The 117,566-nt window shown below is 45.0% G+C and overlaps 3 protein-coding genes across 5 annotated transcripts; 2 read left to right on the top strand and 1 right to left on the bottom strand.

Moving 5' to 3' along the window:
• Positions 1–2,570: 2,570 nt before the first annotated feature.
• Znf398 (zinc finger protein 398) lies at positions 2,571–35,548 on the bottom strand. 2 transcript variants are annotated; one of them, XM_085683819.2, is made up of 6 exons: positions 35,333–35,548; positions 29,894–30,289; positions 14,730–14,856; positions 14,311–14,421; positions 11,423–11,539; positions 2,571–10,518 (listed from the first exon to the last, which is right to left on the bottom strand). In XM_085683819.2, exons 1-6 carry the CDS (start codon positions 35,354–35,356, stop codon positions 9,362–9,364), a joined length of 1,932 nt encoding a protein of 643 aa, XP_085539945.2. In that variant the 5' UTR covers positions 35,357–35,548; the 3' UTR covers positions 2,571–9,361. The 2 variants fall into 2 exon arrangements, with proteins under 2 accessions (XP_085539945.2, XP_085539946.2); XM_085683820.2 differs by having other exon boundaries at positions 11,423–11,536; positions 35,333–35,547.
• A 7,621-nt stretch (positions 35,549–43,169) lies between these two features.
• Positions 43,170–57,550, top strand: Znf786 (zinc finger protein 786). 2 transcript variants are annotated; one of them, XM_085683937.2, is made up of 4 exons: positions 43,170–43,298; positions 46,926–47,074; positions 51,411–51,566; positions 55,115–57,550. In XM_085683937.2, the coding sequence occupies exons 2-4, from the start codon at positions 47,032–47,034 to the stop codon at positions 57,148–57,150; spliced, it is 2,235 nt and encodes a 744-aa protein (XP_085540063.2). In that variant the 5' UTR covers positions 43,170–43,298; positions 46,926–47,031; the 3' UTR covers positions 57,151–57,550. The 2 variants fall into 2 exon arrangements, with proteins under 2 accessions (XP_085540063.2, XP_085540062.2); XM_085683936.2 differs by having other exon boundaries at positions 43,200–43,298; positions 46,926–47,052.
• Positions 57,551–63,790: 6,240 nt separating this feature from the next.
• Pdia4 (protein disulfide isomerase family A member 4) lies at positions 63,791–85,405 on the top strand. Its single transcript, XM_085683789.2, has 10 exons — positions 63,791–63,982; positions 69,904–70,075; positions 72,365–72,570; positions 75,453–75,591; positions 78,394–78,599; positions 78,715–78,873; positions 80,133–80,284; positions 82,407–82,563; positions 83,148–83,381; positions 84,647–85,405. The coding sequence occupies exons 1-10, from the start codon at positions 63,895–63,897 to the stop codon at positions 85,060–85,062; spliced, it is 1,929 nt and encodes a 642-aa protein (XP_085539915.1). The 5' UTR covers positions 63,791–63,894; the 3' UTR covers positions 85,063–85,405.
• Positions 85,406–117,566: the final 32,161 nt, after the last annotated feature.

The following is a 117,566-nucleotide window of genomic DNA, read 5'->3' as shown; positions in this document are numbered from 1 at the left end:
TTCCCAAGTGTTGAGGCTCTCTCCTCAGGATTAAACCAATACGATTTCCCATCTTAAGTGTGTAGCTAGTCATAGCAATGTCCCTTTTTATACAGCAAGACACCATCATCTAATTCAGTTTTTTCCTTGCAGGTAGACTTTCACACAGCTGTTTATACCTTTGCCTTATGGCAGAGTTTCTGCTTAGGCTAGAGGTACAGTTCATACAAATACATATGGTTTTTCGAGACAGGGTTTCTCTGTAGCTTTGGAGCCTGTCTTGGAACAAGCTCTTGTAGACCAGGCTGGCCTCGAACTCACAGAGATCTGCCTGCCTCTGCCTCCTGAGTGCTGGGATTAAAGGCATGCACCACCACCGCCTGGCTCAGTTCACATTTTAATATGTACAAACAGGTTCATATGTGCAGGTTCAACATTTCTGCAATATTTTATAACTATCAAGTCTACCAACTATGGGGCACAAAACCCTACAATTAATACAAGCTGAAGGGTGTGGGGTAGAAGGAGCACTTCTGAAAAAAAAAAAAGAAGAAGAAGAGCATGAGGGAGGAGAGGACGGATGCTGGGGCTGCATTGCTCATGGACCCTAGAGAGATGCTCCGATAACAGAGGAACTGAGGAGGCTGAGATATCCCAGGCTGCAAGACAGCCTGCTCTGGGAGTGTTCAGTCATTTGTTAGAGCAGTCTCCAGCAATCACCGGTTAACTATGAGCTCCCTGAAAAGCAAAATGGGCAATGGGTTAAAGTATCATAGTTAATGCACACTTTTTGTAAGAGATAGAGTTAGGCCTGGCCCTTGATCTGCCAGGTGGAGATTAACTGATTAATTCTCTCCAAGAAGTCTATAGATAACTGCACTGGACAGAGGACAAGAGAGGGGACTCAAAAGTTTCAGAACATTTATCTATCATTTCCTCCAATATTAATATAAATGGGGGTATTCTTGTCTATCTTAATATCGAAAAATTATAAACTAATGTCTGGCACATAGAAGGCACTCAGCAAAGGTAGTGACTCCACCCCTTTGCCAATGTGGTGGTGCATGCCTTTAATCTCAGCATTCTAGAGGCAGAGGCAGGTGGAGTTTTATTTTAAAAAGGAAATGACTAGGCTTACTCTCAGCTTAAGTAAAGAGGACAATAGGTTTCTATCTACTAAATTAGGTGCCATCCCTAATTTAACAAACAAGCTTTCCATGTGATGTTGAAAGATCTATCATCTCAGCACTCTGGAAGCTGAAGCAGGAAGATAAAGAGTTCAAGGCCAGCCTGGGCTGTCCTTGACTCAGTCTCAAAAATAACAACAAAATAAACCAACCAAATAAACAATCCAAAAAAGATTATGGACTACCAAGGTAGCCAGTGGGATTAGGAAACAAGGGTGGCCTAAAAGACTTTCCTCCCTGTTGGCATGTGCGTGGCTATAGACCTACCTCTGGGATAAAATTATGACTTACCACTATGGAGTCACAGACCCTTTATTATTTTCTAACCCTCACTGTCTGCTCTAGGAAAGCAGGCCAACTTAGGCCGTTTCCAGTTCAATAACTAACTTTCTCATTCATGATCTAATCCTCACAGGCACTCTGGAAGCACTCAAGGGAACTTGAAAAAACAAAGCCCATTCTCTGTCACAGAGCAATGAAATCATGCCAGCGTGGGCCTTGGCTTTTAAGTATCCCCTAAGTCCCCCAGGTCATTCTCATATCCATCCAAGAACAAACTAGTGCAATAGTCATTTGTACGTCTCCATGTCCTTACCTCACAGGATCATATGAGAAAATGAAAATCCTGAATCCTACTGGCTAATAACGTTAAGTATGGGCTAACTGTTTTTAACTGTGTTTATCCTGTTTATTCACTGAGGTTGGCTGGCAGATACTGCATTTCTTATGCTATTTTTAATTATTTAAAATTATAAACTTGAAGCCAAGAACTGATTGGCATATATTAACGCATGTACATCCTGAATTTTGAATTCTGCTTGGTTTGGTTAAACAAAACCAAGTCTCCAGAAATGTGTCTGCTATCTTCCTGACTTGTCATTCTCCATATATTTATGAATATTATTTATATTTATGAATATTATGAGGGATATGATATGGTAATAAAGGCCTGCAATCTCTGAGCTTGGGAGGCAAAGACACAAAGATCAGGAGTTCAAGGCCATCCTTGGTTATGTGTGAAATTCAAGACCATGCTGGGCTACATGAGACTATGTCTTTAAAAAAAGTTTTCTTGCTGGGCAGTGGTGGCACACACCTTTAATCCTAATACCCTGGAGGCAGAGGCAGGTGAATCTCTGAGTTCAAAGCCAGCCTGGTCTACAGAGCCAGTGCTAGGACTACCCAGAGAAACCTTGTCTCAGAACAAGTTACTTGCAAAAGTTGCAGCATGGCAGCTATTGTTACAGGTAGTTATGAGAACCCAACATGGATGCTGGGAACAAAACTCTGGTCCTCTGCAAGAGCAGCAAGTGCTCTTAACTCCTAAACTCAAGCCCTACAACAATTTCAAGGTTTTATAAATAAAAACTGTTTTACTAATAAGCACAAACCCACATAGTTCAGTGAGGTTTTATCAAGCCCTTTATTTGGAATGTAACTTCAGAACTTCAGAATCACTGTTTCTGAGGCTGTTCTGATGAGACTATTGTTCTGCCTTCCTTGTGTGGTCTTAGGCATGATATGGAGGGTACATTTAATTGACCAAGTTGACCAAATCCATCATATGTCTGTGACTGTGGTCAGTTCTATAAAATGAAGAAGAGGCTGGGGATGTAGTTCAGTTGGTAGAGTGCTTGCCTAACATGCACAAAGTTCTGGGTTTGATCCCTAGCTCCAAAAAACCAAGAAGAGGCAGGAGGATCAGAGGTTCAAAGAAATCTAGGCTACATACGAGGTTTGTAGATGTCCTGGGATACATGAAACCCTGTCTCAAAGAAGTAAAAAGAAAAAAGAAGAAGTGTAGAGAGCGGGGACTGAAGAGCAGGCATGGTGGCACTCGTCTGTAATCCCTTCACCAGGGAAGCTGAGACAAGATTGTGAGTTTGAGGCAATGGGTTCCACAGCGAACACACACACACAAACAGGTGCAGGGTCAGAGCAGGGTAACAAATGACTCCTTTCACAAGACAAACAGCCTCTCCCAGGTACTTTGAGCAAAGACACTATGTATTGGCCTTATGATAGTGTTTGTGAACCAGAAGTAGCTGAAGAAACCTCGATAGGCATTAAACAGAACCCGCCCACCCTGCAACACTAAACTGCTCTATTCTTCATTACCGGACACATTTCCGAGGTTCACAGATGTTGGTGCAGGGGCCAGAGGAATTTTACTGCTGAGTTAGGTTGAGCATGGGAAGAACTGGGCCAGATTTCCCAATTACAGAATCTAAACAAAGAAAATCTGAGAAATATTTAAAGGAATACTTTAAAAAATTTTTAAGATAGGGATTTTTTTTTTGTGTGTGTAGCCTTGGCTGAACTGGAACTAGCCCTTTAGACCAGGTTAGCCTTGAACTCAGAGACCCACCTGCCCCTGCTTCCAGAGTGCTGGGATTAGTGTGCGCTACCACCGCCCGAGAATTCTTTGTTTTAAAACAGTGGTTTCGAGCACTTGTTGCACTTGCAGAGGACCCAGGTTCAATTCCCAGCACCCACACAGTGGCGTGCAATCATTCATAATTCCAATTTTAGGAAATGTGACACTCTCTTCTGACCTCTGCAGGAACAAGGCATGCACATGATGCACATACATACATGTAGGCAAAACGCTGACACATAAAATAAAATCTAAAGGAATTTTTTAAAGAGGAGGATGAGGAAAAAGAAAACTCAAGAGAGAATCAGAGCCATATTGGGTTGTGGCATTAGAAATTTCTGTAGGGTGATATGTATAGAAAATAATCAGTAAGAGTTCATACTAAATTTATGAAAAAGATGGTAGCAAAAGGCTGAGCCAGCTAAGAGTCTTGTACTTCTGTGAAACAGCCTTTTTTTTTAAATGTTTGTTTTTATGTATATGAGTGTTTGGCCTACATGTGTACACACACACACACACACACACACACACACACACACACACACCACATGCATGTCTGATGTCTGCAGAATGCAAAATCCCAAAGAGGGCATGTGATCCCTTGAAACTAGAGTGAAAATTGTAAGCCACCATGGGGGTGCCAGAAAGTGAACACAAGTCCTCTGAAAAAGCAGCCAGTGCTCTTAAACAGTTATCTCTTTGGGTCCTCCTTGTCCCCTCCTTTTTTTAAAAAACAGGGTTTTCCTATGTAGCCTAGACTGACCTTGAATTCTCAGCAATCTTCCTGCCCCAGATTCCCAAGTGCTGGGGTAACAGGTGTGAGCCACCACACCTGGCCAAACTTTGGTTCTTAACACTTGTCACTTCTAGTTCGGCCTGGCTTTGTGACCACCTTTTTCAGGTTGGCTCTGTAAGATGTTATGTTGTGAGTCCTTAAGCTCTAACACCGCTGAGATACAAAACATATTACAAATACCTTATAAAGAAACAAAGTCTTCAGAAGATAATATATTTCTTGAGACTTATCTAGGTCTGCCATGAGAAGCTCTGCTCCTAGTCATTAATACTGTACTGATGGTGATGAGCATTAAGTCCCTACACCCTCCTTAACTCCACCCCCAATCATTCCGACCTTGTGTGTTGTAGGGGTGTACTTTTGTGTGGAGACCAGAGGACTTTGGGAGTCACTGTTCAGGAGCCACTGACTTTGTTCTTTGAGACAGGGTCTCTCAGAGACCTGAGGCTTACCAATGAGGCTAGGCTGACAAGAGGCCAGCCTAGAGCCTCCCCAGTGCTAGAATTCAAGCCCATGGCATTGATTCTAGCTTTTTCACGAGTTCTAGGGATTAGACTCGGGTACTCATGCTTGTATAGCAAGCACTTTACTGAGATATCACCCCAGTGTCTAATTTTGAACTAATTATCTTCTTTATAGAAACCTGAACCTTGCCAGATAACAGCCTGTTGTATTCACCCCATATGATAAGAGAACTGGAGTGAGCTGAGCAGTCCAAAATATCCATCTAATGGTGCATGACTTTAATCCCAGAATTTGGGAGATAGAGGCAGGAGGATCTCTGAGTTCAAGGTCAGCTTGATCTACAGAGCAATTTCCAGGACAGCCAAGGCTACATAAAGAAACTCTGCCTCAAAAAGCCAATGTGTGTGTGTGTGTGTGTGTGTGTGTATCCAAATAGATATGTATATGTATCTAATAATGTCAGGATCTCATCTGAAGATGCCTCATTGCTACTCAGGCAACTGCAGAAGCTGCTTTGTTATCTAAGGCGCTAAGGCATAAGAAGAGGGAAGGGATGCCCTGTCCCTTTCAAGAAATATGATATAAACTTGGGATTTCCAACCCATTCAAGTGAAAGGAACTTAGGTACTTTTTTTTTTCAGTGAGACTTTTTGAGACTGAGATAGTATTTGTTGTCTCATAAGCCATGGGGATTGGCTGAGACAGCTATAGATATCATCTCAAGAGAAGCCTAGGGAAGCCCCTACCAGAAATTTTGTAGAGTTTATGAATGAAATAAATGATGTAGAACAGGGCTCTCTCTGGAGTTTATGACTAAGGTGTTTCCATTATCAAATACCAAGTAGGAAGGGATCAATCATCTTCTGCTTTCTAAACAATTAACCAACTTACATTTATTTCTTATCTGTGACTGAAGCAGAGGCTCATCCAGTGTTGACAAAAAAAAAACCCTCTAGTAAGAAAAGAGTAAATCTGGTTAGAGCCAACTCCTGGAGGAACTCCAAGGAAGAGTTGTGCCATCATCCAGGGACAGATGATCAGTAGGACACTTCTGGAGTTTCCTCCTCCCTACAGGGATTGGTCATGAGCACTAGGTCTCTTTAGTTGCAGAGTTAAATGTACAGTTTCTCTCAAGACACCAGGTAGACAAAGAGATTCTACTTGCTGAAAATTTGTTGGACTTTACATTTTCCAATGAGCTACATTTGAATCTTTGACAAATGGGTTTTACTAGAGAGGAGATTGGTGAATGGAAAGAATTGACTATACAGTAGCTGAACTTGCTGGTAGTGGTGGTGCACCTTTAATCCCAGCACGTGGGAGGCAGCAACAGGTAGATCTCTGTGAGTTCTAGGCCAGTCTGGTCTGCAAAATGAAGTCCAGGACAGTCAGAGTTACACAGAGAAACTCTTCTCGAAAAACAAAACAAAAATCCAAAAGCTGAAGACCCTACTTTGAGCCAGATTAAGGATTGGGATTGACCCCACATGCTTCCAAGTTTCTGGGTGGCCCTGCACATTCCTCTGTTTGATTTTATGGTTCTTGTTTGGTTGGTATTGGAACTCCATTCTCTTTTGGCCAGCTTGGATTCCTGCTGGCTACAGCACCTAACAGAACAGGCACTGGGGTCCATCGGCAGCACTCTGGTACACAGACCTCCCATTGGCTTTCGTGTCCTAGGTAAATCTGCTGAGTTCAGACGAACTTTAGATGTTGTCTAGCCCCACAGCAATTTCAGCAAGCATCTCCTCTTCAGCTCTAGCAAACACTTCCCTCACCCTGATGAGAATGCCTTGATTCCTTCTTTTTCAGGTGCAAACCACAGTCAAGTCCCTAGTGAGTCATTAATGAAGTTGGAACCTGATTTGGGGATTTTAGAATTTCCAAGTTTTCCTGTGGGATGGTCCAGATTCTGGCTGTTTTTCCCAACAGACAACAGTACTGCCATCATCTGTCTTGTCTATCCCTGGGGAATTTTCACTGCCTACAGGCTGAAATTTATGACAGCAGACCGGGTTTCACACACACTTATGTCTCCCAGGATCCTTGGTATTATTAATGACACAAAACAATGCTTTAGATATGTGATTATCCTGAAGAGCAGAATGTTCAGGCAGAACTTTGCCAGGAGCACAGTACCGAGTAAACACCATTTCCTACTGTGGTTGCAGGGCCTAGTAACAAGGAGAAAGCATTCCCTTCCTTATCCAGAAAGAATTCTGTCTGAACAGCTCTAGATCTCCTTCTAGACATCATAGAAGACTCTGGGGGAATGAGGGGTGTGGAAGAAAAAGCTCCCTGTCCCCAATACAGGGTTTCTACATTCTCCATCTTCTACTTCAGGGCCCACTAAGAGCAAAACAACAAGACAAGCTGATTTCCATCAAGTTTCTACATGAGTTTCTCTGCTTTGGTTTTCCTGCCTCATCTGGCTTTGTCTGGCTAGAAGCCAAAGGAAGGACAGGATTTTGGCAGAGAAGAACTGTATCACAAGATTTTTCTTTCTTTGTAAAAAGTTTCTAGAGGCTCACTGTAATGGTCTATTCTGTCCTTTTAAGAGACAAGTCCTCCCACTCCCTCCCCTGTCCACTTTCGAGGCAGGCCAATCTCCCTTCTGTTTCCAATCTGAGCTCCTCCTCCTATCTCTCTCCCAAAGAGGCAGCTTCTGCCTTGCTCCCTTCTCCTCACTCTCCTGTTTCCTCTTTCTCTCTGCCTCTCTCTCTCTCAGCTCTTTCCCCTTCTCCTCCTTTCCTTCCCTTCCATAACCCACTAAATAAATACCCAACCTCACTCTGCATGGTGTGCCTATCCATCTGTCTCTCACCCACCATGTGGCTCCCTGTCTGGGACCTGGCTGTCTTTGTGGCCCACTGCCGTGGTCTCATGCCTGCTGCCCGCTGCCACCACTTGGGGACCTGTGGCCTTTTATTTTTATCATTACACACACCTTTTTAAAAAATTATTATTTTTAGTTTTTCAAGACAGGATTTCTCTGCGGTTTTGGAGTCTGTCCTGGAACTAGCTTTTGTAGACCAGGCTGGTCTCGAACTCACAGAGATCCGCCTGCCTCTGCCTCCCCGAGTGCTGGAATTAAAGGTGAGCACCACCACTGCCTGGCTTACACTCACCTTTTAACAGCTTCATTTTGGTGATAAAAAATGTGAGAGCTGAAAATGGAAGAGGACACACACCTGGTTGCACAGGCATTTAGGAACAAAACTAGGTTCAGATGCTTTCGGATGACTAAGAGAGGTCAAGAAAAGAAGGCATGGTAGCCATGACACCTCAAAGTACAACAGGTGTCTAAGCATGATAGTACATGCTTTTAATCTTAGCACTCTAGATGTGGAGACAGGCAGATCTCCGAGTTCCAGCCTGGCTACACAGTGAAGCCCTGTCTAAATAAAAAACAGCACAACAGGTCAGACAGATATGATGTCTCACTCTCAGGGACTGAGGAGGGGCCGCACACTGTTCATGGCCAGTGAGGTAGGACAGGCAGGAAAGCCATCCTCTCAAGAGCATAACGTTATACCACTGTTGTCACACTGCTGAAGGAACAAAAGCACGTTCTGAAGTGCTGCTGAGCATGGTGGTGCACCCAGAACATGAGGCAGAGGCAGGCAGAGCTCTATGAGTTCAAGGCCAGCCTGGTCTATGAAGCAAATTCCAAGCCAGGATATACAGTAAGACCCTGTCCCGAGAGAGAGAGAGAGAATGAAAATCAAACACCAGAAATGAAAAAAACATGATCACTGGTTTGGAAAAGAGAAGGGATACATAGATATAAATGACTCTAAATTCACGATTCAGGCAGATTTTTAGGCCATGCTATCGCTGTTGTGCCTGAGATCTCAGGAATCTTTAGCTCCTAAACCTGAATAGAGAACTCTCCTCCTCAATTCTAACCAGGGCTGTGGTAAAGTTCTCTATCCTCTTTAAAAGCTGCTACAAGAGTCTGAATGTTTCAAATCAAGCCAGTGAAAGCTAGGAATTGTCCCCTTAAATAAGCTATAAAAGTCAGATTTCTTTTTCACCAACATTAAACAAAATGTATTAGCAGACAGAATCTAGGCCTAGGAAGGCAGCCTCAGTCACCATGTCTCAGGGAAAGGCGGCTATACAGGTGTGAGGAGAGCTTAGCTGGCTTGAGACACGGCACCTAACAAGCAGCTAAAGCACATTCCCCCAACAGTCACCTCATCACTGAGGAATTAGAGAAGGATGGCTTTGAGGTTTGGGGGCTCTTTCCAGCTCGCTCTATCTAGAGGCAGTCTACTCTCTGCTATCCTGACAGAATGATCAGAAGACAAATCTTGCTGCCCAGACTCTGCATTTGTGGTATCTGAAAAGACATAGATGCTAGATTCTCTTCCAGTTTTCAAAATATGGTATTCTTGTACTGTTGTGGACTTGCACAAGCATGTCTTTAGTTGAGTGTAGACCCCCAAATTCCTTTATGTACCAGACAATAATGACTATGGGTTGTGGAGCTTGTAGACTTTCTCCTGGACCTTCTTCTCTGCGGTGAACATAAATAACCAATGGGCCACAGATCTACAAAACCACCCCTCCATTCCCTTCCCCATACCACTGACTAGATTCTAGACCTTCAGTACTAACACCTAGACCAGAGGTTTCCAGGGCAGTTAAGAGTGGACCAGGCGGGTCTGGTGGCTGTGCAGAAGGGTCCCTATCACCTGCACAGCCTCCACTGTGACCTGTCCGCAGGTGGTCCTTGAGTGTCTGCTTGTAGCGGAAGCTCCTTCCACACAGGGCGCAGGGGTAGGGCCGCTCGCCCGTGTGGATGCGCTGGTGCTTTATGAGGTGGTGTTTGCGGATGAAGCTCTTGCCACAGTGCGGACACTGGAAAGGCCGCTCACCTGTGTGCAGCCTCCGGTGGTTTAGCAAGTGTTCCTTACGCATGAAGCTCTTGCTGCAGTCTGTGCACGGGTAGGGGCGTTCGCCTGTGTGGATCATCTGGTGACGAATCAGTGCAGAATGGCCATTGAAGTCAATGCCACACTGAGGACAGGAGAAGGGACGCTCCTGCGCATGTCCCCTCTGGTGCAGCAGGAGACTTATTTTCAGGCTAAAGCTACGACCACACTGTGGGCAACGGAAAGGCCTCTCACTAGCATGAGCACGCCGATGGCTGGTGAGTCGAGCCTGGTCAGCGAAGCGCTTGGGACAATCAGGACAGAGGAAGGGGCGCTCAGTGCTGTTGTGGACCCGAAGATGGTAAGTGAGTCGTGAGGGGTGAGTGAAGGTCCGGGCACAGTGAGGGCAGGTGGGTGGTGTTTCACTGGCATGGTCCTGGGAGGTGCTACCGAGGTCCACCTGTGGGGCAAAGTGCTTGGGACACTGGGCACAGGTTAAGGGGTGCTCAGCAGTGTGGCTACATTGATGTGTCATTAACATGTCTTGGCTGAGACTCTTGCCACAATGGTGGCAGGAGAACAACTGCTCTCCAACTGGAGGTGGGAGTGGGTAGCTTCCTAACTGAGTAAAGGTCACTTGTCCCTCTGAGGCCTCAGGCAGGTCGGTGGTTGTGCGTCCAAAAGGTGTCATGGGAGTACACTGCTGGCTTTTGAAAGCTACATCTGTAAAAGCATCCTTGGCTGCTGGCGGTGGCGGGGCAGAGAAGGCCACGGGAACTTCAGGACACAAGGAGGCTCTAGCCAGGTCTTCAGCTTTGATGACAAGTTCTTCTTCTGAAAGAAGGGATCAGAGTTATCTCACCAGTACCTCTCACATTCCAACGGTTCAGGCAGGCTGCTCTAAGAGCTCACTGCTAAGGTAAACTCAGGGAAGGACTCTCATTACTAACAAGGCCCCTGTTACATTACACATATAAGACTGTACGTTGGTGCTTCAATTTGAAAAGGACTAACCTTGGTATCAGTGTTCCCCACATTATTTTATGTTTCACTTTTACTCAATAACTTTCTCCATTGCCTGGTGTGATAGGGCCTAAAATCTCCTCTTTACTTCTAGTCTCCATCTACGAGAGAAACCCCTCCTTGACTCTGTCTTCCCTGAAAGAGAACACATTTCCACCTTCATGTCTTTGGTCATTCTAGCCATCCTTTCTAAGAGATCTTCAAATGCTCTATTTTTCCAATTCCCATATTTTTATTCATTTGTATACATTTATTGTTCTTCCTCTAATAATCCTGTTTTTCTTTTCAAAATATAGTGCTAAAGACTAAAACTAGGGCTTTGTTTTTATCACTGACATACCCAGCCCCAGCAATGCTAATATGCATTTAAGAGTATGTTTTCTGGGCTGGTAAAATGACTCAGTGGGTAAATGCGTTTACCATCAAACCGGACAGCCTGCATTCAATTTCTGGAACCCACGTATTAGAAGGGAACCGACTCTCACAAGTTGTCCTTGAATTTCTGCATGTGCCTCCTCACACACGAATAAATACGTTTTTTAAAACTGTGCTTTCCTACTTAAAATTTATTTTGGTGGCCTTTTGGTTTCATTTCTAACTTGGCTGACCATTACCTTCCTTTTCTTCCTGTCTGTTCCTTGTCTTTCTAGCACCCTTTCAGTTGCATTCTGCTAGTGTGAGCAGAATCTGAACATCTGTTCCCTCGGTTACTCACCGGCATAAGAGCCTTTGTATAGGTCACTCTCTTTGGACTCCTGGGGGACTCCAGCCTGAGGCTCTTCTTCTTGTTTAATCCAAGACAGAATATCTGAGGTTGAAAGGCCAGGCTCTACTTGTAGAGAAGAAGAGAATGGTTTTCAGGGACTTGAATCAGAAGGTGAAATTGTGCTGGAGAGTGGGCTCAGTAGTTTAGGCACTTGTTGCACTTCAGAGAACGTGAGTTTGATTGCTAGCACACAATCATTTGTATTTGTAATTGTAATTCCAGGGGATTCAGTGGGTTCTTATGACCTTGTTGGGCATGCAGTACACATATACATGCAGGCAAAACATTAATACACATAAAATAATAAATAAATCTCTTAAAAAGGTAACACAATCATGTTCATTGACATTATTAATTTCTTTTTCTTTTTTTTTTTTTTAGACAGGGTTTTTCTGTGTAGCCCTGGCTATCCTAAAACTTGCTCTGTAAACCAGGCTGGCCTTGAACTCACAGAGATCCACCTGCCTCTGCCATTCAAGTGCTGGAATTAAAGGTGTGTGCCACCATAGCCTGGCTTGACATTGTTGATTTTGTACTTTTTTCTTTTTGCTATGTAGCTCTGGCTGGCCCTGAATTCACAGAGATCTACCTGCTCTGTTTCTGAAGTGTTGGGGTTAAAGGTGTGCACCACCACATCTGTTACTTTTTTTCTTTTAAAGGCATAATCTCATGTAGCCCAGATTGGTTTTAAGCTTGTTATGTGACTAAGGAAGACATCAAATTCCTAAACTTCCTGTCCCCACTCTACCTGCACTGCAGAGAATATAAGCTTGTGCCGTCACGCCTGTGAAATGTGGCTATAAAGTTATATTTCTGATGAACAGAATTTCGTTCACTTGGAACCTTCTCTTCACAGCCACCAGTCCTCTGCACTTTTATATATTTTTTAAATTACACTTTATTTAGTGTGTTTGCACATGCACGCACACAAGTGTATGCTTAAAGCAAAACCTGTAGTGGTTTATTCTCTACTAATCATAGACAGCTTGCATTTATTCTGTGGATACTAATAGCTTTCTAATTAGCACATTTCAGCCAAAAAGAGGGCATTCTAGGCCTGGGAGGAAATAACAAGCACAGCAGTTGTGAAAGAGTATTGAGTGAGGGAAAGAGGGAGTGGGGGAGACACACACACAGAGAGAGAGAGAGAGAGAGAGACAGAGACAGAGAGAGAGAGAGAGAGAGAGAGAGAGAGAGAATGATGAAGCCCTTTCTAGGGGGAAGAGTTCTTTCAAAAATAATTCTTAGGTCCCAAAGAACTTTACATCTGTCCCAAGGTTCTGAAAACAGTGGCCTATGTCATTCAATGAGCAAATATAAGGATCAATATAATTGTGCATGTCTATCAGTCCTTGGGAATGCAGCTTATTGCTAATCAGTTATCAATTGTTTATATCTTTTCAGCAGACAAGGCTACAAAGAACACACCATTAAGAAAAATCATCATGATTCCATTTTATTTATTTATTTATGGTTTTTCAAGACAGTTTCTCTGTGTATCTCTAGCTCTCCTGGAACTTACTCTGTAGATCAGACTAGCCTCGAACTCAGAGAGATCCGGCTGCCTCTGCCTCCCTGAGTATTGGGATTAAAGGTGTGCGTCACCACTGCCTAACTTATGATTTAATTTTAATATTTTGAATTCATATTTAAGATTACTGGGTGTAATGATTAGCTTTAATTGACAGTTTGACACAACCTTGGAAAAGAGTCTTAATAAGGGACCATCTATATTGGGTTAGCCTGTGGTTATATGGAACTCTGTAAAATGAATAAATCAAGCTGAGCACAAGAAAGTAAGCATGCAAGCCTGCATGCAGCATTCATTTCTTTCTGCTCTTTACTGTGGATGTGATGTGACTGGTTACTTTAAGCTCCACATTCCAGCTTCTTCACCATGATGGACTGACACCTGAAATTGTAAGCTAAAATAAATGCTTTCTCCCTTAAACTGGGTTTTGTCAGGACACTTATCATAGTAACAGAGATGAAACTAAAACAAGTGGTTAGTAGTCTTCTCCACTGATAGGAGCCAGGGCTCATTCCCTGTGTCAGAAGAGAAATTCAGCACAGGCTGAGACTGCTCATCTTGAGAAGGAACTGCTTGCCAGTATAGAGATCTGGAAAACTGTTCTTTATATACAACACTTCCCCTAAATTACAAGAGCATCCTACTAAGCCTCAACTGCCAACAGTATGCTTTCTTCTGACCACCTGCTTTCCTCGTGGGATGGTAGTATGAGTGCCTTAAGTGGAAGAGGCCTGTGTGAAAACTCCAAGAAAACCCCGAGTGACTAATGCGCTTCTATAATGGCATTTTGTATGTACTGTCACATTTAGTGCCAGAGGGATTAAATGTGTCTTGTGAGACACCGCAGTGAGGGGACTCTGGGAAGCTTGCTTCTGGCTGCTTCCATGTATTTTCTTTGATGATATTGCTTCATATCCAATTGCTGTAGCAAATCTTAGCTGTATGACTGTATGCTCAGTCCTGTGAGTTTGTTTTCTACAATATTTCATATTGATTGGTTCAAGTTACACAAATCATATTCTCAAGTTTGGGTAAATATATAGGCTGATAATCATCATGGCAAGCTAAAACTATAAACAATAAAAGCAGTATTAAGAAAAATCAAACCTAGCTGAGCAGTGGTGGCACACACCTTTAGTTCTAGCACTCATGAGGCATACTGAGCAAGGTTATCATTGAGCTCCTTCTAGTATTTAAATGTCCATTCAAAGTGTAAAATGTTTTAGCACTGAATGGCTTTGGACACCTCTAAACCCCCCCCCCACCCAGGAAAAGGAGCTTAAGAGTATATAATCTTTTCTCTTACCTTCACTGGCGTCTGCCGGAATCTCACTTGCCTCTGGCCTTGGTTGGTCATCCGTATTGTGTTCTTCTGGTTGAATCTGAGATAAGACATCAGGTTGATTCATGGCATAATCTAGAAAAGGAAAAATGGAAAGCAGGCATGACAGAGAGATAAATCAGTATGATAACCACCAAGGCAGCTGAATGTTTGAGGTTCACAGGAAATTAATTTCCCTTAGATCCTTTATCACTTCTCCTCATCTATCAACCTCCAGCTATTTACAAGTTGCTCAAGAAAGGAGGTAAAAGAAAATATAACGTATAAGAAAATGCACATAGTAGGTTCGTTCTGTCCTTCTCTGACTGAAATACATGAGGATGGGCGGACATTGAGATGAGGACACTGGAGAAAAGTAACTGTCTAAGCCCACTCAGCCTCACCCATGGAGATGAGAGACTCGTAGTTGCCTTTCATGATATTCTTGTAAAGTTCTTTCTGCCATTCTTCTAATTTTTCCCACTCTGGAGTGGAAAAGTAGATGGAGACATCATCAAATGCCACGGGCACCTAGAATCATAACCACATGGTTAGTCAGTCGTCCCTGCACGTCAGTACCTAAAATCACAACCACATGGTTAGTCAGTCCTCCCTGCACATCAGTACCTAAAATCACAATCAATCACATGGTTAGTCAGTCCTCCCCTGCACGTCAGTCACTCAGTCAATCTTTTCCTCCACTCTTCTAATCTTTTGTCAGGATTTCCTCTTGATGCAATTTCTCCCACACATTGAAGAAAGGATCATTCCATATCTCATGACTTAATTTTTATAGCCTCAAAGGAAGGTCAATAAATATTCTGGGGCCAGTGAGAGGGCTTGGTGAGTAAAGTCACTTGCCATTGAGCCTTGGAACCTGAGCTAAACTGCCACAACCCATAGCAAAAGGAGACGTGCCTCTTGAGTTATCCTTAGGAACTTTACACATGTGCTGTGGTGCATTAGTAACCAGACACACACACACACACAGACACACAAAATATATATATATATGTATATATATATTTATGTACTATAAAAATACTTTAAAATATTCTAAACATAGCATGGTGGCACATACCTTTATTCTAAGAATTAGGGAGGCAGAGACAGGCAGGTCCTTGAGTTTGAGACCAGTCTAGGCTACACAGTGAGTTTCAGAACAGCCAGTGCTATAGAGAAAACCTGTCTCAGATCAAACAGAATTTTAAACAGCTTACGCTGTTTTTCCTTGGGTTTTTAAATACTACTTTTATTAATTGAGAATTTTATTTGTTTGCTTGTCTTGTTTCTTGAGGGTTTCTCTATGTAACCCTGGCTGTCCTGGAATTTGCTCTGTAGACCAGGCTTCCTCTGCCTACCAAGTCCTGGGATTAAAAGTGTACACTGCCACCAACGGGCATTAGTTGAGAATTTTATACAATGTATTTTACTCCTATTTATCCCCTCTTCACAGATCCACCCCCACCTTCCTATCCACCCAACTTCTTGTTCTCTCTCTTTCAAAGCCCATTGCGTCAAGTGTTCTTGGGTGTGGGGCTGGACACAGATGCATGGATGACTACCAGCAGTCATTCTCTTTCTTCCAATGCTCCTAAACTATCATCAATAAATTTCTAAAACCCTGACAAAACACAAAATCTGTAGCCAGAACCCTTCCTGAAACATACTTAGATGTCTTGTAACGTGATGCTGAGTGAAAACATCAGTGTCACATGTTAAAGCTTCAGGCTGTACTACCATGTCACCTGTCTTTACCTGCCACTCCTCAAAAACACCATTCCTCAGGACATCTGATTTCTCTAGAACTGTGTTTGTCTCCGACTCTTCTAATCTTTTGTCAAGAAGATCTCCTCTTAATGCAATTTCCATGCCTCATGATGAAAAATCAACAGGATTTATCTTAGAATAGCATGTATTGAACCAAAATTTAAAATTCTCTATATATCCTAAGTCTTTTTAGAATCTTTGCATATTTTTTCTGTTGTTGCTTTTACAAACATTAATTTTCCTTTGTATTTGTTGTGTTTCTCAGGAACTATGTAAAGTCTTCATTTTTCTTCTAAACAGTTATGGTGTTTAAAATGTCAAGACTTAATCATAACCTTCACCCTTTCAATATCTTATATGGTTAGTTTATATAAACATGTGTCTATATAGTAATTGTACTATATTTGTACATTCTTGGCCTGGAGTGTATTTCAGTTGGCAGAGTATTTACCTAGCCTGTGTAAAACTCCCAGAACTACATAAGCCAGATATGGTGGTGTACTCTTATAATCCTAGCACTCAGGAGGGTAAAGGCAGGAAGTTCAGTTATGCCTATCTATTGACTTTGAGGTCAGCCTGCTACACATGAACATCTCAAAACAATAATACACATATTCTTTCATACATCTTATCACTTGACAGACAACTTCATGTTTTACATAGCTGTTCTACTTTGTCAAGCCATTTGTAAAAGCAAGTTTCTTCAGTAGGTGAAGGAACTGTGGAAGGATTCTCATTAGGTTTTTCTTCTGTTCTGATATATTGGATCTAGAAATAGAAAAGCTTTGATGTCAGTACCAGCCCCCATGACCAAGGAAATTCTTGCCATTTGTGTCTCGGTTTTCCTTTTAAAGAACATGCAGAAGGAACTGAGAAAGCCCCCTTATCCAAAGTATCTGGCATTATTTCTGCAACAGTGTCTAGCTATGTAGCATAGGCTGGCTTCCAGCTCTCCATCCTCATTCCTTAGCCTCTCAAATACCGGGACAGGAAGGCACTATCAACGTGCCTAGAATTTTGATTTTTCAGTATGCTCACCTACTCTTTTCCTTTGGATGTCTTTCAAAGACATCTCTCTTTCTGTTTTCCACTGAGAGTTCTCATAGGAAAAGAAGGCCTAGGAGGTGTCACAGGCTAACTTAATATAGTCTTAAATGAAATGTTTTGGTTTTGGTTTTGTTTTTTTCAAAACATGGTCTTACTATGTATACTAAACTGTCTTGGAACAATGTAAACTAGGTTGACCTTGAACTCACAGAGATCTGCCTACCTCTGCCTCCAGGCCACCACACCTGGCTCCAATTCTTTTAAGATTTGTTTTTTATGTATATGTATGTGTGTTCGTGCACATGAATACAGGTGTTCTTGGAGGCCAGAAAAGGGTGTCAGATCTGGAAGCAGGAGTTACGGTGGTTGTGAGTTTCCTTATGTGGGTCCTCTGAGAAGCAGCTGATGTAGGAGAGTCATCTGTCTATGTGTTACTTTCATTGGTTAATAAAGAGGCTGCCTTGGCCTTTGATAGGACAGCAGCTTAGATAGGCGGAGTAGACAGAACAGAATGCTGGGAGAAAGAAGCAGAGGCAGAGAGCTGCCTGCCATGAAGCTGCCAGGTCAGACATGCTGAAGCTTTCCCAGTAAACCACGACCATGTGATGACATACAGATTATTAGAAATGGGTTGAATCAATACGTGAAAGTTAGCCAATAAGGGGCTGGAGACAATGGGCCAGGCAGTGTTTAAAAGAATACAGTTTCCGTGTAATTATTTCGGGTAAAGCTAGCTGGGCAGGCCGCCATTCCTTCTACAAGCAGCAAGTATCCTTAACCGCTGAGCCACCTCTCCAGCCCCTCTAACTCTTCTCTGTCGCCTCTGAGACGTCCACTTTCTCCTGCAGTCTCTTCAGTTTGTACTCATGAAAAGATTTTCCCACTCACTGCAGTTTGTCTTCAGCGCGGCTACATGCTTCCTCTCTGGTGCATTCATTCAGCCCAGGTTTTTCATCTGACCACTCTGGTTCTCTTTTGATATCTTTCCAACTTCTAGTTACACTTTTTCAGTTTGGCTTCTTAAATTTTAGATCACTGTTTCATCCTCCTCTGCCATTTTCTTCAATATTTGGTTTGAGTTCAGCAATTCATTCTCTGTTTTAAAAAATTAGGTCACTTAAATCCACAAACTACCTATTTGCTGTTTTGGGTCAGAGTTTTCATTGTTTTCCATTTTCAATGCATTTCCCATTTTCTGCATTTCAATTTTTGCAATTTGTTGCTGTTTAACTAACATGCTGAAGTTCCTTTTCAGGTAACTCTTATGCCCAGAATTTCAGGTAATTCTGGAAAGCCCAGAATTTTCCTCACACTCATCTTTCTCAAACATCACGCTCCATTTTAATTTTCTCTAGATATACTGACCTGTTCTCCTATTCTAGTTTTCTTTTGTTTAAGGAAGTGGGGTGGGGTGGAGAGACAGCTGTGGGTGCTGGAAACCAAATTTTTATTTTTGGTTGCGAGCCTAGCTGTTAACACCTGAACCATCTCTTCTTGAAATTTGTTTTCATTGATAAAATAAAAGTACCACAATTTCTGATAAATGTCTTCCTTTGTAGCACATATTTTACATATTAATTCATGATCTTTTTTTTCTTTTAAGAATTGGAGGTATTGGGGCTGGAGAGATGGCTCAGAGGTTAAGAGCACTGGCTGCTCTTCCACAGGTCCTGAGTTCAATTCCCAGAAACCACATGGTGGCTCACAACCATCTGTAATGATATCTGGTGCCCTCTTCTGGCCTGCAGGGATATACATGCAGACATGTATAAATAAATAAATTTTTTAAAAAAAAAGAATTGGAGGTATTGCAGGGTGGTAGTGGTGTACGCCTTTAATCCTAGCATTCAGGAGGCAGAGGCAGGTGGATCTCTTAAGTTTGACGCCAGTCTTGTGTCTACAAGAGCTGGCTCCAGGACAGGCTCCAAAGCTACAGAGAAATGCTGTCTCAGAAAAAAAATAAAATAAAATAAAAAGAGAGAAAGAAAAAAGAGAAAAAGAAAAGAAATGGAAGTCTTACTATGTTGCCAAGGCTGCTCTCAGACTCCTAAGCTCAGGTGCACAGCACTGCCTGAGCTCCCTTTACGAATGCTATGTAAAGCTGAGTGGTGGTGGCCGCAGCGGGTAATTCCAGCACTGGGGAGGCAGAAGCAGGCAGATCTCTGTGAGTTCAGAGCTACACAGAGAAACCCTGTCTCAAAAAAATCAAACCAAACAAAACAAAACACAAAAAAACTCACCATGTAGTATTTATCAGTTGATTTGAAAATTTCATTATCTGACTATTTCATCTTGAATCTTATTCCTCTCTTTCCAGTTCACATCTAGATCTTGCGGCCTCCAGTTTTTTCTGTTTATTGTATCTAGTTTGATTTTTTTAAAAAAGTTCATTAGTCAATATATTGATTGTTAAATTTTAAGTGATTTACTGACTTAAAAGATATTTTCCCTAGCAGTTCTATTTTTTTAAATTGTGATTTCTGGGTCAACCAGTTTCGCGTAGCCCAGACTGGCCTTGAACCCTCCCACCTCCATCTCCCAAGGTACATCTCAGAATGTACCTTGCAGCATCATTTTTTTCTAAGCCTTTCTTTTCTGTCCTAATTCCCCTCTGAGCTCTTCAAGCACAATTGATATTTTCCTTGGTGAGCTTGGTTTTCACTAAAGTCACTTGAATCCATTTTACAGAACTGTGTGCTCATTCCACACACACTTTCAGAGTCTGACACGTTTTACTTTATTCTTTGGCAGTTGGTTACTTATTATTTTATTTTTATTTTTTTAATTTATTTATTTATTATGTATACAACATTCCTTCCATGTATGCTTGCAGGCCAGGAGAGGGCACCAGATCTCATTACAGATGGCTGTGAGCCACCATGTGGTTGCTGGGAATTGAACTCAGGACCTCTGAAAGAGCAGGCAGGCTCTTTACCTCTGAGTTATTATTATTAACCCCTTAACCTCTGAGTTATTATTATTAACCCCTTATTATTTTATTTTTGAGACCATGTCTCACTGTGGAGCCCTGGCCGGCCTGGAACTTGATACGAGCTCACGGAGATACGCCGGCCTCCACTTTGAGTGCTGGGATTAAAGGCCTAAACCAGCGGGTTGATACCTGAAGAATCCTGACTAAGAATCTGTCAGCCCACTATCTTTTCGAGAAGAAAACTGTAAGAAAAAGTGTCTACATTGGAAAGTGAGTTGGCAGTCTTGACAAAAGTTCTGGCTCTTTCTTTCCAGGAGCAGTTTTCCTTTTCCTTCTTACTAAGGCAGAACCTCCACAGGTCAAATTGTACGAGATTTACACACAGGCTTGCCAAAGGGTAGGGAAGAACACTTCCATAGCTCTAGCTACTTGCATCCATTCAACCCTTTCTACCAGTGCACTGGGCTAAGCAATGAGGCACTGGGTTAAATGATGTGGTCCTATCCTGGCGAGTACTGGTTCAGCCACCAGACCTGTCTGGTCTCCCAGAAAATAGGAGATACAGCAATCAAGGAAGGACAACAAGAGGGCAGAGTAGGGAAGTAGCAAGAAGGAGGAAGCGGAACAAGGAGGCACAGCAGCAAGACGAAGAAAGGCAGAGCAGGGAGTACCAAAGAAACCAGATAAGTGAGGAAGAGCAGCAAGGGGAAGGTTTTGCAGCAAAAAAGGAGGCAGAAGAGGCTCAGGCTGCTGTCACAGATAGAATCCCCGTGAGTTCTGGAGGAAGAGAAGATGCCCTTGGAGAAAGCCCCTTTCCTTCTTAGTAGACCAGCTTCCGCAGGAGTCACTACCTCAGACTACTGTGCTTCCCCCTCAAGCTCCTTAATCAATAACATTTTCATTTGTTTTATTAATATTTTAGATAAGGTCTCATTATATAGCCTGGCTGGCCTGGAACTCACTATACAACCTAAGTTGGCCTGGAATTCGTGATCCTCCTGTCTCAGCCTCCAGAGTATTGTGATTACAGGCCTATGCCATCACTCCTGGCTCCGTTAAATAAATCTTAGTTTCTACTTAGCTGCAAAGTATTATGTGAGGTAACAAAAAAGATGCTGGAAAACTTAAGACACAGCCCAGTCCCTATTTCACAAGGTTTCAAGGAAGGAGTTAACCTCTAGAGCTATGCATTTTGGGAAGGTAGAAACCACCATGAGCTACAGTCATTCCGAGCAGGGACAACTGCAAACAGTTCTGAACATCCACTACATACAGTTCTCCCTGAGCACCACGATTCTTAAAGTATAGTTTCTGTCCAAAAGAGGCATATGATTAAATGCAAATTGATAATAGAGACATGAAATTTCAGAAACAGATTTCTAATAGAGATAAAATGATCCTAAAAGAGAAGGAATTTGGGTTTAGTCTACAAGTTTGAGGCTAGCCTGGTCTATATAGTGAATAGCAGGTCAGCCAATGCTACATATTGAGACTCTGTCTCAATAAAACACAGAAGGAATGAAGCAATATCTCAACAACTCTGAGAAAGAAGTATTTTCACAAAATCTTAGAACCAACTAGGTTATCAACCTCATATTAAATTATTATTACCCTGTGGTTTTGTTGTTGTTGCTGTTTGCTTGTTTGTTTTTTAAAGATACTGTTTTGCCATGAATCTTAGACTAGTCTTGAACTCACAGCAATCCTTCTGCCTCGGTCTCCGAAATACTGGGATTACATGTATGTGCTTTTTGGCACTCCAACATTAAATTAAAGACATTCCCAACATGAAGTATGCCTCCTATGTATCTTATCTTAGGAAGTTTAAGGATGTACTCCAGGAAACAAATGAGTAAAAAGTACTGGTGCTTGAGACACATTGCGTGGCCTCAGGGCAAGATAAGTATAGTAGGCTAGAAAAGCATTGCATCCAGATTAGATTTAAGATCTGAGGAGAACCCAGAATATGAATCCAGGTCAGAAAAGGAGAAGGACACCTAGAAGTTTTAGAAAAAAAGAGAATATGCTGTAACAGAATACACAACATAACTCAGAACTTTCAAAGACTGGAGAATACAGTAAAAGTAGTTTTAAAGGAACATCATCTCTACTGGAAGACACAAGAGCTATGTGAGCCCTCAGAGAAATGACAGCAGAGGGAGATGACTCAGTGGCTAAGAGCAGGCTGCTCTTTCAGGGGACCAAAGTTTGATTCCCCAACACCTAAATGGCAGCTTGCAATTATCTGTAACTCCAGTTTCAGGGAATCCAGTGCTCTCTTCTGGCCCGCATCAGGCCCAATGCGCAGACAGACCATGAAGGCAAAACATCCATACACAAAATGATAATAATAAAAGAATCAACTGCAGTCCTAGCCCAGACATTTCAAACCTTTTGGTCTCAGAGTACTTTATAAACTCTTTAAAAGTTCACAGATCTAAGACCAGGGAGAGGGAGCAGCATGTGAAAGAGCCTGACACTTGTGGTGCGAGGCCGACAGAGGTGGATTCCTGGAATGAGAGGAATTGGTGAGAGAAACAATGAGACTCTGCCTTAAAAACAAGGTGGAAGGAGAGAAGTGACATCTGAAAAAGTTGCTTCTGACTTCAACACATGGGCTGTGATAAGCATGTGCCCCACCTGACAAAAAAAAATATATAATTCTAAAAAATACATTAATTAAAAATAAATAAATAAATAAATAAATAAATAAATAAATAAGACATTCATTAAAGGGAGGACCTGGTCCACTAGAGAAAAGTACTCTACCAACAGAGACACATTTCTCAGTCCAAATTTTCATTACATTTTGACTAGAATTAAATGCATTTTCTTTTCATAAGGAAATATCTGAAAGAAAAAAATATTTTATATATGCTTTTGGAGTTTAAATGTCATCGACTTGCCTAGGTACGATATAACTTTAAATTACCTTTACTGCTATTCTATTAATAGTAATTTAAGTGATCCAAGTGAACATCTGAAGGTGCCCAAGAGAAGCAATAAAAGACCCAATAGGGAATTCTATATTAAAACCCAAGTCTGCACGCTTCTGCCTCCCAAGTGCTAGAATTAAAGACATGAGCCATCACATCCGACCTTTTCACTTTGTGTTTTTTGAAGCAATCTCATGAAGCACAGGCTAGCTTCACACTTGCTGTGTAGCTGAAAAATGACTTAAACTCCTCATCTTCTTGCCTCCACCTCCTGAATACTGAGATTACATGTATGTGTTACCATACCCAGTTTATTTAGTGTCAGGGATCAAACCCAGGGTTTCATGCATGCTGGGCAATCACTCTGTAAACTGTGCTACATTTTAATCCAGTTTTTGTTGTTGTTGTTTTGTGTGTGTGTGTGTGTGTGTGTAGTTTGCTTTTGCTTATTGAGACTAGGTGCTTCTGTGTAGCTCTGACTGGCCTGTGACTTATTAACAGATCAGGTTGGCTTTGAACACAAATAAATCCTTCTGCCTGAGCAGTAACATGAGGGCCAGCTTGTTGGGGTTTCTGTCCCGCCCAGTACCCCACAGTCGGCAAACCCCAAACAAAATCACACACAGGATTCCATAAGATTATAAACTGATTGGCCCTTAGCTCTGGCTACTTATTAGTTCTTATAACATATATTACCCCATTATCCTTATCTACGTTAGCCATGTGGCTTGGTACCTTTTTCAGCTGTCAGCTCACATGTTGCTTCTTCAGTGGTCTGGGCAGGAATGGTGGAGGGAGCTTCCTCCTTCCTAGCCTTCTCCTGTTCTCATTGCCCCACCTCCACTTCCTGTCTGGTTTTCCCACCTATACTTCCTGCCTGGCCAATCAGCATTTACTTAAAATATGACTGACAGAATACAGAAAATTCTCCCGTACCACTGAGCCGCCTGTATTTTGGAATTAAAGGTAGGTGCTACTGTTATAGAATATTATTTTAAGATGTGTTACATTTGTTTATGCTGTGAAATATTTGTTTAAGGATGCAAAGCTGTGTTATTTTGCCTGTCTAAAACTCCTGATTGGTCTAATAAAGAGCTGAATGGCCTATTTAGCAAGGCAGGAGAAAGGATAGGTGGGGTCGGCAGGCAGAGAGAATAAAAAGGAGGAAAGATCAAGGAGCAAAAGGACAAGGAAGAAGACTCCAGGGGCCAGCCACCCAGCTACACAGCAAGCCACAGAGTAAGAAGTGAAGGTATACAGAAATAGAGAAAGATAAAAGCCCAGAGGCAAAAGATAGATGGGATAATTTAAGAAAAGCTGGCTAGAAAAAGCCAAGCTAAGGCTGGGCATTTACAAGTAATAATAAGCCTCTGTGTGATTTATTTGGGAGCTGGGTAGTGGGCCCCACAAAGAGACAAAAGAGTAAAGAGAAAAAACCAAACAGCATGCTACGATGCCTGACTCTGATTAAACTTCAAGCCTTTACTTCTTTATAAAATGGTAAGTAAAGTTATAAGATTTCCCCTCAAAGGATTATTGTACTAAGTGAAAATATACATCAGAGTACTCAATATTAATAAGACTTCAGCTAGGGCTAAACAGATGGATCAGTGGTTAAGAGTACTGACTGCTCTTCCAGAGGACCTGGGTTCAATTTCCAGCACCCACATGGCAGCTCACAACTGTCTGTAACTCCAATTCCAGGGGATCTGGCATCTTCGCTCATACATGCAGGCAAAAAACCAATGAGCATAAAACAAAGTTTATTAAAAAGATTCCAGCTAACAGTCATGGAAAGTGACTTGAAATTTCCTTTGCTATGACACTTTGGATAACTCTGTATGGTTTACTAAAGTTAGTAATGGTTATGTCCCCATTTCATAAACCAAGATGTTATTATTTTATAACAATAAAATACTGTACTCAAAGCAAAAACAACATGAATAATCTGTATTACATACAATTATGAAAAAGTTATATATCTCTACCTAAAGCATGTAGGTATATAATATTCACATCTGCTGCAGTATTAATAAATTCTCTCTGGAAAAAAAAGGGAAAAAGCAATACTTGCTCTGAGGAATCTTGGGACTGTATTCTTTTTTTTTTTTTTTTTTTTTTTTTGGTTTTTCGAGACAGGGTTTCTCTGTAGCTTTGGTGCCTGTCCTGGAACTAGCTCTTGTAGACCAGGCTAGCCTCGAACTCACAAAGATCCGCCCGCCTCTGCCTCCCGAGTGCTGGGATTAAAGGCGTGCGCCACCACCGCCCGGCTTGGGACTGTATTCTATGTTTTTAAAAAACGTGTGTAAGTGTTTAACCTGCTTGTATGTCTGTGCCTTGTGACTGTGGAGGCCAACAGCAGATCCCCAGGAACTGGTTGTGAGCCTCCGTGTAGATGCTGGGAATAAAAACTGTGCCCTCTGGAAGTGCAGTCAGTGCTCCCCAGATCCTTACTTTTAATAGCTCTATACTTATACAGAATGAAAGAAAGGAGGGAGGAGGGAGAGAGGGAGAGGAAGGGAACCCTGCTCTTCCCATTCTTTCCTTCTCTTCCTCTTTACTCTACAACTGTGCTAGTCTAATAGTCCCTCTCTCTATCTTGCCAGTCAAGCAAATTATGTCATGATTTCCTGGCAGCCATGCTGCCAATCACGTTCACTATCCTTACCTTTCTAGACCTCCCAGTACTGAAACTCACAAATCACAATTCTCCTTGAAGTCTCCTTAGCCCTGTAGCTCCACCCACTCTCTGATTGCTTTCCTGCTAACTCACTGTTTTCTGCCGACCCCTTCTACCTCTGAAGCTTATCTCTTGTTACCCACTCTCTCTAGAGATGCCTCTCCCATCGCATAACTGACAATACTATCTCCGTGTCAAGAGCTCTTCACCCTTCCTTGAGCTTCTTGAACCTAACATTGCCCAGGGATGATAACTACTCATTCCTCTTACTCCCTGAGGCCCTGTGACAAGGCCAGTACAGAGGCTCCTCCATCTTATATTCTTGCTGAAGCCTTTCAGGTTTAACTAGAATCTGATCTTGATGGAAAAGCCCATGGAACAACCCAACTCTATTCTAGGAACCAAAGGACAGGGTGTCCTAGCCAAGTTATCTTAGCCTTTGTTAAAACTGCTTGTCTGTAAGTGGGAGTGGAAGTGAGGATAGGAAGGGGGATACTCAGGGCCCTAAAAACGTGTGTGTGGTCTCAGTCAGCCGGAATGAAGACTTTTCAGTTGGCTATACACTGTGTCTGAGGGTCTGAGCGATCGTCTCTAGTGAGCTCTCCATATCAGTATCTTAAAGGAAATGTTACCATCTAAGATCATTTTCTCTTCAGAAAGATTACTTTTATTTTATGTGCCTGTATGAGTATTTCGCCTGCATGTATGTTAAGTGTATTGTGTGCATGCCTGGGGCCTACAAAGGCCAGAAGAGAGCACTGGATCGCCCTGGAACTAGAGTTATAGATGACTGGAACCTGAACCCAGATCCTCTGTAAGAGCAACAAGGGATCCATCTCTCAGTTCCTTCTTAAATTTCTTCTCTCTCCCACCACCCTCCCCCTCACTCTCTCTCCGTTTTGGTTTTTCGAGATAGGATTTCTCTGTGTATCCCGGGCTGTCCTGGAACTCACTCTGTAGACCAAGCTGACCCTGAACTCAGAGATCTGCCTACCTCTACTTCGAGCGCATCACCACCACCCGGGCATCTCTTAGTTCTTAAACTAAGAGCCTAAGAGTCAGTAAATCTGCAGAGTATATGCTTCAGATCCAGCTAGGTTAAAAATACAATGCTGCTGTTTATTGTTAGTAGCCATAAGATCTTGGGCAAGTTAGGACTCTTAAGAAAATTATAAGCCTTGAAATAAGTAAAAGAGAACACTAAGTTCTAAGTAAATCACCCCACAGTTAATTGACAATGACAGTTATTCCTCATGCCTAATTCCCAGCAAATAAAGCCCTACTGTCAGTTCCCGAGTCTGTCTACTTCTCTTCACCTCATGGCCACGGCTTTATCACTCAAACCACTTCCACTTTCTTGTTATTAATGCTCCCTCACGATTTCCACTCTGTCTCTGTTCTTGCCTTGACAAATCTCCACAAAGCAGCCAGCATAGCTTTTCTAAACATAAGCCAGAAATAATTCCTGTACTCAAGTTCTGCAGTTCTTCTCATTGTGCTTAAGTTTCTAACTCAAATTCCTTTCCTTGGTCTTGAAAGTCGTAGTATCAGTCATATATTATAATGTCTATGGAGTTTTAAAAATTATTCCACTTTGAACTCCAAAAATGTTAAAGTATACCAAACCAGCTGACTTTTGTTGTTGTTGTTGCTAATAATAAAGTCTTGCAGGGGCCAGGGGTGGTGAGGGGTTATGGTGGTGCATGCCTTTAGTCCCAGCACTCGGGAGACAGAGGCAGGCAGATCTCTGTGAGCTCAAGGCCAGCCTGATCTACAGAGTAAGTTTCTAGACAGCCAAGACTACACAGAGAAACCCTGTTTCAAAAACAAACAAACATAAAAAGAATAGAGTGTTATTTTGTACCCCAACTCGTTTCAAACCTCCATTCAAGAGGTTTAATGCCAGCACTTGGAAACTTGGGAATCAGAGGCAGGTTCAGGCAGACATCTATGAGTTCAAGTCCAGCCTGGTCTACAAAGTGAGTTCCAGGCCACACAGGACTATGTAGAGACACCATATCTCAAACAAATCATCAAATTTCCATCTCCTGACTTGGCCTCCTAAGTGCTAAGATTAAAATAGTGTGTCATCATGCCAAAGCAGGTGATTCCTGGAACAATGAGAATTCAATAATGATTCTACTCTCTGTTTCTTCAATCATGTTTCTAGTCAAGCATGCACACTGGCTAACTGGCCTTGGGGACTTTGGATTAACTACTCTTTCCTACCTGGAAAGCTCTTCCTCAGATCTTCTCATAATCTTGGGCCTCTTCCCGAAGTTCACTCAGCTCAAATATCAATTTCTTTGTGTGTGTGTGTGTGTGTGTGTGTGTGTGTGTGTGTGTGTATGTGTGTCTGTGTGTGTATAATATATATGTCCATGGATGTTTTGCCTCCATGTATGTACACTTGCAAGCCTATGTGAGCGGTGGAAATCACTGTGGTCCTATAGAAGAGCAGCTAGTGCTCCTAATCACTGAGTCATCTCCCTACCCTGCACTCCTACGCCTTAAAACAGGGGTCTCAGTGTATATCCCTGGCTGGCCTGGAACTCCCTATGTACCATAGAATGATACAAATTTACAGAGATCACCTGTTTCTGACTCCCATGTGCTGGCATATGATACCATACCTGGCTAAATATCATTTTCTTAGTGAGACCTTCTCAGGCATCCATATGAAAACAGAACACTAACAAGAACCTGACTTTACTTTTATCAAAGTATTTAAATGTTTTACATGTTAGTTTTTTTCTTTGAGAAAATATATAAAATAAACAAAAATGTATTCAAAAAATACTTGTGGAACCCAAGTATGGTGCCCGATGCCTGAAACCCCATTACTTGAGAGGTTGAAGCAAGATTCTAAGTTGTGAGTAGGTCTGGGCTACATATCAAACTCGTAAGCCAAAAAAAAAAAATTGTTTTTTGTTTTTTTGAGACAAGGCCTCTCTATGTATTCCTGGCTGCCCTGGAACTGTTATATATACCAGGCTGGCCTCAAACTCACAGAGATCCTCCTATCTCTGCTTCCAGAGTGCTAGGAATGAAGGCATGCCTACCCCAAAAAAACATTTTTAAAGAATTAAAACGGGGGGCTGGAGAGATGGCTGCTCTTCCAGAGGTCCTGAGTTCAATTCCCAGCAACCACATGGTGGTTCACAACCATCTATGATGAAATCTGGTGCCCTCTTCTGGTGTGCAGGCATACATGCAGGCAGAATGCTATATACATAATAAATAAATAAATCTTTAAAAAAAGAATTAAAAGGCCTGTGTCTATGAACAAACAATTGTATAAATGAAAGAGTATGTTTGGAAACTAGGCGTCTCACTGTCAAACAGTGATCATTAAAACTTCCTTTCTGTTTTATAACTAGTTCTTTCAAAAGACAGTGCTAGCATCCCAGCATGCTTGCTCCATGAATGACAGCCTAGACTCACAGATGACCCTAGCCCTTATAAGAACCACATGATTATAATCCCTTACATTGTCTTCCCTCTAACTTTCACCAAAATTGTCAACCAAATTCAAATTAACTGATTTCAATGAAATTGAACTCAATTTTCTCACTAAGATTGTGGCAGACATTTTATAAAGAGAGAAGTGACTCATATACATGCAAAAGTGAAAGAGATTAAAAGAGGGAAAAAAATCTAGAGTCAACTACGGATTTTCTCTCTGGAAGGCTGACACTCTAAATGTGTATTGAGCCATGGTTGTCCCATGACTGTAATCCTAACACTTGGGAGATATAGGCAGAAAATCAGCAGTTCAAGGCCAGCCTTGGCTACATGACTGTCTCACAAAAAACAAAGGTAAGGGGCTGGAGAGATGGCTCAGCGGTTAAGAGCATTGCCTGCTCTTCCAAAGGTCTTGAGTTCAATTCCCAGCAACCACATGGTGGCTCACAACCATCTGTAATGAGGTCTGGTGCCCTCTTCTGGCCTTCTGGCCTTCAGGCATACAGAAAGAATATTGTATACATAATAAAATAAATATTTAAAAAAAAACAAAGGCAAGGAAGATATGAACACAGTAGAGTTCTCAAGTAGACAAACGTAAAATACCTTCAGAGTTCCATCAACCTAAAAGATTTTAAGAGGAAATAAAAATATCTAAGTACCTGACTGACCAAGACTACCCTTAAACTGCTAGTATCTGAGCTAGTGGTACCGCTGTAACCTAGAAGTGGGTATTACCTTTGGGATATCTCCTTTAATACCTGGGGGCAGCCGCAGGATCCAGAAGTTCCTGTTCCTCAACAAGTTCTCCAGGTTCTCCAGCCGCCGCTGCAGCAGCCCGTACTCCTGCAGCAGGGTCCCCAGCACGGCCCACTTGCCATCCAGCTGGTTCCCAAGCTCAGTCACTGTCTTTTCACAGCTGGCTAGTTTCTTCTCTGCTGTCCCTGTCCTGCCTTCTAGGTGGAGGAGTCGCCGGCTGTGGACCTCCACCTTCCTCTCTATGGCCTGCACAGCGGCCACCACTGTCCACAGGGAGATGGCTGCGGTCTGCAGGTGGGCCTCATTTGCTGCTGGAGGTGTAGGAAGAGGAAGAGGCTGCAGAGATGTAAGGCATTCCGAGTCCCATTCAGAAGTCTATGTGCAATGGAGAGATGGGGGCAAGACGATGAGTTAGAAGGACTCCTGACTCTAAACTACACCCAGATAAGAGCTACTTAACTGTCCAGCTGATATTAATCAAAATCGTTTTAGGCCTGGTGGTGGTGGTGCACACCTTTAAGCTCAGCACTCCACAGGCAGAAGCAGGTGGATCTCTGTGAGTTTGAGGCCAGCCTGGAATACAAAGGCACCAGGACAGGCTCCAAAGCTACACAGAGAATCCCTGTCTCAAAAACCAAAAAAAAAAAAAAAGAAAAGTTAGGTGTCTCTGTTAACCTTGTTGCTCTGAAGCCTGTTGGCATCAAAAGCCAAGGGAACTGTTGGTGGGTTCAAGGATGGACTGGGAAAGATAGTGATAAAGATAAATAAACTGGCTTCTTAGGACCAATCTGGCCCATCTCTCTAATAAAGGGTCCAGAAGTTCAGGTTGCTGCTGCCTCATCTATCTCTGGAAAAGACAAAGAATTCTCACCAAGTTTCACTTACCACAGTGCTCTACGACAAGTCTCTTAAGAATTTATTTTCTAGCCCTGTCTTTCACTGAGGTTATGCACTACAACTATACCAATTAGTAATAACTGAACAGACTGAGGATGCATAGTCTAGAGAAAATACAACAACTATTTTCAAATATTCAAGGGTTATAAAATTGAAAGTAGAACAGGTTTATTTAATCTTATACTATAAAACCCCAAAGGACAAACTAGATGTGGAAAAATAGACGGGAATTTTCAGGCGGGTAACAGTGTCTGAATTAGTCTTTTTTTTCCAACAAAGTCACAGGCTATTCACTACTGAATGTACTTTGAAACAGAGTATCATAAATGGAAGAAATCTGGACAACAAATACAGGAAGCTGGACTAAGCCTCCTCAAGGCCTAATTCTCTGAACCTGACAAACTGCTCTGGCCACAGCCCTCTATTTCCACTTCATGCACTGTCTTACTCTCATTTCATTGATCTCCAACCCATTAATAACAACTCTAGCCTATGATGATTCCATTGCCCTGGACTACCACCTGCACATGGCTTTGCTTTCTTCCCTGCTTGACCATTTCTGCCACCTTTCAACCCCCATTTCACTCCTGTCTCTAAAGCCTCACTTGCTCGGCTGGCCTCTTACTTTGAATGAGTTGAATCATTCATTTTTTTTTCTTGTTTCTACAAGCAGTCGGGTAAGATCTACAAAAATAAATCATACAACCATGTGAGATGCTGTCATACACCAACGGTCAATGCTCATTGACACTACTAACACTATCCAGTGCACTCCAGGCTTCTGCAAACTCTCAAACTAATGTGCAAAAGAATCAACTAGAAAAGGCTGGGTAATCGGCCAGTGAGACAGCTTAGCAGATAAAGACACTTGCAGTCAAGCCTGACTATCTGAGCTTAATTCCTGGGACCCAAGTGGTGGAAGAAGAGAATCAACTCTGTTGAAGGAGGTTGCTTGTTGGTTCCCGGCAGCTTAGTAGCTCAGAAATTTGGGATTAAAAAAATCACAAAACCATATTATTAAAATAACCACACAGAAACCATATTATTTAAAACACTGCTTGGCCTATTAGCTCTAGATTCTTATTTGCTAACTCTTACATCTTAATTTAACCCATCTCCATTAATCTGTGCATCACCACGAGGTCATGGCCTACCAGCAAAGTTTCATTGTGTCTGTCTCTGGTGGTGGCTCCATGGCTTCTCCCTAACTCCTCCTTCTTTCTCCCAGCATTCAGTTTAGTTTTCTCTGCCTACCTAAATTCTGCCCTATCAACAGGCCAAGGCAGTTTCTTTATTCATCAATGGTACTCACATCATACAGAGGGGAATCCCACATCACAACTCCCCCATGTTGTCCCCTGCACTAAGGAAACTGAGTCAGGAGAATTGCTCTGAGTTTGAGTCTAGTCAAGGCTATATAGTGAGTATCAAGTCAGAAAGGGCTACAATAGCAAGACCTTAATCCCAAATCCTGATCCCGGCCCCACAAAGTCATTGACAATCCAGTTAAAATCCATATTTTCACTCAGCAAGTGTGATAAGAAAATGGAGATGGTGATGGATGCTCTACTTTCTGATTTAGGGAGCACACAGGGAGGGCAGAGACTTAGTCACACAGCGTCTCACACTCCAGAGATGACATGGTGTCTTACTTTGAGAAAACTGAAGTAAGTCAGACTATGGTGGTGCATGCCTTTGATCCCAGCACTGGGAGGTGGGGGGGAAGAGAGGAGACAGGCAGATCTCTGTGCGTTCCAGGACAGCCAGGGCTATCCAGAGAAACCTTGTCTCAAAAAACAAAACAAAACAAAACAAACAAACAAAGGAAACTGAAGGAAATAGGCCTAAACTCTTTTTCTTTATACTTCTTCCCACACAAAACCTATCAGTAATAATACATGGGTCCTTTCTTTCTCAAAGGAGTTTGATCTTATTTAAAGCCAGTCTCTCCACTTGTACTCTGAATACCAATCCTTCTACTTTATAAGGTACATTAAAAAAAAAAAAAAAAAACAGCTGGTGTGGTGGCAAATGCCTTTGGTCCTAGCACTTGCAGGGGCAGAAATACTTCTGAGTTTGGGGCCAGTCTGATCTATATGTTGGTCCATTGGGCTACATAGCAAGATTCTGTCTCAAAAAGACTCAATAGTACTCATAGTAGTAAAACATTTGTCAGGCTGGGCGGTCGTGGTGGACACCTTTAATCCCAGCACTCGGGAGGCAAAGACAGGTGGATGTCTGTAAGTTCGAGGGCAGCCTGGTCTACAGAGTGAGTTCCAGAACAAGCTCCAAAGCAGCAGAGAAACCCTGTCTCGAAAAACCCAAACCAAAAACAAAACTAAAACAAAAAATTGTCAGTGAAGTGCTCAACCAAATGGGGCATCCACACCACTGCCCAAACCCCAAGGCTCAGCAACCGTGGCGGAAAAAGGGCAACAAGGTCCTAAGACCTAAGGTTGGACTGGAGTAAAACAGTGTCTTCTGGACACGACAGGACCGCTGCACTCACGAACTCCCATCTACTGTGGCTGCCTGCATAAGATCAAGCTAGCCAGCCTGGCGGCGCACGCCTTTAATCCCAGTACTCGGGAGGCAGAGGCGGGCAGATCTCGTGAGTTCGAGGCCAGCCTGGTCTACAAGAACTAGTTGCAGGGCAGGCTCCAAAGTTACAGAGAAACCCTGTCTTGGGAAAAAAAAAATCAAGCTAGCCAACATTACAGCACAGAAAGGGAAGAGAGGTTCATGAGCTCCTACTCATAATTGAGGAGTTATGGATAACTGCCGGCATCTGGGGGAGGGAACGCCCATTTTTAGGGGTGTGGCTCCTGGTAGGTCAACCACATTCCGGGGGATGGAATATACACCAAGGAGTATATGAGAAGCACAAATTGGACTCCATTGGTCATACAGACACATAGGTACAAAATTGGGAGACACTGGTAAAGGAAGGGGGGTGAATCTGGGAGGAGCTAGGAGGATGAGTGGAGTGAACATGATCAAAATACATTCTATTAAATTCTCAAAGACTAGAAATGTTTTTAAATCGCTTAGATTTATTTGTTTTATATATATCAGTACCGTGTCGCTGTGTATATATGTGGTACCATGTGTATACCTGATGCCCTCACGGGTCAGGAGAGGGCATCAGATACTCTAGAACTGGAGTTACAGATTGTTGTTAGCCACCATGTGAATGCTGGATCTAAACCAGGGTCCTCTGAGAGCGCAACAAGTGTTCTTAACTGTTGAGCCATCTCTCCAGCCCCTAAAAAATGTTTCTTAAAATTAAAAATACCAGTATTTCCCAATTCTTTACCATAAAACAGATTTGCCCTGGTCAGTACCATAGCCACTGACTCCATGTGATCAGTGAGGACCTGAACTGTGGTCAGTTCAACTGAGATACGCTGCATATAAAACTAATAATGGTGTGAAGACTTAAGATGAAAAGCTGTAAAATCTCATTAACAATTTTGTAATATTCATTACTATTGAAATTTTGCATGCATTAGGCTAAATAACACATATCACTGAAATTAATTTCCTGTTTTTACTTCTTTTCTTTCTTTGTTTTCTAAGACACATAATTTGGGTTACTTGGCCAAGAATATCCTAAAATTTCTGATCCTTCTCTCTGACTCCTAAGTGTCAGCCATGGTTTTACCTCCTAAACAAGACGGTTAGAGAATTAAAAGTATGTGCACAGCTTTCAGTACGATGGTCTCTACTATCTTTTATTTTATTTTATTTTGTTTGGTTTGGAAAAAAAATTAAGCTCCAGGAGTAGGGATGGTATTCTCCTCTGTTCTATTCCCCGACCAACCCCACTGCTCCCGTTTTCTTCTTCCTTCTCTTACTTCCTAGCGCTTCCTCAGCGGACCTGCCCGCCATCTGACCTATTAAAACGTCTCTTTGAGCTGACCAACGGCTTCTTGGGTGGCAAACACAAGCAATACTTTCCAGTCGGAACGTTCTGTTAAACAACCATTCCCCCTTCCTTAATGGCTGTGTGCAAGGGTTGTCCCGGTTGCCCTGGTGGCTCTGGCATCTACCCGCTGCAGGCCTGCAGCAAACAAGCACACGCACGACTGGCGAAGCCTGCGCCCTCGTCGGCCCTTCCAAGGTCCCTGCAGGGCCTTGTCCGAGCGGGCAGGCGCGCGACAGTGGCCGTCGTAGCGCAGTCTGTTAAGGGCAACACCTTGGCTTTTACCTTCGCCGCCTCGCAGGTGACTGTCCTGCCGCGCCTAGCAACGACGGCTCTCACGGCTGTACACGATGGCTGGCGGATTTCAGAAAACCATCGAGCCCACTTCCCCGTCCTGCGGGCTAACGCGAAGCAGCACCGCGCGTTCGAGCTCGAAACCTCAGACCCGGGTCCCCCGGCGCTGCAGTCCGCGGTGGCCCTTCAGGGCGGGCGAAAGCCGCAGACCCACGCGGGCGACAAGGCCCGCGGTCGTCCCCAGCCTCCGCGCTTCCCCCAAAGCCCCGGTGACAGAGACGCCCGCGCATCATCGCCCTTACCGGAGCGGCGGTCGTCTCTGCCATGGTCCTCCGCTGCCCGGTCCGGTTCCGGGAGTCGCCGCCGCACACAGGCCGGGCTGCTCGGTGCTCTCCACAAGCGGCGAGAAGCGGTCTCGCGTTGCTCGCACTGACAGGACTCGCGCGGCAATCCGGCTTCCGGGAGCGCAGCGACGCGGAGGAGCTGAGTAGCTGGCAGCCTCCGCCGCACCGGCTGCACCCGCCCCTCAGCTGGCGCTTCGTGGATAGCGAGTGAGGCGGGCGTTCCTCCGGCCTAGACCCGCCCGCTCCTGTCGGTCCTCCCGGGACAGCGCGCCCCCTGGTGGCCCCCGCGTCCGGCGCACCCTTCCAGAGGTCAGCTCCTGGGAAGAGAGTTTTGGTGAAGGCAGATCCCACCTACTTACTTGGTTTTCTCATCCACTCAAAAGGCACCACAGATGCCAGGTAGGTTAAGGCCTAGCGGGCAGCGTCTAGGCTGGACGGTAACCCAGTCTACTACCACTGTAGAAATGAGTGACTTAGGTGAGAATGATGGAGTTATATCTTTCGTAGAAATTACAAATGGGTGAAGATCACACTCCATGTGGCTTGCATTGGAAACAAAGATCAGTTGATTTGGATTACTGCTTCCCTTGGGCTTGGCTGAGAAGTGGGATTGTTATAATATTTGTTTATTTTTATTTTGTGTGTGTGAGTGTTTCCCTAACTTTGGTATCTAGTGTAGTGTCCATGAAGGCCAGAAAAGGGTGAAGGATTTCTTGGAACTGGAACCACAGACGTTGTGAGCAACCACGTGGGGGCTGGGAACCAAACACAGATCCTCCGCTGAACCATCTCACCAGCCCCTTTTGAGACCAACAAAAATAAAGCTTGCGATTATATCTGCTGAATCTGAACTAAGGGACAAGTGAAGACAAAATTGTGTGCTTAACAGAGTGTGTTGTAGAAAGATAATCACACAGCCTTAACTTTCCAGCATACCTTTCCTTTCAAACACATATGAATCAACATCTTCTCAAGCCTATATTTCAGTAAATGAAACCAGTAAATTCTCTAAAGAGTAGAAGAGTCTGTAGTTCCCCAAAGTATGAGGATCATCTTCTTGGACCACTTCTACTTCAGTATACTGTGTTATTTAGTGTACATAGAAGGTAAGTACCTTATGTGTGATCTGAGCGTGAACTGTGGTCAGATGGTGCATAGTTGAGAGCTAAAATCGCCATTTTCGGAACCAGAACATCACCATAACAGAATTAACTTCTATAAGATGAAAAGAAGGTGAAGACAAAGATGAAGGCAAAAAAGAAGAAAAGTTTGGCCTCGGGAAAATTACTTAGTGATTTTATTATTAAAAGTCATAATTTAAAATTTTGGACTTAAAAGGCAAGAACAAAGCCTGATATGGTGCTACTCACCTTTAATCCTAGTGCTGGGGAGGCAGAGGCAAGAGGATTTCTGCTCGTCTAAGTTTAGCCTGGCCCCCACATAGCAAGCTCCAAGCAATCTAGAGCTACACAGTGGACTCTGCGCCCCCCAAAAAGAGTAATAATTTCCATGCTCTTTGTTTCCTGAGTAATTGTTAGATGCACTCGTAAACACTAAATATGAACATTTGAATTACTAAATAAGATTCCTTAACTTTTTATTTATTTCAGGCTTTTAATGTATGTAGCCCAGGTAGTGGAGGATGACCTTCAATTCCTGACCGTCCTGCCTCTACCTCCCGTATTTCTTATCTGCTCTCTGCCATGTGGTGGCACCTTCTTTCAACATGACATGTTCATCTTGCTTCCTTCTGCGTCTGCTCGAAACTCCAGAGACTCTGCTCTTCTTTCCTGTCCTGAAAATCCTGCTAATCAGCTTTTTATTAACAATGATAGCGACACATTTTTAGTGTACAGGATTATTCCACAACAGCCTATCCTGCTTCTCCTGTGTCTACTGGCATCTCTCATGCCTCTCCCTTTCTCTCCCTGGAAATCCCACTCATACCTCTTCCTAGCTATTGGTCACCTGTAGGGTGCAGGAGGTCCTTCTGTCTATGTGTTGCTTTCATTGGTTAATAAAGAAACTGCTTTGGCCTGTTGATAGGGCAGAATTTAGGTATGCGGAGAAGACAGAACTGGATTCTGGGAGGAAGAAGGCAGAGTCAGGGAGTAGCCATGGATCTACCGCCAGAGTAAGACATGCCAAATCTTTGCTAGTAAGCCACTGCCATATGGTGATACACAGATTAATGGACATGGGTTAAATGAAGATGTAAGAGTTAGCCAATAAGAAGCTAGAGTTAGGGGCTGGAGAGATGGCTCAGAGGTTAAGAGCACTGACTGCTCTTCCAGAGGTCCTGAGTTCAATTCCAGCAACCACATGGTGGCTCACAGCCATCTATAATGAGATCTGGTGCCCTCTTCTGTCATGCAAGCATACATGGAAGGAATGTTGTATACATAATAAATAAATAAATCTTAAAAAAAAAAAGAAGCTAGAGTTAATGGGCCAAGCAGTGATTTAAATAAAACAGCTTCTGTGTGGTTATTTCGGGGCTAAGCTAGCCGGGTAGCTGGGACAAACAAGCGGCTCTCCTCCCACAATCATTTAGCTTTTTATTACAGCAATTACAGCAAATGCATCTTCACACAGTGTACAAGCAGCCCACAGCAGACAAGTAAGACACTTTCAGCTGAGCTCTGCCTGTTCAAATGATAATGCTATCACCAAACTGTTAAATGTTTCTTCCTCTGACAGGAATTATTAAAATACAGACTTTTCTCATATTTAATTATTTGTCTTACATATGTGTTGTGGGTGGCGCTGGAAATGGAGAGACGTCTCCGCAATAAAGAGCACTTGCTGCCCATTCAGGACTGGGCTCCCGTTAACAGACCTGCATGGCAGTTGGCAATCACTTGGAACTTTCGTTCTAGGGTATCCAGTGGCCTCTTCTGGCCTCCAGCTCCTGTACTCACATGGTACACGGAGAGATGGCTCCATTGGTTAACAGCACTTACTGCTTTTGCAGAGGACTTACGTTCTGTTCCCAGCACCCAGTACGAACAACCATTTCTAACTGCAGTTCCCGAGGATCTCGTGTCCACTTCCGGACTCTTCAGGTATTTCGTGCACATGTGTACAGAAAAACAGAAAGGCAAAACACCTATATACATAAAATAAAAGATAAACCTTAAAAAAATCCTGAATAGCAGGGCAGTGGCGGTGCATGCATTTAATCCCAGCACTTGGGAGGCAGAGGCAGGCGGATCTCTGTGAGTTCGAGGCCAGCCTGGTCTACAAGAGCTAGTTCCAGGACAGACTCCAAAGCTTAAAAACAAACAAACAAAAAATCCTGAATATATACTCACATTGTAACACATATGTAATGTGTTTGTTACATATTTGTAACATATTTGTTACACATCGTAACACATATTTGCGCCTAGGGCTGTCATCTCAGAAAGTGAAAGCACAAGCTTACCAGAGATCTCCAGTGATTGCTCTTCGGGCTTTGTTTTTGTTTTTTGTCTTTGTTTTTGTACTAGCTGAAAACTTGAAATAGTCAAAATGTTCCACACCAGGAGAATGGTTGCTTAAACTGGTAAATCTATACCTTGTAGCATTGTTTACGGAAATAAAGGAAATAAAATGTTCTCTACAACAGTATACCAGTATCAACTCCCTGATTTTAACATTACAGCATAATATACAGTGTGACCTCTGGAGGAAACTTGGTTCAGAAGATATTTTCTGTACAATCTTTGTAACTTCCTGTGGATCTATAGTTATTCCGAAATAAAAAGGTGTTTTTAATTAACACCTCCAGTAAATACTTGTCCCAGTCTTGCATGGCAATGCTTACTTTCCTAAATAAGGTCTCTCCCTTTAGATGGGGTGTGTGTTCCAAGGCTTGCTAGCCAATCACTCTCTTTGCTTTATGTGTATGATTCTCTTACTATGATAACAAGGCTACATCTTCTAATCCTTCTTCTACCCCTTCCCAAACAGCTCTACCAACTAGGCACAAGTATTCAACCACCTCAGTTCTCAATCAAATCACCACAGGTAGCAATTGCTCTTAGCCACTGAGCCATCTCGTCACCAATACTCTGACTTTGTTGTTGCTGTTTTGAGATAGGACACTACATAGCCTCGGTTGGCCTGGAACTCACTATGTAGACCAGGTTGTCTTCAAACTCATAGAGATCCACCACCCTCTGCCTTCCAAAGTGCTGGAACTAAAGACAGGCACCACTATACTAGGCTTTTATTCAGCCACTCAATCTGTGGGAAATGTGAGGGAGAGATGAGGTGAGTGATGACAAATTCAGGGTTGAGCCAGGCATGGTGGCACGTGCCTTTAAGCCCCCAGCACTTGGGGGCGGAGGCAGGTGGATCTCAGTGAGTTCAAGGTCAACCTGGTGTACACAGAGTTCCAGGCTAACCAAGGCTATGTAACAAGACTGTCTAAGGTGAAAGGGGGAGAATTCCAACTTAATCTAATTGCCCATATGTTGGCAGAGACTGTTCATTCCTGGCCACCCAGACTGAAAATAATTATTCAGAAACTATATTAATTAAATCACTGCTTGTCCAATCACTTAAGTATATTGCTAGCTAGCTCTTATATCTTAAATTAACCTATTTTCATTATTTTATATTTTACCACGAGGCTCTTGGTTTACTGGTAAAGTTCCGGGCCTTGATTCAAAAAAGCCTCTCCCTACAACTTCCTGTCTCTCTATGTCCTGTGTCCTCCAAAACCTCTATGGCTAATTTTGGTTACCTGGTAGCTAGCTGTACTCTCTGATTCAGGGTAAGTTTTACTGACAGTCTCTGGAGTGATAGAGTGCTATCAAAATATTCTACAGCATTTTACCCTTTTGTCTAAATAAAAAAGGAAGGTTTTAATTCTAACACACTATAACTATATACAATAAGAACAATTGCCAGGAGAGAATTACATTTATGATGTCCAATACATTTGCATTTAGCAAATTCAAAGAAGACACTCTATTATCTATTCTATCTTGATGAGTCCAAAATTTTGTGCCTAATTCACATTCTCCCTAACTTGTATTAACAACCCCAAACTGCCTTTTTAGACCTCAAAACATTTTCTTAGATAAACAATTTAAGCTTTTATGTCTCTGAACCTTATACTTTACAACTCTTTTGTGAGCTTCTTTTTTGAATTAGGTAATAAGAAAAACTGTAGACGCAGGTTTCTGTACCTCCTGATCCAGTCCCATAGAAACACACATTTGACATTCAACATTTGGGGTACAAATTCATGAAAAAGCCATTTGTGTGAGACTTTTTAGCCATGGCACAGGCCAGAGCTGTACCCAAACCTAGCACCTTGGGTTTGGAGAAAAACTAGCCCTCCCAGCTCTCATCTGCCGGCTTAGCTTCCTCTCCTGTCTGGGTTTCGGTGGTGGCATGAACCTAGAAACTCCATAGAGTTCTGATAACAAATGTGGCTACGCCAATACCTCCACCATGAAACTAGACTCTCAAAAAGTTAAAGGATGGGGCAGAGCCAGGCACCAACGTCACAGCTTTCATTCTGATCATATCACTTAACTGGTTAAAGACTCGTGTGGTCAGAAAAAGATAGCGGCATACAGTAAAGACAGAGTCAGACAAAAAAAAATTCTAATTGGTTTACAGTGTGTTTAAAAATATACATAAGGTTGAGAGAGAAAAGAAAAGGGATAGAGATAGTCCTTTAAAAAAAAGAAGGAAAGAAAGAAAGAAATAGAGGGCTGGAGAGATGACTCAGTGGTTAAGAGCACTGACTGCTCTTCCAGAGGTCCTGAGTTCAATTCCCAGCAAGCACATGGTGGCTCACAGCCATCTATAATGAGATCTGGCACCCTCTTCTGGTGTGCAGGTGCACATGGAAGGAAAGCTGTATACATAATAAATAAATGAAAAAAAAGAAAAGAAAAGAAATAGAGTAGCTGGCTGTGGTGGCGCATGCAGAGGCAGATCTCCCCCCATCTTAAAAGAAGGGAGGGGAGAATGGTTGTACCTGCTTTTAATTCCAGCACTCAGGAGGTAGAGGCAGAAAGATCTCTGTGAGTTGAGGTCAGCCTGGTCTACAAACAATTTGCAGACTTACCAGGCTACATAGAAAGACCCTATCTATCAGTTTATTGACTGATTACATATGCTTGTGAGACCCCATGTGAGTTCTGGGAAATGGGAGCCATGACGTGGCTCTGGAAGACTAGCCACTCTTAACCACTGAACCATCTCTTCAGCCCCTTGAACTGAATTCAAAGGTGGAAAAATACCATTATACTTAGAAAACAGGGAAACAGGCCAGATAAAATGTTGCACACCTGCAATCCCAGCATTTGAGAGGTGCCACAAAGTGACTAGGAAGCAAGCCGCATCTAAATGAGAGGCTGAGAAAAACAGCTGGAGCTCTGGAGAGGCGACTCAGTGGTTTTGATTCCCAGCACTTCCATGGCATTTCACGCCTGGCTGTAACTCCAGTCCGGGAATCCAGTGTCCTTTTCTGGCCTCCAAAGGCACTGCATGCATTCTGTGTACAGACATAATTGCAGGTAGTAAACAACCATATCCATAAAATCTTTAAAGAAAACCAAACAAGAAACCAAAATAAAAACAACAGACTGTTTGGCACATGCCTTTAATTACAGCAGTGGAGAGGCAGAGGAAGGCGTGTCTCTAAATTTAAGGCCGCCCTGGGATTCCAAGACAGCCAGAGCTACATAGTGAGACCCTATCTCAAGGGCTGGGGGTTGGGGAGGAAATCTGTTTTATTAAACATTTAAATTACTTTTATTATTTTGTTAGGTAGGGTGGGTGTTGGGGGGTGGGTGCTGGAGGGTGATGACTTGTGGGGGTCAGAGGACAACTTTGTGGAATTGTTTCCCTTTCTCTTTTCTCTGTACATGGACCCGTGGGATCACATTAAGGCTTCTGTAGCAAGGGTTTTGCCCACTGAGTCAACCACCAGACCCCACGTGTGATATTTTCTAAAATAAACCATTCAAATAGCAATACATATGCGTGCATGCCACTATTCCATGTCAAACAGGTGCATATGTGCGCTGACATACTATTCAGGGGCTCTCTTACTTCTCTATCTACTTACCCATGCTATACACTTTCTTCGTGATACTTTAGCCAGACCGCTAACACACCAGGAAGCAAGGAGAAGTTAATTGTCTGGGGATACTGCCTGTGTTCCATTCTTACTCCCTTTCTCACTGTCTTTCTGTGTTTCCATTTCTCCCATGTCCCCTTTCCTGTGTCTTTCTCCACTTTGTCTACTTCATTTGGAATCTAAGGTTTAGATGTTGTGGGTTCTCTGTTCTCACTCCTAGGGCCCACCTGTCAGCTACAGCAGAAGCCTGAGGCCTTTGTTTCCTAGGGTTTCTCTCATCAAGGGAGGGAACCCCATCCAAGCTCAGGTCAGTGGACTGCTCTCAGTCTGAATGAACAGGATGTACGGAAAAACACGCACTTCTGGCCCTGACCAGGTATACCTATTTTCCCTAGTGGCAACCTGTTCCAAGGGGAGGCCCTTTATCCGGCCATTTCCTTGCCAGTTTTAGTCTCCATCTCCCCGTGTTGATTCCTGAGCCCACTGCAGAAATGGGCCTTGTGGGCCTTCTTGTCTCAGAGCCACTCTGGAGGTATCCGCCTCCCCTCATCTCTCTCCTGCTTTCTTTGTTACTGCAGAGAAAAGTGGGCTGTGGCCGGGCGAGGCTCGGGTGTTGACCGAGCCGCTCCTCCTGCCCGCAGGGGGCGCTGTGGGGCGAAGCGATGGCCGCGACCCACCCGCGCGGGGACTGGCGCTGGGTTTGGGGCGTGTAGGGGTTGTGACCTGGGGTCTGGGAGGAGCGGGTTCCCGCCTCGTCGCCGGGGAGCGTGGGCGTCGCCGGGGCCGAGGCCCAGGTTAGGCGTGTCCGCGCTGGCCATGGCCGGACCCGCTCCGGTAAGGGCGCTGCGGGGACCGAGGTCAGGGCGGAGGCGGAATCGCGGGCTGCGCGTGCGGCGGCGTGGGGACCCCAACAAAGCCGGGTCCACGCGCGCGGCGCTCGCCTGCGCCACCGACGGCAGCGGCTGCCCAGCCTTCTCCCCAAGCAGAGCGAACGCCATCGGGGTTTGGGTTTCCGAAGGTTACAGTGGTGTCCTGCGGGTTCACTATGTCGTGATTTAGTCTCCGACTGGTGTTCATTGCGTTCACGTAGAGTGTGTGCGGGTGGGACCTCACGCCAGCAAGGTAGACAAGGGCAGTAAAATCTGCGTGCTTGGTTATTTCGTGTTTTGTTGAAATCAGGGAGTAGAGGGAATGGCTGTTTTATTTATTATTATTATTATTATTGTTGTTGTTGTTGTTATTATTATTATTATGCTGTTCTAACTGCTCTATTAAGCATTCTTGATTATTAAGTAAGGCGGAGATAAATAATTTTAAAGCACCCCGTACTTTCTCACCTAATGTACAGTTGTTCAGGATTACGTATACAACAGATAGGCAGCACTTTTATAAACAGGGTTTTGAATAAATGGGAGATGGCCACTCCTGTTAATGGAAAAATAAACAATAAAATATTCTTCCATAAATCCTTTTCAGTTTCACGGTATGACAGATATTTGTGAGTTTATTAAAAATAGGTAATATACTACAGTTGCAAAAATAAAAACCCACAATAGTTCTTCGACAGGATATGTTCTCCCACCCCCAGTGGATGCCGAAAATGGAGTGTAGTAGGAGCTGTAATGTAATACTTCACCGTCTTAACCAAGCGCCTGCTGTACACTATTGCTGCTGAACTCTTGCAGTTTAAACTTTAAAGCCAGGCAAAATCTGGCATGATTTTTTTTAAATATTTATTTATTTATTATGTATACAATATTCTGCCTGCATGTATGCCCGAAGGCCAGAAGAGGGCACCAGACCTCATTACAGATGGTTGTGAGCCACCATGTGGTTGCTGGGAATTGAACTCAGGACCTTTGGAAGAGCAGGCAGTGCTCTTAACCTCTGAGCCATCTCTCCAGCCCCCTGGCATGATTTTGTTGTTATTGTTGTTATCATCTTCACAGTTTCACAGGTTGAAAGTTCATTCTTTCTACAGACTTTTAGCGACTTCAGCGTAGAAATTTTTTAAGGTAGGAAAGTGGGAAACTCACTTTTCTCCTGAAGGAAACACTTTGGAGCTGGACCTGGCAGGACCTGGGGAGGCAGAAGCAAGAGGATTGCTGCAGGATTCGGGCCAGTCAGACCTGGGGAGTGAGACCGTCTCTCAGAAAACAGAACAAAGTACAACTTTACAGCATTTCTTTGACATTTTTATCTGAATTAGCAATACCTGCGTTTTCAATTTGGCGGCATTATTAAGAAAAGGAAGGGTTATGAACACATATTTTGATAAGGAAGAGTACTAGGTAATTCTTTATATAGGGACTGGGCTGTGTTTTCTTAGCTGATAGCCACTAGAGGCCAGTAGCACACAATCAAAACTGTCTCCAGGCTTTGCCTTATGTCCCATGGAGGGCAAATTGTGCTGAATGAGAACCATTAACCTACTGTTTCTCACAGAAGAAACTGAACAGAAGCAAATATGAAATTTTCATTCGTTGTTTCTTAATACATTAACCATATTAGGACAAATTAGTGGGTTTGTTTTTGGTTTTTGGGTTTTTTTTGGTTTTTTTTTTTTTTTTTTTTTTTTTTTTTTTTTTTTTTTTTTTTTGACACAGGGTCTCTCTGAATGGCCCTGACTGTCCTGGAACTCACATTGTAGATAAGACCGGCCTGGAATCCAGAGATCCACCTGCCTCTGCCTCCTGAGTGCCAAAATTATTGTTTTAAAATAAATAGTGTAATACAGGTAACTTGCATTAACTTAAAATCTTGGGTTTTGCCAGGTAGTTGTGATAGCTCAGGAGGCAGAGGGCAACAGATCTCTCTGATTTCAAGGCCAGCCTGGTCTTCAGAGCAAGTTCCAAGACATCCAAGGCTAGAGAAACCCTGTCCCCCTCAAAAAAAAAAAAAATTAAAATAAGACCAAGCGGTGATGGTACTCACTTTTAATCCCAGCACTTGGAAAGCAGAGGAAGTCAGAGCTCTGTGAGTTCAAGGCCACCCTGGTCTATAGAGTGAGAAAAACCCTGTTTCAAAAAAAAAAACACCCAAAAAACCTAAAATGGAAATAATATATACTTTAATAGTCATAGAAAATAAGCACATGCCAATAACAAATGAAGTTAAACTGGGTTTAAAAAAAAATCAGTAAGGTGTAGGGTTATAGCCATTTAGGCAGAGTATTTCAACTAACAAATATATAATTTGCATAGTTCTAATTATGAACTTTAGCAACTATTTTTTTAGTTAACTATGATAAACACAAACACTAAACAATTTTGAACTAGGGATATCGCTCAAGGGTAGAGAAGTTGCCTAGCATGTGCAAGGTCCTGGGTTCAGTCTCTCTCTCTCTTTCTCTCTCTCTCTCTCTCTCTCTCTCTCACACACACACACACACACTTTACTACTCAGGTTGTTTATACCCTTTGACTTAGTGATACTCTTCTATGAAAGTAAAAGTGCTGATACCTAAAGCAGCCCATCCGAGCGTTGTCTGTAATTTGCAGAGGGGAAGCCAAGCATCCTGGTATATGTCTTTCAATCCCAGCGCTGGAGAGACAGAGGGAGGGAGGTCTCTGTGAGATCTACACCAGTCCCGGTCTACATCGCACATGAGAACCTGTCTTAAAATAAATACATAAAACTTACAGAGAAGGAAGAAGCAGTGTGTGTGGGGCCCATTAATGGGCTCTGTCTCCTTGTGGAGTATGATGTAATCACGCAGTTTACCCCAATGTGAGTTTATTTCCTTGTATTCATCCAAATGGCCGTGACACATTATGTGAATGTTTCACATTGACACATTGACGCATTATGTGAATGTTTCACACTGATTTGGCTTCATGTTTGTAAAGAGCATACCACCCCATACACACAGATAGGTGGTCTGGAGACACATATGAGATGGGTGTAGAGGTGAGAGCAGAGCAGGGGTTAGAGGAAACAAATCGTTTTGCTTATTTAATTATTTTTCCCTTCATTTTTATTTTATGTGTATGGGTGTTTTGTCAGCATGTGTGTCTGTGCACTATCTGTGTGCAGTGTCTGTGGAGAGCTTAACAGGACTTTATGTTCCCCTGGGACTGGAGTTACAGGTGGTTGTGAGCTACTGTGTGGGAACTGGGAACTAAACCTGGGCCTTCATGAAGAGCATCCAGTACTCTCGACTGCTGAGCCATCTCTCCCACCCACAAATCACCTTCCCCTGCATCCTGAGACAGAGTCTCACTGTGTAGTCCTGGCTGTCCTGGAGCTCACTCTGTAGCCCTGGCTGTCCCGGAATTCACTCTGTACACCTAGCTGGCATTAAACTCCCAGAGATCCTCCTGCCTCTGCAGATCACTTCTGTGGAAGAAACTGCTGAGTCAGAAACAGCTGTCTCCTTCGTCAGTCTCACATGTGCGATGAGAATGAACTGCAATCACTTTAGCAATCATGGCTGGATCTGTCTAATGTCTCTCGCTTCAGGTCCCGCTGACCTTTGAAGATGTGGCCATTTATTTCTCTGAGCAAGAGTGGCAGCATTTAGAAGGATGGCAGAAGGAACTTTACAAGCATGTCATGAGAACCAATTATGAGACTCTTGTCTCTCTGGGTAAGGAGCTTTCAACTTCTCGGTGAGTCTTGCAGCTGGAGGTAGCAAGATTGCTTAGATACTAACCCGGAAAGTCCTTTTCTCTCTGTGTTGTTGTTGTTAATAATAAAGTATACATTACCCATCTTTTTTTTTTTTCGGGGCGGACATTGCAGGACAGTACTTAAGACAGCACGTGATGTCACCTACAGGTAGCGAAGACATATGTTAAAACGTTTTCCATCACAGTTTACTGAGATGCTTGGTTTTCCACCGAGAAGCACACCTGCTTCATGCCCATGGTACGTGTGTGCCTTAACCTAGAAACTGGCCTCCTTGCAGCTTTACAAAAGGGTTAGAGATGGCAAGAAACTAATGGTCTTCCCGTAGTGTGATTCTGAATGAGTGCAGCCTGCCGTGTTAAGGGTAGCTGCCTCTGGTTAGGATGATGGATATTTATTCCTTCTTTGGTTCCATCATCATCTCCTCTTCCTGTGTGTGATGCTGGAAATAACATCCAGGTCCTTGCATGTGCTAGGCAAGGGCTGCACCACAGAATTAAATTTACACCTCCTTTAGAGTTCTTGGTTTTTTGTTGTTTTATAGTGTTTTTTTTCTTTTTTTTTTTTCTTTTTTTTTTTACAAGATCTCACTTACTGTTTAGATAGTTGAAGCTGGCCTGGAACTCACTATATAAATCAACCTGACCTCCAACTCACCAACATCTACTTGCCTCAGGTGCTGGGATTATAGGTGGGTAGCTGCCAGTCGTGGTGGCTGGAAGGATATGCTGACAAGGCAGAGCAGGAGGATTATAAATTCTAGGTTTGCCTGGGCTACATATTTGTGGGGCATGGTGGTGTGCACATTTTAATCCCAGAACTTGGGAGCCAGAGGCAAGTGGACTCTCTAAATCGGAGGCCAGCCTGGTCTACATAGTGAATTCTCTGGGACATGACAGGCTACAAAGAAATGCTGGGGGGGGGGGGGGGGTGGGGGGGGGGCAAGGCGTGAACCATATGCCTGGCTAGTTTTTCTCATCAGTTAAATTTTTAAATGAGTCTGGAACTGGAGAGATGATTCAGTCGGCCAGTAGGGAAGCACCTGCCTTGGCAGCATGAAAATCTGAATTTGCATCCTCAGAAGTCACATAAAAGACGGGTGTGGTGGCACACGCCTGTTTAGAATTCCGTTGAGAGGCAGGGTGAGAGGTGGGTCCCTGGAAGATGGGAGGCGACCTGGCCTGACCTACATGGCAACAGGTTTCAGGCCAATGATGGATCCTCTCTCAAAATTTAAAAGGTGGACTGTAACAGGTATTCCTTTGATCTGCCAGCTCCCAAGTGATGACGTGGAAACTTTGATTAATTATGAAATCTTAGCCTTAGCTTAGGCTTGTTCCCAACTGGTTCCTCAAACTTAACTTATTTATATTAATCTCCATTCTTCTTCATGTCACGTTACTTCTCCTCAGTACTATCTGTCCAGCTTCCTTCGAGTTTGGCTGACTAATCTCCCACCTCAGATTTTTTCCCAGCGTTCCTATCTCTTCCTGGAAGTCCCACCTGTCCTCTCCTGCTGAGTTATTAACCATTCAGCTCTTTGTTAAACCATCAGAAGGTACCTTAGGAGGGTGAGGAAGGACAGAGATACATCTTCACACAGTTTACAAAATAATTATCCCAACAGTGGAAGGTGTTCTGAGAACCAATACCTGAGATTGTCCCTTGAGTTCCCATGCATGCCACGTATTCGCCCAACATACTCACATACAAAATCATGCATAAAAATTAGCCTGTTCAGAGAAGCAAAAAATAAAAGACGAAAGTCTCCTGTTTGATGCGTTTTAAAAATTTATGTCTACAAGTGTTTTGCTGCATGGACATCTGTGCACCACACACGCCTGGTGCCTAAGGAGGCAAGAAGAGGGTGCTGCAGTCTCTGGAAGTGGAGTTACAATGGCTGTGAACCACGTAGGTTCTGGAAGTGGAGTTACAGTGGCTGTGAACCACGTAGGTTCTGGAAGTGGAGTTACAGTGGCTGTGAACCACGTAGGTTCTGGAAGTGGAGTTACAGTGGCTGTGAACCACGTAGGTTCTGGAAGTGGAGTTACAGTGGCTGTGAACCACGTAGGTTCTGGAAGTTGAACTGTTGTCCTCTGGAAGAGCAAGCAGTGCTCTTAACCACTAAGACATTGTTCCAGCTCCAAGGCAGGCACTTTTAACCGTTTCTGTTTTCACTGGTAAAGCAGTTTTCTTTGAACTAAATATGGTAACACTCATTTCTTAATGTATTAAGTTTAGTAGTAGCTTAATTAAGTAACTTGATCAATTAATTTGAAAAATCTTGTCTTACTTATTCCATCTCTCTTTTACTTCTTTTTACCTTCCCAGTTTTTGATAGTTTTTTAATGTGTGTCTATTGGGCAGTTTTATAATTTAAAATAATATATTTAAATGTCTATATTATTTCCTATTAACTTTATTTTGCCAGAATAATTTTAATTTTATTATTTTTGTTCTATTTGTATAAGTCTTTTGTCGGCATGTGTATCTGTGTACCCGTGCATACAGTGTACATGGAGACAAGAAAAAGGCATTAGATCCCCTAGAACTGGAATTACAGATGGTTGTGGATTGCCATGTGAATGCAGGACCTGAACCCCAGTCCTCTGAAAGAGTAGCAAGTGCCCTTAACTTCTGAGCTGTCTCTCCAGCCCCTAGATTAATTTTTAAAAGATTTGGAGAGATTAAGTTTAATGCATTGTTAATTTTTCCTTTTATGGATGATGGATTATTTTTTTCACATGTATCCTGATTACAGTTTTCCTCCTTCTGCTCCTCCCAGTTCCTCTCCACATCCCCTCCCATCTGGATCAGTGCCCTTCCTGTCTCTCATTAAAACAGAAAAGGCTTCTAAGGAATGATAATAAAATATGCATAGTCTGTTAACTTTGTATCACATGACTCTTTCAGTGTTTAAAGATGAAATAATGCCTTTGACATTCTCTTCTTTATCTCCTGCATACACATGACAGTCATATCGGCTTTCATATTATAAAGTTTCTGAAATTTATATTCTTTCATCATAATTAAGTTTTCCAGAATCTATCTGTGGGTTTTTCCTAAAACATGTAACCCATGACATTATTTTTCGTTTATATAAGAACTAGTCAAAGCAATTGAACTGATAGAGAAAGAAATATAATCTACATTGTCAGCCCCGGGCCACTGCCAAACATGCCCCCCAAAATTCCAGTTCCAATGGACTTTTTATGTCCCTCTTCAGTCAGTTATTAAAAATCATGCTTCATTTGAATTTGCATCACTGTTAGGCAATATCCTGCTATGGTTTTGATTTTTTTTTAAAAAAAACTTTATTTAACTTTATTTCATGCACATTGGTATAATGATGTCAGATTCTCTTGAATCTGGATTTATAGACAGCTGCGAGCTGCCATGTGGGTGCTGGGAATTGAACCCAGGTCCTCTGGAGGAACAGTCAGTGCTCTTAACCACTGAGCCATCTCACCAGCCCCCTATGGTTTTGATTTTTAATTGCTTCCTCCCTTACTCATGCTTTTATTTATTCCCTCGGATTATCCGTCTTTTTCACTTTACAGTCAGGTATCTGAACCTTTATGGTTCTGCCAGCTTGCTTCAAAATAATCTACATATTCAAAGCAGTTCCACTCAAAATTCAAGAATGGCTTCTCATAGTCTGTAAACCGATCATAAGATGCTCAGAAGAAAGGGCCAAGAGCAACCAAGGCAGGGTTTTTTCTCTTTAAGATGGAAGGTGATGCGGTAGATCCCAAGCCTGCGTTAGGGATGGAAAATGTCCGACAGGACCACATATGTAGTGACTGAGGTGGTAAATCCCCACAGCCATTTTGAAAACCAATTTGGGGGCATGTGGCAAAGTTGACACACAATTATATAGTAGCTCACTTTAATGAATGTCGGCGTCTATGGTATTCTTTTTTTTAATTTTATGTGTTCGTAGGTTATTGTCTCTGAAGCTATAGACAGTTGTGAACTGCTGTTTGAGTCCTGGGATCTGAACCCAGGTCTTCTGGAAGAGCAGATAGATCTCTGTGAGTTTGAGGCCAGCCTGATCTACATAGTGAGACATAATAATTAAAATAATAATAAAGCATTTTCCATTTGTTTTTAAATTAAATATAACATCAGATTTGTGGGGACTATGAAAAATGATTTGATTGGTATAACATGTCCGGATAAACCAGGAAGTGCTGGCTGTCGGTGAGTCTGCTTGTCGACAGTTTGTGTATTGTTCCAGAAGTCGATTTTGAGAAATTTAGATGTCATGCTTTATAGCACTCAAGTCAAACTACCCTGTCTGACTTCTCTGTACAGACTGTGGACTTCCGAAACCAGAACTAATATCCTGGATTGAACTTGGAAGAGAGCTCTTCGGCAGCTGGGGAGAAGAACAGAAGCAAGAGAAAGGGATTTGCTCCTCTGTAGATGGTGTGCACTTTCGTCTAGTTATTGAGGAACGGTTATTTGAGAGTGAGTATTAAGAACCTAGGATCTGCCGGGTGGCGGTGGCACAGGCCTTTAATCCCAACATTCAGGAGGCAGAGACAAGTGGATCTCTGTGAGTTCAAGGCCAGCCTGGTCTATAAGCGCTCATTCCAGAACAGCCAGGACTGTTAGACAGAGAAACCTTGTCTCAAAAACAAAAAACAAAGACAAACAAACGAACAAACAAACAAACAAAAACCTAGTGTCTAAAATGGAGTTGTGGTATAATCTCTGCAAGCAGAGGATAGGAGCTCATTTATCCTAATTTATCATTTATCATCATGAGTTCAAATCTAGTCTGAACTACATGAGTCCCTATCTCAAAAAAGAAAGAGAAAAAACAAACAAACAAACAAATAAAAACCATGGTCTTAACCTAAACATATCACACTCCGATATCTTGTTTTTCCCTCTCTGGTTTTCTCTTCCTGTTTGGCTGACCCGAGCTTGACATTGCATGTATTTTAGAGAAAGGCCGTAAAGCATAGTGGTCAGGCACGTGAACTCCGAAGCCTGAATCTGATCTCTCCTTCTGTAGGTGACTGTCTTAGTTACTTTTCTATTGTTGTGACAAAACACCATGACCAAGACAACTAATAAAAGAAGGCATTTAATTAGTGGCTGATGGTTGCAGAGAGTTAGCAAAGTGACCATTGTGGCAGACAGCATGGTAGCAAGCAGGCAGGCATGGCCCTGGAGCGGTAACTGAGAACTCACATGTCATCCACAAGCAGAGGCAGAGAAAGCCATTGGGAATGGCATGGGCTTTTGAAATCTCAAAGCCTACCCCCAGTGACACACCTCCTCCAATAAGGCCATCCCTCCTATTCCTTCCAAATAGTTCGACCAACTGAGGACCCCGTACTGAAACATGAGTCTGTGGGGCCATTCTCATTCAAACCACCACAGCGACTTTGGGCAAGTTAGTAGTATTTAAACTCCTGATGTATAAAATGAAGCAAATCCAAGAACCTACAGTATAGTGCTGGAGAGCAATAATGTGTACAGCGCTGAATCAGCAGTCGTTAATAGAAGCTCTTCTCACTGGTGGATGGGAAAGAACAAAGCTGAGACTGACTTTCCGTATCTCTGTCACCGAAGCAGTCTTTCAGCTGTGAGCCCCTATAATATCAAAAGAGAAGTTAATTTCTACCAATATACCATGGCACAGTGTAATAACTACTATTCCAAAAATGAAGACTGGGGTCATAGCAAGAGAATAGAGGACCAAAGCAAGACCCATACCCAGCAGGGAAAACACTAAATCCTACAGCTCCATGTCTATCATCTGGGGCTTATGATAGAATTGTTTGGGCTCCACTAGCCTTGGGAAGCTCCATCTCTCTAGCTCTGCCCCTATAGCACATGTGAACTCTCTCTTGGGCCAGCTCCAGTTTGTTCCAGCAATTTTCCAGAGTTCTGGCACCTCTACATTCTTGGGTCTACACCACAATATAGGCTTTACCTTCCTAGCGTCACACAGTGACCTCTCAGAAACTCCTTGCAGGGAATCTGATCCTGCCACGCATTGCCTGACCTTAGTAGCTTTCTAGAAGTGTGGTGCAACCCTTCATCAGCCCTTTATTCTCACATCGTTCATCTGGCAAAACCCAGTGCCACATGAACAACACTGCCAAGTTCTGTGACCAACCTGAGACAGAGCCTGGCCCCTCTTGCCCACGTTTACAGCAGCGCTGACCACATTTCTGTTGGCATTCTGCTTTACCCAGTTCCCAGCGGAACGGCCTTCTGAGCTCTGCTTATGTCGTTCTGTGGCTTCATGGAACTCCATTCTCTTCCACATTCCTCCCGCAGACCAGGACCAAGGGCCTAAGAACACGTGGTCCGATTTATCAGAGCAGTGACACCAACCCTCAGTGTCAGTTTCTGTATTTGTCACCTTTCTCATTGTTGTCACCAAATTCCATGTAAGAAGCAAGTTCAATGTTTATTTTGACTCAGGGTTTGTGGGAATATAGTCAAGGCCATCGTGTGTGTGGGGAAGAATGCTCAGTGGCCTTGGGGCTGGAGAGATGGCTCAGTGGTTAAGAGCACTGACTGCTTCTCCAGAGGACCCAGGTTCAATACCCAGCACCCACATGGCAGCTCACAACTGTCTGAAGATCCAGTTGCAGGGGATCTAACACCTTCACACCAGTGTACATAAAATAATGTTAAATAAACCATAAAAAGTATTTAAAAAAAAAGAATGCTCAGTGGCCTATCACATTGTACCTTTAGTCAGGAAACAGACAGGTGAATGCTTGTGCTCAGCTCTCTCTCTCTCTCTTTCATTTTATTCAGTCTGGGACCCCACCCCATGATGTGCTATCCGTACTCAGAGTGAGCCTTCCTTCCTTAAATCTCTCAGAAATCACCCTTATAGATATATCCAGAAGTGTATTTCTAAACCATTCAAATTGACAATAAAGAGTAACCATTAGAGGCAGGGACCAAGAAACACATAGATAACATACATCTGTGGTATTTGTTGGGGCTGTTAGGATCTTATTGCTGTCACGTTGTGACATTGTGATTCTAAGACGCTTGGTGTTCCTGCAGTTGCAATACTGCTCAGTGGTTATGGAAGATACAGTATGACAGGCACCATAGTAACTTGTTCACAACCCTCTTTATGCACTTGTGTTTTCCTGTTTTTTATTTACATATTTTATGTGTATGAATGTTTTGTCGTGAGTCCCCATGTGGGTGCTGGGAATCGAACTCAGGACCTCTAGAAAAGCAGCCAGTGCTCTTAACCACCGTGCCATCTTTCCAGACTTTTAGATTTATTTATTTATGTATTTTATGTATATGTGTTTTCCTGTTTTTATTTTATTAGACCAGGCATGGTGGTGCATGCCTTTAATCCTAGCGCTTGAGAAGCAAAGACAGGCAGATCTCTCTCTGAATTTGAATCCAGCCTGTACTACATAGCAGGTTCCAGGCAAGGTTGGGTTATAGAGAGAGACCCTGTTTCAAACAGAAAGTAATATTTTATTATTTATGTGTGTGGTGTGTACGCCTGTGTAAGCTTGTGTGCATGCAGTACCCACGGAGGCCAGAAGATGGAGTTGAATTCCCTAGAATTGGAACCATCATGTCGATGCAGAAAAGAGAACTTGGGTCCTCTGCAAGAGCAGGCAGTACTCTTAAACCACCTGTCCGTCTCTTCTGCCATATTTCCCTGTTTTTATCAGAGTAAAGAACCCCAAACCAGCAGCCGTTAGCTTGACAAGGTCTGCACTGTGGGCCGATGGGAGTCATAGGTAGGACGTAGTCAGTTTACAGACCCTTGACCCTACCTCTGAGACTTCTGCTTTCGTCTTTCACTATCGACCTGCTCAGTTTAGTGTCTGCAGCTGGACTCACTTTGGTCATGAAGTAGAACCACATATGGTGTTTTATACTTCAATGGGGGCAGGGTGCCCCATCCACCATAGAAGAGTCAACTCTTTTATAGATCGCTTTACTGGTGATAGACATAGATGCCACAGACCAAAGATTTACAGGATTTTTGTTTTCATTTCCAGGTAGCAAGCAAGCTGTGAAGTCAAGAGAAATCACATGCCATTTCCAGTTAAATCCTCTTGAGAGTCAGCATTCCTTTGGGCTTGTTTTAGGAGAAAAAGAAGATGTTTCCCTCGGGCATAACCAAGGCATCAGCCTTGCAAGTGCACAAACCCACAGCCTTGGGACTCTAGTTTCAACCGTGTACTGTTCCAACGAGGCTGCCCAAAGAGAAGGACTCTTGAGTCACAGAACACTGGATCTCCCTGACTTACAAAGAGTCACCTCTTGGCAAAACACCCAACACTCTTGTCCTGTCTGTGGGGAAAACTCTTGGGAGAAGAATTACTTAGTGATGCTCCAGAAGGGTCACCCCAAGACCCCACCATGCAGGATCTGGAAGAAGCTCAACAGGCAGACTGATGCACAGCCGCCATGCAACTTCTCATGCCCCGAATGTGGGAAGAGCTTCCGCCTGAAGCAATATTTGGTGAGACATCTAGATGCCCATACAAGAAAGAGACCGCCTCAGTGCCCTACAAGCAAAGTGTACTTCCATCATGAGCACAACCTTTTCAGCCATCATCTCAAGCGCAGTTCTCCCCAGCACCCCAAATGTGACAAGAGCTTCCCAGTGGATAGCAATGTCCACCAATGCCAGCAGAGCCAAGAGAGGCCAGCCTCCTGGAGGGAAGACACCATTGTGCCCTCAAGACAGAAGCCAGGTCCCAGCCTGGACTGTGAGGGCTGCTGCCACAAGGATAGCAAGCTGAAGGTCCTGCAGTGCGGCTGCAGCCTGAGTGAGGCCAAACCCTGCTCATGTATAGAATGTAGCGGTTGCTTCCTCTCACAGTCTACGCAGGCCAGCCTCTGCAGGACACACACGGGAGGAAATTCCTTTCAGTGTTCAGAGAGTAGTGAGTGCCTCTGCCTGAGAGACCTGCAGAATGTCCACCGGGGTGTGCATAGCGGGGAAAGACCATCCTCCTGTAGAAAGTGTGGTCAGGGCTTCACCAAACATTGCAAACTCACAGAACATACCCGGGACCTCAGTGGGGAGAGATCTTTCTGGTGTGCCCAAGGCAGAAGAAGCTTCAGCCAAAAGGGGCGGTTGCTGAAACAGCAGCGGCTTCACCCAGGGGAAGAGCCCGTTCAGTGCACAGTGTGTGAGTTATGCTTCTGTCTGAAAAGCAGGTTGGGAGCCCACCAACTGCAACACGGTGGAGAAAGGCCATTCTCCTGCAGCAAGTGTGGCCAAGCCTTCGCCCATCAGTGCAAGCTCCGTGAGCATCTCAGAGTGCACAGCGGAGAGAGGCCCTTCCAATGTCCTGAGTGCCACAAGAGCTTCCGCCTGAAGGGCATCCTGAAAGCCCACCAGCGCACCCACAGCAAGGAGAGGCCGTTCTCTTGTGGGGAGTGTGGCAAGGGCTTTACCAGACAGTCTAAGCTCATAGAGCACTTCCGTGTCCACAGCGGAGAGAGGCCCTTCCAGTGTCTAGAGTGTGACAGGAGCTTTCGCCTAAAGGGGCAGCTGCTTGGCCATCAGCGTTTACACACAGGAGAGAGGCCCTTCCAGTGCCCCGAGTGTGGCAAGAGCTATCGTGTGAAGGCTGACATGAAGGCTCACCAGCTGCTGCACAGCGGGCAGATGCCATTCTCCTGCCAGTGTGGGAAGGGCTTTGCCAAACAGTCTAAACTCGTGGAGCACATGAGGACACACACAGGAGAGAAGCCTTTTCAGTGTCCCAAGTGTGACAAGAGTTTCCGACTGAAATCTCAGCTACTCAGCCACCAGGGCCTGCATACAGGCGAGAGACCTTTCCACTGCCCTGAATGTGATAAAAACTTCCGGGAGAAGGGTCACATGCTCAGGCACCGGCGCATCCACAGGCCGGAGAGGCCCTTTGCCTGTGGAGACTGTGGGAAAGGTTTCCTTTATAAATCCAAACTGGCTGAGCACATTAGAGTCCACACAAAATCCTGTCAGGTTCCACGTGAGCCTGACATTAAGACAAGGCTTAGCCAACTGTTTGCAATGATAGAGGCTGACTGGAGTTGAGGCAGGTGGGGCACCGACGCTAGGAGCGCAGCTTCATTGCCAGGGTGAAGAATCATGGCTGAACTCACTACAAAACAAGTTTTAGAAAAAGGGGCCCTACGTTGATCAAAAAAATATAATACAAATTATGAAGAAATAATACAAACTATGAAGAATTTTGTCTCTTGAAATACCATCAGTTCTATTTTCTCTCCCTTGGTAAGAAGAGGTATTTGTTCTTCCTACCGCTTTACACACGTTTCGCCCAGATGCAGTTCGTTCAAAAATCCCATCTTAGATTCCTCCAGTACCACTGTCAAAGCTGAAAAGGGGAGTCTGTTTAATATCAGATCTACTCTTTTGGTCTTTTCAGAGTGTGATTCTAAACGGTTAAATTCAGCAAATTTTATTTCTGTCATAAGATGCTTTTGGATTTGTGTTTGATTCATTTTATTTTGAAACCAACAGCAGTAAGATGAATTCTCTGAATTTCCTATGAATGCTGAAGTTTCTCATCAGGGTCCTTGGTGATTAATGTGTAGTGTATCCTAAGAAAGTGCTGATAATCTGAGTTGAAGAAACCAAAACCAAAACAAAAAACAAACAAAAAAACAAAGGTATTGAGAGATTTGGGTCCCGATCAAGGATTGAGTCAGTGGATAGAGATTTGGAAGTTCCAGAGTGGAGATGCTATTTGGAACAGAAATGAGAGTCTCATAATGAATGAATATTGAATGAATATTTAAGCAACTGACTAAAGTATACACAGAACACAAAACGGAGGTATCACAATATGTGAATGATTTGTATTCTAAAATCTTTTAAAACTATAGAGATCAGAAAGGGATTTTTTTTTCTTAAAAATTTCAAACTCTAATGTTACAGGAAAGAGAAAGAAGTCCCAATAAAGTCTCCCCCACAGCCTCAGGCCCACTATGTTGAGGTTCTGCCCTCCTATCTGCTGGCCTCAACTCACACATGTCTGCCTCTGTCCCCCAAGTTCTGTGGTTGAAAGCATGGACTACCACACACAACTCACTGGACTTTCTAGAGGTCTCATTCCAGGGCAGGGATTTCTTGCACTGCACTTTAATTGAAAATCTAGAAATCCAAGTGGTGTTCTGTGGATAGCAAATACCTCAGACCAAACCTAATCCCACTACCTAACCAGTTAATTACAGAAGGGGAGAGAAAAGGAGGTTGTATTTTCAAATATAAAAGAACAGCACAAGGGGAGAAAGCGGGGACAAAACCAAGTGTTCGGTGTAAAAATCCCAGGCGTGGTTACCAGGGTCACCAGCCGCTTCTCGGAGGAAATCAAAGGACTGATAAGGAAACTTTGAGATAAGGACGGCAGAAGGGTGGTTAATGAATTGTGATTTGGGAGACAAGGAGATGTTTTAGGGACAAAATCGAAACTTATCAGCTTGAATGCGATTCCATGTCTCACTCTTTATCAAGACGTGTTGCTGGATTTTTTTTTTAACTCCTTTTACTTACTCTTTGGGCTTTTTTGTTTTACTGTCTCTTTCGGGCTCTTTTCGGGCCTGCCACCCAGCTCCCAAATAAATCCCACACGGAGGCTTATTATTACTTATACTCCTGGTCTTTGCTTGGCTTGTTTGTAGCCAGCATTTTAAAAACTTATTCCTGTCTCCCTTTTGCCTCTGGGTATTTTTCCTTTTCTTTCTTCTGTAATCTTACTTTCCCTCTTACGCCCTGTCTTGCTGTGTGGCTAACTGGGCGGCCAGCCTCTGGTATCCTCCTCTCCTTGTTCTAACTTGCTCCTCCTTCCTCCCAGAGTTCTCCTCCTCTTTATCCCCACTGCCTGCCAGCCCCGCCTATCCCTTCTCCTGCCTCCTCCTGGCCGCTCAGGCTCAGCTTTTTATTAGGCCATCAGGTGTTTTAGACAAAGAATCACAGCTTCAGAGTTAAACAAAAGCTGTGTAGTATGCTCTGGATCTGGAGTTATAGACTGTTGTGAACTGTCCTGTGGATTCAAACCCTGGTTCTCTACAAGAACAGCAAGTGTTCTTAACTGGTGAGCCATTTTTCCAGGCCCCTTTATTGGCTTAATATTTGCTTATTCTTCAGTATATATTTGCATCTGAGGGCCAGTGCGTGTGCATGGTGCTTGTGTAGAGTCTAGAGGGCAACCTTGGGTGTTTCTGCCTTGTTTAGGAAGGACCTCTTTTTGTTTGTCTCTGCGCTATGTACTCTAAGTGAGTAGGCCCTTGAGTTTAGGGAGATTGACTTGTCTCTGCCTTGTACCTCACAGTGGAAAGGCTGGTATTACAGACATGTGCCAAGGTGTCCAGCATTTTTAAAAATTATTTTTAATTTTAATTTACTTTTATTTTATTTTAAATTATTTTATTTTTATTTTAAAATAATTTTAAAGTTTATTTTAATTTATTTTATTTTTATTTTAAAATTATTTTATCTTATTTATTTTTAAATTTAATTTAAATTTATCTTTAAATTATTTATTTAATTATGTGTATATATCCATATACATATTTAACTGAGGTGCTTGCGCACTGGAAGGCCAGACTCATGGAGCCACCTGATGTGAGTGCTGGACTGGAGTTCAGCTCCTGGTACATACTCGTTTTTTTTTTTTAATTGATATTTATTGAGCTCTACATTTTTTTTCTGCTCCCCTCCCTGCCTCTCCCCTCCCCCTTCAACCCTTCCCCCAAGGTCCCCATGCTCCCAATTTACTCAGGAGATCCTGTCTTTTTCTTTCTACTTCCCATGTAGATTAGATCTAAGTTCTCTGGAATTGTGGTTTGTAGGTTGGCTTTCTTTGCTTTATGTTTTAAAATCACCTATGAGTGAGTACATGTGATAATTGACTTAAAATAATGTTTTCTAGCTCCATCCATTTTCCTGCAAAATTCAAGCTGTCATTATTTTTTTCTGCTGTGTAGTACTCCATTGTGTAAATATACCACATTTTCCTTATCCATTCTTCGGTCGAGGGGCATTTAGGTTGTTTCTAGGTTCTGTCTATGACAAACAAAGCTGCTATGAACATAATTGAGCACATGCCCTTGTGGCACAATTGAGCATCCTTTGTATATATACCCAAAAATGGTATTACTGAGTCTTGAGGAAGGTTGTTTCCTAATTTTCTGAAAAATCGCCACACTGACACCCAAAGGGGTTGCTGGTATATACTCTTAACCACACCACTGAGTCATCTCTCCAACGCTGCGTGCAGTTTTTGCTTGAGTATGGGGATCCAAACTGAGATCATCAGACTTGAGCACTTTTATCTGCTGAACTATCTCCCCAATCTAGGAGTCTGACCTTTAAAATGGGTCCTCAAATAGTATAAAATATTACAAAATATATACAGTATTGTACACTGAAAACTATTTGGCACACAGGTTTTTAATAGATATCAAATGAGCAAATGAAGTGTAGAGTTTAAATCCAGTGTCTGACTCCAGAGCAGACTTGGAGAAATGCCAAAATCTTAGACTACTCTAGCATGCAATAACAGTGAAATTTAAGTAAGTTAATCTTCTTAAAGTCTGGGATTATGGCTCAAAGGTAGTACACATGCATGAGGACTTGGATTTTTCCCCAGCACTATTAAAAACAAAACAAAACTTAAGGTTTATTTCAACTGATGAGATTTTAAAAATCAGTGGCCTATACCGTAGGCATAAAAAGGAAATGACTGAGCCGATTCTTTATTTCTACAAATTTAGAAATAGCTTATCAAGAGCAATCCTCTGCAGAAAAAAAAAAAATCAGATTTGCCAACCCTGTGTGGTAAGTAGCTGGACATAACTAATTGTGAACCTTGCCCTATGACATCAAAGTCAGTCAGTACTCAGCTATAGGGAAATACAGTTAAAGTGGCATCTACTGAAATATTATATTCTGAGTATGAAGAAAAAGTATATATTAGGTAGCCTTCGACAGCTTCTAAGCACCTTGTTCTAAGGGTAGGTCCCAGAGTGTATTTTAGCCTGTAATTACAATTCTAAGTGGAATGTCAAGAAAAAGGTAGCTTCCATGAAGTGATATTATGTTACAAGTGTAGGAGTTTAAAAAAAAAGTGAGGACTGGCCTCGTGGCCCACCCCTTAATCCCAATCCTGGGAAGGCAGAGGTTAGCTAATTTCTCTGAGTTCTAGGTCTTCCTGGTCTAAATAGCAAATTCAAAGCCAGCCAGGGTTATGTTGTAAGCTCTTGTTCAAAACCAAAACCAAAACAGAAAACAAACAAAACCTGGGGTGGGAGAGATGGCTCAATGGTTAGACCGCTTACTGCTCAAGCGAAGGATCTGAGTTGAGTTTCTAACACCCATGTTAGATGATTCACAGTACCTAACTCCAGCCACAGGGGGATGATCCAATGCCCTCTTCTGACCTGTGCGGGCACCTGTACTCATGTACACATCCAACACCTACATAACACATCATTTAAAAATAAAAGTGAGGGGCTGGAGCAATGGCTCAGCTGTTCTTCCAGAAGACCTCAGTGTGATTTGCAGCACCCCTATGGTGGCTCATAACCATTTGTAACTACCGTTATGGGAGTTCCAATACCTTCTTCAGGCCTCCTCCGTCACCAGGCATGTAAGTAGTACATAGACATACATGCAATATATCCATACACATGAAATAAAAATGAGAGGCTGGAGAGATGACTCAAATTCAGTTCATAGAACCCACACTTTAGCTTCAGGAAATCCGATGACCTCCTCTGACATCTGAGGACACCAGGAATGCCCTTCCACATGGTACACATGTAAACATGCAGGCAAAACACACTTATGCATAAAATAAATCTAAAAGTAAAAAAATGAAATCTTAAAAAATGAAGATTACATGTGTTTTGTGTCAGATTGTATGTATATACATAGCTACTTTTTGTTTTGTTTTGAGACAAGGCATTACTTAATCTTACCCAGCTTGGTCCTCAGTTCCTGGGCTAAATCAATCTCCTGTTTCAGTCTCCAAAGTGGCTGAGACTACAGGTACATATCATCATGCCTGGATATGGATAAAAGAAAATATTTCTGAAAATAAATTCGTTTCTTCGGGCTTGCTTGTTTGCTTTTTTTTTTTTTTTTTTTTTTTTTTTTTTTTTTTTTTTTTTTTTTTTAGCAAGGTTTCACTGTAGTTTTAGAGCCTGTCCTGGAATTAGCTCTTGTAGATCAGTCTGGCCTCAAACTCACAGAGATCCGCCTGCCTCTGTCTCCTGAGTGCTGGGATTATGGGATTAAAGGCCTGTGCCACCACTGCCGAGCTTCATTTATTTCTCTTTCTACTGAAAAGAATTACATCAGAATTTAAAAAAAAAACAACAAAAACTGTAGCCATCGTTGAGTTCTTCAGAAATACAAGACACTGCTGTCATCTCGTGCTGTAACAAGACTAACCATAAACCTTATGAGCCAGAGCACGTAGGCTGTGTGCCTGTCTGGTCTCAATTTTCAAAACATACAATCTGAGCTTCTGATTGTGGACATGTATGCAGCATTGTCACAGATTTATCTGTAGACAGACAATCTAAACGGTAAGGACTCTTTCCCAATGGGCCACTACTCTCGAGAGAACTCTTCAGGAGCAAAGGAAAACACACATTCAAATTGTCCTAGGAACCTAGCCTAATAGTGTTAAAATGACGACCCAGGGGAGTAGTCCTTTATATAGCTCACTTCCTCCTCTTGTATATGCAAGAAAATACTGCTAGACTCGGTGTTTTATTTATGTAGCCTCAGTGGTCTATATCTCTTCAGATCTATTAATCCACAGGTGTTAACGCTAATACCAGCATAGGCTTCTTTCCTGGTATGCAAATCTAGTTTCCTGTCCAAAACAGTCACTGTTATCGCTAGATCTAACCCAGTAGGTTGGTTATCTAATTCTTTAAAAAAAAAAATCCTAGACTAAGTCATGGAGTCCTAGTTCTGCTTTCTTTTCTCTTTTCTTTTCTCTTCTTTTCTTCTTTCTTTCTTTGAGAAAAGATCTCACTAGAAATCATGAGTCTCTGCCTCCACAGGCGTGGGTCACCGCATCCAGCTATGAATTAGTCTTCATACGCCTTCCCTCCAAACCTAATATCCAGAAAAGAAACTCAAGCTTTTATATGCCCAAACAGAAAAGCCAAGAAGCCAAAGAACATGGGAACAGAGGAAGGATCTCTGATCTCTCTCTCTCTCTCTCTTTTTTTTTTTTCCCAAAAGAGTAGCTCTGTCCACTTCAGTTTCCAGTCTTCCCGGACAAGGGCGGGCGGGACCCTAGAAAGTCCTAGCCCCACCATACCTCTGTGTTACACGTGTTCTTCCTGCCAAGCTTGGCCAAAGGGTGCGGGCCTTCAGCCAATCCCTCCCCTAGGAGTGCCTAGGCCCCGCCCCCGTAGGCGGGGCTAATCGCCTTTGTTCTCCCCCGCACTCTTTCTAGGCCTGTGCGCTCCAGGCAAACCGAGTGGCAGCCGGTGATTGGTGGTCGCGGCGCAGCCAATCAGAAGGGGGCACCTCATGCTAGGGCTCGGAGTTTTAAACGCCGAGCAGCTGGCGCGCCGACGCACAGGCTTAGGCAGCTGGGAGGTGTCGGGGTGGGCGGGGCGCCACGGCTCTCGTCCCGATTCGCGCGGGGATTGGCCCGCCCGTGGCTTCCTCGCCCCTAGCCAATCGCCGGGCAGAACTTCCTGGAGGTTTTGCTGCGCTCCCGCGTCGCTCGGGAGGTCGGTGAGAGCTCGGCGGTGGCCGGTGGCTGCAGGCCTCGCTCCGCACCTCACCATGAAGCTCCGGAAAGCCTGGCTGCTGCTCTTGCTCTTGGCGTTGACACAGCTGCTGGCTGCGGCGAGCGCTGAAGATGCGCACGAAGGTGAGCGGGTGGGCGGGCCGGAGCTATCTGGGAGCACCTAGCGTGGTTTGCAAACCTTGCAGGGGCCTGACAGGGTGCTTCACTCACACACACCCCTGCGAAATTAGTGGCTTGGGCGCAGCAAACTTGCTGGAGTTCCAGTGCGGTACTCAGTCAAGGAGCTTGGGCCTCATGAATTCCTACTCGAGACTCAGACGTTGAGGGATGTGCAGAGTGCCTGATTTGCAACTGGCCTCTTCACCCTCACTGCTGAGATTTACTCACCTCTGCCCTGGTGAGTAAAATTTCCTAAAGAGTAACTTCCGTGGAGGGAAGGTCAGACGTTGTTTCCAAAACCCGTTTTAGAAACGGGACGGAGACGGGGAAGCCGCTAGTAGGACCTGTAAGAAGCAGTCGCGGATATCGGGCACCTACTTCAAAAAGTGGGATTTGGAAATAACGCAGGCTTTATTTTCGTCTTTCATGGAAACGGGAGCTACCATTCCGTCTTCATTTTATTCAGCGCCTATTTGCTGGTCGTTGCACTGGGTTTTGAAAGTCGAGTTTGATGGGTGATCCATGTACTCTAGTAGGAACAGTGTATGTAACTCATAGACGTTATGCCCCCGCCTTTTCTTCGAAAGCACGAGAACTTTGAAATTAGGAAGTACTAGTTAAAATCGCTGTTCCTAGAGAACAGATTTGAGCGACACCTTTCCGTTACCCTTCTAATCACTAGCTTGTTACCTGTTGGGTTTATTCTAATATAAACAAACCTCATTTTCTGAGATTAGTGGGGGGGGTGAAATGTGAACTTTATACTCTTAGGTTGAGTAAGATTCATGTAGGTCATTGATTCATGAGTTCTTGCTCAGGCAAAAAAGAGTCGAAGTGGAAAGACGACTTTGGGGGAAGCCGAATATCTGACCTGCCCACAAGTATATCTTGGTAGTTTATCCAAATCAGCCGAGTGCTCCTTTCTTATAGAGACCCAAAATATGGCCTAACAGGAAGAGGGCAGACAGCATTTGAAGCAATTTTTTCGCTTTTCATGGTAGAATAGACTTGAGGTTGGGGAGCGCACATGAAAGTTTGAGGATCAGTGTGATTTGGTGGATAACTTTAGAACATAACTTAAAAAAAAACACACTGGTTTTTGAGACAGTGGTCTGTTTTAGGGTGGTTTTTGTTTGTTTGCAACAGGGTCTCATAGTTTGGAGCTCAGGGCTGGCCTTGAGCTCAGGAGATCTGTCTGCCTCTGCCTCCAAATGCTGGGGGTTGAATGCCATATATTTGTTAAATCTTGAGAGGCCTGGGTGGGTGGATTTCAAAGACTATTTAGACTAACCAGTGTTATATCTTTTGGGTCACCAGTGCAGTCCTTGGAAAACAGTTTGCTCTGGGTGAACCCAGGAATCCCTGGGGTGTCTGCACCAAGGCCAATCCTCCTGGGCTAGGTCCTTAGGTTTGGTAGGGCTGGCGATGTGGTTCAGTAATGTGTCACTTCCCTAACGTGTACAAGGTCTTGGATTCCATTCCCAGCACTGCAAAGGGAGAGAGAGCGTTCAGTCTCACTCACTGGAGCTTGGTCCATACTCAGTATCCTCTGTAATGATTGATAACTACCTTTCTTGTCCTTGTTCACTATTTACCATTTGATGTTGGCGTAAAGATTGTTTGTCCAGCTGATAGTAGCTCCTCCTTGGCAAGGTGGGGTTGTGTGGTCCACTGAAGAAGTGGGGGCATCCTTTTAGTAAGTAACTCCAGGGCCCGGCCTGGTCAGGGATGCAGTGTTATCAGCAGTTTGTTCAGCTTTCGTCGGCAGGAGCTACAGATCTGATTTCCCTACCTTTGAGGAGTGGCCAGCTGTACCCTGATGGCCAGGTAATGAATGTAAAGGGGGGTGTGGAATTTGCTTCATACCAAAAAAAGACTGCATTCTTTCAGAAGGCTCTGGGAAGTTTTGGCTATATCATCTAGGGTAGAGTGTCAGACTTTAAAAGGGAAATCCACTCTGGGTGTGTGGCTGAGTTCATAGAGTGCTTGAGTAGAGAGTGCCCTACATGAATAGAACCACTTAAACTAAGCGTGGTAGCATATGCTTGTGATCTCAGCATCCCAGAGTTGGAGAAGAAATCAGTTCAAGGCCATCTTCTGTTGCAGATGAAGTTCAAAGAGAGCCTGGGATACATGAGATTCTCTAAGGGGGAAAAATGGGAAGCCTAGTGAGAAGTAATCTATACAGTAAGATGTGGGGTGGTTAGCTTGTAGGAATGTGTTGGTTTCTGGTAGACAGGATTTTTAAAAACTATTGGCTGAAGATGTGATTGAGTGGTAGGTATAGCACCGACTTCAAATGTGCAAGGCCCCGAGTTTGATCTCTATCACCCGCAAAACAACAAAAGGACTAATGGAGCTAGCTCTCTTCTCAAATTGCAGAGTAATCAACCTTTCAGTCTTCTGAATTGGAGCGGGGTTGGAAACATGGGGTGCTTTTGAACACTAAACTGTTTGTCTAACTCTCAAAATTATTTTTTTATTTATTTGCTTGCTTGCTTCCTCCCCGACAGTTTCTCTGTGTCACAGCTCTGGATGTTCTGGACCTTGCTTTTTAGAGCAGGCTGGCCTCAGACTCACAGAGATCCACCTGCCTTTTCCTCCCAAGTGTTTGGATTAAAGGTGTACACCACCACTACCTGGCTATTCATTATTAAATTTTATGTGTTTGGGTGCTTTGCCTATCTGTGTCTCTGTGCACCATGTGTGTACAGTGCCTGCAGAGATCAGAAGAGGAAGCTGGATCCCTGGAACTGGAGTTAAAGACAGTTGTGAACTGCCAAGTAGTTGCTGGGAATTGAATCCTAGGTGTTCCAGAGGAGTACCCAGTGCTTCTAACCACCAGACCTCTGGCATGTTTAATCAGGAGATGAGAACCCACTTTGCATAGGCAAAAAGTCCCTTAAGGTTAAGGCAGGTTGGGCCACATAGAAAGTCTGTCTTAGAAAAAGAAGGCTTCATACTACTTTTTCTTCTTCTTTTTCTTTCTTCTCCTTTTTTTAATCCACTCTGAGGGCTGGAGCAATGTGTTCTGCTCCTCCAAAGGACCTGGGTTTGATTCACATCAGCCAACATTAAGTAGCTCACAAACACTAGTAACTCCAGCTACAGGACAGAGCCTCTGGTTACCTGCACTCGTATGCACATACATACACATAATTTTAAAATTAAAATCTTTAAAAATAAAAATAAGTGCTAGGTCCTCCTTTTAGAAAATTAGTCTGAGGTAACAAGCATGCAGCTGTGTTTTAAGTATTTTTTTTCTTTTTTTTAATTCTGTTTTTTTTTCTTCTGTTTAACACATATTTATTTAGGCTTTTTGAGACAGGGTTTTTCTTTTTTTTTAATATTTATTTATTAAGTATACAATATTCTGTCTGCATGTATGCCTGAAGGCCAGAAGAGGGCACCAGACCTCATTACAGATGGTTGTGAGCCACCATGCGGTCGCTGGAATTGAACTCAGGACCTTTGGAAGAGCAGGCAGTGCTTTTAACCTCTGAGCCATCTCTCCAGCCCCTAAGAGACAGGGTTTTTCTATGTAACTCGTGGAACTCTCTCCGCAGGCCAAACTGGCCTCACACTCGGAGATCAGCCTGCCTCTGCCTGCTAAGTACTGGAGTTAGAGGTGTGCACCGATGCCGCCACAGCCACCACCTCTACCTTGGCTGGGTATTTTCACTGTGCACGTAAGTCTTCCTGTAACTGGGGGTGGACTGTCACGATCTCCCTCTCTCCTAGCTTGAACAGTGGACTGAATTCTCGAAGGCTTTCTTTCTACTCCCAGACTAGAACAGGCAGCCTGCAGCCAGAATGAATATGCTTAACCACAAACCCTACTTCACTTCTCTAGCCTCCTGAATGCACAGATGAGGTGCCCACCAGGCATCCTACTGAGGCAGAGAAGCTACAATGCATCCTTGATTCCAGCAGATCATTAGCGAGTGGGAAGTATTCAGTTTGCCTAAGACCTGTGACTAGGGGGCCATTTGTGGAGCATATGTGAAGTCCCAGCATTGGCCATAAGTGCTTTCCCTGTTAGGTTCTAGTAGGCAGAGCGCTCGAAGTATCAGCAACATTGAGCTTGGTGGACTTAGTGGTAAATGTCGAGGGTCCCAAAGGATCGGTTGCTGTGATTCAGGAACACCAGTACATGTGGTATGGACTGTCATTCAGAGTTGGAAGTGGATTCAGCATGATGTGAGTGTAAGGGAAGGAGCTCAGATCACCAGCCCTTCTGGAGCAGCAGGGGTTAGTTACTGCCTGGCTTTCATTAATATCAGTGACGTGTGATTTATGACTTAATCCTGATTCTTTCAGACAAACATTTTGGTAGACCAGGCACTATTTTCTGACTATCGTAGAGCAGAGAATTGTTGTATTTTGTTTGGCATGTATGTGTTCCCCCTCTTCCCAGCCCTTAGCATTCTGGAAAGATGTAAGTAAGGAAACCGAACTTGTTGAGGAAGTTGTCCCCTGTTCCTGAGGGAGTTGTCCAAAAAACATGTACTGTGCAGCCATTCAGTAAACAGTTCCTTGTGTGCTGTCAGTCAGGGATCCGTATCCTCTCTGCTCTTCCTGCATACCTGAGAGCTATCCCCCTTGATTCTTCCCTGTCTTTAGAACCTGGTTTGATGGTGCCCAGAAGGAGGCAGCAATGGGCAGGAGAAGCAGAAGCCAGCTTGGTTTCCACTCTGAAAACAGGCATTTGAGAGCTACTTCTCTGACCAAGGAAGAATGCAGGCCTAAATTGCGGAAAAGGAAATGCAAGGCAGGAAAGGTAGTTTGCAGTTGGGGACAAGTGAGCAAAATGTGACTAATAGAGATGAAACGGAGGGAGAAAGTTTATTTTACAGGTTGGCAAATTTCATTGATAGTGGTCAAAGCTGACCCCACAACCCCATAGCTTCAGAGTTGTGGAAGAGCAGTGCAGTGGGTATGTGGGTGTAACCCAGGGTCTTGTACCCACCATTATAGAACCAATGTTGGACTACTTAATACATTCCAAAAGTCTCTGGGGGTCCCAGATCCTAGAAGCAGGTCTCAGGCCTTGAGGAGTGCACTCAGGGTCCCAAACAATAACTAGCAGCGTTTTTGACTGAACTTCTGAAAAAAATAATTGGCCTTTTGATGTATTCCGCTTCAGGGTGAAAGGAATCTGCTTGCTGCATGTCGATCTGTTTACCGCCATTACGGTCAGTGTGGAAACTAGTTAATATGAACTGGCATTCCATGCTTTCTTGTATCTGCAGTTTGGAAAGAACAACTTAAAAGTTAACAGCACAGCCTGGTGGTGGCGGTGGTGTTGGTGACGCACACCTTTCATCCCAGTTCTTGGGAGGCAGAGGCAGGTGGATCTCGGAATTTGAGGTCATCCCGGTCTACAGGAACAAGCTCCTTTTGGTGTCTGTTTAATGCACATTGCTTCCATAAGTCTGTAAAGTCATTGTCTCAATGTCTCTTCCTCTCTATTACTCAGAGCTGGTTTTCTAAGAAAAACATGGTATGTCTGTCTTTCTCTTTAAAGAATATGAGGTAAAATGACACAGCTTTTTCAGAAGCAGAACCCAGGTACATACCATAGAGTGAATCCTGGGTGTCTACATGTCGAGGGGAACAGGCAGGTAAATGTCACTGGGGAAAGTTTGTTGCGGTCCTGAAAAACAGCGGTACAGTAGACTTTGAGCTCAAGGCGTGCCGGTCCTACATCTGTGTCCTGGGGCTCCCTACATGGAACCTGTAGTAGCCATAAGCAAGCAGGTGTGGAACAGATTTTCTTGGGTAAGGATATGCAGCCCCCATGACTTGTTTGGAGAGTTCGAGCTTCTGGCAAAGCTGCAAAGGGGTCATGAGTTTCCTAACTAGCATGGGTCTTCTCTGGTCAGATGCTTCAGATACAGAAAATGCCATTGAGGATGAAGAGGAGGAGGAAGATGAAGAGGAAGAAGATGATTTGGAAGTTAAGGAAGAAAATGGTGTTTTGGTCTTAAATGATGCAAATTTTGATAACTTTGTGATTGACAAAGATACAGTTCTACTGGAGTTCTATGCACCGTGGTAAGCACCAGCGCTTCGGTTCTTACGGCTGCACGACCTCCGTCATTCAGGGCCTGGCTGAAATGAAGGGTCTGACTACAAGAGCCCCAGCTCTTTCCTTTTTTCTAATACTTTATTATTATATTTCTGTTTGTCTTTGAGATAGTTTTATTATATTTTTGATTATTTTATTTTATATGTGTGCCAAGCATGCTTGTAGATGGAAGGACAGCTTGCAGGAGTCATTTCCCCTACCAGTGTAGGTCTGGGGCTAGAACTCGGGTGACTGCCTGCTGTGCCATTTCACCAGCCCCACACCTCCAGCTCTTGATGTCAGAGTGTTGGGAACTCGAGGCTCAGTCCTCCAGCTGGCATTGTGTAGCCGCCAGCCAGCCCACACCGTAGAGTGGTAGTCTCAGTTTCTAAACAAGCTGGCAAAGGCAGCCCCAGATGCAAGCTGTTGACCATGGGGTTATCTTATTGTTTTTATTTTTGTTCTTTTGTACAGAACTTTGGGAAAACAAATACAGATCCTTTTCCTGTTTTACCATCATGTTTTAGAGTGTGGAAACTCATATTCCTTCCCCCTCTCTCTGATGTGCTGTTTTGCATCTCAGAGCCCCTTCTGTTCTCTTCCTCCTGTGTAAGATGTTCTCACATCACTTTTCTAATAAGCCAGGTAAAAGCCTGCTCCTTTTAGCAGTTCTGAAGTTGTATTTTTGTTTTATGGATAAGTTACTTTTGTGCTTTTTTTTTTATTGCAAGAGTTCTTAATAGTCTTGATTGAGGACTCCAAAGAGCTTTTTGTGTGGGTCATGTTTATCATTTTATGTATTAGAAATTAAAGCAAGGGGTCTGGGGAGATGGCTCACCAGTTAAGAGCACTGGAACCCTGGGTTCAATCCCCAGCATCCACATGGAGCTCACACCTGTCTGTATGTAGCTCCAGTTCCAGGGGAGCTGGTACCCTCACACAGGCATAAATGCAGCTAAACATCAATGCAAATGAAAATAAGTAAATCTTAAATTAAAGCAAAATCTTAAAATATTTTATCATATTTATTATTATAAACTTCATGAGAGTATGGTGTGCATGTGCCATAAATGTGTATGTACCAGTTAGTACAACTTTGGGGGTCAGTTTTCACCTATCTTGGGATCTGAGAATTTGACTCAGATTATCAGGCTTGCACAACAAGTTTTTTTACCTACTTAGCCATCATGACCACCCTCAAAAAAAGATGCTTATTAGTTCATTTTTAGCAACTTTCTTTTGGTGGTTCTGGGAATTTAACTCAAGGCCTTGAGCATGTTGGGCAAGTGCTTTACCACTGAGCTGTTCTTCCAACCAAGTAGTTCATTAAAAAAGATTTAAGATTTATTTATTTTATGTATCTGCATGTACCTCTGCACACCAGAAGAGGGCAGCAGATCTCGCAGGGCTACAGTGACGGACAGCTGTGAGCCTCCATAGTAGGTGCTGGGAATTGAACTCGGGACCTCTGGAAGAGCAACAAGTGCTCTTTACCACCGAACCATCTTTCCTGCCCAGTAGTGCATTTTCAAATAACAGTAACCTTTTGCATATTAGCACATTGCTGATATCCTTGTAAGTCAGGAAGCATCTGGAAAATTCCACTGAGTATTCTGATTGAATGTAAAAGACTTCCTATGTGAGGAACTTAACCTCATAGACCCTATAAAGAAAGTCACTGGGCCAAACTTTGAGGCAGATTTGCATATTGATTCAGCTTCCCCTGTCCCTGCAAGCAACAGAATACATAGGTGCTTAAATCCATTTCATAAAATGCTATGGTATCACATATAACTTGTATACACCTTCTCATATTCTTTAAATCATTTCTGGGTTGTTATTTAGCTCAATTTGTTATTTAAATAGTTACACTGCTCTTGTTGGGGAATAATGATAAGAAAGCCAAAATCAGCATAGAGCCTAAAGTTTTTTTGCTGTGCTGGAGAGCAAATGTAGGGCCTTGTACACAAGGCAAGCGCCCCACCACTTAAGCTACACCTACAGTTCTCATTTAATTCTGATCCGTTCTGTGACCATGGCTCTTTTGGACCTGCGGGTCACGTGTAAATGGGAGCGATCATGTAGGTTTAGGGTTGGAAGTATTTGCCCAAGGCTAAGCTAGAATTCACAGCTCCTGTGGCCTTCCCTATTTGTTGTGTGTGTGGTGTGTCTCAACTACAAATCTTTTCATAAAGCTGCCTTTTTTAAAATGTCTTGTTGGATTTCCATCTCTGTGGATACGGGTAATTCTTTTTCTTCATCCTTAAATTTCTTAGGTGTGGACATTGCAAGCAGTTTGCCCCAGAATATGAGAAAATCGCCAGCACTTTGAAGGATAATGATCCTCCCATTGCTGTTGCTAAGATTGATGCAACCTCAGCATCCATGTTGGCAAACAGATTTGATGTGAGTGGCTATCCCACCATCAAGATCCTGAAAAAAGGACAGGCCGTTGACTATGAGGGCTCCCGGACCCAGGAAGGTGAGCACCAGAACATGAGCTGCTGGGGAATGGTACCTAAAGAGGACCACTCAAAGTGACCTATGGACTCCACAGACCCATACACACACTTAAAGAAGACACCGTACATTCACACACATGTGCATGATCGCCTTTAGCCAAGGACATGCATGCTCCAGTTCATCCTTTAAACATGTACATGGGATGCTGCTGAGTTTCTCGTTCTTAACATAGGGTACCAGAAAGAATATTAATTAGGGTCTAGATCTTTATAGCCACGAAATAAACACATAACCCTTTCCATGTTTGTTTTGTTTTTGGTTTTGTTTTGTTTTGTTTTGAGACAAGATCTCTTTAATTCAAACTGGCAGTCTTCAACTTGTGACAATCCTTCTGCCTGAGTCTTTGGAACACTTGTATTGTAAGTATAAGCCACCATGCCTAACTTCAATTCTGCTACAGAAACATGACTCTTCCAGTGATGTCAGTGTGTTTGTCTAGATGACTAGATAATGTTTATTTGCCTTCTGGTGTGAAGTGTTTGATTAAAGTCTTTATACCCTGATCCTGGGTGATTGAACTTTCTTCAAAGAAAAGGTTTGGTTTAGTAAATTTCCTCTGTAGTCTGCAATGTTATCCCCCGCCTCACACAGAAAAGCAAATGTGTTTGTGTGTGTATAAGAATAATTTTTCTCATTTTTACACAACTGTTAGGCTATCTTATACACCATTCTGTATCTCTGTTTTTACTTATCAAATACATCTTAGTCGTACTAGTACATAGGAATTTAGCCCCCAAACAAGTTGAAGACAGTGGGTTTGTTTAACAGTAGGGAGGCTGGGGAGATGGCTCAGTGGATAAAGTAATTGCAAGATTGGAGTTTGGATCCCCAGAGCTCAAATAAAAGCAGATAAGTGACAGCCATCTGAAATCCTAGTATTTGGGAGGTAAGAAAGGTGTGTGTCCCGTGTCTGTCCCCTCCCCCCCCCCCAGCTAGAATACCCAGAATTATTGAGCTTGGGTTCAGTAAGAAACCCTGCCTTAATATTTGAAGTGGAAAGCAGTTGAGGCAGGCAGGCAGCATCAGCTTAAGTCTTTGGTGTGCACATGCACCCACACTCATTTGGCCATACATCCATACGTGAAAAAAAGGAAGAGACAACTTCCTTCTGTGTGCTCTAAGCCGGAAGTTTCTGGCTCATTTTGGAGCTTTTAGAGTTGCATGTGTTAGGCTGGCCTCCTCATCCCAGCGGCCGTGAGTAAATTTTAATATTTGTGTGTTCCCTGGTGAACTTGCTCAGGGTTCCGGGTGTGGGCAGGCACAGGCGGTTTATGTATTAACTTATGGAGATGTGACTCAGGTCACCTTCAGCTTGAAGACCGCTCTTTGGCAGCAGTGGTCTCCTTGGCGCTTGGTGATCTCTGTAGTGAAGAGGGCAGTTTACAGCTCTTGGTCCTAAGAATCACTTATTTATTTATATTTATATTTGAATTTTTTTTTCTTGTGCTGGGAATCAAACCCAGAGTAACTTACGTGGTAAACGAACATTTTACCACTTAGTCTACCTCCTCAGCTTTGACCTTTTTATTTACTTATTTTGTTTTTTTGAGACAGGATCTCACTATGTAGTTCTGCCTGTCCTGAAACTCACTCTGTAGATCAGGTTGGCCTTAAACTCATAGAGATCCACCTGCCTCTGCTTCCTGAGTGTTGAGATTAAAGGTGTGGCCTCTTTATTTTAAGAATTTCCACTTCGGCTATTGAACTAATTTTGATAAATGAACTTACAAGTAGGTATTTATCTTACCTACATTTTTAACTAAAATTTTTATTGCATTTATTTATTTGCATGTGTGATGGCTATGGTCATGCCACAGTATGCATATGGAGACTGAGGACAGCTTGTAGAGGCTGATTCTCTCCTGCCATTTGGGTCCTGAGGGTTGATCTCAGGTCTTCAGGCTTGGTGACAAGTGCCTCAGCCTGCTAAGCCGTCTCACCAGCCCCTAGGCATGCATTTATAATTACTGTCCTGGTGATTCTGCTGCCGCCTGAGTGGTAGGAGCTTCTGCTTTTCTTTTGAATTTTTCTAGATTTTTTTTTTTTTTTGCCCATGTTTCATGATGCCTGTGATGCTTGTGCTGTATACATGGTTGAACACATACATAGTTTATATGTGTTGCAGGAATGTTGCAAGATTGATTTGTCTTAGTCACTGTTGTATTGCTGTGAGGAGACACTGGCCAAGCCAACTCTTAGGAAAGAAAGCATTTAATTGGAGACTCACTTGCGGTTCAGAGGCTTAGTCCATTTGGGAGCATGGTTGCATGCAGGCAGGCACTGGAGCAGTTGCTGAGAGCTATGCCCTGATGCATAGGCAGAGAGTGAGACTGAGCCTGGCATGGGCTTTTGAAACCTCAAAGCCCACCCCCAGTGACAGCTCCTCCAATTAGGCCACACCTGAATCTTTCTCAGACAGTTCCACTAACTAGAGACCAAGCATTCAAACAGAGGATCCTCCTGGGGCTATTCTCCTTCAGACCACCACATGATTCCTGATGGAACCCAGCTGGAGTTTTCCTGCAGTTGGTTCAGTCTGGAAATAGGAAATCACTCTCTAAAGTAGATTGCATACCACCGAGAGAAGGCTACAGTCACCAATGACTGCGGAAGTGGTGTATTGGAAACGAGACCTTCTGACTTGACTGTCTTTCCAAATTCTGAGAAGGCTTTGATTAAACATCAGTTTAGCAATTCACACATCTTCTATCTTTGTGAATTCTGGCACTTCTGACACTTTCTTCCCCCGTCTCCACCAGCTTGTGGGGTGAGGTAAAGTACCAGCTAGCTTGGGTGGCAATACATTCAGTCTCATTTGTTTCTGCTGTTTAATTTTTTTAGAAATTGTTGCCAAAGTCAGAGAAGTTTCCCAGCCCGACTGGACACCTCCACCCGAAGTCACGCTTTCATTGACTAAAGATAACTTTGACGATGTTGTGAATAATGCAGACATCATTCTGGTGGAGTTCTATGCCCCATGGTACGTTGGCAGTCAGGTTTGTGATATTAAGATAGTGAGTGTTCATCACCCTGCTAAGCACTGGGGAAGAGTTGCAGACCACAGCCAGCAGTCTGGAAATGTGATGGGGGTGGTTGGGAAGGAAGGAAGTGCTCATTTTAAACTTCGTTAGTGTACGTGCACGTGTATGTGTGTGCACACGCAGGTGCATGCGTCACAGCATGGATGTGGCAGTGAGAGGACAGCTTTGGGATAAGTGTTCTCCTTCCACCTTTGTTCTGGGAAATTGAGCTCAATGTTGTCAGCCTTGTGTGACAAGTGCTTTCTGACCAGCTGAGCCAGTTTTCAAGCCTGCTTTTTGGTTTGCTAAGTAGCCCCGACTGGCCTCCCAACTTGGAGTAATTCTCCTGCCTCGACCCCCTGAGTTCTGGAACTCAGGCATATGTTACCACACCTGGCTGAGGAAAGACTTAGGAGATGAGTGTAACCCTGAGGGCCCCTGAACCCCCCCAAGAAATGGCTTGTAGCCCCATTTATCTTGGCGAATTCTTCCTCCCTCAGCCAGGAGTTCTGATATTTGAGCAGGCTTGGCATTTTTCAGGATGGTGTTGCAGAATGTTTGTTTACACTGTAAAGATTTTGTGTGTCTGCCTGAGGCCCTTCTGATACACGGAGAGCTCAATGGCCAATAGCTGGGAGAAGAGAATAGGTGGACTTCCGAGCAGAGAGAGAAACTGGGAAGAGGAATCTAGGTGCGATTTCGCCGGAGACTGAAGAAATCGGACATACGGTACAGAACAGAAGTAACCAAGCCATGTGGCAGAACGTTGATTAAAAGACAGTTTGAGTTATAAGAGTTAGTTGGAAAGAAGCCTAAGCTAAGGCCAAGCTTTCATGATTAGTGTTAAGTCTCCATGTCGTTGTGAACTGGTGGCCCAGAGGAAAGTCCGACTACATGATGGACCATGCAGACTAGAGTAGAGACTAAATTCTGAACTCTGGATGTGAGCAGAAGGCATTAAAAGAGTTCCGCAAGTGTCTACATGGATAAGGCCCCAGAGTGTCTGCAAGAAAAAGAAGCTGTGGGTCTAGAATCCAGAGGTAGAGACTGTGACTAATGCACAGCCAAAGGGGGGGGGGGGGTTATCCTGGCTACAGGCAGTGCCTGTGTGAGCCCAGACTTAGGAGTTTCTGGATTCTGTAGCAAAACCACTCTATCTCTTCATTATTGGTTGTACAGGTGAAGTGACAACACAGAGGGTGACAGAAAGGGAACTGAACTGGGGAGAGGGAAGGAAACAACCTAGTGTATTGAGGGAGCAGATTAACCCATGGCACCTTTGTAACCCTGCTTCAGTGTGAGAGAGATGCAAGTACTTATTGCTATGGAAGGGACCTGGTGGTGGGACATGACATTGTCATGTCAAGAACGGGTCACTTGCCCGTTCTGGTTTATGACTGTACTAGTTTCTATCCTTTGCTGTGAGGAAACACCGTGACAAAGACTGCATATAGAAGAAGGGGTTTAAAGTGCTTATGGTTTCAGAGAGGTAAGAGGCCATATGATGGCAGAGTGGAGACAGGGTAGCTGGTATAGGAAGCTGAAGACCCCCATCTTGAACCATAAGAGTGAAGCAGAGAGCAACTTGAAAGTGATGGGAGTCTTTTTGACTCTGAAAACCCTCTTCAATTCCTTCAACAAGGTCACAGCTCCTAAGCTTCCCCAAACAGCACCACCAACTAGGGACCAAGCATTCAATTGCCCAAGACTATGGAGTACGTTTCATTCAGACCACCATAATGACCACTCAGGAGCTATATATATTAGACCCTGAATCTGGGAAGCTCATTGAGTACCTCATAAGCTCATAGCACCTAAGAGGAGAGCTATCCTTTACTTACAGAAGTTTACATGTTGTAGGATAATTGAGTTTCCTGAGGAGTTGGACAAGACAGTATTAATGTTAGCTGGGAGGGCCAGAGAACCTGATATATCTGGGGCAGATAAGAGTCATCAGATCTTATGATGTAGACTGTCTATTTTATTTATTTATATCTTATTTGGTGGTATGCACGCTACTAAAGGTTACGCCCTGTGTGCCAGTCAGCTAGGCATGTGCTCGACTGCTACTCTGGCCCTTGGCCAGTCTGTTAACTATAATAATCTTAACTGCAAGTGCCTCTGGCTCATGGTTATCTCCTGCTCTGGTTGGTTTGTAGGCTAAGAATTTGTCACACTCGTCTCTGTACCTTTGTTCACAGCCTGTTGCCTTGTCTACATTTGATATTAGATAAAGGCCAAGAAAGCAATAGGTGCCAATGAAGCCGTTCTTTACTTACGTCATTGGCAGCCTCCAGTTCCCATCCAAGAAAATCCTCTCCCTTCGTAGGAAGGACATTGGCTTTCTTGGTTTTCCCTGTGTTACCTTGTGCCACGGATTGTTGTGCTTCTGTCTACTCATGCATGGGCCTCTAGATATGAATGCCATGACAGGAAGCTCATGTTATAAAAACCTGGCTAGTCAGGCGGTGGTGGTACATGACTTTAATCGCTGCACTCAGGAGGCAGAGGCAGGCGGATCTCTGAGCCCAACCTTGTTTACAGAGCGAGTTCCTGGACAGCCAAGGCTACAGAGACAAACCCTGTCTCGGGCATAAACAAATAAACCAAAGGCACTTGCCGTGGGACCTGTCTTGGCACTCCTACTTAGGCGGCATTCCAAGACTTGGTGGGTGTGATTGAGTTGCTTGGGAACATAGGATTGGTCTCTCAGCTCATCATGTTGGGACAAGTCCCTAATGGAATTGACTTCCTTTTGGCAGGTGTGGCCACTGCAAGAAACTTGCCCCTGAATATGAGAAGGCTGCCAAGGAGCTCAGCAAGCACTCTCCCCCAATTCCCCTAGCCAAAGTTGATGCTACTGAACAGACAGACCTGGCCAAGAGGTTTGATGTCTCTGGCTACCCCACTTTGAAAATTTTCCGGAAAGGAAGGCCTTTTGACTACAATGGGCCACGAGAGAAATATGGTATGGCTGCTACCTTCTTCATACTGTGTGGAACGGGAACTTGCTTTATACAGCTGGGAGCTAGAGGATGTGGTCAGCTGCAGGACCCTTCCTCAGACATGTGCTCTGCTCCTAGGAATTGTTGACTACATGATTGAGCAGTCTGGGCCTCCCTCAAAGGAGATTCTGACCCTGAAGCAGGTCCAGGAGTTCCTGAAGGATGGAGATGATGTAGTCATCATTGGGGTCTTTCAGGGAAACAGTGACCCAGCCTACCTGCAGTATCAGGATGCTGGTAAGTACTGACAAAACAGCATGCCCTGCCATACTCCTGAGGCTTGGGGATATAGGCTGTTTTGCATAAAATTAGCACAGTGGTAGGGTAAGAGGTCCTAGACTCAAATTGCAGCATCACGGGAAGAGTAAGTGTAGTGTAGCAAATGGTTTGGTGGAAGAATCAGGGTAGGACCTGTGGAAAATAAGCTTTCCAGCTTTGGGCTGGTTCTGTAGGTCAGGTCCCTGTGGCTGTCATAGTTGATAGAGTGTATAAGCACACGCTAAGTGCGGAAGGCCAGCTGCACCTTCTCCTCCATCCCACACAATCACATTCAACCTGTTTGCTTTCCTCTTCTGAGTCCCTCTGCGAGAAAGAACAGCTCTGACCTGGGTTCAAGTCCGGCCTCTCACTAGTTATAAAACCATGGCCCTAGACTCACTCCATCAGCCCAGTGTGTGTGGGTTTTTAGCTCCCCCTTGACACCTCATGAAGCATAGTCTGCTTCATTACTAAGTGTGCTCCTAGCATACCCCATCACCTTGTGCTGATTTCTCTGTGCTACCTCAACAATTGCCCGTACTTCAGATTCAGGCTGCTGATTTATTTATTTGTTTGTTTAGAGACAGAACCTCTCTGTAGCTCTGGGTATCCTGAAATGCATTATATAGACCAGGCTGACCTTAAACTCAGAGATCTGCTTGCCTCTGCTTCCCAGGTGCCGGGATTAAAGGTCTGCACCATTATGCCCAACTTGGTCTGGTGTTTTTGTCAAGACTTCAGAGTGGAGCTTAGTTTAAGTCCTGTTTCTTTGGTCCTAATTGGTTAGTTGACTGTTCTTGACTAATCAGGAAGAAACCTATCCAGGGAAAGTCCAGCCTTGCCAGGGCTTTGGGCAAATGCAGAATCCCTAATCTCAGGATGAGTACTTGAAACCTCTGTGTGAGGTCATTGGAGTATGTGGTGCTTGCATGTCCTCTGTGAGGAACTGTCATCCTGAATGCCAGTTTGCTACTAGACATCAATGGAAGGTGACATTTGCCCTAACAAAATTCTAAATTTCTGTGATCCTGATTTTTGTATTTCTGAAAAATTCTAAGAGAAGATTTAGATATTACATCTGTGCTGAGTTTTAAAAATAGGCTTCTTTGTGTGCATAAACGCTGGATATTGTCCATTCAGAATTTACAGTGGCAATCATACCCCTCTGACCCATGCCCGGCCAATTGAGGCTCATAAACCTGCTTTTAACAATTTAATATATTTTGTTAATTTGTCAGCTAACAGCTTGAGAGAAGATTACAAATTTCACCACACTTTCAGCACTGAAATAGCTAAGTTCTTGAAAGTCTCCGTGGGGAAGTTGGTGTTGATGCAGCCTGAGAAATTCCAGTCGAAGTATGAGCCCAGGAGCAATGTGATGGATGTTCAGGTGAGTGAGAACTCTTCAGGAATGGGGGCATGCTGTGCTGTGCTCGCCCCTGGGCACTACATGCACAGGCGGCTTGACTGAAATGTGGAGAGTTCACTGCACACAGGGTGTGGCATGCCTGTCTGAGTCCCTGTTTCATTGCTCTGAAGAGACACCATGACCAACACAACTCTTAAAAAAGAAAACTTTGGAGCAGTTGAGCTACATCCTGTTCGATAGACAGAGGGAGAGACAGAGACAGACAGAGACAGACTGGGCCTGTCATGGGCTTTGGAAATCTCAAAGCCCACCCCCAGTGACTTTATCCAATAGGGTCACACCTCCCAATCCTTCTCAAGTAGTGCCACTCCCTGATGACCAAGCATTCAAATATATGAGTCCTATGGGGGCTTTCTGACTCAACCCACGACTCATCCCCAGAAAGACCACAGTGTCCTGTGTATTTGGCCCTCATTCCTCCCTTTGATTCCTCTCATGCTCTGCATACCATTGGTTCCTCTGCCATCCAAGGCTTAGGACCCTTTTCCTGCCTGGACTCAGAGCATTTGCCGCCACTCCTTCAGATCTTGTTGCTTTCTTATTTAGTCACAGACCATGTGACCAAAGAAGGATTCTAACTGGGGCTCTGGACCCTGGTCAGACACAGCTTTCATGGGTGTGTATGTTCCCGAGAAAGAGTTAATCATTCAGTTTTTTTTTATTGTTTTTTAAGACTTTGAGGCAAAATTGAAGACTATTTTAAAAGGAGATGGATTTGTTTGATTGATTTGGTTTAATATAGATTTAAGTGCAGGTTTTGAGACAGACATAAGGAAAGAATAGTAGTTTACACCCAGGGGCTTGTCAAGAGTCACCTTGGTACATTAGCCCACTCCCCGCCCCCCTAGCCAGGTCTCACTATGTATATCTGGCTTTTCTGGGAGCCACTGTGTAGACCAGGCTGGCTTTGAATTCATGGAGATCCATCTGCTTCTACCTCCCAAGTGCAGGGACTAAAGGCAGTTTAGTATGTTCTTGAAGGGATCCTTAGCCCAGAAAAGTTACAAGGTTAAGGTCCCTGTCATCTTGTCCACAGCCCATCATTGCTGCCCTGCTCTTGAGTTTGCGCCCTAGGTGAGCCTTGTCTCAGACTTAGTGTGTTCTTTGCCACCTGGACCTAGTGCAGCCTCCAGGGCGTCTAGCTTGCCTTCGTAGCACGTTCAGCACATCCGCTGACATCAGAACTGACCCTCTTGGCTTCTTTTTCTCTCTGCACTGCTGCTTCCGCCCTGGGTGCCTTCTGCTCCCTGACTTCCCCGTTTACACAGGAACCCTGGGCCAACAGGTTAATAAGCTTGTACAAGTTTCTTCAGCTGTAAAGGGCAGGTGGTTGTCCTTCCCCTGGTGGTTGTGAGGTGGTATCTTTAAAGGGTTTGACTTGAGTCCTAAGTATGAGCCCTAGGGACCTCCAGTCTCCAAGACTGTGTTCTGTGTTCTGTGTCCCCTTGATAACCCCCACTCTGATACGTGTCAGAGGTGCCATGCAAACTTGTTGGATGTCTCACCCAGAGAACCTTGGGGGCCAGTGTTAAAGGGCTACTTTGCTGAGCCTAGTTACGTATAGCCATTTCTTTCTGACTGTGCTAACCCTCAGAACACAGTCCTCAGAGAAGAGATGGTCTCAGTGGTTGAGCAGCTCACCCACCGTGTAGCTTTGTCTGACTCTCAATTCTAATTTGCGGCTGCATTGCTCTCTCTAGTAAAATCTGAGGATTACTGGTGTCGTGACCTGTGGCCAACTGCATAGCTTGCCTGGCCACAGGCTGGAGTTTTGTCTCAGGTCTCTCGTGGAGCTCTGTGAAGCGACTGTGAAAAGCCCTGCACGGGTTGGTCCGTGTATCCTTGCTGTTTAAGAGCCTCAAGCGCTTTCTCATTGGCTTGAGTTCAAGTCTAAAGAAGTGGTCTGTCAGTGGTGACTCTGGGGAGGGGCTCCGGTGTGACTGGGTGGTGGTAGCTGAACAACCTTGCTGGCCCTCCTCTTCTGAACCCTTCAAAACAGCTATGCTTGACAGTGACTCAAGGCATAGTAGCTAAAGTTCCTCTTTTCTTGAACTTGCTCTTACCTGTGTCCTCCTTGAAACAGGGCTCCACAGAGGCGTCAGCCATTAAAGAATATGTGGTGAAGCACTCCTTGCCCCTGGTGGGCCATCGAAAAACCTCTAATGATGCCAAGCGGTACACCAAGCGCCCCCTGGTGGTTGTATACTACAGTGTGGATTTCAGCTTTGATTACAGAACTGGTAAGATTAAATCTTGTTCTAGGGCCCTTAAAGTTAGTGGTGTGGATGTATTTTATTGTAGTGTGGGATTTTCAGTTCTGAGCCTTATAATACCCCTTTCCTTCCTGATATAGCAAAAGGGAAGTTAAGAGTCAAACCTAGGCCTAGAGAGATGACTCACAGGTAAAAAACATTCACTACCAAAACTGAGGACCTGAGTCAATCCTCAGGACCTAGATGCATGTGTATATCCACACACGTGCCCACAAAATAAATGTAATAAAAGTTAAATAAAACAACAGCAAAGAAAATAGATTTTAAAAAGAGTCAAGCCTAGTACGTTCTTAGAGGTGATACTGCAGCCCCGGTGCCGAGCCAGACAGTGCTGTGTCCCTCCAGCTCTGCAGGGACTTAGTTGGGTTTCCACCCTGAGGCCATCTGCTCACACAGTGTGGCTTTACCAGAACTCTTTCCTGTCCGGCTGAGGTATACCTGGAACCTGTGCCTTGTCGGAGAGCGTAAATAACAGAACTTAAAATCTCACAGTCCAGGGCAGGACAATAACTCTGTGCAGCCACTTGGTTCACAGCCCTTCTCCATTTCAGCTACTCAGTTTTGGCGTAACAAAGTTCTGGAGGTGGCCAAGGACTTCCCTGAGTACACCTTTGCCATTGCTGACGAGGAAGACTATGCCACGGAGGTGAAGGACCTGGGGCTCAGCGAGAGTGGAGAGGACATCAATGCAGCCATCCTAGACGAGAGCGGGAAGAAGTTTGCCATGGAGCCGGAGGAGTTTGATGCAGACACTCTCCGGGAGTTTGTCACAGCCTTTAAAAAAGGTGCGTCGGGCCCCAAATCTCCCTATGGACACAACACAGAACCTGTGGGGTCTAAGGAATGTCTGGCATCCTGCAGTGTGCAAGGGGTGTGGCTGTAGGTCAGTAGGTGCTTGCGTGGGAGCAGGAGGAATGTAAAAGGTGTGTGTGGCCATGCATGCCTGTAACCCAGCACTGGGAGACAGACAGCCAAGGACCCTGCCCACCCTCCCAGCCCCCCAAGAAAAAGATAAAGAATAGGGTGGCAAGTGATAGAGGAGAATACCTAATGTCCTTTTCATAACCACCCACAGAAAAAGACCCGGTAGGTCCTCTGCCGCTCCCTTCCTCTCCCCGCTCCTAAGTCCAGTACAACTCATTCTCTGACTTTACCCGGTGTACTGCCCAGGCTCTGAGGCACCAAGACAACTTAAATGTTACTTTGGAGCTTTTGAGGGGGGTTAGTTTTGTTTTCCCATTTTGGCAAAATGTTTTCCCATTATTTACTTTGAAGGCAAAAGCTGGGTGAGGGCTTATTCAGTAGCTTTTTGAGATGGGATCTCATCATATCTCAGGCTGGTCTCAGACTTGAGTCTTCAGCCTCAGCCTCCCAAATGCTAGTACTGCAGTTATGTGTTACTATAGTTATGTATGCCTTGTGCTTCCTTTTCTCTGTGCTTTTGGGTTGACTGTTTTGGATTTGGTTTGGTTTTTCAGGGTTTCTCTGTGTAACCCTCACTGTCCTAGAACTCACTCTGGAGACTAGACTGGCCTTGAACTCTGAGATCCACCTGCCCCTGCCTTCTGAGTGCTGGGACTAAAGGTGGCGCCACCCAGCTTGGTTCTGGTTTTGTTTTTAGGGAAGGGGCTAATGTGTCTTGAAAACTTTTCAGAGGTCTTTGAAACAGGCTTTTAAACATGAGGAACACTTGATCTGAAATTCTAAGCATACATAATCTTTGATCTTGACTGAGCAAAGTACCTACTGGCCATGTGGTAGCATACCACAACTCTTGCCCAGTTTGGATGCTCGTTTTTGACATCACAAAGTTGGTCTTGCCCCTGCAAGGCTGTCAATAGCTCTCTTCGTTGGGCAGCGTCCCTGTTACACGGGGCTTTGCAGGGACTGGGAGAGTAGAAGACTCTTCTATCAGAGCATTGCCCGTTGTTGAGGAAGACTTTAGAGGACCCAGCCCCGAGAGTGGGGCTGATAGCCTCAGTGCCTGGTTCAGACAGAGTACCAGAATCTATGGCCTTTAAGTACTGACACCTCTTTTTGTATTTGGCAGGAAAACTGAAGCCAGTCATCAAATCACAGCCAGTACCCAAGAACAACAAGGGACCAGTCAAGGTGGTGGTGGGAAAGACCTTTGATACCATCGTGATGGACCCCAAAAAGGATGTCCTCATTGAGTTCTATGCACCCTGGTGTGGGCACTGCAAGCAGCTGGAGCCCATCTACACTAACCTGGGCAAGAAATACAAGGGCCAGAAGGACTTGGTCATCGCCAAGATGGACGCTACTGCCAATGACATCACCAATGACCGATACAAGGTGGAGGGCTTCCCCACCATCTATTTTGCCCCTAGTGGGGATAAAAAGAACCCAATTAAATTTGAGGGTGGAGAGAGAGATCTGGAGCATTTGAGCAAGTTTATAGATGAACATGCCACAAAGAAGAGCAGGACCAAGGAAGAACTTTAAAGGCCTGGTGGTCTGCAGAAGGCGGAGGGACCAGGCACTGTAGTGGACAGCACTGGCCACCAAGCAAGTGAGCCAGCAATGGAATGGCCGTATCCTGACTTCTTTTTTTTTAATGCTTTGTTGTGCCACCTCATGCTCTGAATACCGAATAGCCATGAACGACTTGATAGTTTAAACCAGATTTTTTTGGAGGATACATCTATTTTTGTCATTTGGGGTCTGATTGGTTTGGTTTCGTTGGTTTGCTTGGTTTTTAACATTTTACTTTAGTATTTCCTCAAATAAGTTTTGGATCTTCTGTGTGAGAATTTTTTAATTTAAAGTTTAAAAAGTCTTTACCAGATTGTGTTGTTTGCCTTTTATTTTCTTGTTCAAACCACTTTTAGCTTAAAAGTAGGTAACCATTAGAAGGTTTGGTTTTTTTATTTCTTCCTATTAATGAATGAAGTGAAGGGTGTCCCCCTCACCCCAGCACCTGTCCAGGCTGAAGCAGCATCTTTGGTGGAGAGACATGCTGGTGACAGGTAGTGACAGAGTATGGCCACTGGCTTCTTAGACCAGTCCTACCGTTAAAAGAAAATGATCTCAAGCACAGACTTAGAAACCTTCAGTTGGTAGAAAAGTTATAGTAAGCTGCTAATAATGGAGAAAAATACTGATAACCTCAATAAACTAGAAAAGTGGGCATGGTGACACCTTTAATCCCAGCACTCCGGCAGAGGCAGGCAGATCTGTGATTTCGAGGCCAGCCTGTTCTACTGTCCTGAAGTTCCAGGACAGTTTCTAACTGTTAGGAAATAGCTGCCCTTTCCTAGTGTGATTAGGGTAGGATAGAGCTGAGAGAGGCCAGGTCCGGGCCTAGACTAAGGCATGCTCTCCAACCTGAAGAAGGTGTCTTACCATCTGACCTCCTGCTCGTCCTGGGGAGGCTCATCCAGGTGCCAGAGAGGCCTTCGTCCTTGGTGGGAACAGGTGTGCAATGGCGGGTTCTGTCCTGGTGGGGAAGAACAGGAGGGATAATGTGACGCTGGGGGGCTGGGTGGAAGAAGCCATGGGCTGTTTTCTCCCCAGTTCTACCTCTTCCCTCCCTAAGCACTCACCTCTTTTAGCAGAAGACCAAGTGGCAACTCTGTACACTGACTGGCTTGGCAGGAGGTCTTGTGGGAAGATGAGTTTTCCATATTATCTGCCATAACTTTGAGTCTGGCAGATAGAACTAACAACGTGTCAGTGTCCAGGTCTTTGGTCCTCAGTGTGATGAGTCTTCTGTCTCAAATTACTCCCATCCAGCCAGGTAGTGGTGGTGCATGCCGTTAATTAGGAAGCAAACAGGCAGATCTCCAGGAGTTTGAAGATAACTCTGGTCTACAAAGTTCCAAGATAGGCTCAAAAAGAAAAGGAAAAAAAAAAAACTGAGAAAAGTTACTTCCACCCTAAGATGTGTTAGAGTAGGGGAGGTGTGTACAGGGCTCAGACACTTTCTGGAAAATGGGAGTCCTAGTCAATGTTGCCAGACTTAACTGCTTCTTTCTCCCTCTCTGTAGGGCTTCTGCCTTATACCGAAGGGCTGAGGAGAACTATCTCTAAGAGAACAGCCAGGTGACTTCATTTCCACAAGACCTTCCTGGAACAAGAGCTGAGACTGAGTTAGCTTGATTTGGAAGGTCCTGGGTGCTTGCCAGAAATACTGAAATCCAGACTCTTCACAACAACTTACATATAAAAAAAGATACGGGCCTGGAGGGATGGCTCAGCCGTTAAAGGCCAGGCTCACAACCAAAAATAAGATTTGTGAGGACGAGACGTGTGCCCGCTGGCCGCCAGGGTCAGTTGTGCTGATCTGGGATCTGTGAGGACGAGACTGTACACGCTGGCCGCCAGGGTCAGTTGTGAGGACGAGACTGTGCCCGCTGGCCGCCAGGGTCATTTGTGAGGACGAGACGTGTGCCCGCTGGCCGTCAGGGTCAGTTGTGAGGATGAGACGTGTGCCCGCTGGCCGCCAGGGTCAGTTGTGAGGACGAGACGTGTGCCCGCTGGCCGCCAGGGTCAGTTGTGAGGACGAGACGTGTGCCCGCTGGCCACCAGGGTCAGTTGTGAGGACGAGACGTGTGCCCGCTGGCCGCCAGGGTCAGTTGTGCTGATCTGGGATCTGTGAGGACGAGACGTGTGCCCGCTGGCCACCAGGGTCCGTTGTGAGGACGAGACGTGTGCCCGCTGGCCGCCAGGGTCAGTTGTGAGGACGAGACTGTGCCCGCTGGCCGCCAGGGTCAGTTGTGAGGACGAGACGCTGGCCGCCAGGGTCAGTTGTGAGGACGAGACGCTGGCCGCCAGGGTCAGTTGTGCTCATCTGGTAGTCAGCACCTTCCTTGCCACTATCCCTGTCTCATGTCTCCCCCGAGGCTGTGCACTTGGAAGGGGTGTCAGACCATTTCTTAGTGGAGGGTATGAGAGTAGTTACCCCTGTTAGAATCGCCAGACTCGGCACGATAGGTTGCTCCTCCCTGTGTCTGAGCTGTCATCTGCCTCTGACTGCAGAATCTGGCAGGACCTTGTTCGGGAGGTGTGCTGATGGGCTACCCAGATAGACATCATGGGTTGGCAAGAAGCTCTTCAAGTATTGGTCCTTGGCACCTTTTTGTTTTGTTTGTTTGTTTTTGTTTATTGTGTCTGACAGCTTTATTGCTTCATTAGTTATTGACTCAGGAAAGGTTTTATTATATGTAAAATAGAGACATAAATTATGAGGAAAAGAATTTTTGTTACTTTCATTTCCCTTTTATTTTTACCAAATTCTTTTTTTTTTCTCATTTCTTTTTGTTTTATTGAAAATAGATTTTTTTGGGGGGGGATGGGGGCGGTGGTGGCCCACGTCTTTAATCCCAGCAGAGGCAGGAGGTCTCTGAGTTCAAGGCCAGCCTGGTCTACAGCACAATTCCAGGACAGCTAGGGCTGTTACACAGAGGAAACGTCTTGAACGCCCCCCAACAATATATCCTGATTAGTTTCCCCTCCCTCTACTCCTCCCACTTCTTCTCCACACCCCTCCCCTCCAGATCCACTCCCTTTCTGTCTGTCTCTCCTTAGAAAAGAACTGGCTTGCTGGGCAGTGGTGGTGCACACCTTTAATCCCAGCACTTGGGAGGCAGAGGCAGGCAGAGCTCCATGAGTTCAAGACCAGTCTGGTCTATAAACGCTAGATTCAGACCAGGCCCAAAGCTACAGAGAAACCCTGTCTCAAAAAAAAAAAAAAAAAAAAAAAAAAAAAAAAAAAAAAAAAAAAACTGGCTTCATTTGGAGGTTGGGTACCATAACTCAACACGAGAAGAGTCCCAAGAGCAGAGACTCACTCTCACAGCTCCATAAAATGACTGAGCTAATAGCTGTAATACACACGCAGACCCGTGTTGGCCCTGTGCTTGCGGCTTCAGTCTCAGTGAGCTCATATGTGCCTTGTTTAGTTTATTCAGAGGGCCTTGTTCTCCGGGTGTCCTCCATCCGTTCTGGCTCTTACAATTTTTCCTGCCTCCTCTGGATTCTCTGAGTCTGAGGGGAGGAATTTGGTGACGATTTCCTATCTATACTCTCCGAAATGCCTGGCTGTGGGTCTCTGCCTTCATCTGCTACTGGAGGAAACCTCTCTGATGATGACTGGATAAGTCACTGAACTATGAGTATAGCAGAATATCATTAGGAGTCTTTTTTTTTTTTAAGATCAGTACTGCTAACTTGGCACCTTTTGCAGTCTTTGAGTAGCAGGTAGGAGCAGTCACTCACAGCTGGCGCCCTCTAGTGTTGGAGTTCGGCAGTACATCTAACTCCATCTAGCATTCTGTAGCTAGGCAGTCCTGCAGCTTCTGGCAGGTTTGGTGTGGGGATTTCTCAGACCTTGACAGTGGCCAGTGTTCTCCCAGACCTGAGACCAACTTTTTGAAATTCCTGTGGCCAAGGCCTATTGTTTATCTTTAGTTCTTTACATCCTTTCTCCTTCCATCTCAGATTTCTATTCTCTTCTGTCATCCTTGATCTTGCCTAGAATCAAACTAAAAAACCATGAAATATGTATCATGTTATTTATCTCTCGCCCCCAGTTAAGCACCTTTTTTCCTTGTGAGTGTGCTATGCCAGAAACATGGATCTGTTTGTCACTTTTCACAGTGTCAGAATGTGTTGTATAACAAATTTGCAAGGTAAGTAGTTTCAAAGACAGCAATTAGCTATATACTCCTGCTTTCCTCAGCCCTCACCAAGGTGAACACAGATTCTTTGTTTTGTTTGGTTTTTAAGACAGGGCTTATTTTTGTAGACTTGGCTGTTGTCCTGGAACTTGCTTCATAGATGAGGCTGGACTCAAACGCCAAGACTCTCTTGCCTGTGCCTCCCAGGTGCTGGGGTTAAAGGTGTGTGCTACCACCGCCTGGGAAACAGATTCTTTATTTCTAATGTTCATTATCAGTAAGAACTCCGAGTCCACACATTGCACACCACACAGTGAATATCTGTGTCTGTGTATCTGTGGGCTGAAGGATGACAGCACGTGGCTACAGAGGTGAGGTACTTCAGTGAGGCCCACGAAGCCAAAGCTGGAACACTGAGAGGAATGCAGTGTATCTGAGTTCTGAAGACAATGGACTGGAGCAGCTTCAGTGACTGCTTCTCAGGCCATTGCGTGTCAGAAATCTGAGAGTGAAGCTGCAGAGTGAGCCACAGAAGTGAAAAGGCAGGAACATGACTGGATAGCATGGCCCAAAGACGTGAGCAGGAGCCTGGAGAGACGTCAGTGTGCGTGGGCCATGTCAACATCTACACTGGGAATTGGGTCTTATTTTATGTGTATGGGTGTTCTGCCTGCATGTGTGTCTGTGTGCCACGTGTGCCTGACACCCACAGAGGCTGGAAGAGGGCGCAGACAACTGTACGTTGTCATTCGGGGGACTGGGAGTGGAACCCGGGTCCCCCGAAAAGAGCAGCCAGTGCTCTTAACTGCTGAGGCATCTCAAGCCCCGAGTGTTGGTTCTTGGCACACACCGGGTTATCAGATGACAGGTTTGTGGGTGCTGTTGACATCACGGTGTAATGAAAAAATTGATCAGCTATTGATAGGAAATGGGCAGGAGGCCTCAGAATTTCATAAAAATCATCATGTAATAGCGAAGGCTTAAAAATAAGCAACAACCCAAGGAAGTTAAAAGAAAATGTCCTACTTGTTCTTTATACAACAGACTCCACTGCCTGCAGGAAGTAGCTCAAAGGGCACTCAAAGGAATAAAATCTGGCAGATGGATGTTTTCCGTTTTGTAGAATTTGGAAAATTAAAATATGTACACCACCATTGATACCTATTCAGAAACTCAATGGGCAACTGCTTTGAGTTTGGTAAAGGCTGATAAGGTAATCACACACTTATTAGAAGTTATATCCATCACGGGTATACTTGTACAAATTAAGACTGACAATGCTCCAGCATGTCTCTAGTAAAAGGAAAGAGTTTTTTGCTTATTACAATATAAAGCATATTACAGGCGTATCACATAATCCTACAGGACTAGCCGTCATAGAAAGATTAAACTGAACTCTTTTAGATATGCTAAATAAACAGAAAGGGGTAATAAAGATTCCCTCCCTTTCAGAAATAGATTGCATAAGTATTAACATTGAATTTTCTAAATGCTAATGAAAAAGGAATAATAGCTGTGGACAGACATTTGATAATAGAAAAGACTCTAGAATTAGATCAGCCTGTATATTTTAAAGATTTATTGACCTCAGAATGGAAACCAGGGTGTGTTATGTTGGGGAAGGTGTTTGGTTTTTGTTTCCACAGGAGAAAAAAAAAAGCTATGGATACAATCAAAGTTGATAAAGATTCAATTTGAACAAGAGAGATCTCTTAATTAGAAGAGGTGATAGTTCATCAAACAGCATGACCATTCAATCTAAACTAACTTATACAGCTAACAAATACTTCTCATTTGATCAGATATAACTTGGCAAAAAGGCATCTAGCTAAGGAATCTGAAGACCATTGGACAAATGAGACATCTGAAGAAAAAGTACAAATCATCCAGAAACAATGTCACAAGAAAAGAGTAAATTGGTCAATCGATATATCAATCACATTTTCAATAAGATAAATCTTTCCAAATGTTTTTTTTTCTGCTGTTCTCTACAGATATATAATGCAAATGGTCTTTTTGTAGTTCCAGTCCAATGAAAAATTAAAGCTGGCTTTGGAGTTGGAGTGTGGCTCTCTCCTTCTCTAAAGGCAAACATGCTTGTTAAAGAAAAATCCAAAATCTATGTCTCATGACAGAAGAGCCACCTGATATGGGCCAGGAGAAATATCTCATAATTCTTTAGTTTTATTTTGACTTTTTAAAACTTTTCATAAGATATGAACATTATCTCAAAATAAGGTTAATACATATATTTTTTAAACTTTTTGTCACAATATTAGCGGTCATATAGAGTACTAACTAATTCTAGAAAAAGGTTCATCTACCTTCCTGTCCATGATTTCAGGTTTGAGTCTTATCAGTTTTTTGCAGTGAACCACAAGCACACCTAACAGTGACCTTTGAAGTCTCCAAAGGAGGATAGGGCCCCACAATGATGATTCTGCCAGGACTATCATAACACCACTAAGCTGACAAACACCACCTAAACATCAGCTTTGGGCTACAAACTGCTCAGAACATTGTTGAGGTGGCTAGCTGAGATGATCCAGCCTCACAGACTACTCCAGCCAGGACTTGAAACAAGCCCTGAACTTTCCTATTACACAGAGACTGGACAACAAATGCTGCAACCACAACCATCTATACCCCAGTTCCTGGGTGCTCACTGAATTCAGCAGGTACAAGGTACGCATGTGATACACACACACAGACACACACACGCGCTCACTTAGGTGTACACGTGTGATTATGTGCACATTGGTGCAGGTGCCCATTGAGGCCAGACACATTAGAGCCAGAATTTATAGGTGGTTGTGAACCACCTGGTGTGGATTCTAGGATCTGAACTTGGACCTTCTAGGAGAATAGAAATTGATTTTGTTTATCTTGACTTCTGATGTGTTTTCTTTTCTACCTTTTGACTCGGTCAACTCATCCTCAGGAGCATCCAAGCTGCAAGGGCATTTCCCTTCGCTGTCGTTTGGTGGAGCTGCACTCCTGTTTGGTTTGGGTCTGATCACTGGGGTTTGGGAAGGAGCAGGCAGTGCGGAGTTCTGCGAGTAGATTATCCATGTGAGAAAGGGGCAACTTTCAGGGAACAGGGCTCTGCTGAAGGAGATAGACGCAGAAAGCTCGAGGGTCTTCCTTCCATTGGGAAGACAGATCCTGGCAAAGCCCACAGAAATCGGACAAAAGAGACCGTCTGCACTAACCCTGCATAGTCGCTCAAATGGATTGGAGGCATGTACTATGGGCGAGACGCTAAATTTGCATGTCTCTTTCCCAAGATGCGTAGCAAAAATCAACAGCATCAATTCTTAATTTTCACGGTCAGTAAATTTATTAATGAATATATACTTCCTGATTCTTCCATAACGCAAAATATTTATATTATGTATGTAACTTTTATACGCTATGGAAAAATTACCATCAGTGTAAAGTAGGGAAATAAATAGGCTTTAATTACTTCGGAGTAAGCGTCATTCTCCTGGCTGGTCCGAAGGTAGTGAGTTATCTCAATTGATTGTTCACAGTCAGTTACAGATTGAACTCCTGTTCTACACTTTCCCCCCTTCTCACTACTGCACTTGACTAGTCTTTTCCTTTTGAGCTTACCCCTTCCGTTAAGATTATTTTTTAATCTTAAAAATTGCAATAATCAAACGGGCAATGTAGTGTTTATGATACATCACTGCAGAATACAAGAAAATACTGTATGATTGTTCCCTTTTAAGACATAACAAATAAAAGGAATTTTGTGAAACCAATCACAGAACAGAACAAATAGTAACATAATAAGAGTGACTGGCAAAGATACTAAATGTTCTAAGACAGCAAAGGAAGGAGCCTGGTTGACAACGAACAACTTCCTGCCCACTTCTTAACAGGAAAGTTGTTTTGTTTAATTTCTGCAAAGTTCGAATCATTTAGGATAAGGAAGAAACAAAACGAAAAGTTTTGAGACATTTAAGAATTTTAAAGTAATATCGGTAGGGCCAGAGACTGATGTCGGCAGAGGTTTCTGTCCTGCCCAGCCCCACAGCCGTTCAGTCCCAAATAAACACACCGTTAATTACAAATGTTTTGGCCTGTTGCTCAGGCTTTTTACACTCTAGATGGGATAATTTATGTGAATGTAAGTTTCTAGTTCTAGAGGCAGAAAAGATCAGAGCATCAGTATTGGATACAGGCTTTCTTTCTGTGTTCTCTTGAGGCAGCTGGTGGAAAGACAAAATGAATATGGATTCTGTGTCCTTGAGTGGAGAACCTACTGCCGCGAGCTCTTTTGACAGCGGCATTAGCAGTTCATGGAGTTACAATCTTCAAGGCCTAAACGTCCCCAAGATTCCTTCCAATACCCAGCACTTTTACGCTGGTGACTAAGATTCCGACACACAAATATTAGGGTCACATCCAGACCATAGCATGAGCTGTGTCTGAATTTCAGATAATAACCGTGTCTTTGGTATAACTCTGTCCCAAATATTGCATAGTATACATCCTGCTATTGCCTACAAAGTAGCTCGAAACCACAATTCTGATTTACAAAACCCCATCGTTTCAGAATAGAAAGGGAATTTTCTTTCAATATCAAAATCTTAACATTTTCAAACAAAAGTTTTAGAGATGCCTAGACCATGACCGAGAGTCTAAGAAATGCAGAAAGAATCACAGTGTGCCCACTCTCACAAAGGGATCGTTTCTAGGTTAACAAAACTTAGAAAATGTTCTCTGTCATCTTTCACTTTGCAAGCTTCCAAAAGTCACTTTGCAGCCTGCAGCTTTATTTTCCCCCCGCAGGCTGTGCTGTGTTTTGCCCTCTATTTTGGCACTGGGGACGAGGAGGTGCGTGAACACGGGTCACTTTGAAACATAAATCTAAGACTTTCAGCAAACAGGAGGATTTAGCACAAAATAATGGGATTTCTGTTTTTCACCATTGTGGTGATGTCCGCTTAATTAGTCAACTACAATAGTGACGATTTAACCATTCTCTAAGGTGTTTAAAAGTGTTTTACCCCATAAGCTAGTACTTGGCTGTGGAATATTGAAGGTGTGATGGGGTTAATATCTCAGGCAACAAAAGGCTGGTCAAGTGAAGCAGTGGGAGTGGAGAAGGAACAAAGAAATCTGTAACTGGTTGTGATCAATTAGTTGTAAACACCACTACTCTCGGACCAACCAAGGAAGGGAGCCCTACAGAAAATTATATAAGGTTGAAAATACTAAATCCTTTCTAGTCATGGTGACTATGATGGCGACGCCTTAAAAATATGTGCATATATTCCAAAAATAAACCCCATACTCAATAAGAAAAATACAGAAAAATATTTAATTTATGAGAAAATCTATTTGAAATTCAAAGAATTACAGGGCCACCCGATAAAATCTGGCTCAAAGCATGCTGGGTGATCTTTATGCAAAATAGCATCCCCCCTCCCTTGCCCGCCCCGAAACAAAAGACTTGGGAATCTGAATAGTCTGATCATGTGACGACTGAGAAACGCTTTTTCTTGAGATTGAGAGAGATGCAGCATGCTTTGGTCAACTCTATGGTACGCGGGATAAAGATGGATTAGCGGTCAAAGAACCACACACAGCTGAAAATAGGTTAAGGACCAACCATCATCAGAGTAGATTATAAAACAGGAACTCTGCTAGGGAAGAAAAAGTACGAGTTTTCTTGCCGTGTTTAACAAACAAATGAATAACAAAAATAAACAGCAATAAAAAATAAACAATGATATAAAGAACAAAACAATTGACATTTTTATGAAGTCACAGATGTTATATCCTTAGAACTGCTCTGGAATTCTCTTATTGTTTCTATTCTAAAGAGAAGTCGGGGGCTAGCACACAACTGAGCAACAACCACCAGAGTGCCAACACCAAGATACAAGTGGTGGAGGGAAAAAAAAATAACTCCCCCAATCCTCCTCTGATTCCATACCAAAATAGGCTGAGAGACAAACAGAAACAACAGGCAGACAGATACACACACACACACACACACACACACACAGAGACAGAGAGAGACAGAGAGAGACAGAGCTTAATTTAAAAAGGAATTCAAGTAAGTTAGAACATACATAAAAATTAAAGAAAGAAGGGGATAAGGATTTTGTGGACATATTTTCAATCCCAGGACTATGGAGGAAGTGGAAAATGATCACTGTAGGAAGTAGATCAAATAAAACTATATGAAAACTCAAATTAGATACTACTATATATGGACGCATTAGGAGAGGGGGAAAGCCTTCTGTTCAGGCAGAGACCAGATGACTGCAAACTTCCCCAACACTCCTACAGTAAACTCAGCAAGAGTAAACTCAGGAAAGAGGTCTACTCCGAGCTGGTAGCTCCAGAGCAAGTGGTGGATTCATAGAGGCAGGAGGATGGCACGTTTGAAGTCGGCCTGTGTAGGGTAAAAGATCCGGAGAAACGCACACTGGCACTGGAACCAGAGCCAGTAAAAGAAACACACCCAGTTCTGAGACCCCAACCAGTGAAAGAAACGCTTTAGCCACAAACCTAGAACCAAAGAAATGCTCCCTGACTCTGAAACCAGAACCAAAGAAACACACTTTGTCCCTAGAATCAGAGCCAGTGAAAGAAATATGGCCTGGCCCCAAAACTAGAGCCCAAAAGCTTACAAAGGCCAGTGAAATAAACAGTTTAGTGCAGAAATCAGTCATGTCTGCCCCTGACCAACTAAGCTAACCAATCCCTGAGCAGGGAAAAACTAAAGATTCCCTCTTCTCCCTGGGAAAGCACCACCCCTAAGCCCTGGGCCGGTTCAGTTGGCAGCTCTTCTTCTACCCAGGAAGAGGCAGTCACGTTCCTGCATTCTTCCCTCCCAGGACATCCATTGAACTAGGTCTGGGTGAAGCCCTTCCTTTGCAGGAGCAGAGGCTGTAAAGCTTTTTCACTGGGGAAACCTTTCCCTAGTAGGGCAGAGTTGCTATAACAAATTTGCTGCGGAAGACTTCGCCTGCCAGAGCAGGACTTTCCCTAAGAACAGGCTGTACGAGCTACCCTCACTGTGTCCTGTCCTGTTCCCTGATTACTGATCGCCAGGGCTATCTTCCACCCCAGCTCCCAACTGCCAGGATCCCTTTTCATCTGAGCTGTGAAATTTACAGCCAGGGCTGCATATATTTTCTCTCCTCTCGCCTGCTCCACTTTGCCAACTCGCCTGTCGCCATTCCTCTGCTTCTGCCCAAAACTCACACCCGATGCTCATTTTCAACACCCTTCGCCCTCAACAACAATACCTCAACACCCAGCAACAACCCCTCTACACACACTTGCACAACTGGAAACCTATTCTCACTTGCCTCCAGAACTCTCCAGCTCCTGCTCTCCACCCTGCCTGCCCTCGGGATACCCTGCACTCACTCACTCACTCACTCACTCACTCACTCATTCACTCACCTTCAGCCCTTTCTTCCTCACTCTTAAGGCCTCACCTTGCCTGCCTTCACCCCACCAAACTGCAATCCCCTAGGACACACGCCAATATACACCTTACTTCCACTCTCTTCCCCAAGCCCCCTTAGTCCACCTGGCCTTGTTTTCAATGGGCAAAGGCCTTGGCCTTTGCTCCTTTGAAGGTTTCATTGTCAGCCCAGGCAGCCTACCCCTTTTATTAAAACAATCTGGCCTCACAGTTCACTACCTCGATCTTTCTTTGCTTAAATAATAACAAAAACAACAACAACAACAACAGTTTCAACAACAATTACTGCTACAACAACAACAACCGCGTTTTTGGTGTCATGTTAGGTTAAAAAAGATTTACATAAAGTCATAGAGAGGCCCAGTCTGAAAAATCATTGCTTTATACAGTAGTTACTTAGGGCAAGGCACAGGCTGAACTCAACACTCCCCGGGCATTGGAGGCAGGGCATCTTCACTACTAGCATGCTATTTCCTGTTGAGAGACGGAGTTTGTTGTTGACTTTTCTGTTTTGCCTGGTTCCTGTCCTCCCACCAGGTCCCACAACCCTTTAGCACCAAAGAAATCACACAGAGGTCTACATTAATCATAAACTGATTGGCCCACTAGCTCAGGCTTCTCATTAACTCTTATACCTTATATTCACCCATTATTCTTATCTATGTTATCCACATGGCTTGGTACCTTTTTCAGCGAGGCAGTCACATCTTGCTTCTTCTGTGGCTGGGTAGGACTGCAGAGGAATGGGCTTTCCTCTTCCCACAATTCTCCTGTTCTCATTGACCCACCTCTACTTCCTGTCTGGTTGTTCTGCCTATATATCCTGCCTGGCTACTGGTCACTCAGCATTTATTTGAAATATAATTGACAAAATACAGATCATTTTCTCAAACCACTTCCCCCTCTTTTTTATAAAAAAAAAAAGAACTCTGAATCGTATATTCTTTGTTTAGCTTTTCTCCTGACCATTAGCCATAACAACTTGTAACCAGCATTCTAAACAAAGGGAAACATCTATAGTCAATTTTTGGGGAATGTGGGCATAGTTTTCCAGGCTACTTCCTGCTGTCTGGGGGCTCTGATAATCTTATGGGATCTAAAGAAAATTTAGAATTATGATCAAGTCCTGACTGGAGTAGCCTGTGAGTCTTGATCATCTTAGGCAGCAGTCTTGAATCTGTTCTGGATGAAGAACTCAGACATCTGGGCCATCTGTTCCTATTGGAGATGTCTCAGGTGGTCGTCCTTGATCAAACTGATTTTTCTTAACTCAAACTGAATCCACAGCTTCTCATTTCCTGTGGAAACAAAAATAAATCCTCTTCTCCAAAGTAACATATATTTTGACTTCAATTTTGAAGTCAAGGTATTTTCAAAATACCTATCTTTGATTAATTCAGCAGCATTTATATACAAACATCTTTTAACCGCTGTTACTCTTTCCTCAGCATTCAAACAATTCAAAGAGAACATAATAACATACAGTATCCAGATTCTCTGTGTATTTTTCATCTTTACATGGCTTTATTTTAACCTCTATTTCTTTTATTTTTACTTTTAATATTTGAGACAGGTTCTCTGTGTATCTATGGCTGTCCTGGAACTCCCTCTGTAGTCCAGGCTGTCCTTGAACTCACAAAGATCTGCCTGTCTCTGCCTCCCTCCCAAGTTCTGGGATTAATGGTGTGTGCCACCACACCTTGAACTCACAGAGGTCTGTCTGCCTCTGTCTCCCAAATGTTGGGATTAAAGGTGTATACCACCACACCTAACTAATCTCTTTCTTTCTTTTTAATTTTAAGGTCTTTAACCTTTTTTTTCCCCAATCGTGCATATAATTGTAACACACTGTAAACCATTTAGAGGTTTTCTTAGTCTTTGAATCTCTCTTTACTGTATCTCTCTCTCTTTTTCTGACCACACGAGTCTTTAATTTGCTAAACTATCTGGGTAGGATTAAAGACATGGCTTTGACGGCTGGATCCAGCCCAATTCTTAGCTTTCTGATATTCCAGACTCATGGCGGAGGTAATGGCTATAACCATGTTTATTGCCACAATCCTGAAGCATCTCAAGATCCCTGCCACCAAGCAAGCTGCAGCAGTCTGCTCACAAACCACACTCAAATGCTCTGTAGCTGGACCTCCTGCCTGAAAGAGTCAGAGTTTGCACTGGCAAGAGGGCCCAGAAAGCTGGGATTTTAAAATAACAAGGCTTTTTTCCTGCTACATCTGAAAATGAAAAAGCATGCGGTCAGCTTTTCATCAACACCAATTAAGTGTTTCATGGAAGGACTTCTTAAAAGATCTGCAAGGTTTTGCAGCTAAAGCTGAGTCAGGAAGCCTCTCTTAAATGAGAGCACTTCCCTCTAGCAAGCAGAGCCCACCTGAGAAAGTGCTGCTATCAATAGGCTGTGCTTAAATCTATCCTTTTTTGTCTAGAATTATTTCCCAAGCTCTGTCAAGCTTTATGTGGATGCAGTCACCTCACATTGGGAGCCATTTGTTGTCAGGGTTTCGGTCCTGCCTGGTTTCTGTCCTCCCACCAGGTCCCGCAGCCCATTAGCACCAAAGAAATCACACAGAGGTCTACATTAATCATAAACTGATTGGACTATTAGCTCAGGCTTCTTATTAACTCTTATACCTTATATTCACCCATTATTCTTATCTATGTTAGCCACATGGCTTGGAACCTTTTTCAGCAAGGCAGTCACATCGTGCTTCTCCTGTGGCAGGGCAGGACTGCAGAAGAATGGACTTTCCTCTTCCCAGAGTTCTCCTGTTCTCATTGACCTGCCTCTAATTCCTGTCTGGTTGTTACACCTATACTTCCTGCCTGACTGCTGGCCAATCAGCATTTAATTAAAATATAATTGACAGAATACAGACCTTTTTCCCACACCAGGAGCCGAGAAAGACAATTTTGTTTTACAGATTTTATTTCGGAGTCTGGAGAGACGGTTCAGCTATTTAGAAGTTCTTGTTGTGCCAGGCAGTGGTGGTGCACACCTTTAATCTCAGCGTTTAGGGAGCAGAGGCAGGCGGATCCCTTTGATTTCAGACCAGCCTGGTCTAGATTGTTACATAGCGAAACTCTGTCAACAACAACAACAACAACAAGTACTTGTTGTACTTCAGAGGACCCACACTGTGTCTCATAACCATCTATACCCCAGTTTCTGAGGGTTCAATGAATTCAGCAGGTACCAGGCACGCATGTGACACACACACACACACACACACACACACACACACACACACTTAGGTGCACATGTGTGACTATGTGCGCATTAGTGCAGGTGCCCATTGAGACCACATACACTGCAGCCAGAATTTAGAGGTGGTTGTGAACCACCTGGTGTAGACTCTAGGATCTGAACTTGGACCTTCTAGAATACAAATTGGTTTCGTTTGCCTTGGCTTCTGATGTGTTTCTTTTCTGGACTTTGACTCTGTCAACTCGTCCTCAGGAGCATCCAAGCTGCAAGGGCATTTCCCTTCGCTGTCGTTTGGTGGAGCTGCACTCCTGTTTGGTTTGGGTCTGATCTCTGGGGTTTGGGGAGACGCAGGCAGTGCTGAATTATGGGAGTAGACTATCCACGTGGTACAGGGACGACTTTCAGAGAACAGGGCTCTGCTGAAGGAGTTAGATGCAGAAAGCTTGTGGGTCTTCCTTCCATTGGGAAGACAGATCCTGGCAAAACCCACAGCAATCGGAAAAAAGAGACCGTCCTCATTACCGCTACAGAGTCGCTCAAACGGATTGGAGAAACACACTGCAGGCCAGACGCTAAATTTGCATGTCTCTTTCCCAAGATGCTCAGCAAAAATCAACAGCGTCAAGTCTTGATTGTCACGGTTAGTAAATTTATTAATGAACATATACTTCCTGATTCTTCCATGACACAAAATGTTTATATTATGTATGTAACTTATACACAGTATCTAAAAATTACCATCAGTGTAAAGTGTTGTCAGAATTATGCTTTAATTACTTCCAAGTATGTCCTTTTCTTCTGGCTGGTCCGAAGGTAGTGAGTTCTTTCATTGATTGTCCACAGTCAGCCACCAATTGTTAGCAATTGTATAACAATTGATTACCCTGTCCTCACTACTGTACTTGACTAGTCTTTTCTTTCAAGCTTACACCCTCGTCAAATAATCTTTCTTAAAAATTGGAAAAATCAAATGTAAAATATAGTGGTTATTATACATCTTTGTGGAATACAAGAAATTAGTATTTGGTTGTTCCCCATGTAAGACATAACAAATAAAAGGAATTTTATAAAACCAATGACAGACCAAAATAAATAGTAGCGTATTAAGAGTGACTGACAAAGATATTACATGTTCTAAGACAGCAAAGGAAGGAGACTGGTTGACAATGAACAACTTCCTGCCCACTTCTTAACAAAAGAGTTGTTTTGTTTAATTTCTGCAAAGTTTGAATCATTTAGGATAAGGAAGAAACAAAATGAAAAGTTTTGAGACATTTAAGAATTTTAGCCGGGCGGTGGGGGCGCCTGCCTTTAATCCCAGCACTCGGGAGGCAGAGGCGGGCGGATCTTTGTGAGTTCGAGGCCAGCCTGGTTTACAAGCGCTAGTTCCAGGACAGGCACCAAAGCTACAGAGAAACCCTGTCTCGAACCCCCCCCCCCCCCAAAAAAAAAATTAAAGTAATGTCAGTAGGGTCAGAGACTGATGTTGACAGAGGTTTCTGTCCTGCCCAGCCCCACAGCCGTTCAGTCCCAAATAAACACACAGAGGCTTATATTAATTACAAACTGTTTTGGCCTGTTGCTCAGACTTTTTACTAACTAGCTCTTGCGACTTTTATTCACCCATAATTCTTGTTTATGTTTAGCCACGTGGTTCGGTACCTTTTCTCATCTTGCTTCCTCTGCATCTGGCTGGTGATTGACTCTCTTCTGCCTTTTCTCTTTCCAGAATTCTCCTAGTCTGCTTGCCCTTCCTATAATTCCTGCCTGGCTACTGATCAATCAGTGATTTATTAAACCAATATGAGTGACAAAGCTTTACAGTGTACAAGATAATTATCCTACAGCAGACTGATATTTAATAACACTCAGCAAACAAAATTAAGAGGCATTTTAAAATTTATAATCGTTTCATGTTTGAAAGTAGAGCTGCCAAGACCTAATAATACCACTTTTGGGTATATATCCAAAGGATGCTCAATCGTGCCACAAGGATATGTGCTCAACCATGTTCATAGAAGCTTTGTTTGTCATAGCCAGAACCTGGAAACAACCTAAATGCTTCTTGATCAAAGAATGGATAAGAAAAATGTGATTCATGGGGCTGGAGAAATGGCTCAGCAGTTAAGAGCACTGACTGCTCTTCCAGAGGACCCGGGTTCAATTCCCAGCACCCACATGGCAGCTCACAACTGTCTGAAAATCCAGTTCCAGGGTATCTGACACCTTCACACCAATGAACATAAAATAAAGATAAATAAATCATTAAAAAATAAAAAAAAAAGAAAAATGTGGTTCATATACACAATGGAGTACTACACAGCAGAAAAAAATAACAACAGCTTGAATTTTGCAGGAAAATGGATGGAACTAGAAAACATCATTTTGAGTGAGGTAACCCAGACCCAGAAAGACAATTATCACATGTACTCACTCATAGGTGATTTTAAAACATAAAGCAAAGAAAGCAAGCCTACAAACCACAATCCCAGAGAATTTAGACAGTAATGAGGACACTAAGAGAGACTTACATAGATCTAATCTACATGGGAAGTAGAAAGTATAAAAAGACAAGATCTCCTGAGTAAATTGGGGGCATGGGGACCTTGGGGGAGGATTGAAGGGGGCAGGGGAGCGGCAGGGAGGGGAGCATAGAAAAATGTAGAGCTCAATAAATATCAATAATAAAAAAAAAGAAAGTAGAGCTGCAGTTGATTCATGGTGGTGTACACATTAATCTCAGTGCTGGGTCTACAGCCAGGGCTGTTGTAACACAGAGAAAATCCGTCTCAAAAAAAAAAAAAGAAGAAGAAACAAAGAAAGAAAAAAGAAAGAAAGAAAGAAAGAAACAAAGAAAAAGAAAAATAGAGAAAGAAAGAGGAAAAAGCTGTAAAAATACATGTCTCAAAAAGGAAGGAGCTTTGTGGGAAGAGCATAAAGTCCAAGTTCAGGAGTCTGAAAATACAGACAAATGTGGGAGAAGACCAAGTTCCTGGTGGGTACCGAGGGCAACGTCAGAAACACTTGCGGACACAAGTGGCAAGTCCCACAGGTCTATGTACAATCTTGAGCATGCTGGAAGCAAGGCCTAGTGTAAGAAGATTGTGCAGTTGTCTCTGCTGAGGACATGAGAAGGGAAAGGAGACCCTCACCCAGGCACATTTAACAACTGCTTCAGGTCATTCTCTTTCCCCTAAGGAAACCTGCGGTTTTCTGGGGAATCTCATCCTCAGTCTCCTTTATAGGGAAAGGCTGGAACTGCTAGTGGCTTTGGTCTGAACAGATTATGTAGAGGACCGCAACCACATTCGCAATTCCAAGATGGCGCTGACACCCGGTTCCACTGCGCGGTGAACAGGATAACGCGCATGTGTTGGTAAATTTCCAACGCTGTAGTCCCTGCCTCTCCCGAGACGTCATCTGGGATGATGGGCAGCTGACCAATCTGAGAGTGACACATCCGAGGCGGGGACTGTTTCCTATATAAGGGCTGAGTTCGCCTCGCTCTGGGTCTCCGCCATGTTGGCTTATGCTCTCGCTCTCAAGATGCATTAAAAAGCTGTTCTGCAGAAGGATCCTACGTGCCCTGCGTCGTTCTTGCTGGCGAGACAGTAGCGCGGGACAAGATTATAATTTCATCCAAAGCATCTCTGGACTTCCCTATCACCTCACTTATCAGTAGAGAGAGAAAAGAAAACAAAAGGTTTCTTGCAACCTTTTAAGATTGAACTCAAGAGAAACCAAAATATGTTCCTAAGACTAAGGAGCTCTGAGAGGCCAGTGCCCAGGACTTGATGCTCAGTCCTTTTTTCTGAGCGTCTCTCCTTCTTTAATACTTGTGCTGTATTAAAGTCTGTATCAAAAGATCTTTGATGCAGCCTCTAGCTGTGGTTTGTACTGGCTTATCCTGAAATTCTTTCCTGCACGGAAGTCACAAACCCCAGTTAGACGTGAGTTACCGTCCCTAGAAAGGAAAGGAACTCCTTGATACAGTTTCGAGATGATACACTCTAGGCATCTTGATCATCTTCATTTTCTCTGTCAGTGAAAGAATCAAAAGGCAGGAAAATCGGAAGGGCAACAGACGTCAAAGAGAGCCAGCAGTTGAAGCAAGGTGTTTATCGGGCACGAGGAAATACACATGCACAGCAGGCACTCACGAAGCCAAAGCTGGACTCAGAAACCAGAAAACACAGCCTTTTCTCGAGGCCTGTAAAGTGTCTTCCGCCCCCACTTCAGGGTTGGTCAGTCTGAGACAGATACAATGGTTGCTGGGTCTGCAACTGTTGCGAGAGACAGGTCCTTATCAGACCAGTTGTTGAGACAGTCTATCAGCATGGGGCCTGGTGGTGGGAGAAGAAGCTGCCAGATTTTTATCTCAAGACAGAAGTTGAACAAGAAACTGGCCATCTTTGATATTTGTCACCTTTGTTACCTAGCCATGCCCCTCTCCCTAACTTGTCTGCTTACCAGGGAGTTTGTCTAACTCCTGGTGGTGGCACGATTTCTCATTTGTCTTAATAATAAAAACTCAGAGTTGAGTATTAGGGGGTAAAAGTGAAAAGATCAGAGAAGCAGAGGAGCCAGCCACTAGTTTTTATGTCTAAATCCTCAGACTGAATGGGGTATCTTGTTTCTACAAATCTCAGACTGAATGCCTGAACTTCCTGTCTCTTTTCAACTTATATTCCTTTCTTGGCCCAGCAATATCCCTTTCTGTCTCTACCTCCCTAGTGTTGGGATTAAAGACATGTGACTCTCAAGTACTGGTATTAAAGGTGAGTGTCATCATTGCAAGACCCTTTTCTCTTTTAGACTGGATCAATATCCTCTGGCCCAGGCTGGCCTTGAAATCACAGAGATCCACCTGCCTTGGCCTCCAGAGTGCTGGAATTAAAGGTGTGTGTCACCACTGCCTGGCCTATATGGCTACCTAGTGGTTTAGCTCACTCTGATCACTCTGGTCACTATTTCTCAAGTCAAAAGTCTTGTAAACTTTTGTTTCTCACCAGCAAGGCACCACTGATTGGACTGGCTCAAGTTGAAAACCCAATCAGAACAAGTCAAACAACAGGTTTGGGTCAATGACGCTTTGTTTCTTACTTTAAATAGATAAACACAAAATTAGGGAGGAAAAGTCTTCAGAGACTTAAAAAAAAAAGATGAAAATGAAAATTTGCAGAGGGTCCTTTTCCCTGGAAGTCTCCTGACTGTGTATGTTTGGGAAACCATAATAAAACTATTCCTTCCAAAATTAATTTCATCCGCTGCTGTATGTGATAATTGAGATTTCTCTGATGCTACCTGTAAAGCTGGATTTGTCCTAATTTTTTAACTGGCAAAGAAATAAAACCAAATCAAGACGCATAGAGTACATCCAAAGGGAAGCCAGTTGATGCACTGGTCACACCCAGTCTCCAGTACCTTGGTGCTTGCCTTTCCACCACACCATCGCCTGAAGGATTATAGGCCTTGTGCAGCTTGGGCTGGGGCCCCCGGGAGGGTGGGCACATCCCAGACGAGAGTGCAGCAAGTTCCCTTAAAGCCTCTGATCTAGGACTTTGCCTTCCTTAGCTCCATGAGTTTGTTCTCCTCTTCCTGCTGTAGTTTGTGGAGCAGGGACACCTGTTTTGACCTCTCTCTGAACTGGCTTAGGTAGGTTTTGGGGGAGGCTGTTGATGCTGGGGATGAATGGATAGATCCATGGATGGGTGGATGGGTGGATGGGTGGATGGATGGGTGGATGGATGGATGGATGGATGGATAAGTGGGCAGAGGGCGATGAGTGAGGGGTGCATAGAAAGAGCAAATGATACGGCAAGGTCACGAGAAGTCAGAGTTCTAAAGCCAGCATGCAGAAGGCAGGAGGACCCCGGATAAACTCACAGTTAAAATCTAAAGAATCCAGCAACCCTAAGCATACAGGCAGGGCTGCTTCTTTAACTGAAGAGATGTATACCAGTTAACCCCTCCCCCCTCCCCACCACTCCCCCGAAATCTAGAAATGGATGTAGCTAAAAGACCTAAAAGATAGCCTGTTTTAGTTGTCCAGGGCCTGGCTCAGCTTCAGTCCCCGGACTGTTTTGTTTGTTCCGGGCTCTCCGGCCCAAGGCCTTTGTCTTGAGCACCGACTGCTTCTCAGTCAGACCCCATCCTTATGGGGAGATGTCACCTGTACTTTACACAGGGAGCCGGACCTAGGTGACCTCTCCTGCAGGTGCTCCCTGTAGGGCCTGGCCACACCTGACTCCTTGGGACCTTGACGTTGAACTCAGTGGCTACTGTCACGGATGTTCAAGTAAGTTGCTGTGTTTGCTGAGAGTCCAGGGCTCCATGGACCCACACCACACACAGGATGAGTGAGGCCGCCCTGGCGGCATGAGAAGTGTTTCTCAGCCAGGGGAACCGAACCCATCTTGCACTCTGCAAAGAGTTTCAAGGGAAACAAACCGTAAGCTTTGTGGTACACACGCAAGCAACCGTGGGAATGATCTCTCGCCAGGAAGGAAGCCTTTTCCCAAGACGGTGGTGTGCTTCAAGAGGCCTCAAGAAATTGCCCGGTGTGTGTCAGATTCTCGACGTCTGAAACGACACAGAGGAAAACTGAGTCGTGCTGAACCAGGTTTCCTTCTTGCCTCACTCTCATCGTCACTCTGCGGGTCCCCGCGTCTGCAGAGCACCCCCAACCCGGTCAAATCTCTGTCAAGTCTGAGTCCCCATGGGTGTGCGGGCTGGGGCTCTGGCGGTCATAGCGGAGGTGCTAGCTCCTGGTACTGGACGCCGGTTGAAGTCAAGGCGGCCTTGTGACCGGTCCCCGCTTTCCAGAAGAAGAGGAACGAGAAGGAAGGAAAAGCAGAGCTGAGGGGTGTTTTCCAGCTTCTTGCTCTGAGCAGGAGCACGAGAGGGAAGAGGCGTGGAGAGGCAGGAGACCGTGCTCTCTTCCGAGTGACCGCCGTCTCTCTTCCTTTTCTCTGGACCCCTGTCTCCATCCGCTGAAATGCAGCCATCAGCTCCGGAGGCAGTCCCCGACCCCCATCCCCACCTCTCCCCGGGCCCCCAGCTCTCTTCTGCTTCTTCACCTTTCATGACCCCTCTTTTTCGTATGTTCATTGGGCCCTTTTTCTCTTTCCTTTGGTTTACATTTATCGCCTCGATACGTGTTGCTTTGCCAGCGTGGATCCTGCAGGAACACTGGGTAGACCCAGATGGCATGGAATTTTAGTTGATCCTCCAGCGGGGTGCAGGGATTAGGGCTGTCAGACCCCACTCCGCCCACTCTCCACTACTCTCTTTGCTCAATCACTCATTCTATGGCACTCTCTCTCTGTCTGTCTCTTTCTCTGTGTATGTGTGCCTGTGTGTGTGTCTGTTTCTCTCTCTCTTTCTCTCTCTCTGTCTCTTTCTGCCTGCTTGTCCTTCTGCCTATCTCTCTCTCTCTCTCTCTCTCTATTGTTCACTATCTCTCTCTCACACACAAACTCTCTCTCTCTGTGACATACACACACAATCACACCTTTTTTTTTTTTTGAATGGTTTCTGCCTTGCCTTGAAATTCTGATTTCTTTTTGGCCAAAGTGGTCATCCCAAGTGGTCCAGGGTGTCGTCAACGAAAGTGGTCAAGTGGCGGCTGAGGTTGAGGTGTTGAGCACCAGAAGGCATGGTGCCTTGGATGAGTGAGCTGGGATAAGGTGGTCCGGGTGTGCTTCTCTTCATAGCCATAGGAGCTGGATCCAGATGGGAGGACGTCCCTGAGTTGTGCTTGGGGGCTTGGGCTTGGGCCTTGTGGTGTCGGGAGGCCTAGGCCGGCTCCCGCTCTGGTCCCCTCATCCCAACCCGAGCCAACCCCTCGCCTCCTGCTTGCGTGGGGACATGTGGCAGGAGAGGGTGGGGAGGGGGGGTGCGGAAGAGAGATCTCACAGTGTCCTCCATCGCGTGTCACCGGGTATTTGGCCACCTGTCTGCTCCTAGCAAGGTGTCCGTCCAGGTCCAAAACCCCACTCACTCGCCCATCCCCGAGAACGTCCTCGCACCCATGCAGCCATGCAGCCAGTATGTGTCGCGTGGAAATCCCGAAGCCACGGGTGTCCGGGGACCCTCCCGGATGGGGAACGTGGTGCTCCCGCCTAGCCTGCGGGCTCCCTGGGGGGGAGGGGCGTGTGGAGAACTGTCAGGGGTGTGGTGGGTGTGTTCTGTGGGGCGGTGAGAGGTGGGAGGGGGGCAAGGGCTTGAGCTCGGGGTGGGCAGGGGGAGGGCCGGTGGAGAAGAAGCCCAGCGGCAGTTGAGAGTTTGAGGTCTTGGTTTTGCTGTGGGCCAGTCCCCAGTGAGGAAGGGCGAAGCTCGCGGTGCCTGAGCGCCCACGAGGCTGCCCGGCGTGGGTGCGGGGTCTGGCGGGCGCTTCCAGAGCGGTGTCCTGCGGCTGGCTGCCGAGCGAGTATGGACCGCGACCGGGCCGGAGTCGAGCAGGAGCAGGAGCAGGAGCAGGAGCAGGAGCAGGGCGAGCAGGGCGAGCAGCGAGTAGAGAGAGACGCTCGGCTCGGCGATGCGGCTGGGTGTCAGAGGGTTGGGGCCCGAGTGGAGTGGAGGAGAGGGAAAGGAGGCCAGTGTGTGAGCCGAGAAGCGGGCGGGCGGGCGGGCGGGCAGTGAGCGGCGGCGAGTGTGTGTTCCCGGGGCGGCCGGCAGGGGTCGTGTTGGCGCCGGAGGGAGTCGCGGGCGAATGAGTGAGTGAAGAGGATTCCCCGGCTGTAAGCGTGGAGTGTTGTTTGTTTGTGGTGAGGAGGTGTTGAGGATTTGAGTTTGTGTGTGTGTGTGTGTGTGTGTGTGTGTGTGTGTGTGTGCGTGTAGGTTGTTGCGAGTGAGAGTGTAACGGGGGCGAGAGCAGGGCGGGCGGGCGGGTGGGCCGGCGTGTTTGTGGGCAGGCAGGGGGCGTGCCTTGGCGGGTGACGTCAGGCCGGGGCAGGTTCGAGTACGGCCGTGTCGCGCCGTTCTCTCGCCGGTAGTGGTGGCGCACGCCGGTAGGATTTGCTGAAGGAGGCAGAGGCAGGAGGATCACGAGTTCGAGGCCAGCCTGGGCTACACATTTTTTTCCCTCCCATCTACTTCCACAACTTCACCCACCACGCTCTTATGCTTCCAAAACAAAATTCACACACACTCACCGCTTCAAACGCACCTCACCCTCAACAACAACAACCTCGCAAAACACACTTACACAAGGCAAAACACACTCTTCCTCGCTCCCTCGCTTGCTACCTTGCTCGCCTCCACATCTACACACTGCCACTGCTACACCCTGCCCGACCTGCCCTCGGGGACCGCCAACTCCACTCACTCACTTGCTTGCCTGCCCGCCCGACCACTCACTCACTCACTCACTCACTCACTCACTCACTCACTCACTCACTCACTCACCCACCTTCAGCCCTTTCTCCCTCGCCCTCATTACCTCGCCTCCCCTCGCCTTGCCTCGCCTGCCGCCTGCCGCCTGCCGCCTGCCATCGCTCCACCAGACAGCAATCCCGACACATGCAAGACAACACACAAACATGCCTTCCTGTCGCCTCGCCTGGCGAGACACTTATTCCACCTCATCTTCTTGGCCTCGGGCTCCCTAGCTCCTAATTTGCCAACAGGACCCGGGATTGTGTGTGTGTGTGGGGGGGAGGTAGGGCTTGGTGCTGTTGCTGCTGGTGGTCTGGCGTACTTCGGGACCATCCCGACCATCCCAATGGTCTCTTTGGCCCTGTCCTTGCCCCCTTTGGCAGAGTCACTCCTTTGGCCTTGGCCTTTTCTTCTTTAGGGGGTTTCACTGTCAACCCCCGCAGCCTCATCCTTTTATTAAAACCATCACAATCTTGACTGTTGACCACCTCGATCATTCTTTGGTGAAAGAAGAAAAGAAGAAGGAGGAGGAGAGGAGGAGGAGATGAAGAAGAAGAAGACGAAGAAGAAGACGAAGAAGAAGAAGAAGAAGAAGAAGAAGAAGAAGAAGAAGAAGAAGAAGAAGAAGAAGAAGAAGAAGAAGAAGAAGAAGAAGAAGAAGAAGAAGGAGAAGAGTTTCAATTACAACCGCTGCTCCAACAACAACCAGGTTTTCGTTGTCATGCCTCCTACCAGGAGGGCACTTTTGATCTTGACAAGGAAGCTTTTGATCTTTACAAGGAAGCATATTGAGCAAAACGCAGCCCGAGTCCAGCTAACAGAGTTTCATTGGGTGGGTAGCTTGCAAACCTAGAATGTTAGGAAATCTTTGAAAACAAAGTTCGACTCAGAGGTTTTTTCTGTTGGGTTGATTGTTGTGGGTTGGTTGGTTGGTTGGTTGGTTGGTTGGTTGGTTGGTCGGTCTGGCTGGTTTCTTTCCGTAGTGTCTTTCGACGTGACAACCTGACTTAGCTTGAAATTTCTGGTCGAATTTTCAGTTCAGGCGGTCACCAAGAATCCCTGTCACTGCTGAGGCTTGCCGATGCCCTCTGTCGAAGAAGAAGCCCGTTCTGAGTGTGCTGCCCTGCACTGGTTGTGCCCAGGCTGGATTCCCTAGGTGTTTGCCTTTCCCCGTGCTGGGCCCCCCGGGTGCGTGGGCACATCCCAGACGAGAGCACAGCAAGCTCCCTTAAAGCCTCTGATCTAGGACTTTGCCTTCCTTGGCTCCGTGAGTTTGTTCTCCTCTTCCTGCTGTAGTTCGTGGAGCAGGGACACCTGTTTTGCCCTCTCTCTGAACTGGCTTAGGTAGGTTTTGGGGGACGCTGTTGATGCTGGGGATGAATGGATAGATCGATGGATGGCTGGCTGGCTGGCTGGCTGGCTGGCTGGCTGGCTGGCTGGCTGGATACGTGGGCAGAGGGCGATGAGTGAGGGGTGCATGGAAAGAGCAAATGACAAGGCAAGGTCACGAGAGGTCAGAGTTCTAAAGCCAGCATGCAGAAGGCAGGAGGACCCGGATGAACTCACAGATACAACCTAGGGAATCCAGCAACCCTAAGCATACGGGCAGGGCTGCTTCTTTAACTGAAGAGATGTATACCAGTTAACCCCTTTCTCCCACACACTCCCCCGAAATCTGGAAATGGATGTAGCGAAAAGAGCTAAAAGATAGCCTGAACTATGTCGAGGGCCTGGCTCAGCTTCAGTCCCCGGACTGTTTTGTTTGTTCCAGACTCTCCGGCCCAAGGCCTTTGTCTTGAGCACCGACTGCTTCTCAGTCAGACCCCATCCTTATGGGGAGATGTCTCCTGCACTTTACACAGGGAGCCGAGCCTAGGTGACCTCTCCTGCAGGTGCTCCCTGCAGGGCCTGGCCACACCTGACTCCTTGGGACCTTGACGTTGAACTCAGTGGCTACTGTCACGGATGTTCAAGTAAGTTGCTGTGTTTGCTGAGAGTCCAGGGCTCCATGGACCCACACCACACACAGGATGAGTGAGGCCGCCCTGGCGGCATGAGAAGTGTTTCTCAGCCAGGGGAACCGAACCCATCTTGCACTCTGCAAAGAGTTTCAAGGGAAACAAACCGTAAGCTTTGTGGTACACACGCAAGCAACCGTGGGAATGATCTCTCGCCAGGAAGGAAGCCTTTTCCCAAGACGGTGGTGTGCTTCAAGAGGCCTCAAGAAATTGCCCGGTGTGTGTCAGATTCTCGACGTCTGAAACGACACAGAGGAAAACTGAGTCGTGCTGAACCAGGTTTCCTTCTTGCCTCACTCTCATCGTCACTCTGCGGGTCCCCGAGTCTGCAGAGCACCCCCAACCCGGTCAAGTCTCTGTCAAGTCTGAGTCCCCATGGGTGTGCGGGCTGGGGCTCTGGCGGTCATAGCGGAGGTGCTAGCTCCTGGTACTGGACGCCGGTTGAAGTCAAGGCGGCCTTGTGACCGGTCCCCGCTTTCCAGAAGAAGAGGAACGAGAAGGAAGGAAAAGCAGAGCTGAGGGGTGTTTTCCAGCTTCTTGCTCTGAGCAGGAGCACGAGAGGGAAGAGGCGTGGAGAGGCAGGAGACCGTGCTCTCTTCCGAGTGACCGCCGTCTCTCTTCCTTTTCTCTGGACCCCTGTCTCCATCCGCTGAAATGCAGCCATCAGCTCCGGAGGCAGTCCCCGACCCCCATCCCCACCTCTCCCCGGGCCCCCAGCTCTCTTCTGCTTCTTCACCTTTCATGACCCCTCTTTTTCGTATGTTCATTGGGCCCTTTTTCTCTTTCCTTTGGTTTACATTTATCGCCTCGATACGTGTTGCTTTGCCAGCGTGGATCCTGCAGGAACACTGGGTAGACCCAGATGGCATGGAATTTTAGTTGATCCTCCAGCGGGGTGCAGGGATTAGGGCTGTCAGACCCCACTCCGCCCACTCTCCACTACTCTCTTTGCTCAATCACTCATTCTATGGCACTCTCTCTCTGTCTGTCTCTTTCTCTGTGTATGTGTGCCTGTGTGTGTGTCTGTTTCTCTCTCTCTTTCTCTCTCTCTGTCTCTTTCTGCCTGCTTGTCCTTCTGCCTATCTCTCTCTCTCTCTCTATTGTTCACTATCTCTCTCTCACACACAAACTCTCTCTCTCTCTGTGACATACACACACAATCACACCTTTTTTTTTTTTTTTTTTTTGAATGGTTTCTGCCTTGCCTTGAAATTCTGATTTCTTTTTGGCCAAAGTGGTCATCCCAAGTGGTCCAGGGTGTCGTCAATGAAAGTGGTCAAGTGGCGGCTGAGGTTGAGGTGTTGAGCACCAGAAGGCATGGTGCCTTGGATGAGTGAGCTGGGATAAGGTGGTCCGGGTGTGCTTCTCTTCATAGCCATAGGAGCTGGATCCAGATGGGAGGACGTCCCTGAGTTGTGCTTGGGGGCTTGGGCTTGGGCCTTGTGGTGTCGGGAGGCCTAGGCCGGCTCCCGCTCTGGTCCCCTCATCCCAACCCGAGCCAACCCCTCGCCTCCTGCTTGCGTGGGGACATGTGGCAGGAGAGGGTGGGGAGGGGGGGTGCGGAAGAGAGATCTCACAGTGTCCTCCATCGCGTGTCACCGGGTATTTGGCCACCTGTCTGCTCCTAGCAAGGTGTCCGTCCAGGTCCAAAACCCCACTCACTCGCCCATCCCCGAGAACGTCCTCGCACCCATGCAGCCATGCAGCCAGTATGTGTCGCGTGGAAATCCCGAAGCCACGGGTGTCCGGGGACCCTCCCGGATGGGGAACGTGGTGCTCCCGCCGAGCCTGCGGGCTCGCTGGGGGAGGTGTGGAGAACTGTCAGGGGTGTGGTGGGTGTGTTCTGTGGGGCGGTGAGAGGTGGGAGGGGGGCAAGGGCTTGAGCTCGGGGTGGGCAGGGGGAGGGCCGGTGGAGAAGAAGCCCAGCGGCAGTTGAGAGTTTGAGGTCTTGGTTTTGCTGTGGGCCAGTCCCCAGTGAGGAAGGGCGAAGCTCGCGGTGCCTGAGCGCCCACGAGGCTGCCTGGCGGGGGTGCGGGGTCTGGCGGGCGCTTCCAGAGCGGTGTCCTGCGGCTGGCTGCCGAGCGAGTATGGACCGCGACCGGGCCGGAGTCGAGCAGGAGCAGGAGCAGGAGCAGGAGCAGGAGCAGGAGCAGGAGCAGGAGGAGGAGCAGGAGCAGGAGCAGGGCGAGCAGGGCGAGCAGCGAGTAGTGAGAGACGCTCGGCTCGGCGATGCGGCTGGGTGTCAGAGGGTTGGGGCCCGAGTGGAGTGGAGGAGAGGGAAAGGAGGCCAGTGTGTGAGCCGAGAAGCGGGCGGGCGGGCGGGCGGGCGGGCAGTGAGCGGCGGCGAGTGTGTGTGTGTTCCCGGGCCGGCCGGCAGGGGTCGTGTTGGCGCCGGAGGGAGTCGCGGGCGAATGAGTGAGTGAAGAGGATTCCCCGGCTGTAAGCGTGGAGTGTTGTTTGTTTGTGGTGAGGAGGTGTTGAGGATTTGAGTTTGTGTGTGTGTGTGTGTGTGTGTGTGTGTGTGTGTGCGTGTAGGTTGTTGCGAGTGAGAGTGTAACGGGGGCGAGAGCAGGGCGGGCGGGCGGGCGGGTGGGCCGGCGTGTTTGTGGGCAGGCAGGGGGCGTGCCTTGGAGGGTGACGTCAGGCCGGGGCAGGTTCGAGTACGGCCGTGTCGCGCCGTTCTCTCGCCGGTAGTTGTGGCGCACGCCGGTAGGATTTGTTGAAGGAGGCAGAGGCAGGAGGATCACGAGTTCGAGGCCAGCCTGGGCTACACATTTTTTTCCCTCCCATCTACTTCCACAACTTCACCCACCACGCTCTTCTGCTTCCAAAACAAAATTCACACACACTCACCGCTTCAAACGCACCTCACCCTCAACAACAACAACCTCGCAAAACACACTTACACAAGGCAAAACACACTCTTCCTCGCTCCCTCGCTTGCTACCTTGCTCGCCTCCACATCTACACACTGCCACTGCTACACCCTGCCCGACCTGCCCTCGGGGACCGCCAACTCCACTCACTCACTTGCTTGCCTGCCCGCCCGACCACTCATTCACTCACTCACTCACTCACTCACTCACTCACTCACTCACTCACTCACCCACCTTCAGCCCTTTCTCCCTCGCCCTCATTACCTCGCCTCCCCTCGCCTTGCCTCGCCTGCCGCCTGCCGCCTGCCATCGCTCCACCAGACAGCAATCCCGACACATGCAAGACAACACACAAACATGCCTTCCTGTCGCCTCGCCTGGCGAGACACTTATTCCACCTCATCTTCTTGGCCTCGGGCTCCCTAGCTCCTAATTTGCCAACAGAGCCCGGGATTGTGTGTGTGTGGGGGGGAGGTAGGGCTTGGTGCTGTTGCTGCTGGTGGTCTGGCGTACTTCGGGACCATCCCGACCATCCCAATGGTCTCTTTGGCCCTGTCCTTGCCCCCTTTGGCAGAGTCACTCCTTTGGCCTTGGCCTTTGCTTCTTTAGGGGGTTTCACTGTCAACCCCCGCAGCCTCATCCTTTTATTAAAACCATCACAATCTTGACTGTTGACCACCTCGATCATTCTTTGGTGAAAGAAGAAAAGAAGAAGGAGGAGGAGAGGAGGAGGAGATGAAGAAGAAGAAAAAGAAGAAGAAGAAGAAGAAGAAGAAGAAGAAGACGAAGAAGAAGAAGAAGAAGAAGAGAAGAAGAAGAAGAAGAAGAAGAAGAAGAAGAAGAAGAAGAAGAAGAAGAAGAAGAAGAAGAAGAAGAAGAAGAAGAAGGAGAAGAGTTTCAATTACAACCGCTGCTCCAACAACAACCAGGTTTTCGTTGTCATGCCTCCTACCAGGAGGGCACTTTTGATCTTGACAAGGAAGCTTTTGATCTTTACAAGGAAGCATATTGAGCAAAACGCAGCCCGAGTCCAGCTAACAGAGTTTCATTGGGTGGGTAGCTTGCAAACCTAGAATGTTAGGAAATCTTTGAAAACAAAGTTCGACTCAGAGGTTTTTTCTGTTGGGTTGATTGTTGTGGGTTGGTTGGTTGGTTGGTTGGTTGGTTGGTTGGTTGGTCGGTCTGGCTGGTTTCTTTCCGTAGTGTCTTTCGACGTGACAACCTGACTTAGCTTGAAATTTCTGGTGGAATTTTCAGTTCAGGCGGTCACCAAGAATCCCTGTCACTGCTGAGGCTTGCCGATGCCCTCTGTCGAAGAAGAAGCCCGTTCTGAGTGTGCTGCCCTGCACTGGTTGTGCCCAGGCTGGATTCCCTAGGTGTTTGCCTTTCCCCGTGCTGGGCCCCCCGGGTGCGTGGGCACATCCCAGACGAGAGCACAGCAAGCTCCCTTAAAGCCTCTGATCTAGGACTTTGCCTTCCTTGGCTCCGTGAGTTTGTTCTCCTCTTCCTGCTGTAGTTCGTGGAGCAGGGACACCTGTTTTGCCCTCTCTCTGAACTGGCTTAGGTAGGTTTTGGGGGACGCTGTTGATGCTGGGGATGAATGGATAGATCGATGGATGGCTGGCTGGCTGGCTGGCTGGCTGGCTGGCTGGCTGGCTGGCTGGATACGTGGGCAGAGGGCGATGAGTGAGGGGTGCATGGAAAGAGCAAATGACAAGGCAAGGTCACGAGAGGTCAGAGTTCTAAAGCCAGCATGCAGAAGGCAGGAGGACCCGGATGAACTCACAGATACAACCTAGGGAATCCAGCAACCCTAAGCATACGGGCAGGGCTGCTTCTTTAACTGAAGAGATGTATACCAGTTAACCCCTTTCTCCCACACACTCCCCCGAAATCTGGAAATGGATGTAGCGAAAAGAGCTAAAAGATAGCCTGAACTATGTCGAGGGCCTGGCTCAGCTTCAGTCCCCGGACTGTTTTGTTTGTTCCAGACTCTCCGGCCCAAGGCCTTTGTCTTGAGCACCGACTGCTTCTCAGTCAGACCCCATCCTTATGGGGAGATGTCTCCTGCACTTTACACAGGGAGCCGAGCCTAGGTGACCTCTCCTGCAGGTGCTCCCTGCAGGGCCTGGCCACACCTGACTCCTTGGGACCTTGACGTTGAACTCAGTGGCTACTGTCACGGATGTTCAAGTAAGTTGCTGTGTTTGCTGAGAGTCCAGGGCTCCATGGACCCACACCACACACAGGATGAGTGAGGCCGCCCTGGCGGCATGAGAAGTGTTTCTCAGCCAGGGGAACCGAACCCATCTTGCACTCTGCAAAGAGTTTCAAGGGAAACAAACCGTAAGCTTTGTGGTACACACGCAAGCAACCGTGGGAATGATCTCTCGCCAGGAAGGAAGCCTTTTCCCAAGACGGTGGTGTGCTTCAAGAGGCCTCAAGAAATTGCCCGGTGTGTGTCAGATTCTCGACGTCTGAAACGACACAGAGGAAAACTGAGTCGTGCTGAACCAGGTTTCCTTCTTGCCTCACTCTCATCGTCACTCTGCGGGTCCCCGAGTCTGCAGAGCACCCCCAACCCAGTCAAGTCTCTGTCAAGTCTGAGTCCCCATGGGTGTGCGGGCTGGGGCTCTGGCGGTCATAGCGGAGGTGCTAGCTCCTGGTACTGGACGCCGGTTGAAGTCAAGGCGGCCTTGTGACCGGTCCCCGCTTTCCAGAAGAAGAGGAACGAGAAGGAAGGAAAAGCAGAGCTGAGGGGTGTTTTCCAGCTTCTTGCTCTGAGCAGGAGCACGAGAGGGAAGAGGCGTGGAGAGGCAGGAGACCGTGCTCTCTTCCGAGTGACCGCCGTCTCTCTTCCTTTTCTCTGGACCCCTGTCTCCATCCGCTGAAATGCAGCCATCAGCTCCGGAGGCAGTCCCCGACCCCCATCCCCACCTCTCCCCGGGCCCCCAGCTCTCTTCTGCTTCTTCACCTTTCATGACCCCTCTTTTTCGTATGTTCATTGGGCCCTTTTTCTCTTTCCTTTGGTTTACATTTATCGCCTCGATACGTGTTGCTTTGCCAGCGTGGATCCTGCAGGAACACTGGGTAGACCCAGATGGCATGGAATTTTAGTTGATCCTCCAGCGGGGTGCAGGGATTAGGGCTGTCAGACCCCACTCCGCCCACTCTCCACTACTCTCTTTGCTCAATCACTCATTCTATGGCACTCTCTCTCTGTCTGTCTCTTTCTCTGTGTATGTGTGCCTGTGTGTGTGTCTGTTTCTCTCTCTCTTTCTCTCTCTCTGTCTCTTTCTGCCTGCTTGTCCTTCTGCCTATCTCTCTCTCTCTCTCTATTGTTCACTATCTCTCTCTCACACACAAACTCTCTCTCTC

The sequence above is a fragment of the Myodes glareolus genome, chromosome 25 (assembly GCF_982192425.1).
Source record: "Myodes glareolus chromosome 25, mMyoGla1.1, whole genome shotgun sequence".
Classification (NCBI taxonomy): domain Eukaryota; kingdom Metazoa; phylum Chordata; class Mammalia; order Rodentia; family Cricetidae; genus Myodes; species Myodes glareolus.
This window is presented reverse-complemented; position numbering and strand designations above follow the sequence as displayed.

Coding starts and splice junctions, on each gene's coding strand:
- Znf786 (XM_085683936.2), top strand. Junction 47,053..51,410: donor TGAGACTCTTGTCTCTCTGG/GTAAGGAGCTTT, acceptor TTCTCTGTACAG/ACTGTGGACTTCCGAAACCA. Junction 51,567..55,114: donor TGAGGAACGGTTATTTGAGA/GTGAGTATTAAG, acceptor TTTCATTTCCAG/GTAGCAAGCAAGCTGTGAAG.
- Znf398 (XM_085683819.2), bottom strand. CDS start 35,356: ATGGCAGAGACGACCGCCGCTCCG. Junction 14,857..29,893: donor TTAAAGGAGATATCCCAAAG/GTAATACCCACT, acceptor TTATGATTCTAG/GTGCCCGTGGCATTTGATGA. Junction 11,540..14,310: donor TCCGGCAGACGCCAGTGAAG/GTAAGAGAAAAG, acceptor CTTCTCTACAAG/TAGAGCCTGGCCTTTCAACC.
- Pdia4 (XM_085683789.2), top strand. CDS start 63,895: ATGAAGCTCCGGAAAGCCTGGCTGCTGCTCTTGCTCTTGGCGTTGACA. Junction 63,983..69,903: donor CGCTGAAGATGCGCACGAAG/GTGAGCGGGTGG, acceptor TTCTCTGGTCAG/ATGCTTCAGATACAGAAAAT. Junction 78,874..80,132: donor CCTGCAGTATCAGGATGCTG/GTAAGTACTGAC, acceptor TTAATTTGTCAG/CTAACAGCTTGAGAGAAGAT.